At 46.0% G+C, this 122,571-nt stretch overlaps 3 protein-coding genes across 3 annotated transcripts in view; 1 reads left to right on the top strand and 2 right to left on the bottom strand.

Moving 5' to 3' along the window:
• The window catches only part of LTB (lymphotoxin beta), a 24,987-nt gene extending 13,824 nt beyond the window's left edge, over nt 1–11,163 (bottom strand). The window contains exon 1 of the mRNA XM_069746420.1: nt 11,078–11,163. Coding sequence (XP_069602521.1) covers nt 11,078–11,161 — 84 coding nt within the window. The 5' untranslated portion in view covers nt 11,162–11,163. The remainder of the gene's footprint in view (nt 1–11,077) is intronic.
• Nucleotides 11,164–28,989: 17,826 nt separating this feature from the next.
• On the top strand, nt 28,990–70,683 carry LOC138661599 (regulator of G-protein signaling 3-like). Its single transcript, XM_069746419.1, has 7 exons — nt 28,990–29,260; nt 41,910–42,350; nt 50,819–50,895; nt 51,306–51,374; nt 54,742–54,803; nt 58,770–58,936; nt 69,075–70,683. Exons 2-7 carry the CDS (start codon nt 41,910–41,912, stop codon nt 69,252–69,254), a joined length of 996 nt encoding a protein of 331 aa, XP_069602520.1. The 5' UTR covers nt 28,990–29,260; the 3' UTR covers nt 69,255–70,683.
• Nucleotides 70,684–80,261: 9,578 nt separating this feature from the next.
• LOC138661598 (uncharacterized) lies at nt 80,262–113,098 on the bottom strand. The gene is made up of 4 exons (XM_069746418.1): nt 112,808–113,098; nt 111,359–111,414; nt 83,029–83,343; nt 80,262–82,845 (listed from the first exon to the last, which is right to left on the bottom strand). The coding sequence occupies exons 1-4, from the start codon at nt 112,930–112,932 to the stop codon at nt 82,727–82,729; spliced, it is 615 nt and encodes a 204-aa protein (XP_069602519.1). The 5' UTR covers nt 112,933–113,098; the 3' UTR covers nt 80,262–82,726.
• Between the last annotated feature and the right edge of the window lie 9,473 nt (nt 113,099–122,571).

The raw sequence follows: 122,571 nt of genomic DNA, 5'->3' as shown, positions 1-122,571 counted from the left end.
AGATAGATAGATAGATAGATGGATAGATAATAGATAGATAGATAGATAATATATAGATAGATAGATAATAGATAGATAGATAGATAGATAGATAGATAGATAGATAGATAGATGGATAGATAGATGGATAGATAGATAATAGATAGATAGATAGATAGATGGATAGATAATAGATAGATAGATAGATAGATAGATAGATAGATAGATAATAGATAGATAGATAGATAGATAGATAGATAGATAGATAGATAGATAGATAGATAGATAATAGATACATTGGGTTCATGGACTGGAATCCTTGATTTTGGTTTTGAAGTAAGAGATCATTTCCAAGTCAATGTGTTTTGCCCCAGATTTGCGGAGTCTCACGATATTTCCTAAATTCTGCCCTTCGTTGCCTTCTCACTGATCTGTGACATCTTCTCCCTTTTCTGGGTTCCGTTTGTGACTTTATAAAACCCCAATTGATAAATCTGTATAAATTCCCTTAGTGCTAAACCACATAACACTAAAAAAAACATAAAATGGTCAGAAATAAGAAAATGAATGGAAATTTGGCACAACACTATAATAAGTTTGATCTACACTCAAAAAACATCACAAAAACGTCATTTTCCCCAAATAAATGGTGCAGTGGCGATAATACATAACTCCCATATTTAGAAGAGCAAGGACGGCCCCCAGGGATCGCTCAGATGGGAAATGCTGGCCGAAATGACAAATCTGGAACAATAATATTTAGAATATTTTATTTTCACTTTATCGTATTTATTATTAATGACTGTGAAATGGACGAAGTAGACGTCTGACTCCACGCAGATCGGATTATGTAATGATCCACTGCCGGTACGGCCGGGGCCTGGTGTTGTGCGGCTGGTGCCTTAATGAAGCTCCGTAACTGGATATTGCTGAGTGTAATCTGTGGTTATTACGTGACGGAGCGATATAATGCACTAGTGTCAGTAAAGTACCGTAAAGCATCTGAGAAAAACGCGTTGGTCCTCTATCGCCACCTAGTGTTCAATAAATACAGAGTCAATCTAAAGGGAGTTAAAGGGGTCAGCCCCTTTAATGGTGCTATATTTTGTTTCTTTGCTGGATGCCGCAATTACATAGGGCAAGATGCTTCTCAAGATATTGTCAAACTACAACTCCCAGCATGCCTAGACTGCCTGCTGAGCCATTTGGCCTCCCAGTGAAAGTATATGAGGAGGATCACACCTTCTTTCGTGCCCCTTTTAGTTGCTCTTGGATAATACTGACTGTCATTGAAGAGACCCAAATGGTATGGAGGCTTACACATAATGCATCATGGGAAAAAAAATATTTAAATGAGCTCCCCTCTAGAAGCAAGAAAATCTCTCTCTTCTACCACTTATTGGAGGTAGCTACATTGTAGATCATCATCTGAAGAGGCTTGAAACATGACTAGGTAGTGGAGTCTTCTTAAAGAGGACCCTGTCACTGGCCATAAATGGTTTATTTTATTTATCTAGCTTTAACGCCGCCGTTCTCCTGAATCCGGTGATGTTTTCCTTTTCTTCCTGCGCCTCTCCATTCCAGAGATATGGTCTCCTATTCATTGTTCGTAAATCTAGTCTTTTAAGCCAAAGGGGCATGGTCCTCAGCTGCTCCTTGTGGGTGTTCCATTAATGACCACACCTGATTGGCTATAAAGACTGCATAGGGAAGACAGGGTCATATCTCAGGAACGCAGAGGAGCAGAAAAATAAGGAAAACATCGCCGGATTCAGGATAGCAGCGGCATTTACACCAGGTAAGGATATTACATCTTTATGGCACATGACAGGTCGTTAAAGTAGAAAGTTCTGGAAAGACGCGGGCTTGGCTAATTTCCCCTGGTCAGGTTTTACGGCTCTTCTATGATTTGGACTACGTCTTCCAGGGTGGCTTCCACCAAGCAGATTGTTGGTGCCCCATTCCCTGTGAACCGTTCTTTCACCCCGGCCGCACTCACAAGGGACATTCCGGAGCGATGGCTTTTCAGGAGAGTTCCGTAGCACGCGGAAGTTTTACCATCTCTTCTAGGAGAGCAGGAAGTCTCCTCTTTTTTCAAGGAACCTCATCGATATTTCGGGAGTAACCACAACTGATCCATATAAACCATCACTGGCCGGGGCTGTACGCGCTGACATAATGCACGTCTTCCCTCGCCCTATCTGCCCCATCTTCCTCGCTCTTTCTAGGATTTCAGGCTTTGGTTTCTTCTGAATTCCCGGTTGCTTTTTTAATGACCCCTCCGCGCCCCCACCATCACCTTTTATGTTCTCTGCTCTCACCCCGCTTATCAGTTCAATGAAAGTTTTATCAGCATGACATTTTGTAAGTGATGCCAAAGTGAGACTAATGCACACAGTAGTACGTAGAGATATACATAATTGATACCCCGAGAGTACAATGAGGAGGGTTAACCCTCACTGCACCAGTCTAACATATGGCCGCAGAGCATTACAGGTAGCTGAATCTATACTGAACTCATCAACATCTTGGATGACGGTAACGGGAAAGCATTACCCGCAGTCCTATGTAAAAACACTCAGAAAATGTATTTCAATGTCACGATAGATGAACTGTGCCAAAGTGATCTCTGCAACGTCTGCAGGTTCTAGAAATGCTATCAGGGTGGAAAACAGTGTCAAGGATGTAAAAATGTAGATATTGGGCTGGTTATATATAATCATGGGAGTTGACAGATAGATGATAGATAATAGATAGATAGATAGATAGATAGATAGATAGATAGATAGATAGATAGATAGATAGATAGATAGATAGATAATAGATAGATAATAGATAGATAATAAATAGATAATAGATGATAGATAGATAATAGATAGATAAATAGATAGATAATAGATACATAGATAAAATATAGATAGATAGATAATAAATAGATAATAGATAGATAATAGATAGATAATAGACAGATATATAGATAGATAGATAATAGATAGATAGTAGATAGATAATAGATAGATAGATAGATAATAGATAGATAGATAGATAATAGATAGATAATAGATAGTAGATAGATAGATAGATAGATAGATAGATAGATAGATAGATAGATACAGATCCTCTCTTCCTTTGGTGTCAAAGACCTCTCCCTATCTTGGATCTCCTCATACCTTACCAACCGCACATTTAACGTTTCCTACTCCCATACTACCTCTTCATCTCGCCCCCTCTCTGTTGGAGTTCCCAAGGCTCTGTCCTAGGACCCTTACTCTTCTCAATCTATACACTCGGCCTGGGACAACTCATAAGGTCCTATGGCTTCCAGTACCATCTATATGCGAATGACACCCAGATCTACCTCTCTGGCCCAGATGTCACCGCTCTGCTGTCCAGAATCCCCGAGTGTCTATCGGCCATATCCTCCTTCTTCTCCTCTCGCTTCCTCAAACTCAATGTGGACAAATCTGAACTCATTCTCTTTCCTCCATCTCACAGATCTTCCTTACCTGATCTATCAAAATAAATTAAATCACACTTTACCCTGTCCCCAAAATCCACTGCCTCGGAGTAACCCTGGACTCTGCCCTGTCCTTCAAACCACACATCCAAGCTCTCACCACATCCTGTCGCCTCCAGCTCAAAAATATTTCCAGAATCCGTACTTTCCTCAACCCTCACAAAATGCTTGTGCATGCCCTCATCATCTCCTGCCTCGACTACTGCCACATCTCACATCTAGCGACGCTGCAGCGATACAGACAACGATCCTGATCGCTGCAGCGTCTCTGTTTGGTCGCTGGAGAGCTGTCACACAGACAGCTCTCCAGCGACCAACGATGCCGGTCCCCAGAGTAACCATCGCAGGGCCGCGCTTAGTAACCTGATGTTTACCCTGGTTACCAGTGTAAATGTAAAAAAAACAAACAGTACATACTTACCTTCCGATGTCTGTCCTCTCCGGCGCTGTGCTTTCCTGCACCGTAAAGCACAGCTGTGACGTCACCGCTCTGCTTTCCGGCCGCTGCGCTTACACAGTGCAGAGAAGCACAGAGCTGGGGGACAGACACCGGAATGTAAGTATGTAGTGTTTTTTTTTTTTTTACATTTACGCTGGTAACCAGGGTAAACATCGAGTTACTAAGCGCGGCCCTGCGCTTAGTAACCCGATGTTTACCCTGGTTACCAGTGAAGACATCGCTGGATCGGCGTCACACACGCCGATTCAGCGATGTCTGCGGGAGATCCAGCGACGAAATAAAGTTCTGGACTTTCTGCGCCGACCAACGATGTCACAGCAGGGGCCTGATCGCTGCTGCCTGTCAAACTGAACGATATCGCTAGCCAGGACGCTGCAACGTCACGGATCGCTAGCGATATCGTTCAGTGTAATGGTACCTTAACACCCTTGCACCCCTCCAGTCCATCCTTAACTCTGCTGCTCAACTAATTAATCTCTCTCCTCACTACACTCCCGCTTCACCTCTTTGCAAATCCCTTCACTGGCTCCCAATTTCCTGGCGTATCCAGTTTAAACTACTAACACTGACCTACAAAGCCAACCATAACCCGTCTCCTCCGTATATTTCCACACTAATCTCTCAATATCTTCCCTCACGTAATCTCCGGTCCTCCCAAGACCTCCTCCTTTCCTCCACACTTATTCGCTCCTCACCCAATCGCCTCCAAGACTTCTCCCGAATATCCCCCATCCTCTGGAAATCAGTGCCCCAACACATCCGGTTATCCACTACTTTTGGATCCTTCAAAAGAAACCTGAAAACCCACCTCTTCAAGGAAGCTTACAGCCTGTAAAGACCACACGGCCACCTCAACACCATTGGGGCTACTGCAATCCTCAACCTACTGTCTCCTTCCCCATAATCCTGTAGAATGTAATCCCACAAGGGCAGGGTCCTCGCCCCTCTGTACCAGTCTGTCATTGTTAGTTTGTTTACTGTAAGTGATATCTGTAATTTGTATGTAACCCCTTCTCATGTACAGCACCATGGAATTACTGGTGCTATATAAATAATAATAATAGATAATAGATAGATAGATAGATAGATAGATAGATAGATAGATAGATAGATAGATAATAAATAGAAGATAGATAGATGATAGATAGATAGATAGATAGATAGATAATAAATAGAAGATAGATAGATGATAGATAGATAGATAGATAGATAGATAGATAGATAGATAATAGATAGATAATAAATAGAAGATAGATAGATGATAGATAGATGATAGATAGATAGATAGATAGATAGATAGATAGATAGATAGATAGATAGATAGATAGATAGTGTAAGGATTTCACTCACTCAGCTGCGACGGCTGACACTCAGGAGACGTGTTCCTTTAAAGTTCACTGGGTTTATTGCTTCATAAACCATGTGGCAAATAACAGAAAGCAAAATGGGCCTTTGGTTCAGGCAAAGAAAAGCAAGTGTCCAGTTCATCCGGCTCAGTCCTGAAGCCGTAACACACTCAGGAGGGTTTCACCTCCACACATATCTGCTGTGTAAAGGATTAGCCAGTCTTATAAAGAGCTAACCCCACCCAGTATCCCATCACATGATTAGCCATGTGGTCTGACATTACCACAGGTCCTGAAACACATATACAAGATTATGTGCAAGAAAGGAATACTCCGGGCTACATTACAGCAATCAGGCACTTATGTGGCACATACCTCCCATCGACCACAAACCCTTTAGCCATGCTACATACCTCCCCCCTCTGCCTAAAGCCGTGGGGCTTGGCACTTTCCCCCACTAAACAAGGGATTCTCGATAGGGCATCCGCATTACCGTGCAGCTTTCCGGCCCTATGTTCCACATGGAAACTGAAGTCCTGCAGGGCTAAGAACCAACGGGTGACTCTAGCATTTCTTCCTTTCGTTTCTCTCATCCACCTAAGCGGGGCATGGTCAGATACCAGTCTAAATTTACGTCCCAGCAGATAGTACCGCAATGTGTCCACTGCCCATTTTATGGCCAAGCACTCCTTCTCAACGACTGAGTAGTTCTTTTCAGATGAGGACAGCTTCCTACTCAGATAGAGAACAGGATGCTCCTCCCCATGTAGTTCTTGGGAAAGGACTGCTCCCACCCCAACATCTGAGGCATCTGTCTGAAGAATAAACTCTTTCTTGAAGTTTGGGGTCATCAGAACGGGTTGCTTACACAAAGCGTTTTTCATTTCTTGGAAGGCTGACTCTGTTTCTTCGGACCACTTAACCATTACTGATTTTGTCCCTTTTAGCAGGTCAGTCAGAGGCGCAGCCATCGTGGCGAAGTTTGGGATGAACCTCCTGTAATATCCCACGATTCCCAGGAAGGCTTTAACTTGTTTCTTGGAAACTGGTTTTGGCCATGTTTGGATTGCCTCCACTTTATTGATTTGGGGTTTTATTTCTCCATGACCCACTATGTATCCAAGGTACTTAGCTTCTTCTTTACCCAAGGCGCACTTCTTCGGGTTTATAGTAAATCCGGCCTCTCTTATAGCATCCAACACCGCTTGGACTTTCTCCAGATGACTCTCCCAGTCCGGGCTAAAGATGACGATATCATCTAGGTACGCAGCAGCGTAGGCCTTATGGGGTGCAAGGACTCTATCCATAGCCCTCTGGAAGGTCGCCGGAGCTCCCTGTAGGCCAAACGGCATCCGGGCATATTGGAAGCATCCATCAGGTGTCGAAAAGGCCGTCTTCTCCTTGGCTTCCTGTGCCATGGGGATCTGCCAATACCCCTTTGTCAAATCCAAGGTGGATATATATCTGGCGTGCCCAAGCCTTTCGATGAGCTCATCAATACGGGGCATGGGATAAGCGTCGAACTTGGAGACTTCATTCAACTTCCGATAGTCGTTGCAAAACCTCCACTCTCCATCAGGTTTTGGGACCAGGACAATTGGGCTCGACCAACCGCTCTTGGATTCCTCAATGACCCCAAGCCTCAACATACGCTCCACTTCCTTGGAGATAACTTCTCGACGAGCCTCAGGAATACGATAAGGTTTCACATTCACCCGCACATGTGGCTCTGTTAGGACCTCGTGCTCTATGACCTTCGTGTATCCTGGCAATTCTGAAAACAGGTCCCTGTTTTTCTGGAGTAACTCCCGGCACTGCTGTTTCTGGGTCTTTGATAGCGTCTCTGCTATAGTAACCGCTCCAACCTCACCTTCTGGGTTGCTTAACAATGATGGAGTTGCTGTCGGCTCTCTATCTTGCCATGGCTTGACGAGGTTGACATGGTAAACTTGGAATGGTTTCCGTCTTCCTGGTTGGTGAATTTTATAATTTACCTCACCAAGTTTCTCGACAACCTCATATGGCCCTTGCCATTTGGCCAAGAACTTGCTTTCCACCGTTGGAACTAACACAATAACTCGGTCTCCCGGATTGAACTGCCTCACTCTTGCAGACTGGTTGTAGACCCTGGCTTGAGCTTCTTGTGCTTGGAGAAGGTGTTCTTTCACGATAGGCATCACCTTTGCAATCCTCTGCTGCATCAGGGCCACATGCTCAATGACGCTTCTGTGGGGTGTGACTTCGGCCTCCCAGGTTTCCTTGGCTATATCCAGGAGTCCTCGTGGATGTCGGCCATATAGAAGCTCAAACGGTGAGAACCCTGTGGAGGCCTGTGGAACTTCACGAATGGAAAACATCAGATAGGGTAAGAGACAATCCCAGTCTCTACCGTCTTTCTCTATAGCTTTTCTCAGCATGCTCTTTAGGGTCTTGTTAAACCTCTCAACAAGGCCATCTGACTGGGGATGGTACACCGAGGTCCTCAACTGGGAGATCTTCAGGGCTTTGCATAACTCCCTCATCACCTTGCTCATGAAAGGTGTACCCTGGTCAGTCAGGATCTCCTTTGGCAGACCTGTCCGGGAAAAGACATGGACCAACTCGCGGGCTATGCTTTTTGAGGAAGAATTTCTCAAGGGAATGGCCTCAGGATAGCGTGTGGCATAGTCCAGGATGACTAATATATACTGATGGCCCCGAGCTGATTTAACTAAGGGACCGACCAAGTCCATGGCAATTCTCTCGAACGGTACCTCAATAATGGGCAGTGGCACAAGGGGGTTCCGGAAATGAGGAGTAGGAGCAGTTAGCTGACATGTAGGGCAGGACCTGCAATAGTTCACTATTTCCCGGTGACACCCAGGCCAATAGAACCTCTGCACAACCCGTTCCTGCGTTTTTTCCACCCACAGGTGTCCACCCAAGATGTGTGAATGGGCCATGTCCAACACTTTCCGTCTATACGGACCCGGCACTATCAACTGCTCTACCAACTCCTCCCGTATTTTCGTGACACGGTACAACAACTCCCCCCTCAACAGAAAATGGGGAAATCTTGTGTCTGCCCCCGGCTCCTGTACCACCCCGTCAATAACTGTGACATTATTAAAGGCTTCCCTCAGAGTGGGGTCCCTATGTTGGGCAGTCCCAAAATTTTCACCGGTAACTTCTAACTCCAGAATGTCAGATGTAGGGGATACTTCCTCCTCATCCCCAACCAGAACACAAAAAGGAAAACTGTCTGCCTCTGGGTGTGGCGATACCCTTCCAGGGTTCACTGGTTCCCTGCCAGGGAGCTCAGAACCATTTCCCCACAAAACCCAAAACAAACAGAAATCCCGGCCAATAATTATAGGGTGCAACAAGTCCTGAACCACGCCGACTATGTGGGACTCAGTGCCACATGCCGTTTCAATGTCCACCCTGGCCATAGGGTAGTCCTTTGCATCACCATGTATGCACCGCACTCCGACCTTCTTTCCTGGGAGCAGGTGGAGAGGAAAAGTGGCCCTCACCAGGGTCACTAGGCTCCCCGAGTCTAACAGTGCCGTTACTGCTCGACCGTTCACCTTTACGGGACACGCTTGAGGTCCCTCGTTGGATGGAGAGTTCACACTACAGCCTGGATACGCATAGTATGAACAACGGCGTCCCATGCTGCAGTCCATCTGCTCAGTGGTTTGGGAACAACGGGCAGCTATATGTCCTGGCTTGTGGCACCTCCAACAAATAATATCACCCGTGGGGACCTTGGGCACCACCTCCCCCGCCCTTTGTGACCTTGGACGCACCACCCCTTTTTGGGACTCAGCTGCCTTCTGGGACCCCCAGTACGGCATGGGCTGCCTCCCGAAGGAGCCTTCCAACCCTTGGTATCTCTCAACCAGTCCGATCAGCTCGTCGGCATTCTGGGGATCACCCTGGGCAACCCAAGACTGTATAGGCCTCGGGAGGGAATGGACAAACCGATCCATCATCACCCGTTCTACCATCTGTGCAGGCGCAGAGGATTCTGGCTGCAGCCATTTCTGGACCAGGTGCAACAGATCAAACATTTGGGAACGAGGTGGTTTGTCCCGGTGATAGCCCCAGGAGTGAACTCGCTGTGCCCTGACAGTCAGTGTCACCCCCAAACGTGCGAGAATCTCGGCTTTCAATTTGTGATACTCTTTGGCATCCTGCAAGGTCAAATCATAGTACGCCTTCTGGGGTTCTCCCGTCAGGTATGGCGCAAGTACCTCTGCCCACTGCTCTGGCGGAAGTTTTTCCCTCTCAGCGACCCTCTCAAACACCGTCAGGAAGGCCTCAACATCATCCCCGGGAGTCATTTTCTGCAATGCGCGTCTTACCGTCTTCCGGACGTGGGTGTCATCAGCCAAACCTGGGGTTGGGGCGCTCGCCTTGCCCTGGATGGCGGTTGCCAGAAGCTGCATCTGCTGCTGATGCTCCTGCTGGCTCTGCTGCATCTGCTGCCGTTGCTCCTGCTGGACCAAGTGTTTCAGCAAGTCCTCCATTTTCTCCGGCAATGCTTGCTGGCTTGCAACAGCCTTGACCCAGGACATTCAAAAATAAACTCACGTCTCCGCTGGGAACGCTGCCCGCATTCTCCACCAATTGTAAGGATTTCACTCACTCAGCTGCGACGGCTGACACTCAGGAGACGTGTTCCTTTAAAGTTCACTGGGTTTATTGCTTCATAAACCATGTGGCAAATAACAGAAAGCAAAATGGGCCTTTGGTTCAGGCAAAGAAAAGCAAGTGTCCAGTTCATCCGGCTCAGTCCTGAAGCCGTAACACACTCAGGAGGGTTTAACCTCCACACATATCTCCTGTGTAAAGGATTAGCCAGTCTTATAAAGAGCTAACCCCACCCAGTATCCCATCACATGATTAGCCATGTGGTCTGACATTACCACAGGTCCTGAAACACATATACAAGATTATGTGCAAGAAAGGAATACTCCGGGCTACATTACAGCAATCAGGCACTTATGTGGCACATACCTCCCATCGACCACAAACCCTTTAGCCATGCTACAATAGATAGATAGATAATAGATAGATAATAAATAGAAGATAGATAGATGATAGATAGATAGATAGATAGATAGATAGATAGATAGATAGATAGATAGATAATAAATAGATGATAGATAGATAGATAGATAGATAGATAGATAGATAGATAGATAGATAGATAGATAGATAGATAGATAGATAATAGATAGATAGATAATAGATAGATAATAAATAGAAGATAGATAGATAGATAATAGATAGATTTTTTTTGTTTAGATTGATAATAGATAAATATGACATTGATGGATAGATGGACAAAAAAATTAAAACATACAAGTTAACAAGACAGATTTTTCTTACATTCTACATTGTAATAAGTTATATATTATCCAAGTGGAATTATTACTAATATTATTACTGTTATATTATTGTTATAATTATGATTTGTATTATTATCATCACGATTATTTGTAGTATTATCATTATTATTGCAATTATTATTATGATTATTATTATTACATTATTATCATTATTATCATTATTATCATGATTATTATTACTATTATTACATTATCATTATTATTATCATTAATATTACTATTATTACATCATCATTATTATTATCATGATTATTATTATTCCTATTATCATGACTAATATTATTATTACTAATAGTTTTCTGTCCCCTCTCTCCATCCCCCAGTGTATGGCGCGCACGTTGCTGTATCGGGGGCTTCGCCAGCTGCGGTCTCTTACCTTCCGCTTGGCCTCCACACTGGGCACCATGGATGGCACCATGGCCATGAGAAGTGCCAGCAGCCGGAGCCAGCTCGCTGCCATCATTGTGCTCCTGAGCATCTGCCGCCAGCTGCCGTCTGAGCGCCTTATACAGGGAGGACGGGGCTGCCCCAACCACAGCTTCCTGCCATCTACCAGACGCAGCGAGGGGGGATGTCACATCCCATAATGGGGACTCCCCGAATAGGGAAATCACCCCAAAACTGATTTTAGGAGAAAATATGTAAAAAAATAAGTTTAAAAAGATTATTGTAAAATGACGGCTCCACGACAATGATGTTTCTATAAGGCTCAGACACGAGCCTCTGGATCACCCTTGTCTATACGCCCGTTCAGGGTGGTCTGGGGAGACCCCTATACATGTATATGTGGTCTCAGTGGGTTCCACCAATAACTACATCCCATGATGTAGAACACGTGTGGGGTCTGGATTTTCTTCCTTTTCATCCCATTCTTATACCCGTGGCGCCTCCTTACATTTCCTCCTAACGTGTAATATCCTGACATAAGTGGCCATAGATGTGATATAAACCCTGATCTTGTGATACTCTATCAGGAGGTGTTTATGCCATCAGTGTCTCTATGCTGCCACCCAGTGGCTGTGATGTGCACTACACTCAGAGTCATAAAGGCCATTATGGTCACATACCCCTAGGGTCGATTTCGGATCACAAATAATCCTCTAGATCTTACACATGGATAATCCTCCTTATATAAGATAGACATATCGTACAGGTTGTACAAACCCTCTAAATCCAGGCCTCCTGGGAAGTGACGCCATCTTTAGATGCTGTGTTATGTACCAGTGTTTGTGTGGGCGATTTCCTTCATTCCACACGTTGTGTTTGCCCCCGGTTTGCTTGGTTGTTTTGACATCGCCATGGCGTGTGACGGTGCTCCCTGTTTACTACCTGATGATGCGTTATCGTCGCCTGTCACAATATTAATAAGAAAGTGTTGACTTACAGGATCCTCCTGCTACGCCGTACCATTGTCTGTACTATACTGAGTAACCAGCAACACGCAGAGGAGCAAGGCCAAAACCAAAGAGGATCAGTGAGGATCATAGTCGGAATAGATATGTCTGCACACATATGTGTAGATGTGGTAATATCCACAGAGTATCAATAATGTGTCATTGTTCTAGGTCACCAAGTGTCCATGTGTCATTGTTCTAGGTCACCAAGTGTCCGTGTGTCATTGCTCTAGGTAACCAAGTGTCCATGTATCCTTGTTCTAGGTCACCAAGTGTCCATGTGTCATTGTTCTAGGTCACCAAGTGTCCGTGTGTCATTGCTCTAGGTAACCAAGTGTCCATGTGTCATTGTTCTAGGTCATCAAGTGTCCGTGTGTCATTGTTCTAGGTCACCAAGTGTCCATGTGTCATTGTTCTATGTCACCAAGTGTCCATGTGTCATTGTTCTAGGTCACCAAGTGTCCATGTGTCATTGTTCTAGGTCACCAAGTGCCCGTATGTCATTGTTCTAGGTCAACAAGTGTCCATGTGTCATTGTTCTAGGTCACCAAGTGTCCATGTGTCATTGTTCTATATCACCAAGTGTCCATGTGTCATTGTTCTAGGTCACCAAGTGTCCGTGTGTCATTGTTCTAGGTCACCAAGTGTCCGTGTGTCATTGTTCTAGGTCAACAAGTGTCCATGTGTCATTGTTCTATATCACCAAGTGTCCATGTGTCATTGTTCTAGGTCATCAAGTGTCCGTGTGTCATTGTTCTAGGTCACCAAGTGTCCGTGTGTCATTGTTCTAGGTCAACAAGTGTCCATGTGTCATTGTTCTATATCACCAAGTGTCCGTGTGTCATTGTTCTAGGTCACCAAGTGTCCGTGTGTCATTGTTCTAGGTCAACAAGTGTCCATGTGTCATTGTTCTATATCACCAAGTGTCCATGTGTCATTGTTCTATATCACCAAGTGTCCATGTGTCATTGTTCTATATCACCAAGTGTCCATGTGTCATTGTTCTAGGTCACCAAGTGTTCGTGTGTCATTGTTCTATATCACCAAGTGTCCATGCGTCATTGTTCTAGGTCACCAAGTGTCCGTGTGTCATTGTTCTATATCACCAAGTGTCCATGCGTCATTGTTCTATATCACCAAGTGTCCATGTGTCATTGTTCTAGGTCACCAAGTGTCCATGCGTCATTGTTCTATATCACCAAGTGTCTGTGTGTCATTGTTCTAGGTCACCAAGTGTCCATGCGTCATTGTTCTATATCACCAAGTGTCTGTGTGTCATTGTTGTAGGTCACCAAGTGTCCATGCGTCATTGTTCTATATCACCAAGTGTCTGTGTGTCATTGTTCTAGGTCACCAAGTGTCCATGCATCATTGTTCTATATCACCAAGTGTCCATGTGTCATTGTTCTAGGTCACCAAGTGTCCATGCGTCATTGTTCTATATCACCAAGTGTCCGTGTGTCATTGTTCTAGGTCACCAAGTGTCTATGCATCATTGTTCTATATCACCAAGTGTCCATGTGTCATTGTTTTAGGTCACCAAGTGTCCATGCGTCATTGTTCTATATCACTAAGTGTCTGTGTGTCATTGTTCTAGGTCACCAAGTGTCCATGCATCATTGTTCTATATCACCAAGTGTCCTTGTGTCATTGTTCTAGGTCACCAAGTGTCCATGCGTCATTGTTCTATATCACCGAGTGTCTGTATGTCATTGTTCTAGGTCTTCAAGGGTCGGTGTGCCATTTGTTCTAAGTCACCAATTATCCATGTGTCATTGTTCTAGGTCATCCAACCGTTGTGTTTCACCATGAATTAGAGTATCATTGTTCTGGCTCACTAATTATTAGTGTGCAATTTCTTTCATCCATCAAGTGTCAGTGTGCAATTGTTCTAGGTGTATCATTTTTCTAGTTTCTCAAGTATTAAAGTCTCTTTGCTTTGGGTCACCAAGAATCTATGCTTTTATATCTTCAAATAAGTGTAAGTCAGTGTTCTAGATGTCAAAGTGTTTGTTTATTACTGCTCTGGTCCCTCAAGAATTAGATCATCATTGCTCTGGATTAATAAGTGTTAGTTTGTCATTTCTCTGGTCACTCAAGTGACAATGTGCCATAGTTCTGGACACCAAATCTTAACAAAATCTTAACCAAATCTTAGCCATCTTGGCAATCTCTCTCATAAGAGGAGCATTCACTCAGCCAAGTGTTCCTGTTTGCTCTATGAAAAAGCCACCAAGGACATCTCTGCTGGTGGATTAACTCCAGAAGAACAATGTGATTGGCCGTCCAGTTGACGTCTCCCCCTACGATTAGATGGTCGGAGTCTCAACACACATTACAGTGTTGGTTGAACCCGCCGATACCGGTCAGTTTGGCAAACATTAGTCTAATGTGTGTGGGCACCTTAGCTCCTGGTCTGTATACCCTCATTTTCTTCTTTTGCCTCTGATGAGAGTCCCCACCTTGTTTGTGCCTTCATTAATTGTGCAGTTAGAGGCCCGTTCTTGTGCCGATTCGGATCTCTTTGATATTAGTCTTAACCCCTTGTCCTGGCATTAATGAGAGTTTCATTCACTGTTGTGGCGCTGATGAGAGCGCCTAAGCTTTGTTTTCTGGTTACAGTGCGAGTATTGGGTTCCCAATCCTACTTCTGGATCTGATGAGAGTCTCCACCAGCTGCTTTTTTGTCTCTGCTGAAATCCCTGATGAAGTTTCCATTCCTTGTTCTACGTCACTTATCTGTCCCTCATGAGTCTCTATTTCCAGTCCTGGCATTGATGAGTCCCTATGCCCGGCGTTGGCAATTGTGAGAGTCCCTGATTTCATCCCTCACTCCTCGCTCTGATTAGTGTCTGTTTTGGGTCCGATGTGAGCCCGAATCTAATACCGTACCTCTGATGAGAATTCCCACCGCTTCTTCAGCATCTGATAAGTCTGTGTTCCTAGTTCTGGCGCTGATGAGAGTACTCACCAATGCCTTGCTCTGATGAGAGTTCCCACTTCTATCCCTACCACCTGGGCTGCCTCTGAAAAAGTTCCCTTTTCTTGCTCTGATGAGAGTGTCCTCTACTGTTTTGTCTCTGATAAGTTCACTGTCCTAGTCCTCAGGAGACTCTCTAGTTCTTCTCCCCGGACTGAGGACAGTCTCTCCTCCCTCTATTGGCTCTGATAAGAGTTCTCATCCTTTTTTTTCTCTGGTTTTGGTCACTGTCGGTTCTGTCTCTGATCTGAGTCCCTGATTAGTTTCCATTCCTTTGTTCTGATAACATTCTCCTCTTCTTCTCCATCTTACAAGCATCTCTGCTCCTTCCTCTGGGTTTGACCTTCAAGTCTTATTTTCTGGTTCTGATCGATCGCTAATTGTTCTTCCTGCGCTGAGAGTCCCTGAATAAAATTCAATTCCCTTGCTCTGATGAGAGTGCACTCCATTTGCTCTGTTTCTGGTAAGAGTACCATTCACTGTCCTCTGATCAGAGTCTCTGCTCCTACTGAGACTAAGGAGAATCTGTTCTCCTTCCTGTGGATCTGATAAGAGACTCCGTTCCTTTTCTGGACTTGTTCTGCCTGTGATGTGAGTCCCTTATTACAGATGCCATTCCTTGTCCTCAGGGCCAGCGTCAGCACCCGGCGTACCCGGGCAAGTGCCGGGGCCCTGGCGAGACAGGGGGGCCCATTCAGGGCCGGCGTTAGGGGCAGGCAGCTGCCAGTGCCTAGGGCCCCGCTCCCCCAGGGGCCCTCAGCTAACGGCACATCACGCAGCTGCTATGGGGCCCCTGTGAGGCAGGGGGGCCCGCCTATCGCAAGCGCCAACTCCCCCGCCGCTTTGATCTATACTACATGGCTGTGTTATATGCAATCATGAATCGTGGTTTGTGTTAAAGGGGGGGCCCACTGAGACTCTTTCGCCCGGGGCCCTCAAAAACCTGGAGCCGGCCCTGCTTGTCCTGATGAGAGTGGATTCTACTTCTGTACCATGTTCTGCATCACATAAGTGTAACGTGGGGCGAGGCGGCAGCTGTGGGCGAGGTAATCGTCTTTCCCGCCCAGATGGGGGTTCTACCTGGATGTGTGGACTTCATCTATGGGGGCGTTACGCACTTGCAGGCTACATAATGCCGGTGACTTTGGCTGGCCAAGACCAGTTGTGGAAAAGTTCAGTGAGGTAGACCACCAATCAAAAATAAAGTCTTGGTGGGAAATGTGACCAACAGATAGCGGGTGCACAATAACTTCATGAAAGTTTCCTTTACACCATGGAGCGTCTTCCCACTCGGTCTCGCTACCTCTTCCAGGCTTACTTGCTTCTGTCCCTAGGTCCCTATGCCTTCTCCACCACCCAGCACAGTACTACAGCCCGGTCAGTGAGGGTCCTGTCCTCTGTGTCCCTTTTCGCCCTCGAGGAGATAGTTCTCCAGTATGGTCGATACTTAGCTACTCTGCTTCTGATGCCTTGGACTTCCCGCCCGGGACACTCTCTCCGTCTCATGTTCCCTGTTCTTTCCTGGCCTGTCACCTCTCAGGGACCGTACTGCTAGACGTTGTGTACCAGGACCTGTCTCCAGTGCATCACTCCGTCCTCTGTCACTTTTCCTTGTCTCGCTATCCACTGCCTCGGTCTCAACTCACGTCGGGGACACCTGGTCAGACCATAGGTCTTCTTCTACAGCAGGCTGAGCCCTATCTGACCTCCTGACAGGAACCTGTCTCTGTCCCTTCACTTTATCCCCTCCCACTCTGGGCTAGCCCCAACTCCAACTGTTAGGCAAACAACAACATTGTCAGTCACGGTTCACATTACATCGAAAACGTTTATCTTCAAGGGGGAACGTGGGCGGTAGGTCCATCTCCTTACATTAGCGCATAGCTATGCCTTTTTTTTCTGCATCTCTTTATTCTGGATGTTACCTTGTTTCATAGCGATGATGAAGGTGAAACAGAGATAACAATGTCAGGTCTCTGGTGTCCTTGCCTTCATCTGCTCCTGATGTTACATCATGAGCCGCCTGCGTCTAGGATGCCTCTAAAATCATTGGACCTATTTGTGTCTGGGGTTGTCGCTGTGCGACAATGTGGGTGGCGGGGGCGCGCTCACGGGGGACATTATGGCTAATGACGTGCGGTTCTATGTCCCTAGAGACGCAGCAGAGAGCCATCTGTCTGCAGCACCCATACACCTCGCCGCACGCACGCTTTGCAGGCTCCGCACCCTCCCTGACAGCCACTAATTGGCACTTCCAGGACTCAGGTTCACGGCGCGCCCTGGCTCCTGTGTAATCCCATTATCGGCCTCCATACATACTGACAGATGTCTCCATGTCTCCGCTCGATGGACTGATGTGCAGAAAGATGCTCTCATCCCCATTAATGATCATTACTTTACCTCATATACATTATATGGAAAAAAAAGTATGTGCCCCCCATTCTCTCACGCCCCATCCTACATCCATAGACATTAATATGGAGTCGCCCCTCTGCAGATATATCGGCTCCCGCTCTTCTGGGGAGGATTTATACAAGATTTTGGAGGCGTCTGTGGGAATTTTTGTCCCTTCATCCAGAAAAGCAGTCGTGGGGTCAGACCCTGATGTTGGGGGAGGCCGAGCTCTTAATCACCATTATAGGAAGGGGCTGAGGTCTGTGCGGCCGCTCCCTCATGTCTGTATGGAGCTTGTGCACTGGGCACAGTCATTGGGGGGCAGATAAGGGTCTCCCCAAACTGTTCCCACAAAGCTCAAGCTACAATTGTCCACAATGTCTTGTGCTTAATTGGCCGCCATCAGACGCAGATAGAGAAGTGCGATCCGTCACTGCACAGAACACGTCTCCTCCAGAGTCCAGTGGTGGCGGTTTTACACCCCTCCATCTGACGCTCAGCATTGTGCTTGGTGATGTACGGCTGCATGCAGCTGCTTGGTGATGAAGCCCCCGGCGGGGGGGCGCAGTGTTTGTGCTGATGTTATACCAGAGGAGGTCTGGACTCTAAAATCATGGGGTCAGCAGCGCGGTGGTGACTTTTCTGCCCTTTGCTCCTCGGGACTCAGCCCCCTGTTCTGTAAAGTTATGGGGTCTCCATTTCATGACTGAGTTGCTGCGGTTCCTTCCACTTCTCAATAATATCACTCACAGCTGATGGAGGAAGACTCAGGAGGAAGAAATGTCATGGACGGACTTGTTACCCTGGTGGCTCATGGAGGGGTCGAATGTTATACACCAGGGGTGAGGGGTCGGGTGTTATACACCAGGGGTGAGGGGTCGGGTGTTATACACCAGGGGTGAGGGGTCGCATGTTATACACCAGGGGTGAGGGGTCAGATGTTATACACCAGAGGTGAGGGGTCGGATGTTATACACCAGGGGTGACGGGTCGGGTGTTACACACCAGGGGTGAGGGGTCAGATGTTATACACCAAGGGTGAGGGGTCGGGTGTTATACACCAGGGGTGAGGGGTCGGGTGTTATACACCAGGGGTGAGGGGTCGCATGTTATACACCAGGGGTGAGGGGTCGGATGTTATACACCAGGGGTGAGGGATTGGATGTTATACACCAGGGGTGACGGGTCGGGTGTTACACACCAGGGGTGAGGGGTCGGATGTTATACACCAAGGGTGAGGGGTCGGGTGTTATACACCAGGGGTGAGGGGTCGGGTGTTATACACCAGGGGTGAGGGGTCGGATGTTATACACCAGGGGTGGGGGTCGGATGTTATAGACAAGGGGTGAGGGGTCGGGTGTTATACACCAGGGGTGAGGGGTCGGGTGTTATACACCAGGGGTGAGGGGTCGGATGTTATACACCAGGGGTGTGGGGTCGGGTGTTATACACCAGGGGTGAGGGATTGGATGTTATACACCAGGGGTGAGGGGTCAGATGTTATACACCAGGGGTGAGGGGTCGGGTGTTATACACCAGGGGTGAGGGGTCGGACGTTATACACCAGGGGTGAGGGGTCGGATGTTATACACCAGGGGTGTGGGGTCGGGTGTTATACACCAGGGGTGAAGGATTGGATGTTATACACCAGGGGTGAGGGGTCAGATGTTATACACCAGGGGTGAGGGGTCGGGTGTTATACACCAGGGGTGAGGGGTCGGATGTTATACACCAGGGGTGTGGGGTCGGGTGTTATACACCAGGGGTGAGGGATTGGATGTTATACACCAGGGGTGAGGGGTCAGATGTTATACACCAGGGGTGAGGGGTCGGGTGTTATACACCAGGGGTGAGGGGTCGGATGTTATACATCAGGATTGAGGGGTCGGATGCTATTCACCAGGGGTGAGGGGTCGGATGTTATAGACCAGGGGTGAGGGGTCAGATGTTATACATCAGGGTTGAGGGGTCGGATGCTATTCACCAGGGGTGAGGGGTCGGATGTTATACACCAGGGGTGAGGGGTCGGATGTTATACACAAGGGGTGAGGGGTCGGATGCTATTCACCAGGGGTGAGGGGTCGGATGTTATAGACCAGGGGTGAGGGGTCAGATGTTATACATCAGGGTGAAGGCTTGGATGTTATAGACCAGGGGTGAGGGGTCGGATGTTATAGACCAGGGGTGAGGGGTCGGATGTTATACACCAGGGGTGAGGGGTCAGCTGTTATAGACCAGGGGTGAGGGGTCAGATGTTATACATCAGGGTGAGGGGTCGGATGTTATAGACCAGGGGTGATGGGTCGGATGTTATAGACCAGGGGTGAGGGGTCGGATGTTATAGACCAGGGGTGAGGGGTCGGATGTTATAGACCAGTGGTGAGGGGTCGGATGTTATAGACCAGGGGTGAGGGGTCGGATGTTATAGACCAGGGGTGAGGGGTCGGATGTTATAGACCAGGGGTGAGGGGTCGGATGTTATAGACCAGGGGTGAGGGGTCGGATGTTATAGACCAGGGGTGAGGGGTCGGATGTTATAGACCAGGGGTGAGGGGTCGGATGTTATAGACCAGGGGTGAGGGGTCGGATGTTATAGACCAGGGGTGAGGGGTCGGGTGTTATACACCAGGGGTGAGGGGTCGGGTGTTATACACCAGGGGTGAGGGGTCGGGTGTAATACACCAGGGGTGAGGGATCAGATGTTATGTACTGGGGGTGAGAGTCCGGATGTTGTACACTGGGGTTAATGGGGTTGGCGGTCTTACACTAGGGGACAATGGGGTCAGATGACAAACCTAAATACAATGACTAGGACACTTGTCCCAATACTTTTTCCATATAGTGCATGTCCAATACAGAGGCCTTTAGATACAGCAGGGTCGCAGATGTCGCAGATACACTTCCCTAGCCTTGTTATGGAGACACTGAGGTTCTCACTGTTATTGCTGCTCGGCCACTTCTCTGCTTCCTGGATTTCTGATAAATAATACATTGCAGCCACCACTAGGGGGAGCTGCTTGCTTATGCATTAATACTGTTTTAAAGGCAATCAGTGCTGCATAAATCTGCAATTAGTGAGCTCCCTCTAGTGGAGGCAGCAGGCATCTGCCATGAAAGTGTCTGCAGTCAGAGTAACCTCTTCTGTGCTGTGGGCCTGTGGCCCCTCTCACTTGGGCCCTACAGCATGTCCTGCCTCTATATTCCCCATAGATTATCCTCTTCTTCATAGTTTGTTCCAGGGTATGCAGCCACAGAGATTGAGCCAGTAATATATGATGGTTAAATATGCATGCGGCAGCAGCGCTGTGGGATCGGGCCGCTGCCAACACACAAAGCGTCCCACCATTCATCCCGTGCCAGTAATGATAGCATTGTGTTGCTTCAGGTTGGAGGGGGCTCTCATACCAGATACAACACTGTGCCCGGCTTCCGATCCGCTGCTTTTACATAGTTCAAAGATGAAATGTAAAAAAAAATGGCCTAATTAGGAATCTGCCGTTTTGTGTATGCAGCTCCCATGCAGACTTGTGGTTCTCAGTCGTTGCGGTCTACAATGCTTGTGTTCAGTCTGTGTTTCTCTGCTTTATCAGCTCACCTTCCTGCTGTCTATATGCGCCATAATGATGGGATTCCTAGTACCCAAAAACACTGACGCTCCTCAGCAAGCTGGAAAAATTCTGCAACCTTGGGCCAACACTAGGGGGAGCTCCTACCAGGAATTCATTTAGGTACTAGCACCATCTAGTGGTCAGAGACGTTATAGCACCAAACTAATGAGCCTGTTTATAATAAATCTGGTGCATCTTACTCCATGAGTATGAATGAAACTACGTTGTGCAGGGGATTCGGAGCACTGGGTTAGATAAAGATATACAAGATATTATGCCAGTGTTAAATTGTATCCCCATTAACCCCCTTGTTGTTCAGTAATATCAACCTTTGATCCCTCTAGCCCACCAGGGATATGGCCATGTGCCTATTCAGGGGCAGGTTGGTATCACTAGGGGGCATCTACAAAAGGGGTAACCTTTGTTCCCCAGAATATTGTTATGTCTCCCCGGGGAGGTGGATTCTGGAAGCCCCTGGTCCGGATAAGCGGTTGTGATGCAGCACGGACTGATGGCGTTGGTGCAGCAGACAGATCTGGATGGCACTATGGAGGTAAATGGGAATCACGGGTTCACTGGATCCAAGGAAGCAGAGATGAGAAAATGGTAACAGGTGTGACACCGAAATAATCCAAAAAAGGAGCAACGAAACTGAGAAAGCGGCGGAGCAGAGCCAAGTTACACAAGAGGCTCCAAAACTGGACCAGCGGTGAAGCAGAATTAACTCATCGAAGTAACAGAGCTGAGTTTATGGAAGTTCGATGCAGATATAGCAGTGAAACAGTAACATTGACTCAGCAGAGCTAAGTTTGTCACAGAGTTCAACATAGAGGTGGCAGCGGTGCAACACTGCCGATTCCTCCATTACAGAGCTGAGTTTATAGAACGTCAGTGCAGAGCTGACAGAGGAACAGTGAAGTTGACTCAGCAGAGCTAAGTTTGTCACAGAGTTCAATGCACAGGTGGAAGTGGCGTGACATAGAGCTGAGTTTATAGAAGTTCAGTGCAGAGATGGAAATGGAACAGGGAATTTCACTTGGCTGAGCTTTGTTTGTCACAGAGTTCAATGCAGAGCTGGCAGTGGCACGACATAGAGCTGGGTTTATAGAAATTCACTGCAAAGATGGCAGTGAAACAGGGAAATTGACTCAGCAGAGCTAAGTTTGTCACAGAGTTCAATGCAGAGCTGGAAGTGGCGTGACATAGAGCTGACTTTAAAGAAGATCACTGCAAAGATGGCTACGGAACAGGGAAATTGACTCAGCAGAGCTTTGTTTGTCACAGAGTTCAATGCAGAGCTGGCAGTGGCATGACATAGAGCTGAGTTTATAGAAGTTCACTGCAAAGATGGCAATGGAACAGGGACGTTCACTCGGCAGTGTAGCAGAGCTAAGTTTGTCCCAGAGTTCTATGCAGAACTGGCAGTGGAACAGTGAAGTTGACTCAGCAGAGCTTTGTTTGTCACACAGTTCAATGCAGAGCTGGCAGTGGCACAACATAGAGCTGAGTTTACAGAAGCTCACTGCAGAGATGGCAGTGGAAAAGTGAAGTTGACTCAGCAGAGCTAAATTTGTCACAGAGTTCAATGCATAGCTGGCAGTGGCACGACATAGAGCTGAGTTTATAGAAGTTCAGTGCAGAGATGGCAGTGGAACAGTGAAATTGACTCAGCAGAGCTTTGTTTGTCACAGAGTTCAATGCAGAGCTGGCAGTGGCATGACATAGAGCTGAGTTTATAGAAGTTCACTGCAAAGATGGCAATGGAACAGGGACGTTCACTCGGCAGTGTAGCAGAGCTAAGTTTGTCCCAGAGTTCTATGCAGAACTGGCAGTGGAACAGTGAAGTTGACTCAGCAGAGCTTTGTTTGTCACACAGTTCAATGCAGAGCTGGCAGTGGCACAACATAGAGCTGAGTTTACAGAAGCTCACTGCAGAGATGGCAGTGGAAAAGTGAAGTTGACTCAGCAGAGCTAAATTTGTCACAGAGTTCAATGCATAGCTGGCAGTGGCACGACATAGAGCTGAGTTTATAGAAGTTCAGTGCAGAGGTGGCAGTGGAACAGTGAAATTGACTCAGCAGAGCTTTGTTTGTCACAGAGTTCAGTGCAGGCAGTCATGGACTACAGCTGACTCCTCAAGTATAGAGCTGATTTTATAGAAGTTCAGTGCAGAGATGGCAGCGGAACAGTGAAATTGACTCAGCAGAGCTTTGTTTGTCACAGAGTTCAGTGCAGGCAGTCATGGGGTACAGCTGACTCCTCAAGTATAGAGCTGATTTTATAGAAGTTTGGTGCAGAGACGACTAGAACAGTGAAGTTGATTCGGTGGTATAGCAGAGCTAAGTTTGTCACAGAGTTCAATGCAGAGCTTCAATTACAAAGCTGGCAGTGGTACAGCAGAGTTGAGTCAGTGATAGCAGTGGCGCTTTGTCAAAGTGTCCAATGAATCAGGGCCCTTGAGTACCAGATAATAAGCAATTATTTCTGCACGGGGGGCTGCGTCACATCGGGGGGATGGTCGCTGAATATTACACAACTTGTCACGGATGAAAGTCACAGCGCGCAGGTATTGCTGACAAGACGCGTCCTTGACCAGGGAGAAGCGCAGCAGCAATGCGGAAAACAACGATTTGTGGAAGCGCAGGACGGGTCTGAGTCGTGAAGATGGGCCACATTTACCACAAGTCATTTCACACATGAGTCACGTCATGCGGATTAGCCGGTGCAAAGGGCGGGTGCAATAACAACAACATTGAACGTCACAGATGCAGCAGTGCTGAGGTTGTTATTTTGCACAGCTCGTGATATGGCATCATTTGTTGCTTTGCATGGGTCTGCAGGTAAAAACACGGAGGATTAGTTACCGGGCTTTAGAAATGTCCATGACAATGGAAATCAAAACTACGGTAGTTCCCAAACATCAATTATTGGAGACGTAGCAGAGCTGAATTTGCTATGTAGCACAACACATTGTGACGTCGTGTAGCATTTTATGTGGTTTTTTTTTAAATGGGACTGCAGGAAAACGCATCAATGGACATGGGAGGATGTTACTGAAAATGAAAATCCACACTGGAAACAATAATTCACAACATCTGTTTCTTGTGATGTAGCAGTGCTGAGTTTGTGATGTAGCAGAGCTGAGTTTGTGATGTAGCAGAGCTGAGTTTGTGATGTAGCAAAGCTGAGTTTGTGATGTAGCAGAGCTGAGTTTGTGATGTAGCAAAGCTGAGTTTGTGATGTAGCAGAGCTGAGTTTGTGATGTAGCAGTGCTGAGTTTGTGATGTAGCAGAGCTGAGTTTGTGATGTAGCAGAGCTGAGTTTGTGATGTAGCAGAGCTGAGTTTGTGATGTAGCAGAGCTGATGGTGAGTGACCATATTGAATCATTTGTGGTTTTGATTAGGACGACAAGTAAACAGGTGACAGGAGATCAGAGGATGGAAATCAACACTATTTCCTACATGAATTACTGGTGATGTAGCAGAGCTGAGTTGGTGATGTAGGCGAGCTGAGTTTGTGATGTAGCAGAGCTGAGTTTGTGATGTAGCAGAGCTGAGTTTGTGATGTAGCAGGGCTGAGTTTGTGATGTAGCAGAGCTGAGTTTGTGATGTAGCAGAGCTGAGTTTGTGATGTAGCAGTGCTGAGTTTGTGATGTAGCAGTGCTGAGTTTGTGATGTAGCAGGGCTGAGTTTGTGATGTAGCAGGGCTGAGTTTGTGATGTAGCAGAGCTGATGGTGAGTGACCACATCGAATCATTTGTGGTTTTGATTAGGACGACAAGTAAACAGGTGACAGGAGATCATAGGATGGAAATCGACACTATTTCCTACATGAATTACTGGTGATGTAGCAGAGCTGAGTTTGTGATGTAGCAGGGCTGAGTTTGTGATGTAGCAGAGCTGAGTTTGTGATGTAGCAGAGCTGAGTTTGTGATGTAGCAGTGCTGAGTTTGTGATGTAGCAGTGCTGAGTTTGTGATGTAGCAGGGCTGAGTTTGTGATGTAGCAGGGCTTAGTTTGTGATGTAGCAGCGTTGATGGTGAGTGACCACATTGAATCATTTGTGGTTTTGATTAGGACGACAAGTAAACAGGTGACGGGAGATCAGAGGATGGAAATCGACACTATTTCCTACATGAATTACTGGTGATGTAGCAGAGCTGAGTTTGTGATGTAGCCAAGCTGAGTTTGACTTCACAATGTATCATCTGTGGTTTTACATAGGTCTGCAGATCATCTCATTCCATTAGCATGGCTGTAAACCAGTGCAACCCTTGTAAGCTACTATGCGGTCTTTAGTTTTACATGGGGCTGCATGTAACCTTAGTACATAAAAAGATCATGAGCCGTAGCAGAGGGGAGTGTGATAACAGTGTATACATAGGACTGCAGGTATTTCTACTACCTTGTCTTAAAAAGCTACATTATGTATACAAATATAGCAGAGCCGGGTCTTATATTTGGAAGGATTCATGATATTACGATTTCATGGCTGAGGTTTTACATGGGACTGCGGGTTATCGCACAATGAAACTGAAAATATGTCAGTGACGATAAAAAACAATCTTTACTAGAGAGGTGGAACTAATGCAGAGGTAGCAGAGCTGAGTTAAACTTGTATATTTCTACAGTAAATGTACATAGGACTGCGTGTAACCCTGCCGCATTATGATAGGGATATTCATTAATTCAAAGCATATTTTGATGCAGTAAGACAAGGTGATACAGTGATGTAACAGAGCCGAGTATGCTGTACATGGTAATAACACAATCCAATAGGTGGATTTACATAGGACTGCAGGTGAACATGTGATATACATTGATTTACATAGGACTGCATGTGAGCATGTGCTATGAGTGGATTTGCATAATACTGTAGGCAAACGAGTTGTAGAAATGGATTTACATAGGACTGCATGTAAACACATGTCAGAAGTGTATTTACATAGGACTGCACGTGAACATGTGTTATAAGTGGATTTACATAGGACTGCAAGCGAGCACGTGGTAAAAGTGGATTTACATGGGACTGAATGTTAATATGTGGTAGACGTTGATTTACATAGGACTGCAAGTGAACACCTGGTAGAAGTGGATTTACATAAGACTGAGGGTGAACACATGGTAGAAGCGGATTTGCATAGAACCGCAGGCAAACACATGGTAGAAATGAATTATATAGGAGTGCAGGTGAACACGTGGTAGAAGTGGATTTGCATAGGACTGCAGACAAGTTCATGATAGAAGTAGATTTACATTGGACTTCTTGCAAACAGATTGAAGAAGTGGATTTACATAGGCCTGCAGGTGAACACATAGTGGCAGTGGATTTACATAGGACTGTAGGTGAACACATGGTAGTGGTGAATATACATAGGGCTGCAGGAGAACACATGGTAGCAATGGATTTACATAGGACTGCAGATGAATACATGGTAGCAGTGGATATACATAGGACTGCGGGTGAACACATGGTAGCAGTGGATTTATATAGGACTGTAGGTGAACACATGGTAGCAGTGGATTTACATAGGACTGCAGGTGAACGCATGGTAGCAGTGGAATCACATAGGACTGCAAGTGAACACAGTAGCCGTGGATTTACATAGGATTGCAGGTGAACACACAGTAGCAGTGAATTTACATAGGACTGCATGTGAACACATTGTAGCAGTGGATTTACATAGGACTGCAGGTGAACACATGGTAGCAGTGGATTTACCTAGGACTGCAGGTGAACACATGATAGCAGTAGATTTACATAGGACTGCAGGTGAACACATGGTAGCGGTGGATTTACATAGGACTGTGGGTGAACACATGGTAGTGGTGGATATACATAGGACTGCAGGTGAACACATGGTAGCGGTAGATTTACATAGGACTGCAGGTGAATACATGATAGCAGTGGATATACATAGGACTGCAGGAGAACACATGATAGCAGTGGATTTACATAGGACTGCAGGTGAACACACAGTAGTAGTGGATTTACTTAGGACTGCAGGTGAACACATGGTAGCGGTGGATTTACATAGGACTGTAGGTGAACACATGGTAGCAGTGGATTTACATAGGACTGCGGGTGAACACAAGGTAGCAGTGGATATACATAGGACTGCGGGTGAACACATGGTAGCAGTGGATTTACATAGGACTGCAGGTGAACACATGGTAGCAGTGGAATCACATAGGACTTCAGGTGAACACAGTAGCAGTGAATTTACATAGGACTGCAGGTAAAAACATGGTAGCAGTGGCTTTACATAGGACTGCAGGTGAACACATGGTAGCAGTGGCTATACATAGGACTGCAGGTGAACACATGGTGTCATAATGCACAGAGAGCATTGCCGGGTGTGTTATCATACTACATCATGTAAGGGAAAGATGTAGCAGGCACCCGGTTGTTACAGTGATGTTGCCTTCCTTTCGGGGAGGGCGATATCATGCTTGGAGGCAAGGAGGATTCTCTTTACCAGGTACGCACCTACATACAACACATTCTGAATCCAGGCCAGGAAGGGGAGCTCAGGACCAGGATTCAGTGGAGCTTTCCCAGCTTTAAGTATCCTGGTCTGGAGGAAGAGTTAGCCAGTTGGAGGGAGAGAGCGGAGGAAGACAGTTGGTCCAGGGAGACCTAGGAGAAGGAAGTCAGAGAGCAGACAGCGGAGCCGTGCAGCCAGGATTGTGCTGCGACTCCTGGGAAGAGGAGAACTTGAAAGGTTGTTGCATGCAGTGAAGCATTGAGGAAAGGAGCGCAGGAGTGGAACAGGGCTCAGAGGGGAACAGTGACCAGGCACCCTCAGAGCCGAAGCGCAAAAACCGGGTACTGGAAGCCCGAGGCTTTTGTGGGACTTTAAGACACATAACAGAACCGGAGGGCATTAGACTACACGTTAACTGCCCGCACCAAGCCTGAGGTACAGCAGTACTCTAAGGGTATGTGCACACGTATGCTTGGCCACTGCGGATTTTTCCGTAGCAGATTTGATAAATCTGCAGGGCAAAAACGCTGCGTTTTTGCTGCAGGTTTTTCGTGGATTTACCGCCTTTTTTCTGCGGTTTTACAACTGCGGTTTTCCATAGGGGCAGCTCTAAAACCGCTGCGGAATCCGCAGAAAGAAGTGACATGCTGCAGAATGTAAACCGCTGCGTTTCCGCGCTTTTTTTTTCCGCAGCATGTGCACGGAGTTTTTGGTTTCCCCTAGGTTTACATTGAACTGTAAACTCATGGGAAACTGCTGCGGACCCGCAGCTCGCCATCTTAGCGCACGTAGGAAAGGCTTCCGGACCTCACCTGGGAGAGGGATCACCTTTGCCTCCAAAAAAAGCCCCGACGGCTCCAGCCTGTTATCCGCCCTGAACGGATATATTGTAGGACAATATATTCCCATATAGGATGTTTCTAACCAATATGGCGGCTTCCACGCAGGTAGTCACCCAGCTCTCCCCAAATCCTGAGTGGCAGATTTCATTAAAGGGATATTCCGGTTCTATCTATAAGTAGGAGATCTTTGGGGGCCGACCTCTGAGCCCCCTCCAAGAGGCGATTAAAGTCCTGATTCTTTATTTTTTTTGCGCCTTTTTTAATAGAATTTTGGATTTGGGCCATTTTCATTTCTGCGCCAAATTCATTACGGCTTTTTTTTCTGTTAGTTTTTGGGGGGTTATTTTTGGGGCGAGGGTCTTATACTCGATGATAATGTGGTTTTCATTATTCGTCACCCACAACTAAGAAAGTAAGAAATTGAGGACAGAGACTGAGACAAGGATCGGGATCCATTCTCCACTACAACTCCCATCATTAGTGCTGCAGTGCAGGTGATAGGGATCAGGTGGAGAGGAGGAAAGGGCGAGACAGAGGAAGGAGGAGAGGAGACAGAGGTAAACAGGAGGAGGAGGAGGAGGAACAGGAGGAAGAGGAGAGCAAGGTCTGGGGGGGAGAGAGAAGGACCCTGCACCTGGGGAAGGTGGGCAGCAGGGGCAGCTCCTGCACTGCCAGGGGGCAGCAGGAGAGGAGGGAAGAGGAGCAGAGGGTGGAGAGATGGAAGGACGTCATGGAGGAGGGTGGGGAGACAGACAAGACACACACACACACATACACAGAGACACTGCAGTGACAGCACAGGGAGACTCCCAGACTCTGCTGCAGGGGAAGCACAGGAGCTGACACTCTGCAAGGTGAGTGCTCGGGGGGCAGAGCTGGCCATGGGGGGCTCATTCCTGGTCCTAGTGGTCAGTCTGTTCCCCAGGAGACAACCCTGACCTTGACCACACAGGTCCTAATACACCGCTGGTGCCAATCACCCAGGTTATCCCATCAGACAGGTACCTGCACTGGCACAGCGACCAAGCACTACACCCTTCTCCAACTCTGCGCTCTGCTATTCCACTCCTGTGCGGGATGTGTAATCTGCCATTATTCCCACTACATCCTTATCTAACTCTGCTATTCCACCATTGACCCTTTTATTGATGTCCTTCTAAGTCACACTACATCTTTACCCTTGGCTTTTACTAGACTCTCACTATCCAACACATTCCTGCAGTTCACAAACCCAACTCCACATCGCAGCATTCTTTTACTGCGCTCACCCAACTCAGCTACATAAGACCTGGACCTCTTTCCCGAAATGAGCTGTCTCTACCGTCCTGTCCTCTTCTCTCACTCTTCTGTGACTTGGTGACACTACACCCTGCAGCGCTGTAGTGATCCACACTGCTACATCCACCCTGCTGCACCTCAGATTGCCACTCCTGCGCACAGTTATAAGTCGTCCTCTCGCTCTGCTATTCCGTGGTGACACTACATCCAGCTTCCCATTCCTGCACACAGTCACACTAAATCCCTACATCCTTCTCTGCCGTATCCACGCTCTGCTATTCCATAGTGACACTACATCCAGCTTCCCATTCCTGCACACCGGTAAATCCCTACATCCTTCTCTGCCGTATCCACGCTCTACTATTCCAAGGTGATACTACATCCACCTTCCCAGTCCTGCTCCTCCGTAACTCAGCTCTGCTATTCCATGGCGTCTCCCCATCCACCTCTACAACGATGGGATATCAGCGCAGTAATGGCAGCTAATATCGTCTCGCAGACACCCACCTGTAAATCCTTACATCCTACTCCACCTTTACTTTAACTCTGAGCTAACTCGTCTCTGCTATTCCCCAGCGGCACTATATATTGTCTGCTCTGCTATTCCATACAGCATTACACCAGCCTAGTAATACCGCAGTATAATTTCCGTGTTTTTTCCTCTCTGGTAAGTTTACATAAGATTCCTGACATATATCTACTGCGTTTATATTCAGATGTAGCAGAGCTAAACCAGTTTGTTCTGTTCTGCATGTGATCATGTAGTAGGTGTGCCTGCAGTTCAATGGAAAGCCACAGGTATTGTCACAACGTGCCATAGCTACTGACGGACTCGCCTCTGCTATATCCTATGTACACAGATCATTATGTGACGGTGTCAGACTTGGCGTCACACTCCATATTCCCTCTCCTCAGCGTAACGCATAGACGTCGAGCCTTTAATATCTCCTGTTTATTCCTCTGTAACCTCCACACACGTCTCAATGTCATAGGATAACTCTGCTATTCCGCAGCGTGCACCATTAAACCTCCAATACTGTGGTATCAGCCCGCATTAACCTCTTGCACCCCTGCCATGTTATTAACGGTGATGTGTCTGCTGTTCCTGCGCCGTCATTATGTGCCGCCTATAGCTATCATTATTATGTCCATACAATCTTCACACTCTGCTGATCCCGGGTTCGCTTCTCGTCGTCATGTCTGGTACCCTGTCATCAATGCTATTCCCGCGCCAGCCCCTTATATTCCAGCCCTCTGGTTGGGTTATAATCATCGATCGAGACCACCCCCGTATGACCTTTCAAGTCCAGTATACGGATCTGTGGATGCCGCAGGGTAACTGCATTTGGGGGTCTTCGTCTTTTTTTTTTTTTTTGTAAGTAGTGTGTAAAATACTACCGTACAGTCCTACTGTATATCGCCTACATAATAGCACCATATAGTGAACACATATTGCAATAATAAAATTACAATATAGTTCTTAAATAGGAATATTATACAGTTCCTAAATGGTGATACCATGCAGTGCCTAGGATACTGCCATATAGTGCATAAATCTTAATGCCATAGAATGAGCACATACATTTTGCAGTAATAGCATTGTTATATGGTGCTCAAATAGTGTTCTGTTGATTCGAAATGATAGCACTATATAGTAATCATATAATACTGCCATATGGTAGTATGCATGCACTATATGGCAGTATTATGTATGAGTACTATATAGTTCTAATATTTAGGATCTACGCTATGTATCGCAAGTGCCATCATAACATTGCTATATTGTGCTTAAGTGATAGTATTCCATGGGATTATATGGGATTCCATATAACATCACCATATATAATACTGCCATATAGTGCCTGCATAATGGAGCAATACCCGTAACAGTGCCATAATTCAAGGGCTGTGGAGTCTGTAAGCCAAACCACCGACTCTGACTCCTTATTTTCCCTGATTTCCGACTCCACAGCCCTGGTCACTACTGAGCATGTGCATAAAGTGTAGCACAGATTCATCTCAACTAAAAGCCCAGATCCTGAGATCAGGAACAGAAGACATTTCATAACTTTCCCAAATTATTCTGAAAAAATTTACAGCACTTCCTGTTTTGCACTACTGAACCCAACGTATTCTATATGTTAGGAGTTGGTCCATTTTATACAGCTTTTGGCTCCTCAATTTCCCTGACTGCGATTCATGACTCTGACTCCAGAGCCCTGGTCACTACTGAGCATGTGCATAAAGTGCAGCACAGATTCATCTCAACTAAAACCCAAGATCAAGAACAGAACAGGCATTTATAGAACATTTCATAACTTTCCCATGTTATTATGAAAAAATTGACAGCACATCCTGCATTGCACTACTGAACCCAACGTATTCTATATGTTAGGGGTCGGTGCGTTTTATACAGCCTCTGACTCTGACTACACAGCCCTGCATAATTCTATTTCTATATACTGCCTAAAAAATTATTTACTTTTCCCTAAATAGAATCACTGTATAGTGCCCAATAATAGTGCCATATCTTGCATATATAATGGTGCCATTACTGTGTAGTTGTGAAATATTAATGTCAAACATCCCAAAATGCTATCACCGTATAGTTCTCGTATAATACTGCCGCACAGTACAGAACAGTGCCATAATGTAATCTTAAAAAATATCGCTATCCAGTTCCCTAAATAGTATTCCCCTAGAGTGCTTATAATATTACATACATCATACTGCCATCCAATGAACATGTATTGCTATATGGTGCTCAAATATTACTATACTACTATATTCTAGTATCTACAATGAACATGTATTGCTATATGGTGCTCAAATATTACTATACTACTATATTCTAGTATCTACAATGAACATGTATTGCTATATGGTGCTCAAACATTACTATACTACTATATTCTAGTATCTACAATGAACATGTATTGCTATATGGTGCTCAAATATTACTATATTACTATATTCTAGTATCGCCATACAGTGTCTATATAATGCTACCATATAGTGAATACATAATAGCACTGCTATACAGTCCTTAAATAATCGTACCCAGTTCTCTAAATAGAATCGCCGTAGAGCCCATATAGCACTGCCACATAGTGCATAAATAATGGTTCCATACCATGAACATTTTAAGATATCATGTTTGTCTCTTTTTTGGGGTGGCTAGGACAGTGGGTTTTGTGGGGGTCTGGTCGCTTTTAGTGCCCCTTGTCGGGTTACCTGGGGGGCCCCTGAGCATTCCTCTTTGTAGCCAGGCCCTGACAATAGCGCTCTGTAGCGCCCAGTCTTCAGAACACTTAACCTACGCAGTCTCTCTGGAGGACCCTCCAAGAGCTTATCCATCAATTCAAGTGGGCACAAGCCGTCCGCCGTCGCCATCCTACCCCATGTCGTGCACGCTTCTCTCTCGCCCTCCAGCCGATCTCCAGATCTCCCCATCATCCCCGCGCGCTTCCTGCCCCGCAGCCATCTCTGCTGTTCCTGCGCAGTGTTTATTGTGCGCTATCTAATTATCACTTGGCGAGGAACATCTGTATATCCATGTAAACAATGGTAATGGCAGGCGACGCTCTGGGAGCACGGCGTGCATACTTCTGCAGGCGTGCATGGACACAGCGGCCTTGCACGCGTGTTTCTGCCATGTCGATAATCACAACAAGACTGGATGGAATAGTTGCTTATGACAAAGCTGTAAACGGCCATAAATTTACTGATGCTGAACGTCGGCAGTGATGGCTGTGTCACGCGATGTCATAAATGGCTCTGTATTCTTTTTTTTTTTTTTTTTTTTTTTATGGGGATAAAATTATCTTTATTCTTCCTAATAATAATATATAGGCCTCATTTTTCAAGTCTTTGTTGCCCATAGCAACCAATCAGTGCTCGGCTTTTATTTTTCAAACTGCTTTGTTGAAATGAAAGCAGTGTTGTGATTGGTTGCTACGGGCGACACATGTCGACCACTTCCATAATGGTCGTATTGAGTTATTCAGACTTGTTTGCTTTAGAGTCGCTTTCTGGGCCCCATTGATTAACTGTTCAGAAAAACGTACCCTTAGCAAAACAAGAGAACACTTGCCCTTGGCAACCAATGACAGCGCAGCTTTCATTTTTCCAAAGCTGTTAAAGAATTGTAAGGTGAGCTGTGATTGGTTGCTAAGGGGATTAAGGCCTAGTTCACAGTTAGAGGCCTAGTGTGTGTGAATTTCATCAATAGACCTCGTGTTGCAAAAAAAAAAAAATGCCAGACCTAGTATCAAAGGCAATGTTTTGTGGGGGCTCGGATAACAAAATGGTCGGCCCCCTGTCTGGTAGTGAGGGGGAAATAAATACTTAAAAAAAAGGGGATTATTTAGTGAATGGCGACCAAGCTGCTGACTGTTTCCAAGTGCAACCAGCGGCTGGGGTGCGCAGTAAAGCTGCTGTACGGCACCCGGTGAATGAGCCGGGGCCGATTGTGTCCATGAGACCCACTTGGATATGGATCGGCCTAAGAAGCTGAGCCCATTCCATACAACATGGTTGCCAGCTGTGTTATACAGCCAGCACTCAAGCCTGATGGCTGCGCAGATAGCGGCTGTTTAAACGCTTCATATGCTACCACCAGTCATGACTGCAGCATTTACACAGTTGGAATTGGGGTGTCAACAGCATTGTCGTGGCAGCGAGGGGCCTACGGAAGGCCTTCTTATCCGCCATTTTTGTACACCTATGAAATCTAACCTGATGGTGGTGTACAACCTGTGGCTGGGCTTCATAGGAGACGGGGAATTTCACAATATACTGCATATGGCTGTGCGTTATACTAGCTATCACGGGCTCAAGTCCTCTAGGGGGATTAGAAATAGAGGCAAGAAACACCACCTTCACCCCGTGCTTCTAATTAAAAAAAAAAAATTAAATAAAAAATAAAAATTATATACCGTATATATTATTTTTGCCACTTTAGATTTTTAGATATTTGTATTATATTTTTTTTTTTTTTTTGCTCACTTTAATCTCCTCTCCTTCACTACCCCAAAAAGGAAACAAAAGGAGATCTGTTGTATAGACACCAAAATGGGAATGCTAAAACTTGTACCGCAATCACATAATAATTTAAAAAAAAAAAAAAAACATGCACCAATAAAATATAAAAACAAACATACGGAAAAATAAAGTTATCGCTCTTGGAAGGTGAGGAGGAAAAATCAAAAGCAGAGAGAGGCCCCATAAGCCTAGGGCCGGCCCTGCAGTTGGGTATATGATGGGTACATCCGAACACGGTGGAATTTCTGCCCGGGACCACGGCGCACACACTCATGATGAATCCTGATGTAGACATTGATTTAGCTCTTTCAGGCATTGAAATCTGCGACTTCTCCTCAAGATGATGAACGTGCAGGGTGACGGTCTGTGGAAACGTCCCTCATTTTAAGGGTCACTGTATCGCTTAGTGTCACACGTTTTTCACCATTTTGGGGCAGAAGGTCCCAGACGCCGCACTTGGTTGTCCACATAGCCGGCAATAACATCTCCTTTTGCCATTTGTTTGGGCACCAAATATCGCAACGTAACGTGTACCCACCTATATATCGAGGACACAGGTTGGGCGTAGGTAATGCCCCTGGCGGAGCGGTTGTGTTGTCCCCATGCAGGAATATTTCCATAAAACTATAAGCGCACACAAACAAGTATGTCCTTGTATAATAACAGGCCTTACAAATCAGCCGGTGCCAACCTCGCTACCTAAAAGAAAAAAAAAAAAAGAATCCTCGTCCTGCTTCTGTATCCAGGTGGAATATTGTTCCGTCATCATAATTCATACCATTTTACTCCTTGAGAAGATGGATTTGGTCTAACTTGAGCAGAGCTCCACTTTTTACCAATTATCGGCACGCTGGACAATTGCTTAAATTACAATTCCATGGCCTAACGGTAGTAACAGTTGTCTCTTTCCTACTTTCCAAACATTGGGTAGATTTCCCTGCGAATCCAATATATTATATAGAAGTGCTCCCTGGTGGCAGTGGCCGGTCATCAAAACTTTATCTTTTAAAGGGGTGTTCTCATTGTGCCATCACTTTATCGGTGGGGGTCTGACATCCTAAGGATGAAGGGGACCACAGTGCTGCAGCCAATTTGCTGGTCTTTCCCCACCCATATGGGCACGTGCCACCCGCTCTGCAGGACCCTATAGAAGTGCATATTGATGGCTGGAGCTCCCTGCGTATACAGATAGTTTGAGAGGGAATGGTACACAGTGCTTTATTCTAGGGGGTCTTAAAGGTCGGACCCTTGAAGGATATGCTATCCTATGATCATAAGTGGGAATTGCCCATTAAGGTGAGCACTATTCAGGTATTGTTTAAGAGCTGGACCACTACTTTTTCCTCTTAGGCTTGTGGTCTGGTCATCCACCATGCTTTATACTGCAGTTCTGCTTGGTATCTAAATAGATATTTTCGAGATCTGTATTGACCTTAGCCCACTAAGCAGCGCCATGTAATCTATATGTGTAGGAATGTCAGGCGCCATCCTCATGAAGGACATCGTTGCTGCCTGGGATGGAAAGTAAAGGTTGTTTGAGGTCTGTGGAATTCCTTCCCGGGACCAGTGAATGTGATCCTTCTTTATAGCGCTGGTCACACTTTATAGGGGTTCTTATTTGCATGGCTGCTCTGTGACTCATATCTGACTCCTGGCCATGTAGGCCTCTAATTAGCGGGTGCCCAGTCCACAATGAGTCCTCTCTATGGTTACTTGTAGGGTAAACCGGAGGGAAGGGCCAGAGGATTTTATGAACTGTGAAAAGAAACTCTTGAAGAACTGTCAAGAATTTTAGGTGGAGGTGCTGTTAACCTCTGGGTATCCAGAAAAACTGTCGGTGGTGTCAAGACTCCTTGTAAGTGGAGTTCCCCTTTAAGTTCTGGACAACCATCATGTGACTATGCATTATTAGCGAGTTGCTCTCTGCCTTTTTGAGTCTAGGTTTCATGTGGACTAAAAAGAGGTTTTTTGTTTGTTTTTTTTTTTAAATCTTTGACTAAAAACCAGAAATGTCTTTAAAAATTAGATTTTTTTTTTTTTTTTTCAAAATACCATATGACTCATGTTCAGCAATCTAATTTGGGAGACTTCGGGACAACTCCTGCCCTCGGGACAACTCCTGCCCTTACCAAAGAGCCATTAACCTGTGCCTTCCCATGTGTATTGGGGCATGGAAATGCAGGAACTGGGTTTTGAGGTGTGAGGCTTCAGAAAAGGGCATTGTAAGAGGAAAAAAAGGCATGGCGCCTGCTATGTGCTCCTCCCACTCTGCTGTAATGTCCGCCACGTGCTCCTCCCACTCTTCTGCAATGCCCACCACGTGCTCCTCCCACTCTGCTGTAATGTCCGCCACGTGCTCCTCCCACTCTGCTGTAATGTCCGCCACGTGCTCCTCCCACTCTGCTGCAACACCCGCCACGTGCTCCTCCACTCTGCTGCAACGCCCGCCACGTGCTCCTCCCACTCTGCTGCAACACCCGCCACGTGCGCCTCCCACTCTGCTGCAATGCCCGCCACGTGCTCCTCCCACTCTGCTGCAACGCCTGCCACGTGCTCCTCCCACTCTGCTGCAACGCCCGCCACGTGCTCCTCCCACTCTGCTGCAACGCCCGCCACGTGCTCCTCCCACTCTGCTGCAACGCCCGCCACGTGCTCCTCCCACTCTGCTGCAACGCCCGCCACGTGCTCCTCCCACTCTGCTGCAACGCCCGCCACGTGCTCTTCCCACTCTGCTGCAACGCCTGCTACGTGCTCCTCCCACTCTGCTGCAACGCCCGCCACGTGCTCCTCCTACTCTGCTGGAACGCCCGCCACGTGCTCCTCCCACTCTGCTGCAATGTCCGCCACGTGCTCCTCCCACTCTGCTGCAACGCCCGCCACGTGCTCCTCCCACTCTGCTGCAACGCCCGCCACGTGCTCCTCCCACTCTGCAGCAGTCGCACAAACATGAATTTTAAAGTAAATCAGCAGGTAATCCGCAGTGCGGTTTACCTGCGGATTTACAAAAACAGGTGCGGAAAAATCCTCAGAGATCCAACCTACGCGTGGACATGCCCTTAAGAGCAATGATGTACGGTATTTAGAAGAGTGGTCTCCAAATACGTTGCTGGGTTTTGCCACCCAGGACAATTGGGCCTTGCTTTGTGGGGGGCACCACAATTTTACCAGTGGAGATGGGAGCCATTTACAGGTTCTCGCCACCCAGTATTAAAGACTTCCCAGGAGGCACCTGTGAGACTTCTACACCTTAGTTTTGGGTGGAAGGTATCATGATGGCTTCTATCTCTGCCCGGAGTCCATACAAAGTGACAAACTCTCAGCTGTGAGAAGTGTCAGGACTGGGTTTTAGCCTATGGTAGCAGACATCTGATGAGCAGTCGAGAAGCCCGTTTACAAAATAGCAGAACTTCTCCTGTCACGTGTACGGCATAGATACAGGCGGAAACCTGACAAAATATTCTCTGGTTTCTTCTGATCTCATTACCGCCAGCTAAATATAAATATATAGATAATGTTTTATGACTCTGCAGTCAAACATCAGCGTCCACAAAGCCGCACCGAGAGCGAGCGAACCTTGGTTCCTCATAGTCTGATGTCACCGGTAATGAAATGCGTGTGGTTTCCCACAATATGGCCGTCTCTGTGCTTTCAAGTTGACAGATACGGTTGTTTTTTTTAAATTTATTCTTTTTCCGAAACCACAGCAGAAGCAATGCACCTAAACCTGCTGCCTGTCTTGTTTGCTTTGTAGGCTATTGTTCTGTTATCGCCCATTACAAGCTGACCTTAGGCCACATACGTAGGTCGGGGTCATCTCAGCAGCTCATTTCATAAATCTACAGCCCCTTTTTATAAGGTACCAATTTTTAGTTGGTCGCCCCTTTTTAAGGTGGGCACCTCGGAGAGCGTTCCCTGTACATGCGCCGTGAATATTTGTCAGAGGATAGAAATTGTAGGGATGAGCGTTCACTTGATCCCTGAATATCCCCAGTGATGACGTAAGCAATATAAATGGTGAAAATAAAAAATGCCTCAAAAAAAAAAATGTCCACTTTCTTTTAATTATTTGTATTTAATCTTTTTTTTAATTAAAAATTGTTTTTTCATTCATGTGTCATTAATAATTTTGCATCATTTTTTTTCATATACAGCATCTCTATTACCGGCTTCATAATGAGTTAACTGAGAAACCATCAGTGAGCTCCTTCTGACTGGAGCGTTTATAACTCTTATCTTTCTTCTGAGCTCCTCTTAGCTGATCTGACTACAAAGTTCAGCTCAACTTTTCTGTGATCCCAAATCGGCTGAGAGGTTCTCAGAGGAAGGAAGATAAGAGTTATAAATTCTCCTGTTGGGGGGGAAAAAACTCACTAACTGACCCTCAGTTAACTCATTCTGCAGCCAATAAAAAAATACGGTTTATTGAAGTTGAATTGTCAATTTTTTTTCAATGAAACCCTATGGCAAAATTCCTGTAACCAAGCGATCTGTTCGTTCAAAAAAACAAAAAACAAAACACTTCAAGTTAAGTTTTTTTTTTTTAACCTCCTATTATTTATACACTATGTGACAAGGAACAATGCGGCTGCACCTCCCTAAATAACCACATAAACCTCACGTTGTCTGTCGTTACACACGACCATTTAAATTGGCCGACCAGAAAACCTGACGGATGCTGGAGAGATTCCCACTGGTGATAAACTCTTGAGTGGGGTATTCTAAAAGGGAAAAAAAAAATCCCCCCCAAAAAATAGGTAGGATGAGCAGAAAAAAAAAAAGTCAATCCATGGTTTGGATGATCTAAAAAAGAAGGGAGAAAATGGTGAACCTCAGGAAAGGATAGACGGTATTGTCAACTCCTGCATGAGAGAACCCAAAAACTGTGTGGTCCACATAAGCCCATGAGAAGGAGAACCCAACCATGGTCTGACCGAGCTGTTTTGGGTTCATGACTAAGCACACCATTGTTGGCTTGAGAATGTTGGGTTTTTTTGGCTGTCCCACCCCGAGGATCACCATGTTTTTAGATTAACCACAAAAACTAGTAAAATCTTGGGATGGGATTACTTAAAAACAGCCTATTAAATCTTTGGTTAGAGCCAAAAACAGCATAGTCAACTCCTGCATGAGAGAACCCCAAAAACTGTGTGGTCTGCATGTTAACCATGAGTAGTGTTATCAACGAATCCTGGTTTTATCAAGTTGTTTAGGTCATTTTACCCATGGACTTACCATGTTAACACCATTGTTGGCTTGACTATGCTGCTCTTTGACTATCCCATCTTGAGGTTCATCATGTCTTTAGATTAACCCCCCAAAAATCAGATCAGATAATCCTGGGGATGGGATTACTTAAAACCAGCCTACTAAAACCATAGGTGGATAGCTCAAAAAACCTCACTGTCAACTCGTGCATCAGAGAACCCAAGAACTGTGTGGTCAAGATAAGCTCATGAGTAGGATAACCCAACCATGGTTTGACCAAGCTGATTTGTGTTATTTTACGTATGGACTTACCATGCTAACCACACCATTGTTGGGTTGCTTTTTGGCTATCCTTTCTTGAGGTTCACCATGGTTTTTAGAATTAACTGAAAAAAAAACGCTAAGTCAGTCCTGGGATGTCATTATGTAAAACCATAGGTGAGATGGCCCTCCAAAAAAAAAACATCACGGTCAACTAATTCTTGACAGAACCCAAAAACTGATCGACGTCCATGGGTAGCATAACCGAAAACGGTGCAGTCAATCCATGGTTGGGATGACCAAAAATAAAAACCTGCTCAATTCTTAGATGGGATAACCAAAATCTGCATAGGTGGGATAGCCATCAATATGGGTAATATAATCCCAAATCAATCTGGTCAATTCATTCCCAAGCTGAAGGAATTTGAATTTTTGCTACCCGAAACCCTATAAACAGGACTGTCCTATGGCAGCCGCACTGTACTTGGGCCGTGCAGTCAATTTTTTATATATTTTTTTTTTCTGTGGGTGGAAAGGCATACACAGACCTAAAACCTATATATATATATATATATATATATATATATATATATATATATATATATATATATATATATATATATATATATATATATATATATATTCATATATTCATTCCATGGAAATGATTAAACACACAGAGTATATCCGCGTTCTGCTCGGAACTGCTGCACAGTCCATCATGCTCTTAGACCTTGTTCTGGTGCATCAGTCCCATCACCTGCCCTGTGTCCTTCCAGGTGACCGGCTTCTTACTGTGTTTTTGTTTGACTTGTTTTATGCCTTTTATATAGAGTACGCCTCCATATACATAATGGGCCCAATTTCATAATTTTGCGATTTATTGAAGTCGTGGGTTTTTTTGTTTTGTTTTGTTTGTTTTGTTTTTTTAACTCTGATTCTCCGACATGTATTGTTTCCAAATTCTAGAAAACGATGCACGTAATTCATGAATTTGATGCAAAATAAGTGCTCTTTATTTTGTTTGACCGGTTTTGATGACTTTTTAGTTCCAAAATCACATCCCTTTTTTTAAAGAGCCTCAAAAAACACCAAATTCAAAACTCCACCAGAAACCAGGCTGATTTGGGTTTGGAGTGAGATGCGACCAGAAAAAAAATAAAAAATTTGCTCCAGACAAGTGGAGAAAAAACATTGATTAATCTGAGCAAATCTCTATATTTGATCGCTGAAAGTGAGCCATGAAGACTGGTAAAATGATTGTCCTAAACACCCACGTGGCGGGGGATAGATCTCTTGTGGAGCGAGTTGTGCCATTATCAACCAGCCTGTTCATTTTCAGCAGTCACATTTCAGAACCCAAATGGAAAAGGCGTCAAATTGCCCCAATTTTGAAAGCTTGTCCAAAAATGTGTTGGAAATGTATCCCCAAGTGAGAGAAGATGTTTTCCTAAATTATGGTAGTAAGCTTGAGTCAAATATCAACCAAAGTGGTCAACAGAATATGGACAAATCTTAAGAACTGGCCAAGAATCCTGTTTTGTCTTGGGACCATACAACCATGTTAGACAATCGGAACCACATGGTTAGGAACATCTTCATGAGATGGTGCTCTCCATCCAGAGAGTCGTTCAATGGGTGAAGCATTTCCTACAAGTTGTGTATTGACTTACAATTGGGTCATATGTTAACACTCCATTTTTTTTTTTCCTACAGATGCTTCATGTATTTAACCCGTTAAGAAAGTCTGGCAGTGACACCTGTCTCTCTCCCGATAACCCTCAACACTGGAAGCGTGTAGCTATCAGAAGACAACCACCTCCTAATGTTCCTGATCCTTCAGCTCCCAATGCCCCATCCTTGCCCGTCCCGGAAGTGAGAGTGGAACGGTCTTTCAGTGCTGGTAACTTAGTTTGTGACAGTGATGAAGAAGAAGGGGGAGATCACAGAACTCTGGGGGTCCCCGGATCCATGTGGAGGACACGGAGTGAGTCACATTTGGACTCTGGTGGCAGGGTAGAGGCCATTGGGGAAAAAGAGAAGTCTAGCAGTGGATGGAGCTTGCCATCACCAAAGACACTGAGGAAGAAGAGGAGAGCTGCAAAAGTCAACGCTGCAAAACAGAATCTCTTGTCGTTTTTTATGGGATCCTTTAAGGTAAAATTACAGGGTGACACGACCTTCTAACCCATGGCTTTAGCAAATTGCACCAAAGGTTGAATGTTCTTCTAAGCCTAGAACAACTTGTCCATCAGCCCCTATGGCAGTATCCTCAACGCAGCATAAGCCTCAAGAGGTCCTAACGCCTACCTATCTCTAAAGGAATTGTTCCTCCTTGTGAAGATTCGGCTTCAATGCTTCATGGGGAGACCAAGTATGTAAAGTAAATGTAATCCCCAATGAAGTAATCTGTCGTTCTAGTGCCACTTATGAGTGACTATTGTAAGTCAATGTCCTTATAAAGAAGACGTGACCAGTTTTTATTTTATTCCCGCTGATGTTTTGAGTATTCAATCTTTTCTTTTCTTAAATCCTTCATACGATCCCAGAGATATGGACTTCTTATTAAGTGCAAATTTTTATAGTCTCCACTAAGGAAGTGCGACTCACAAGATCCTCAGGGGCTTGTCTTTAGCTTTTCTGCATTATTGCCCTGAGAGTTTTGCCCCCTTGGGAAAGACTATAAAATTCTAATATCTCTGGAGCTATATGGTGGTCCACTTGTGACCTGTTGACAAGTCCTCTTTAATCATTACCTGGGCCTAAACATTCATACCCTTCTGCCGACACCATTGTGTAGACGTTATGGACCTTCATCAGTACAGGGTACGGTTCTGGTTGGCTGTGTGAAATGCCGTGTGTGCATTGGCTCTGGTAAACGTATGGTAGAAACATCAGAGGAACCCACATCTAGAAGACCTTTTGGGGATATCGTGAATATACCATACATGTATGAGTTGGGACAACCGCTTCAAGATAGCCATATGTGTCAGACAGCTGAGGAATCATTTTGCCGCGTAAGCATATGTTCATTTATCAGGGAAGAATTGGGAGGCAGCCATGCACTTTAGACAGTTCTCCAGTAACGTCAAAAATTGGCCAACTATGATATTGATGGGGGCCTTATGGGTTGTCCCCTTAACAGGATAGATGATAAATATATGATGTGTGGTACGGCTGATGAGACCCAACCAACCTGCAAAGGAAAAGGCCCAAACAGAGCAGTAGTGAACATGTGCGACCACCAGTCACATAGGCCGCAAATGGTCGCACATGCTCACTACTGCTTTATTTACAGAGGGACAATTGAGCCTCTCGCGATCAGTGGGAATCCTGTTGGGCAGACCCCCATTGGTCGTACTGTTATCACCTATTCTGTGAAATGTTTATGGAACAAATTTGAAGACTAGCGCACTGACAGGTGTAGACGGGATCTGTAAGTCTGCTCATCCATCACAATCCATGGTGCTACGGATCTGCTAGTTAACCGGCCACCAAAGGTCAACTGAGAAACCAGTACAGCGAAGACTCTGTTTCCAGAAAGGCCGAGTATGATAGATGATCTTCTCTAGTCTGTGAGAAACGGTGAGACTCAGGGGAATTCTTCCAGTGTTTCTTTTAGAAATTGACAGAACTGGTCCAGTCTCTAGATTCACACCTTAAGGGGAAAAAAGTATAGAAATCGACCAAAAATAGAAGCTTTGAACCATCTGAGACATTGAGACTCCCCGGGGCTGGAACGGTGGGAGGGTGTGATGATTGAAGGGTTAGGATCCAGTTTAACCACAATCCTGAGATTGTTTTGGAAGAGAAGGAGGGAGAAATATTGGGGTAAAGCATGACAGAAATACAGATAAACAAGGGGAGTGCCATTGTAGGAGGAGAACTCTTCCAAAATTTGTAAGGAGGCCATATTGTCATCAGTTTTGCTGATTTGCAACAGTCAAGGGTGAACTGAGTGGTTTAAATCCGCGAGCCTTTAGAAGTGACTCGGCCACTCTAATGGTCACTCCATCCATGCCGGCCTAGATTTTCAATTTCTTTGAGCCTGGCCGTGTGTTCCTTTATGGTTAGGGCTGATCTGTTCCGCATATCCGTTCCGCGGGGGAGGAGACTCAGGATGGGAGGAGCAACAATATCACAATATTTTGTTGTTGTTGTTGCTAATCTCTTGCAATGTAAATGTTGCTTACTGAATTACATGTGGTTGGTACCCCCAGTAATTGGTTCAAAGCTTGCATCAAGTGCATCAATAGAGCGCCTCCGCAGGGGAAAGGAAGAATTACACAGTGCTTTTTGAAATTAAGTGTGTCTGTCTAATAATGCACAGACAGGCCAGATCTTCCAGAGTTAGGAGCTCTCGCCTTATAGATGCTTCAAGACCTCATTAAAAGAGGGGCCCCGACCACCCCCCATGAGAACCCGTTAACAATTTGCCTTTAATACTGAAACCTCCTAATGTAGACCAACTAGGACCTTTTCCAACTTGGTCCCCTTGGGACCCTCTTTGGCTCCAGCCACTATAGTAACACAGCTTGAGCCTAGGGGTGGCCCAAGACCTCCTTGGCTCTGTATGAGAAGACCAACACTATAAAAGACCTGTGATGGTGGACGGCCCTGTTGAACATTTTGCAACAGGGTCCATAAACTTTAAGCTAAGCCACTGACCCCCTTCTATTTTTGTGGGTGGGTCTTAGCTGAAAGGGGCGGAGGTTAGAGTGTCTTTGAAGTTAGCCCACCCCGTCGTGTTCATTCTCAGTTCACAGGTAAAATGTGACTTCAGCGAATACAGATTTTTATATTTTTCCCGTTACTGAGATGACAGTTGGTGCCCACCGAGTTCTATGAAGAACTGTAAACAGTAGAATGTCGGTTTTGACCTCTAGCTCCTCCCCCTCCATAGAAGTTTATGAGCACCAACCGTCAGCTCCTGTTTTATTCACCGTAAACTGATTTTTAGTGATGAACTGAGAATGAAAGATCAGTTCCAGGAGGAGAAAGAAGCGAATTTCTTTGACCTATATTGTTTATTTTCATGTTCCCTATTGAGTTAGGAAATAAAAATGACAGTGATGGTTCCACTTTTAAGGCAGACCATGCGAGGGGAATGATATCATGATGGTGATTTAAAGCGTCCCTTTAAGACAAATGGTTTCTGTACCGGTCTCTAGCACGAGCAGTCCCGTTACATGTAGATGTCGGGGGGGGGGGTCTCTTCTTTTCCAAGTCCAAACCCCCCCCCCCATCCCGATCTTCCGCGGTCGCCGCGGCGCGCTCATCTGCGTGGAGTAATGTTTACTCTTCGGTTCACTAATGAACACAAACCACAGAACATAACAGAGCGGTAATCCATGTGTTGTGTACTGTCACATTTCATTTATCTCGCTGTTAACATGGGCCAAATCCCAGCACCGTCGGTTCCCTCCACCCTGGCAGGCTCCATCTTTACAGACTCTTGCATCTGTTGCTACGGTAACTGGTGGGAGAGGCGGTGGGCATGGAGCCCCCTGTACGCCGTCCAAGCCGTATTCTGATTACGCAGGGATCTATCTGATCGTACGATGGCTCATGGATATGCCTCGTACTCGCTGACAAAACTACTCCTTTTAAAGGGGATGGGTTCTAAAATAGCCATTTAAAGGGGATGTATAGTCAGGCTTCTTTAAAATGCCACGAGCCTTAAAGAGCCAACCAAGTTAAAAAAAAAAAAAAAAAGTGGCCGCAGCAGATCACGTCCTGTGAAAATCTAGGGGGGTTGGGCAAACGCTTTCCCTTTTAAAAAAGGGGCTATCATTGGAAAATCAACTATTTTAGATCCGTGTTAATTGCGTTCTAAAACAAAAACATACAATTTTAACACAGATCTAATGTTAGGCTCCTACTTCTGCCCTCTCCAGAAGGCAGCAATATACTGGCTCAAACCGCATTGAGTTGTATAGAAGTGTTTTCTGGGCATGCTCTGATCTGGGCATTATACAGGAGGAGGAGGTGAGCTGTGACCTCTATTGTGAATCCTGTTATTTACTGTATACAGAGGTGTTATCAGTCACTCTCACAGCTTACCTCCTCTTATATATCACCTGTGTGTATGTGTGTAGATACGGTATGTATATATAGAGGTGTTACCTGCAATTGAAACCCTATCTGTAATGATGATGAAACTGCTGAAAATTCTTCTGTACAGAGCACTGAACGGTGCCCCCCATCCCCTTAGCTGCGGGTTGTGAACCGTTTCTCGTTATTGTGGTACAGATTTAAAAGGGATCAGTAAAAAAATGTGCTTCTTGCAAAGTGCATGGGGTAGGCGAAGGGTTGATAAATAGGCCGCACGTGCAGACTTCTCGCCATTCGCCTGCCTGTAGCGTACACACGGGAGTGGTCAGAACGAGGCACAGATCTGATCTATGGCGGCAGTGTAGGATTATATGAGGAGGATGTTTAGGGTCTGTATAATCTGACCCATTATTTCCTGTCCCCCTCCCGCAGAGCTGCGGCATTCATAACACAGCTGTTTTCCCATGACCTCTGACTTTTCTTTTTTTTAACCCTTTCCCTGCCAGAGCTGTAGAAAAGCTATTGACAGATTGGCATTGTATGAAACGAAACTACACGGTTATAGCGGGTATAGACCCGGCCCGCACTATAGGGCCAGGCTGGAAGACGTCTCGTCCATAGCTCTGCACTGAGGTGTCCTGTGAAGGTTGGCAGATGTATTACATAGAAGTCCATGGAGATCATGCCAACCTCTCCGGCTTCAGATATATAAGCTCTGGTAGTATATGGGAAATAGAATAAATCGCTGAAACAGAATTAAGAGAGTGATACAAGTTCTCTTTAAAAGCTATGGACACATTTCACATGTAAAATAAATCACTTTTACACAACAGTACTTAGAATTGCGGTTTGCGGTCTTCATTAATTTATATCCCCCCTCTTATGCAGTTTGCAGTCTGATCTAAGTTTCAGGGTTTTTTTTGTGTGGGAGCGTCTTTCCCAGTAATATAGGCTGGACGTGAGGTCTGTGTATATCCAGGGTTCGGCTGTCTTTACATGCTTTCAATTATCAGCACAGCTCCAGAACTGCACTAAATTTCTTGTTTTCTCTGCCCTCCCTGAAACTGTAGATGCTTTCTACTCGCCCCATTTTCACAGCATTCTCTGCCCTCCCTGAAACTGTAGATGCTTTCCTCTCCAACCCCCATTTTCACTGCACACCAGTATACAACTTCCTGCTGTTTCTAACGCTGACGAAAGGGGCAGGTGGAGCGGAGAGAGTTGTCGGGAGCTGTAACATCTTTGCAGATCACAATGCTAGAACATTTTTAGTGGAAACTGATTGGAAAGTCAATACCCTTTCCGTTTAGGAAGCAAAGGAACAAGAAAAAAATTTAATTGTGCCTTCCAGCTCCATTCAGATCCAAGATTTAGCGGACTGTCATGCTGCCCCCATAGAGAGCAGTGGCCCCACCCTGACAAAATCCCTGCGTCCAGTCACTTGTACCCTCTATGCCCCCTGTATACTCACCTCATTGATATCTGACTGACGAGTCAAGGACCATGGATCAGAACCAGAACTTAGTTACTGTCCCCTATCCTTCGGCGGCAAGGTGTGACGATAAGTGACCGCAGGTATACAGTACATACATGTCTTAAACGCCTCGTACAGCTGGCACCGGACCACCAACTTAGTGCCGGCCTCACAAATCTGAAGCCTTTGGCACCTGTAATGATGGTATCTGGGCTCGGAGTGTGTGGCACATCCTGAACCCGTCCTTCCTGCAAGGAATGTGGTCTGATTGCTTTTTTTTTTTCCAGGCAATCACTTATGTAAAGCAGACAATAAAGCAGTGTGCTTAGGCTGTATATACCCATTATATACCTATTTTATGGGTTAACTCCTCCTGACCTTCTCCCAGTAGGATTCCTTGCGGAAGCTTTTTTAGCCCATATGCAGTATATGCCTATTTCTTATGCGGTTTTTTACTTTCCTGGTGGTGGTCACTTTCTGTCGCCCAGGACGGTTTGGGTGTGATCCTTGCTTTATTAGCCCTGGGAATGTGAATTTTCTATTTACTTAGGAGCGATCAGTAAGACGCCGCTGTTTATTTAGTGAACTCGTAATGAACTTTGACATATTTCGCTGTTTATTGGAAAATCTTGGACTTCTATATAAGCCTCGTCCTGATGTTCCTCTGTATTCGCAGGGAAGTAGGAGAAAGTATAGATGTTGTTCAATATAGTACAGAAATAATACTGCCACATAGTACCAAAACAACAATTATAAATAGTGCTACCACCACCTCATTAACAACCGTATAAGCAGTAATGCACAGACCGCCTAAATAAATAATACTGCCACATAGTAACAGTACCAAAACAACAATTCTAAATGGTGCTACCACCACCTCCTTAATAAGAAACAACCGTATAAGCAGCAATGCACAGACCGCCTAAATAAATAATGACGCTATATAGTAACAATACCAAAACAACAATTCTAAATAGTGCTACCACCACCTCCTTAATAACAACCGTATAAGCAGCAATGCAAAGACCTCCTAAATAAATAATGCTGCCACATAGTAACAGTACCAAAACTACAATTCTAAATAGTGCTACCACCACCTCCTTTAATAAGAAACAACCGTATAAGCAGCAATGCATACAGCACTAATGTAATGGCAGCATACAGTGACCATATTATAGCAGTGCTATGAAATGTCTAAAAAAATACCGCCATTCAAAAACAGGTGATATCTGAAAGAGAGAGATCTCGCCTCTCGCTTCCTACAGCAGTGGACATTGCATAATGCTGCTTGGTAAAGAATGTGCGATGCCGCTCTGTTCTTTATCTATAGGACTGAAGATGGCCAAGCGCGTTGCCAGAAGAACAGGACCACCGTTCATCATCTGTCTTTGGTGGAAAGACCTCTTTAACTGTATGGCGGTTTTTAAATAGATTCTTAATAAAACCACCATACAATTAAAGAGGTCTTTGACACTGTTTTACTGTTATGTGGTCACTGTATGTTGGTATCACGTGAGAACTATATGGCGGTATTTACATGCATTTCATTGTTACATGTACATTTTACTTTTTTGTTTTTCTTCCGCTGTTGAAATACTGCCATAGAGCGCTCAAATACCAATTTACAGTGGCTGAGTAATAGATCCGCGGGATAGGTGATGAATATCTGAATTCTGGAATCCCTTATCCTGTGGATCTGTTATTCAGCCACTGTAATTTATGTTTGAGCTCTATAGGTTGGAATTTTCACTTGGATTTAAAAAAAAAACTGTACAAGTTGCAATGCAACACATGTACATACCGCCAAATAGTGCTCAAATGATATATAATACCGCCAAATAATGCCGCCATATGATTAGAGGTTTTACCCCTTCAAGATGGATGATGAATTATGGGGATTTATCCTCATGGACTTCCACTGATCATAATTCCCCCTCACTTCCTACTGAAATTAATGGAGCATTGTGGTCAAGAACGTGTGAAGCCACTTAATTTATTGTCTATAGGACTGTGGTAGATGGCCAAGCGCGCTGCCAGAGAAACGGGACCCCCATTCTAGAGATCAGTGAGACCAAACATGTGCGATGCCACTTCGTTTATTGTCTATAGCACCGCCACATTGCTGGAGGAACGAGGCCACTGTCCTAATAGGGCAGTGGGCAGATATTCATCACCTATTTTGAGGAGCTGTTGTTGTGGTATATTGGCATTTTTTTCATCACTAGATGGCGGTAATACCAATGAGGAAAAAAAACAACACGTGAATATCGCCATACAGTGCTTATATAACGGCTTTATGCAAAGTTGCCTAATACCCGTGCGATAAAATGTCTAAATACTACCGCTATACAATTAGAGGTATTACTATCAAAGGTGAGAAGTAAATGTTTGATCACTGGGGGTCCCATTGATCATTAGAACAGGGGTCCTCATCCTCCAGCTATGTGCTTCTGTGGCCTCTCCGTTTATTGCTTGAGGAAGTAGGGTAGAAGAAGGTGACTGATTGGTGGGAACCCCCAGCTTTGGACATTGAATGTCTTTGGTGGTCCCCAGGGCCAGATCATCTGAGGTGATCCTCCACCAGGGGCACAGATCACACACCCCTAATGGCTCGTCTCCATATCTGAGGCTATCCGGAGTTTTGTTATGGCATGGTACAGAAGCTGGTGCTACCTCTGATCCCATAGTTTTCTGTGGGATCATTTTCAGTCATCGTATGTGCTGGTTCTTGTGTTGGATTGATCCTATACTCCATCTGGGGCCTTATCGTTGGTGGGGCCTTATCGTTGGTTGGGCCTTATCGTTGGTTGGGCCTTATCGTTGGTTGGGCCTTATCGTTGGTTGGGCCTTATCGTTGGTTGGGTCTGACCAGACCTGACTGATGTTTGGAAACCCAGTCTGAGGCCGGCCATGATGGTGCCACTGGTTCTCGATCTACGTACCCGAATAGACAACATCACATTCTTGAAGATCCCTTGTTAGAGGATCACGGACCATAAAGTGTTGGAATGATCTGACCAAATTAGGAGCATCAACTCAACCGGCGCGGTCTTAATTGTGCGTTGACACTAATCTCCTCTAATCCCGTCTCTTGCAGTCGCTGGCTTCCAGTGTAGAAACCGATATTGGATCCGTGTGCGAAACTGACAGAGCTCCGAGACACAAAAAGAAGGAGTGAGTATGACTGCGGCCGAGGCGCCATGTGCAGAACCGGGCCTGCCCAGTAATGCCATCTCATAGGCAAAAGCTATGGTGGTCCACGATGAGGGGAAATCGTTCCCAAATCTCTGTTGTTGGTCGGGCCCACGCACAGGCCGTACACTACAGTAATATTTCCAGCCACATTAGTAGAGTTTTGTTATGTACCCGGCAAATTCCCTTTGGTAATAAAAAGAAAATATGACATTAACTCAGGAAATGAGTCACATGTAAGTCTCCACTAGTGTGAGGCACAGGCGTCAGGACCTGGTGCCAAATCCAGCCTTGTTCTCCTCGCTGTTCTTCTGTGAGTGTATAGGTAGGAAAGTGTGGACTATCGGGTGTGTATATATAATGTATATGATGGATCGCCTTCCTTCTCTCAGACAGAAGCACAAAAGAAGTCATTTGTCTCTGTTCCGACTGTGGCCCTCCCACTCGTCTAACATTACACGGTAATTACCTCTATTCTAATAAGTGTTTGTGTGTACAGTGCCTTGAAAAAGTATTCATACCCTGTGAACGTTTCCGCATTTTTTCACCTTACACCTGCAAACTTAAATGTGTTTTTGATTAAGTGTAAAGGAAATGCTACAGGGTTTTCTAATTATTTAAAAAATATACCGTAAATCTGAAATTTGTGGATTGCATTTGTATTCAACCCCCACCTTGTAGTCTGATGCCCCAAAATAAAATCCTGATTGGCCAATTGCCTCCTGAAGTCACATCATTTGCACATTGCGTCCACCTGTGTGTAATATAGTCGCCATATAACTGCAGCTGCTCTGTGAAGGCCTCAGAGGTTTGAGAACATTAGAGCTCAAACCGCATCATGAAAACCAAGGAACACACCAGACAGGTCAGGGATAAAGATGGAATTAACTTGGCATTGTGACATTTGGACTGTAGATCAGCCTGGAAGTGTGAAATGCACTGCAGCAAAAAAGAATGTTATTTCTTTGTTTATTTTTTTTTTAAATTGTGAAAAGTCTTTTCAGAGGGTCATTTATTATTCAACCCCTCAACCCACCAGAATTCTGTTTGGTTCCCCTAAAGTATTAAGAAGTAGTTCAGGCACAAAGAACAATGAGCTTCACATGTTTGGATTAATTATCTTTTTTTCCAGCCTTTTCTGACTATTTAAGACCCTCCCCAAACTTGTGAACAGCACTCATACATGGTCAACATGGGAAAGACAAAGGAGCATTCCAAGGCCATCAGAGACAAGATCGTGGAGGGTCACAAGGCTGGCAAGGGGTACAAAACCCTTTCCAAGGAGTTGGGCCTACCTGTCTCCACTGTTGGGAGCATCATCCGGAAGTGGAAGGCTTATGGAACTGTTAGCCTTCCACGGCCTGGACAGCCTTTGAAAGTTTCCTCCCGTGCCGAGGCCAGGCTTGTCCGAAGAGTCAAGGCTAACCCAAGGACAACAAGGAAGGAGCTCCGGGAAGATCTCATGGCAGTGGGGACATTGGTTTCAGTCAATACCATAAGTAACGTACTCCACCGCACTGGTCTCCGTTCTAGACGAGCCCGTAAGGTACCTTTACTTTCAAAGCGTCATGTCAAGGCTCGTCTACAGTTTGCTCATGATCACTTGGAGGACTCTGAGACTGACTGGTTCAAGGTTCTCTGGTCTGATGAGACCAAGATCGAGATCTTTGGTGCCAACCACACACGTGACGTTTGGAGACTGGATGGCACTGCATACGACCCCAAGAATACCATCCCTACAGTCAAGCATGGTGGTGGCAGCATCATGCTGTGGGGCTCTTTCTCAGCCAAGGGGCCTGGCCATCTGGTCCGCATCCATGGGAAGATGGATAGCACGGCCTACCTGGAGATTTTGGCCAAGAACCTCCACTCTTCCATCAAGGATCTTAAGATGGGTCGTCATTTCATCTTCCAACAAGACGACCCAAAGCACACAACCAAGAAAACCAAGGCCTGGTTCAAAAGGCAAAAAATCAAGGTGTTGCAGTGGCCTAGTCAGTCTCCTGACCTTAACCCAATTGAAAACTTGTGGAAGGAGCTCAAGATTAAAGTCCACATGAGACACCCAAAGAACCTAGATAACTTGGAGAAGATCTGCATGGAGGAGTTGGCCAAGATAACTCCAGAGACCTGTGCCGGCCTGATCAGGTCTTATAAAAGATGATTATTAGCTGTAATTGCAAACAAAGGTTATTCCACAAAATATTAAACCTAGGGGTTGAATAATAATTGACCCACACTTTTATGTTTAAAATTTATAAAAATTTAACTGAGCAACAAAACTTTTTGGTTTGTAAGATTTATGCATCTGTTAATAAATCCTGCTCTTGTTTGAAGGCTCTAACTTATTTGCATCTTGTTAAACCAGCTAAATCTGCAGGGGGTTGAATACTACTTGTAAACACACTGTGTGTGTGTGTATATATGTATGTATATATATATATATATATATATATATATTACCCAAAGAGTTCAATTTTAGTTACATTAATCTGGCTTTTTTGGAGTAATGGCTTCTTCCTGGCAGAGTGGCCTCTCAGCCCTTGTTGCTACAGTACTCGTTTCACTGTGGATATTGACACAGTCTTACCATTTTCTGCGATCATCTTCACAAGGTCTTTTTGCTTTTGTCCTTGGGTTGATATGCACATGTCGGACTAAAGCACGTTCATCTCTGGGACACAGAACCCATCTCCTTCCTGAGCAGTATGATGGCTGGACATTCCCATCTTGTTTGTACTTGAGTATAATTGTTTCTACAGATGAACGAGGCACCTTCGGGTATCTTGAAATTTTACCCAAGGATGAGCCAGACTTTGGCAAGTCCACAATTCTCCTCCTGATATCTTGGCTGATTTCTTTAGACTTTCCCATGATGCTACACAAAGAAGCAGTGTGTTTCAGATGTGCATTAAAATACATTCACAGGTCAGGTGTGTCTCTAATTAACTCAGATGTTGCAAAAAAAACCTATTAGAAGCTTTCAAACACATGACACCATCATATGGGCAGTCCAGGATTGTTTAAAAGCATAGTAATCTTAGTGTATGTAAACTTTTGACTTTTGCAGTAAGCAAAAAATGAAAAATGCCTTAAAACATTTTCTCTCTCATTATTCTGGCATTTGGCAAATATTTAATAAACTTCTGGCCTAAATTCCAAATGCTATGCGTGTCGGAAAAATAACACTACACATCACCCTGAAAACGCCATCCCCACCATCAAACATGGTGGTGGCTGCATCATGTTTTGGAGAGACTTATCTTCTGCGAGGGCAAGGAAGCTGGTCAGAGATGATGGGAAGATGGATTAAGGTAAATACAGGGCAATCCTGAAGGAATACATGTTAAAGGTCGCAAATACTTGAGACTGGGGTGTAGATAGATAGTTGAGAGCAAAGCATATTCATGTGTGTGAACGGCCCAGTCCAGACCGAAATTCCACTGAGAATCTGTGACAAGACATGAAAATTGCTTATCAGACGTCTCCATCCAATCTCCCTAAGTGAGTGTGCAAAGAAGGGGCAAAAATTTCACCTCTAGATGTGCAAAGCTGGTAGTGACAGACCCCAATGATTGCGGCAGTGTTGACTCGGGGTGGGGGCTGAATACAAATGCACATCACAATTTTCAGATTTAGATGTTTTTGTTTTTTAAATTGTTTATAAAAGTTTAATTTTTAAATGTAAGTTTGTGGGTGTAACATGAAAAAATGTGGAAAAGTTCGCCGGGTATGAATAATTGTTCAAGGCATTGCATGTACTCCCAGTGTATGGAATGTATATAATGTAACCTCTTTTACTTGCTCTACTCCTTTATTCCACTGAAGGCCAAGTATAGAAGAAGTTCAGACTTGGGGACAGTCACTTGATGTTCTCCTATCTCATCCATGTGAGTAAAATAATCAACCCTTGTCTTTTATGTATTTTTTTTTTTGTGTGTGTTTTTATTAACTTTGCATTTTAATTTTTTTTTTTTTTTTGTTTTATGTGCCTTGCATTCTGGAAACACAAACATTGCCGTCACCTTTGCCCTGAACTGGATGACGCTCTCGCTTTCCCTGTCTCTGCAGAGTATTTGATGGAGACAGTTTGTAATTACCTTCTTATCGCCTTTGGACGTTATCAGTACTTTTATATTAAGGTCTCTCGACCACCATCATCCAGACAGCACAGAGGCAGGCATATCTTGTCTCTGCAGCTGCCGTGGTACTACAAATCGCAGCAGGCGCATTCTGGACAGTTTTTATTTACAGACACTATTCATGTTTTTGGCCACTATGGGGTTTAAGTATAGAAACCCTGCATATTAATATAGCTTTATCAGCTCTCTTTATGGCTCACATAGGCGTTGTCACCCACCTTTCCTAGAACCCAAAGCAGCAGGTATGCATCAATGCTGAAAATGAATGTGTCATTGCATAACAATGTAGAGACTGCTAGGCTGGCATGAGGAGACTTGTAGACCATGCAGTGCTCCCTGGAAAATTCAAAATGCAAATAGCCACTTCTCAGTGGAAGAGAAAAGGACATGGAGTGCCACCTACTGGAAGTAGCAATCCTTTAAGTCAAGAAAGCAGTATTTGAATGGCCTGTTTGCAGTTGTCCACCAGCTCCCATCGGTCAGTCTGCAAACCGGTTACGGGTTGCCTTGGCCTGTTGAAGGCCCCCATCGCGGTCCTCTTGGTCCTTCAATCAAGCCCAGCCTATTGCTATAAAGTCAAATTTAGCTATAAGTAAAAAGTGATTCAAGTATCGTTTGTACTCTAAAATGGTATCAAATTAAAAACATCACACAAAAAAACAAGACTTCTTTTGGGGCAACTGAAGAAAAAAAAAACACGAATCTCAGAAATTGTCGACAAGAGAACCCTGTTTTTGTCCTCTGTGAAGAGGTTCATTGCATTATTACATAGTAGGGCAGAATTGCCATTTGGATTTCTCGGAAAGCTGAGTGATCACTTTTGTGTCAGATTTAAAGGGGTGGTCAAGCAGACCCATTTTAATGCACTGCAAATAGCCAGAAATGGCCACCCATTAATACGAGCCAGTGATAGACCGAGTGAGCAAATCTACCAGGAGTCAGACCAAGCAAGCACATGGGGAATCGGTGAAGATGATTAATGATTAATTGTATTCTTTTTCCCAAGCTGAATCTTTGAAAAAAAAATTCACTAAACAACCCCTTTAAGAGAAAAGCTCGATGCATTCTCCTTCCTATAAATTTCTTGCACCTTGAAAATGGAAAAAAAGCCAACTCAAGGACATTTTAATTACAGCATTATCCAGTTTTCATCATGAAGGCATTGTGCCTCTTTTTTTACGAGCTGAGGATTGGGGATTTGCCGCCTGTTGTATTGCAGTGTGATAAAGCGACATTGTGTCATTCTACTCTGTGACTGGACCTGAATGGAGGCCGTTGTCTGCTTTGTATCTGCTGCGGACAGATAAGGACCTGGCCTGTTCTCCTTCATTGTAGCTGGAGATATTGTTTCCTGGGCTCAGGCGGAGAATTTGGTTTATAATGTAAATTCATTAACCCCTTAATGAAACCGTTCCAAATATTCGCTTGAGCCTCCTGCCCAAGCATCGTGTACCATTTTTTTTGTTGTTGTTTTGTTTGTTTGTTTTTTTTTCCAGGCAGCCATAAGAGAAGGGCAAAATAAAATTATGAAAATATAACCTTTTCTTATTTGAACTGCGAATATTTATATGGATTCAAAGGTCACAAATGAGAAAAGATAAAAGACCGGTACACTGTTCTCCATCATTCCCCGACCTTTCCGATATTTATACATGGAAACTAAATTTTGAAAACGTCTGGAGTCTGAAATCTCGGCACTTCCAGCCTCGGCTGCCATCACTGAGGTCATTAATGATCGTCTGAGGAAGGTTCTGTCGCTGAATGCACTTGGGCAAATTGTCAAGATCCTCTGCTGGCAGCTCCTCTAATGATGTCCCCGATGGGTGACAAGTCCAGAAACGCTGTGGACATGGGAGCAGGTTTAGGCCACACAGGTTGCTCACAGTTGAAAGACCAACATGTGGCCTGGAGTTATCATGTTTGGGGGGGAAAAAGGCTTCTAGGACACCATAGTAATGGCTGCACCACCGGTTCCACCAATAAATCAATGTAACGCTGAGCTATTCGTGCACCTGTAATGAAGACTACAGGGGTCCGGCTACCGTACATTGTCACCCCCACACCATAATCCCAGGAGTAGGATCGGTGTCATGTTCCATCCTGAAGGCCTTATGGCATTGCCCATGTGGTCTCCAGACCAATATCTTGGTATCATTGCATCCAAGACAAAAGCAGGAATCGCTGGAGAGGACGGACCTCCTCTCCAACCTCTATTGCCATTTTGCTCTGCACCATGATGGCCTTTGAGAGCAGTGGTGTGAGGTCAATGGACACCTATAGCGGACTCCTGGCTCGTAGCCCAATGTTGTGTAGACGCCTTCTGGTGATTTGTGCAGACAACGTGTGATATCTTGGGCTCGGTATGTGACAAGCAGCATAGCATGGAGAAATAGCCACACCACTTCTTCCATCATTTATCCAAAGTGTCCCGGGAGGTCATTTTTCTTCAGGACAACCCCAGGCCGCGTGTTCCTCATCCTATGGCGTGTGTAATCCCTTGGCTGCAGCATCTCCAGTCTTCTCTCCCATCAAGCACATCTGGAACATTATTGGTTGGTGCCTATCAGCCATATCCTCCTTCTTCTCCTCTCGCTTCCTCAAACTCAATGTGGACAAATCTGAACTCATCATCTTTCCTCCATCCCACAAATCTTCCTTACCTGACCTATCTATTGCAGTCAATGACATCATGCTTTCCCCCGTACCAGAAGTCCGCTGCCTCAGAGTAACCTTCGACTCTGCCCTGTCCTTCAAACCACACATCCAAGCTCTTTCCACCTCCTGTCGCCTCCAGCTCAAAAATATCTCCAGGATCCGTCCTTTCCTCAACCCCCAATCTACTAAAATGCTTGTGCACGCCCTCATCATCTCCTGCCTTGACTACTCCTCCACACTTATTCGCTCCTCATCCAATCGCCTCCAAGACTTCTCCCGAATATCCCCCATCCTCTGGAACTCTCTGCCCCAACACGTCTGACTAGCAACCACAGTCGGATCCTTCAGACGGAACCTGAAAACTCATCTCTTCAGGAAAGCCTACAGCCTGCACTGACCCCGCTGCCGCCTCATCACTATCGAAGCTACCGCCTCACCAACACCGGAGCTACCGCCTCACCAACACCGGAGCTCCTGCAACCCTCAACCTACTGTCTCCTTCCCCATAATCCTGTAGAATGTAAGCCCGCAAGAGCAGGGTCCTCGCCCCTCTGTATCAGTCCGTCATTGTTAGTTTGTTTACTGCATGTGATATCTGTAACTTGTATGTAACCCCTTCTCATGTACAGCACCATGGAATCAATGGTGCTATATAAATAAATAATAATAATAACACAGGAGCTGCCAGCAGAAGATCTTGATGATTTGCCCAAGTGCATTGACTTTCCTCAGACCACCATTAATGACCTCAGTGATAGCAGCCGAGGCTAGAAGTGCTGGGATTTCAGCACAAGGCACAGACTCCAGGCTTGAGATATCCAGAGGTTTTGACAATTGTGTTTCCATTTCTTTTCATGATTTGCAGACCCGGAACGTCTCCATCCTGTGATTTCCACTTTTCCTTCTTGGTGTTGCAACTTCAATATTGAGTACATATCCCAGTGTGTGTCTATACGTTAGATCTTGAGCAATAATGTGTTTTTATGTAAACCTTCATCTAACCTGCGAAATGCGTTAGGAACCAAGTAACTCTTGTTTTTTTTTTTTTTCACCCTACAGATGGGCGCGCTGTTTTTCGTGTATTCCTACAGTCCGAGTTCAGTGACGAGAACCTGGATTTCTGGTTAGCTTGTGAAGACTATAAAGAAACGCACCCGAACTTTATCCTGCACAGCAAAGCACGCAAGATCTATCAGCACTACATCGCGTTTCAGTCCCCTAAAGAGGTACAAGTATTATACAGTGGACCACACGGAGCCCCTACTGATCCATTCATTGTGTCTGGAATTCAGCGGTGAAAAATCTCATCCATGTAAAATTCTGCAGTCACTACAGGAATTGTTTGACGAAACCAAGTTTCATATACCCTGATGTTGTTTTCTTTTGTTTTTTTTAAGCCTCCGGAGGGATATATAATGTAGACCACGAGTTTAATATTTTAATTAGATTTCCTGTATTGGATCTCTGTTTCCATCTCTACGGGGTAAAAATAGTAAAATCCGCAGACGGGAAAGAACTGAGAATATAGAGGGGGGGTAAAGGCTCCACGCGTTTCAGAACCTTCATCATAGTTTTTATTACTTGGTAAACACTATAGGAGTATTCCGGTTGGGACAACTTGTCACTTATCCTGTATATGGATAATGACTTCTAGATCGTTGGAGGGGGTCCGAACGCATTTGCCGGAATGGGGCACTTTTATACTCGTTAAAGTGGTACAGCAGTGCGTATGCTCAACCCGTTGCTACGGCAGTCCCTAAAGAATGAAAGGAGCTGCAGTCGAGCATGTATACTGCCGGGAATAAAAGTGCCCCATACTAGCTATCATTGGGGGTCCCAAGAGATCCCAATCACGCGTGGTAGATAGGTGATAACAAGTTCTAGCTGGACAACCCTTTTTAATCAGAGGAAAGTGATTGTGAATGTAGCTCAAAAATAATTATCAAAGAGCAAAACTCCCAAAAAAAATGAGCCGCAGTATGTCAGTATACGGGCAATGTATAGGAATATGTTCACACTCAATACGTAAGATAGAAAGAAAAAAAGCAAGTATTTTACTGTAAGTAGAATAATGGTACATACGGTGCTTGGTAAACTGTTTTTGATTTAAAAAAAAAGCATAAAAGCCATCCCAGCAGCGCCAAGGTGCACCAAAATTTGGACAGTCCTATACGATCTCTGATATTAGAATCTTACCGTGTTTTTAAAAAAAGACCTTAATGTTGTGAATAAGGAGCAGGGCCTGACTGTGGACACCCAGCAATGGGAAGCTGTATAAATATACTGCCGTGACCTAAGAAAGGAAGGCCACACCCTTGTTTGTACAGAGTACAAAAGCCTAAAGCAAAAACAAGAAAAATGATCCGAAGTATTTAGAGATGTTGGAGCTTTTTGAGGTGTCTGTGTAAATACCTTCAGGAAAAGCTCCTATTTGGGAAGTTTTTGGAGGAGGATTTTGTTTTTTTTTTCTCTGTCTATAAATCTAGTCTCGTTATCCAACTGGGCGTGATCCTTAAGTAGACGCCAACACCCACTTGACTAACGAGACTAGATTCACATACAGGAAACAGGAGGCCATATCTCTGGAACGGAGAGGAGCAGAAACAAAAGAAAAATATTGCCGAATTAAGGAGAACAGCGGCATTTACACCCCTACCACGCTGGCTCTTTCTTTGCTTCAAGGCAGTTTTTTGTTTGTTTGTTTTTTCTTAGGGATGCAACAAAATTTCCAAATCATTGGGCCTGCCATATGCAAAAAAAAAACAACATCCCGTGGTTGTGCCCAGTTCAATTTTCCCAAAATAAATCTCTATTAGTGCTTTAATACGTTTAAGAAAAAAAAGGAGTAAAGGTACCTTCACACTGAACAACATTACAATTATAGCAATCCGTGACGTTGCAGCGTCCTGGATAGCGATATCGTTGTGTTTGACACGTAGCAGCGATCAGGATCCTGCTGTGACATCGTTGGTCAGAGCTAGAAGGCCGGAACTTTATTTCGTCGCTGGATCACCCGCTGACATCGCTGAATCGGCGTGTGTGACACCGATTCAGCGATGTCTTCACTGGTAACCAGGGTAAACATCGGGTTACTAAGCGCAGGGCCACACTTAGTAACCCGATGTTTACCCTGGTTACCATTGTAAATGTTAAAAAAAAAAAACAAAAAAAAAAACACATACTCCCATTCCGGTGCCTGTCGCGTCCCCCGGCGTCCGCTTCCCTGCACTCCTCCTGCATCCTGTGTCAGCGCCGGCCGGCCGTAAAGCAGAGCACAGCGGTGACGTCAGCGCTGTGCTTAACGGTCGGCGCTTACACAGGATGCAGGAGGAGTGCAGGGAAGCGGACGCCGGGGGAAGTGACAGGCACCGGAATGTGATTATGTGTTTTTTTTTTTTTACATTTACAATGGTAACCAGGGTAAACATCGGGTTACTAAGCGCGGCCCTGCGCTTAGTAACCCGATGTTTACCCTGGTTACCCGGGGACTTCGGCATCGTTGGTCGCTGGAGAGCTGTGTGACAGCTCTCCAGCGACCACACAAGGACTTTCCAACGATCACGGCCAGGTCGTATCGCTTGTCGTGATCGTTGGAAAGTTGCTGAGTGTGACGGTACATTAAGTCTGAACAGACCCTTCAAAAATAGTGTGTAATAGGATTAAACATAAATGTGTCTCCATCACGGGCCGTAAATGCCCTTGTGATCCCGGCGATTGGCACCGTCGTACATGGTGGGCTCTTCTCTCGTCGGGATGTGTGATTGTTGGTGGTGCCTTATCGTACAGGAGCAGCCGGCGGCTCGGCTCTCCTTCTCCTTTAAAGGACATACTTTTCCGATGACAAAGAAGCTTTTAAATGAGTCCTCGGCTTAGCAATAATGTTTATTTTACGCGGCTTTTCTGTCCAGCCGTCGGTGTAAAATTAATCACCCTGATTTGTACTTTCCTGGCTGGATCTCCGGTCCGGATACATTTTCTTCTCCTTTTCTGAAGCCGTTGTGTAGAGGAAAAATAGCGGCAATGGATGCTCGTTGCATGTGATCATGCCTGCATGCTACCCCTCCACCCCCCGTCGTCTGCACCGCACCCCCGTAACTTCTCGCTCAGCGATGGAGCCCGCTTTCATCTCCGCCGCTCTAAATCTATATTGAATTTGTTAGTCTCGGTCTTCTAATGATTTCCCAGAGATCTGAGTGGGGCCAGCGGAGGACGTGGTAATGTCATACGACACAAAGCTACAGGAGGGGGGGGGGGGGGAACAAGAAAAAGGCCAGTACGAAACGAGGAGAAAATGCAAGATAAAGGCGTACCGGACGGATAAAGGTGGAGCGGTGGAAATATAGAGAAGATATCTGATCTGAAATTGATTCTGTTCAATATTAATATTAATTATTTTATATTAATATTAACTATCTTAATATTGAGCAGAATTAAGTTTGCAGACACCCCCTGTATACAGTATGAGCCCATGCACAGCCCCCTATGTACAGTATTAGGCTCCTTATACACAGTGGGACACACAGCCCCCTAAATACAGTATGAGCCCCCACATACAGGGTGGGCCATTTATATGGATACACCTGGGTGGGCTATTTATAAAGTTGGATCCAAAATGGCCGACTTCAAAATGGCCATCATAGTCACCACCCATCTTGAAAAGTTTTCCCCCTCCCATATACTAATGTGCCACAAACAGAAAGTTGATATCACCAGTCATTCCCATTTTATTTAGGTTTATCCATATAAATGGGCCACCCTGTAGACCCCGTAAATACAGTATGTGCATTCACAAAGTCTCCCTATATGCAGTATAGGACCCCACATAGCCCCTATATACAGTATGTGATCTAATGACATAATCACGTCTGCTGGCCGTTGTACACGCTGATTGGTGGGAGAAGGAGCCGGCAACTCTTCCTCCACCATTGTATTCAATGCTATCTGCATCCAGAAGATGTGTATAGCGGTGAAATGGAGACACACGGGGGAGGGCGTCCACATGATGCGGCCCGTGGGACAGTGTTTTCAGCCTTTCGCCTGTCTCTGTCCAGACTGAAAGAGCCAGATGTGGCCCAGGACTGTACTAGATGGATGGACAGATAAATACGTATAAACATAACAAAGTGCTTCACCCACTGTGTGCCGAGATAAAGGAAAACTGCCCTATAGGCTACACCTTTAGAACTGAGGTACTTAGCACATACATTGTTATGACTGGTGGGCACACAAATTACTTTTTTATGGGACCCTTAGTGTATCAGTAAATTAGAATTAACAAAAAAAACGCAAAAGCTTCCTAAGTGTTTATAAAGGTTTCTAAAGTCTGTTTCAGTAGCTCCACAATCATGGGGAAGACTGCAGACTTGACAGATGTCCAGATGGCAGTCATTGACACATTCCACAAGGAGGGGAAGCCACAAAAGGTCATTGGTAAAGAAGCCGGCTGTTCAGAGTGCTGTATCCAAGCATACTAATGGAAAGTGGAGTGGAAGGAAAAGTGCGGTAGAGAAAGGTGCACAAGCAATCGGAATAACCGCAGCCTTGAAAGGATTGTTAAGAAAAGGTCATTCAAAAATGTGGGGGAGATTCACAAGGCGTGGACTGCTGCTGGGGTCATTGCTTCAAGAGCCGCCACACACAGACGTATCCAGGGCATGGGCTACAAGTGTCACATTCCTCACTCATGACCAATAGACAACGCCAGAAGCGTCTTACCTGGGCCAAGGAGGAAAAGAACTGGACTGTTGTCAGTGGTCCAAGGTGTTGTTTTCAGATGAAAGTAAGTTTTGCATTTCATTTGGAAACCAAGGTCCCAGAGTCTGGAGGAAGAGTGGAGAGGCCACAATCCAAGCTGGAGGTCTAGTGTGAAGTCTCCACAATCAGTGATGGTTTGGGAGCCATGTCATCTGCTGGTGTAGGTCCACTGTGCTTTATCAAGACCAAAGTCAGCGCAGCCGTCTACCAGGAAATTTTTAGAGCACTTCATGCTTCCCTCTGCCAACAAGATTTTTGGAGATGGAAATGTCATTCTCCAGCAGGACTTGGCCCCTGTCCACACTGCCAAAAGTACCATTACCTGGTGTCAAAACAACAGTATCACTGGGCTTGATTGGCAGCAAACTCGCCTGACCTTAACCCCGCAGAGAATCTATGGAGTACTATCAAGAGGAAGATGAGACACCAGACCCAACAATGCAGACGAACTGAAGGCTGCTATCAAAGCAACCTGGGCTTCCATAACCCCTCAGCAGTGCCACAGGCTGATCTACTCCATGTCACGCTGCATTGATGCAGTAATTGATGCAAAAGGAGCCGTGACCGAGTACTGAGTGCATTTACTGAACATACACTTCAGTAGGACAACATTTCGGATTTTAAAATCATTTTTCAAGCCGGTGTTATAAAGTATTCTAATTTACTGAGATAATGACTTTGGGGTTTTCATTGGCTGTAAGCCATAATCATCGACATTAACAGAAAAATACGTGAAATAGATCACTGCGTGTAATGACTATATATAATGAGTTTCACTTTTTGTATTGAAGAACTGAAATTAACTTTTTGATATTCTAATTTAGTGAGAAGCCCATTTATATAACAAAGACTGCAGTGTGTGCACAACGATACATGTAGATGCTGAATATATTAAATGTAAACTGCATTACTGCCATACAGACTAGACCTGTAGAATTGAGCTTATGGGCACACAAATTGGCCAGTTTCTTTGTGCCCACCAGCCACAACAAGGAGCACGTTTCTTTACTGAGACCGTTATTCTATTTGCCTTTTCTGGGCCAAACCTTACAAATAAAAAGGATGGATACTGTATCTACATGGATAGATAAACGACATGTATGCTAGGTGGATACATGATGCATGGGTACTGCATAGATGCTATGTAGATGGGTGTCAGACAGAAACAAAGGTAGATATATAGAATATGAGTGCTACAAATTAAACAGTTATTAGAGATGAGTGACCTGGTCCAGTGGTACCTTCAGTGTGCAATTTCGGGTGAACTCCATGCAACGTACCAGTTAAGTAGTCCATGACTGCCCAACTGGGGGCCCCGCGAACCACCTCCTACCGGCCGGCATGTCTTCTGATTACTAGGTTCGGCACAATGTCGTGTGTGTATCAACAACAATGTTGCATCCGGCCTACTAATCAGAAGATGCATTGAGGAGGCTGGCCGATACGAGGCAGCTTGCAGGGCTCCCGTCCCCCGGTACGAGGCAGCTCGCAGGGCTCCCGTCCCCCGGTACGAGGCAGCTCGCAGGGCTCCCATCCCCCGGTACGAGGCAGCTCGCAGGGCTCCTGTCCCCGGTGCGAGGCAGCTCGCAGGGCTCCCGCCCCCGGTACGAGGCAGCTCGCAGGGCTCCCGCCCCCGGTACGAGGCAGCTCGCAGGGCTCCCGTCCACGGTACGAGGCAGCTCGCAGGGCTCCCAGTACGAGGCAGCTCGCAGGGCTCTTGTCCCCGGTACGGGGCAGCTCGCAGGGCTCTTGTCCCCGGTACGAGGCAGCTCGCAGGGCTCTTGTCCCTGGTACGAGGCAGCTCGCAGGGCTCCCGTCCACGGTACGAGGCAGCTCGCAGGGCTCTTGTCCCCGGTACGGGGCAGCTCGCAGGGCTCTTGTCCCCGGTACGAGGCAGCTCGCAGGTCTCCCGTCCCCGGTACGAGGCAGCTCGCAGGGCTCCCGTCCCCGGTACGAGGCAGCTCGCAGGGCTCCCGTCCCCGGTACGAGGCAGCTCGCAGGGCTCCCGTCCCCGGTACGAGGCAGCTCGCAGGGCTCCCGTCCCCGGTACGAGGCAGCTCGCAGGGCTCCCGTCCCCGGTACGAGGCAGCTCGCAGGGCTCCCGTCCCCGGTACGAGGCAGCTCGCAGGGCTCCCGTCCCCGGTACGAGGCAGCTCGCAGGGCTCCCGTCCCCGGTACGAGGCAGCTCGCAGGGCTCCCGTCCCCGGTACGAGGCAGCTCGCAGGGCTCCCGTCCCCGGTACGAGGCAGCTCGCAGGGCTCCCGTCCCCGGTACGAGGCAGCTCGCAGGGCTCCCGTCCCCGGTACGAGGCAGCTCGCAGGGCTCCCGTCCCCGGTACGAGGCAGCTCGCAGGGCTCCCGTCCCCGGTACGAGGCAGCTCGCAGGGCTCCCGTCCCCGGTACGAGGCAGCTCGCAGGGCTCCCGTCCCCGGTACGAGGCAGCTCGCAGGGCTCCCGTCCCCGGTACGAGGCAGCTCGCAGGGCTCCCGTCCCCGGTACGAGGCAGCTCGCAGGGCTCAAGTCCCCGGTACGAGGCAGCTCGCAGGGCTCCCGTCCCCGGTACGAGGCAGCTCGCAGGGCTCCCGTCCCCGGTACGAGGCAGCTCGCAGGGCTCCCGTCCCCGGTACGAGGCAGCTCGCAGGGCTCTTGTCCCCGGTACGAGGCAGCTCGCAGGGCTCTTGTCCCCGGTACGAGGCAGCTCGCAGGGCTCTTGTCCCCGGTACGAGGCAGCTCGCAGGGCTCCCGTCCCCGGTACGAGGCAGCTCGCAGGGCTCTTGTCCACGGTACGAGGCAGCTCGCAGGGCTCCCGCCCCCGGTACGAGGCATCTCGCAGGGCTCCCGTCCCCGGTACGAGGCATCTCGCAGGGCTCCCGTCCCCGGTACGAGGCATCTCGCAGGGCTCCCGTCCCCGGTACGAGGCATCTCGCAGGGCTCCCGTCCCCGGTACGAGGCAGCTCGCAGGGCTCCCGTCCCCGGTACGAGGCAGCTCGCAGGGCTCCCGTCCCCGGTACGAGGCAGCTCGCAGGGCTCCCGTCCCCGGTACGAGGCAGCTCGCAGGGCTCCCGTCCCCGGTACGAGGCAGCTCGCAGGGCTCCCGTCCCCGGTACGAGGCAGCTCGCAGGGCTCCCGTCCCCGGTACGAGGCAGCTCGCAGGGCTCCCGTCCCCGGTACGAGGCAGCTCGCAGGGCTCCCGTCCCCGGTACGAGGCAGCTCGCAGGGCTCCCGTCCCCGGTACGAGGCAGCTCGCAGGGCTCTTGTCCCCGGTACGAGGCAGCTCGCAGGGCTCTTGTCCCCGGTACGAGGCAGCTCGCAGGGCTCCCGTCCCCGGTACGAGGCAGCTCGCAGGGCTCTTGTCCACGGTACGAGGCAGCTCGCAGGGCTCCCGCCCCCGGTACGAGGCATCTCGCAGGGCTCCCGTCCCCGGTACGAGGCAGCTCGCAGTGCTCTTGTCCACGGTACGAGGCATCTCGCAGGGCTCCCGTCCCCGGTACGGGGCAGCTCGCAGGGCTCCCGTCCCCGGTACGAGGCAGCTCGCAGGGCTCTTGTCCCCGGTACGAGGCAGCTCGCAGGGCTCTTGTCCCCGGTACGAGGCAGCTCGCAGGGCTCTTGTCCCCGGTACGAGGCAGCTCGCAGGGCTCCCGTCCCCGGTACGAGGCAGCTCGCAGGGCTCCCGTCCCCGGTACGAGGCAGCTCGCAGGGCTCTTGTCCCCGGTACGAGGCAGCTCGCAGGGCTCCCGTCCCCGGTACGAGGCAGGCCGCAGGGCTCCCAGTATGAGGCAGCCCGCAGGGCTCCCGTCCTCGGTACGAGGCAGCTCGCAGGGCTCCCTATCCCGGTACGAGGCAGCTCGCAGGGCTCCCGTCCTCGGTACGAGGCAGCTCGCAGGGCTCCCGATCCCGGTACGAGGCAGCTCGCAGGGCTCCCGGTACGAGGCAGCTTTGGACTACTGATGTGGCCTCTCGACCAAGGTCCTGTAAATTGATTAAAAATATTTGTAGGGTTTTTTTTTTTTTTTTTTAAATCTTTAATCGTTATGAGATGGCAAGGATAGAATATATAAAATATCAAATAGATGGACATTTTACAGACAAATTCGATAAATGGTCGGATCTAGCACATCTAAATGGAGCACATAAGCACAATAGTAGAGAAGAGAATATAGGAGATGTGGGAGCCATAAGAGGAAACTAAATTCTAGATAAATATGAGGCGGAGAAGGAGCCGGATGTAGACGGATGGCGCGCACCGATTCTATTCCTGACAAGCAATCTCAGAAATTCTAGAAACCTGTGATCATCACCGGAAGAAAATACAAAAATAAAGTGATAGATTTCCGTCATCCCATTGAACGCGCTAAAGTCATCTAATTGCGGACGAGCTTTTTATAATCCTCCGCGGGTTATAGAACAAATCTGGATCACACGCTTCCAATACCCCAATTAGATTTCCCATTTTGGATCTTTGTTTCCACCTCGTATGGAGTAAAAATAGTGAAAAGGAGCAGAAAATAGATGGTGGAGAATATAGAGAGGGTGAAGGCTTCACACGTTTCAGACCCTTAGTCATAGCAATTCCCGAGGCGATGACAATTCATCATTGCCCCCTGCAGGTGACTGCAGAGCTGCACAGGCCTGTAATGTAATGTTACCACGCTCATGTGTGAGGGGACAATATGGCCTTGTGTAAGGGAAGTATTCCAGAATCCGGGGCCATCCTCTGCTGGCCATGGCAATTTATGACCGTCACTCTGGACCCTCCTTGTGTAATGCTTTACACAAAGTAGTGTTTTCACAATGCTATCCAAGGGTGACCATTTTAAGTCACCTGGTGTGCCAATGTGGGATTTTAATGTTGATTTTGTCCTTGTTGTAAAACGTTGACGTGTCCATGCGAAAGAAGCTCCGCATCTGTGTGTTCTAGTGCTTAAAATATTGGGGGGGGTACATTTTAAATTGGCATCTTGTGTCAGGGTACCGTTATTCTGGCATCCTAAGGGTTACGGTAGCATTATTCTGGCACCCTTCAGACAACGATGGCATTATTCCGACACTCAGTTGATCACGGTAGCGCTATTCTGGCACCCTAAGGGTCACAGTGGTGTTTCAGCACCCTAAGGGTCATAGTGTTGTTGTTCCGGCACCCACTGGGTCACGGTAGCGTTATTTTGGCACCCTGCAGGCCATGGTAGTTTTTTTTTTTTTTTTTTCCTGGCAACCTCCGGTCAAGATGGTGTTGTCCGTATACACTGCTGGTCATGGTATCGTTATTCCGGCACCCTGCGTGCCACGGTAGCATTATTTTGGCACCATGGAGGCCACTGTAGTGTTATTCTGGCACCCTGTGTGTTGAAATGATTTCTTGAACTTGTAGTATTAGTGTGGGGGGCGGGGAAGGGGGCTTCTACCTATTAATCAAAAGGCTTGAAAATTATCCATTTATTCCAAGCAATATACAAAAGGCCGGAAGACCTCATGTAAAAGTAGAGGGAAAGTGGTTCCATATTCAATGTAGGAAAGGGTTCTTTTCAGTAAGAGCAGTCAGTCTTTATCATTCCGGACCACAAGGCATTTTTACTGTAATGTCATTGATATTCCATTTTGTTACTACTTCTAGGTCAACCTAGACGCCAGCACAAGAGAGTTGACGGAAAACAACCTTCTACTCCCGACACGTACAGCCTTCAACGAGGCGCAACGCCGGATCTACGGCTTAATGGAGCGAGACTCCTATCCCCGGTTTCTGCGATCCGATCTCTATCAGAGCATGCTCCATCCTCCAAATGGGGCGTGCTGAGGGAAAAGAAGTGTGGTGACCCCGGGAGGGATGAAAAGGAAAAAAGGAGTCGGCCTGACCCACCACTACGGGAACAGGCTTTCCGAACTTGAATGGACCAAATCCGAAAGGTCATTTTGAAGGACTGCATGACCCATGTCGAGGTTGGGTTCGGTGATGCCAAAGCCTGTCAGGAGTGGCCATTTTGATCAATGAGTATCTCTTGAAGTATGCCCCATTTTTTTTGATCCTAAAAAACGGACCAAAATGTTTCTATGCCATAACCTGCTAGGCTAAGCCATTTATGAACTGTAGAGCTTTTTGCCTTGTCAGCCATTTTGAATCAGGACTGAGTCAGACGTGACCATTTTGATTCAAGATGGAGTCCGTGATGTCAGCGCTTCTTGTCTGTGATAGTGTTGGCTAACCTGAACACTAATGGATATATGCAGACCGACAAATGTTTTGGGGTTCGTTTGTTTTTTTTTGCCATGTTGGCTTGACTTTGGCCTCAGACGTAGGCCTCAAGCATGTAACCGTGGCCATTTTGGAACACTATTCACTTTCTATTCAGCCATCTTTGATTGTTTTCTAATTTTAGGTAGGCCGTAAACCATTCCAATGGCTTTACCCTTTTTTTTTTTCGGGGTTTTGCTGGGGGGAAGGGGGTAACTTTTTTTTTCCTTTTGCTATATTTATTTTTTTAATACACCACATAGTTTTGGCAGAAATTTTCCTTCAGTCCTAAAACCATTTCTTGAGAAGTTGGGACTGGCGGGTTTTCACGTCCGTAGTACTTCAGCTGCTGGAAGTCGGCCATTCCGAACTCTTCATGTGAGGTGTACATTTCTTTGGAAGCGTTGCTGCTCCTTCCGCCCCGACTCCCCTCTACACCCCCAAAATAGTTATCACTCTTAACGGTATAGATAACCTTAGGAGCCTTGCGCCTTTTTTTCTTTGCACTGTTAATACCTTTTGCGCCTTCTCTGCCATTTTTTTTAAAGCCTCCATATTGATGCACTGAAGCCATTTCCCCCTCTCCTCCCCTTTCACCGTTACGCACGTTGCTGCCTCCGTTTCTGTGGCCGTGGCAAACATGGCCGTCACCTCTAAGCGTTGCTCCATTTTACGTGCATTTTTATTGGTTCAAGTGTCTGTAGTCGCCATGTTTAAGAAGTGTCCGCCATCTCCAGGCCCTGCCTACATGACTTTTTGTTACAGCCTGCTACATCCTCCACCCTCATGACTCCTCGTGCTTGAGACCCGTAGAGTGTTGTACGTCTTTTTTATTTTATTTTTTTATCATTTTTTTTTTTTTTTTTTTTTTTTTTGTGGCTATAAGTACGAAATCAGGAAAAAAAAGTGGTTCTTCGGTCTATGAAGTCTTAATGTTTTTTATGAGTAAATCTGTACTTAGTCTTAAGCACTGAATAAAGATATGCAGTATTGGCCTGTGCCTCCACGTGTTCATTTTCCAACTTTCTTTCATACACAACACTCATATCCTACTCATACTGGATGTCTAGCTGATGAAACAAAAAAAGTTTAAAATAATTATTTGAATCTTCCTCTCCCCTTTCCGGAAATTGATGATATGAGAATGATGGATTTTGAGAATTTCATGCTTTTACAAGCTCCTTTGAACTGCTGTCCAGCAAAGATCCACATTCAGTCTGTGTACAGGACTTTCCCTGTCTGAGCCTCTCTGCTAAAATGGGAATTCCCGTTCTCTGACTATCAAAACATAGTGTAATGATCTTGGCCGAGCAGCAGATGAAAGCAGCTTCTAAAAGGAGCATGAACAGCACCGCAGCATTGAGAGAGACGGAACAAAAATTATGTATTAATCAAGTGTAAGACAAAAACATTCATAACTTGAGAATGAATGGAGAATAATTGAATAAAAATCACACTAATATATAATATATATGTATGTGTTAAATATTATTGGGGAGAAAGACTGTAGTCTAGTGTGTGCGATAGTGAGACTGCACTAAAGAAGCCTGGAGGTGACTTCACTGAAGTTAAAAGAGGAAAGAGAATTCTTTCAGTTATGATATATACACTACTAAAAAAAAATAAACAAAGGGAACACTTAGATTGTATTTTTTTAAGTACAAGTCAATCACACTTCTGTGAATTCAACCTGTCTAGATATGAAGCAACACTGATTGTGAATCAATTTCTCCTGCTGTTGTGTAAAGGAACAGACAACAGGTAGAAATGATAGACAATTAGAAAGACAACCCCTATAAAGGAGTGGTTCGGCAGGGGTGACCACAGACCATTTCTTTGTTCTCATCCTTTTTGGCTGTTGTTTTGGTCACTTTTGCATTTTGTCATTGCTCTCACCCCTAGAGGTACAGTAGCATGAGGCAGAAGTTGTTCAGGTAGTACAGCTCATCCAGGGTGGCACATTAACATGAGCTGTGGCAAGATGGATAGCTGTGTCTGTCAGCGTGGTGTCTGGAGCATCGAGCAGATACCAGGAGACGTGGAGGGGGCCGTAGGAGGGTAACAACCCAGCAGCAGCACCGCTACCTCCAACTTTGTGCAAGGAGGAACAGTGCCAGAGCCCTGCAAAATTACCTCTAGCAGGCCACTAACATCCATCTGTGTGCTCAAACTGTCAGAAACGGACTCCATGAGGGTGGTATGAGGGCACGATGTCCACAAGTGGGTATTGTGCTTACAGCCCAACAAAGTGCAGGGCGATCGGCATTTGCTAGATTTGACATTGGCACCCTGTGCTCTTCACGGATGAGAGCAGGTTCACGCTGAGCACGTGACAAAATCTGGGGATGACATGGAGAACATCCTCCTGCATGACCGGTTTGGCAGTGGGTCAGTAATGGTGTGGGGTGGCATTTCTTTGGAGGGCCGCACAGCCCTCCATGTGCTCGCCAGAGGTAGCCTGACTGCCATTAGGTACAGAGATGAGATCCTCAGACCCCTTGTGAGACCATATGCTGGTGCAGTTGGCCCTGGGTTCCTCCTAATGCAGGACAATGCCAGACCTCATGTGGCTGGAGTGTGTCAGCAGTTCCTGTATGATGAAGGCATTGAAGCTATGGACTGGCCCGCCCATTCCCCAGACCTGAATCCGATTGAACACATCTGGGACATCATGTCTCGCACCATCCACCAACGTCACGTCGCACCACAGACTGTCCAAGAGTTGTCTGATGCTTTAATCCAGGTCTGGGAGGAGATCCCTCAGGAGAACATCTGCTGCCTCATGACTATACCCAGGCATTGTAGGGAGTTCATACAGGCACGTAGAGGCCACACACACTACTGAGCATCATTTCTTTGTCTTGAGGCGTTTCCACTGAAGTTGGATCAGCCTGTAATTTGATTTTTCCACTTTGATTTTCACTATAATTCCAAATCCAGACCACTATGGGATTTTAATTTTGATTTACATTGATCAATTTTATGTTTTATTGTTCTCAACACATTCCACTATGTAAGGAATAAAGATTTACAACTGGAATATTTCATTCAGCGATATCTAGGATGTGGGATTTTAGTGTTCACGTTATTTTTTTGAGCAGTGTATATATTTATAAATATTCCAGCAATTTATCCTTTAAAGGGAATCGGTATACATTAGGTTTTGTGCTTAAATGTATTTAAATAAAAAAAGTGTGTTTCCAGTTCCCGATATTACAGTCTATATTTTTGTAAAGACTAAGGCTCCTTTCACACATCAGCTTTTTGCCATCAGTCACAATCCGTTGAATTTTGAAAAAAAAAACAGATCCGTCGCAGATTGTGAAAAACTGATGGGACAGATCCAACTAGCTGATCCGGCTAATTGGATCCTAAAAAAATTGGAGCATGCTCAGTTAAAAAAAACTAAATCTGTCGCCGGATTCTGTCATTTGACAGATCCGACACCATAAGCTTCCATTCTAGCAAACGATGGACGCTTTCGATGGACACAAAAAGCATTGCTATGTCCATTGTCTCCGGCCGCCGGACAAACAATTTTCTACGGATCCGGTTGAACAACGGATGAAACGTGAGGCCAACAGTCGCAATCTGTCGCTAATATAAGTCTAAGAAAAAAAAACTGATCCGGCGGATGCATTTTTTTTCAAAATTCGACGGCTTGCGACTGATGGCAAAATACTGATGTGTTAAAGGGGCCTAAGACTTTTTGCAATTTTTACAGTGGCCACAAAACTAATATCGTCCCTGTGCTGCATAGCAGACATTTCATCACTAAATAGCTTTCATTATAATAGTGTCAATGATAATATTTATATGCAGTAGATGGCACAGGATCCACCGTTCACAATAGATATCACAGCTCACCTCCTCCTCCTGTACAATGACATAACACCTCTATATACAGTAGATAACACAGGATCCACCATTCACAATAGGTGATGTCACAGCTCACCTCCTCCTCCTGTACAATGACTGATAACACCTCTATATACAGTAGATAACACAGGATCCACCATTCACAATAGGTGATGTCACAACTCACCTCCTCCTCCTGTACAATGACTGAGCACACAGGATCCACCATTCACAATAGATGGTCACAGCTCACCTCCTCCTCCTATACAATGACTGATATCACCTCTATATACAGTAGATAACACAGAATCCACCATTCACAATAGGTGATGTCACAGCTCACCTCCTCCTCCTGTACAATGACTGATATCACCTCTCTATACAGTAGATAACACAGGATCCACCATTCACAATAGGTGATGTCACAGCTCACCTCCTCCTCCTGTACAATGACTGAGCACACAGGATCCACCATTCACAATAGGTGATGTCACAGCTCACCTCCTCCTCCTGTACAATGACTGATATCACCTCTCTATACAGTAGATAACACAGGATCCAGCATTCAGAATGGGTGATGTCACAGCTCACCTCTTCCTCCTTAATGCCCTTTGCCCAGATTAGAGTATGCTCTGATAATACTTCTATACAGGCAGATATGGTTTGTTTCAGTCTATGGCTGCTAGTGTCCATGTGTCCAACATGAAACAGGAGTCTTATATTCAGCCTACTAACCAATGGGAACATTTTTTAAATAAATATTAGTTTTTATTTTTTTATCAGCATTTTTAAGAAAACACACAACCTACAAACGTGATATAACACTTTCCAGACATAGGATGTAATGGTGCAGCCTATGTTGTGTGCTGGTGTATGGCGCAGGTTCTGGAGCTGTTCTTCAACCGACATCTGCCAAAAACAGCAGCAACTGGAGCCAGCGCCGATTGCTGCAATTTTACTCCTTACATGCCACTGTCATTGTCTTGCACTGGTGTGAACTGCTAAATTAGGAGTAGCAATATTCACAAGGGGTTAACTTGGGGTGGGGGCTTATAATTAGGGGTTTATAAGGGGCAGCTGTTTGGGGCTCCAGTCCTTTTTGGAAGTGCATTGAACAGCAAGGTTGATTGCTGCTGAGGGGGGAAAAAAAAATCTATAAATCTTCAGCATAGCGAGTGTGAGCGAGCTGAGTGTGACCTGAGTGTAAGTGTGGACGGCGGTAAGTGTGACTTGTGATTCAGTGACTTTGGAGTCAGGGAGTTTCCAGGGGAGGAATTACTGAATTGCTGTCTGTATTTTATTAATGCTTTGTATTTATTTTTATTTAACTTTTCTGTCTGATACAATCCCCATTAGGAAATGTGCTCCACGATTGTTAATGCCATCCAGTGCACATCTTGCCACATGTATGCAGTCCTTGAGCAGCCGGTCGAGGGTGCATACTGCTGTGCGAGATGTGAGCATGTTGAGCATTTGGAAGCCCAGATTCTGAATCTAAATGTGCAGCTGGCAACACTGAGATCCATAGACAACATGGAGAGGAGTCTTCTGCTCACGGAGCAGACGCTCAATGGGACAGATGAGGGGGGGGATGGTAGGATGGAGCTGCAGGACAATGAAGTAGCAAGCTGGGTGACAGTTAGAAGGCCGGGTAGAGGGAAGAGTGCCAGGGAGGCTAGTCCTGACCTGGCACACCCCAATAAGTTTGCTAAGTTGGCAGATGAGGGGGTTGTCAGTACAGGGGTAGCACTGCTGCAGCCAGGCATGTCCTCTGAAAGCCGGAGGAGTGACTGCTCCAGTAAGGAGGGAAATAGGAGAGCAGGGCAGGCCAGACAGGTGCTGGTAGTGGGCGACTCAATTATTAGGGGAACAGATAGGGCAATCTGTCACAAAGACAGGGATCGTCGAACGGTGTGCTGCCTACCTGGCGCTCGAGTCCGACACATCGCTGATCGGGTGGACAGATTATTGGGAGGGGCTGGTGAGGACCCAGCGGTCATGGTGCACATTGGCACAAATGACAAAGATAGAGGTAGGTGGAAGGTCCTTAAAGATGATTTCAGGGAATTAGGCTGCAAGCTGAAAGCAAGGACCTCCAACGTGGTATTTTCCGAAATACTGCCTGTACCACGTGCCACGCCAGAGAGGCAACGGGAGATTAGGGAGGTTAATAAGTGGCTCAAGAATTGGTGTAGGAAGGAGGGGTTTGGGTTCCTGCAGAACTGGGCCGACTTCTCAGGTGGCTACAGGCTCTACACTAGGGACGGGCTGCACCTCAATGGGGAGGGTGCAGCTGTGCTGGGGGAGAGAATGGCTAGGAGGTTGGAGGAGTGTTTAATCTAGGAATTGGGGGGGAGGGTATTCAATTTATAGGAGGGGAAGATAGTGCAGATAGAGACCTGGGCACAAATAAGGAAGTTGGGGGTGGCGGTGGCATGGGGGGTGGGGTTAGAACAGTTAATAATTTAAGAAAGAATAGAGGTGCAGAGAGATACATAAAATGTATGTATACTAATGACAGAAGCCTCGCCAACAAAATGGAGGAATTAGAATTAATGTTGTTGGAGCATAATTATGACATGGTGGGGATATCTGAAACGTGGCTGGATGAGAGCCATGACTGGGCTGTTAACTTGCAGGGCTATAGCCTGTTCAGAAATGATCGAATGGATAGGCGAGGGGGAGGGGTGAGTCTATATGTAAAATCGTCCTTAAAACCCATCCGGCATGATGATATAGGTGAATCTAATGAAAATGTAGAGTCCTTGTGGGTGGAGATAAGGGGAGGAGGAAAAAATAATAAATTACTGATAAGGGTTTGTTATAAATCTCCAAAAATAATGGAAGCAAAGGAGAATATCCTCGTAAAGCAAATAGATGAAGCTGCGACTCAAGGAGAAGTCATTATTATGGGGGACTTCAACTACCCTGAAACAGATTGGGGAACAGAAACCTGCAGTTCCAGCAAAGGTAATCGGTTTTTGACAACTATGAGAGACAATTACCTTTCACAACTGGTTCAGGACCCAATAAGAAGGGAGGCACTGCTAGACCTAATATTAACCAACAGGCCAGACCGCATATCAAATATAAGGGTTGGGGGTCACTTGGGAAATAGCGATCACAAAATAATAAGCTTTCATGTATCCTTTAATAAGATGTATAGTAGAGGGGTTACAAGGACACTAAACTTCAGGAGGGCAAATTTCCAACGGATGAGAGAGGATCTTGGTGCAATTAACTGGGACGATATCCTGAGACACAAAAGTACACAAAGAAAATGGGAGACATTTATTAGCATCCTGGATAGGACCTGTGCACAGTATATACCGTATGGGAATAAACATACTAGAAATAGGAGGAAACCAATATGGCTAAATAGAGCTGTAAGGGGCGCAATAAGTGACAAAAAGAAAGCATTTAGAGAATTAAAGGAAGTAGGTAGTGAGGAGGCATTAAATAAATACAGAAAATTAAATTCTGTAAAAAGCAAATCAAGGCAGCAAAGATTGAGACAGAGAGACTCATTGCCAGAGAGAGTAAAAATAATCCCAAATTATTCTTTAACTACATAAATAGTAAGAAACTAAAAAATGATAGTGTTGGCCCCCTTAAAAATAGTCTGGGTGAAATGGTGGATGAGGATGAGGAAAAAGCCAATATGCTAGATGACTTTTTTTCATCAGTATTTACAAAAGAAAATCCCATGGCAGACAAAATGTCTAGTGATAAAAATTCCCCATTTAAGGTACCTTCACACATAACGATATTGTTAACAATATCGTTGCTTTTTGTGACGTAGCAACGATATCGTTAATGAAATCGCTATGTGTGACAGCGACCAACGATCAGGCCTCTGCTGGGAGATCGTTGGTCTCTGAATAAAGTCCAGAACTTTATTTCGTCGCTGGATCTCCCGCTGACATCGCTGGATCGGCGTGTGTGACACCGATCCAACGATGTCTTCACTGGTAACCAGGGTAAACATCGGGTAACTAAGCGCAGGGCCGCGCTTAGTAACCCGATGTTTACCCTGGTTACCATCCTAAAAGTAAAAAAAAAAAAACAGTACATACTTACCTACAGCCGTCTGTCCTCCAGCGCTGTGCTCTGCACTCCTCCTGCACTGGCTGTGAGCGTCGATCAGCCGGAAAGCAGAGCGGTGACGTCACCGCTCTGCTTTCCGGCCGCTGTGCTCACAGCCAGTGCAGGAGGAGTGCAGAGCACAGCGCTGGAGGACAGACGGCTGTAGGTAAGTATGTAGCGTTTATTTTTTTTTACTTTTAGGATGGTAACCAGGGTAAACATCGGGTTACTAAGCGCGGCCCTGCGCTTAGTTACCCGATGTTTACCCTGGTTACCGACATCGTTGGTCGCTGGAGAGCTGTCTGTGTGACAGCTCTCCAGCGACCAAACAGCGACGCTGCAGCGATCCGGATCGTTGTCGGTATCGCTGCAGCGTCGCTTAATGTGAAGGTACCTTAAATGTCACTGGCTTAACCCAGCAGGAAGTGCGGCGGCGTCTAAAAATCACTAAAATTGACAAATCTCCGGGCCCGGATGGGATACACCCCCGAGTACTGCAGGAATTAAGTACAGTCATTGATAGACCATTATTTTTAATCTTTAAAGACTCCATAATAACAGGGTCTGTGCCACAGGACTGGCGTATAGCAAATGTGGTGCCAATATTCAAAAAGGGAACAAAAACTGAACTCGGAAATTATAGGCCAGTAAGCTTAACCTCTACTGTGGGTAAAATCCTGGAGGGCATTCTAAGGGACGCTATACTGGAGTATCTGAAGAGGAATAACCTCATGACCCAGTATCAGCACGGGTTTACTAGGGACCGTTCATGTCAGACTAATCTGATCAGCTTCTATGAAGAGGTAAGTTCCGGATTGGACCAAGGGAACCCAGTGGATGTAGTGTATATGGACTTTTCAAAAGCTTTTGATACGGTGCCACACAAAAGGTTGATACATAAAATGAGAATAATGGGGATAGGGGAAAATATGTGTAAGTGGGTTAAGAGCTGGCTCAGGGATAGGAAACAAAGGGTGTTTATTAATGGAGCACACTCGGACTGGGTCGTGGTTAGCAGTGGGGTACCACAGGGATCAGTATTGGGCCCTCTTCTTTTTAACATATTTATTAATGATCTTGTAGGGGGCATTCAGAGTAGAATTTCAACATTTGCAGATAACACTAAACTCTGCAGGGTAATCAATACAGAGGAGGACAATTTTATATTACAGGATGATTTATGTAAACTAGAAGCTTGGGCTGATAAATGGCAAATGAGCTTTAATGGGGATAAATGTAAGGTCATGCACTTGGGTAGAAGCAGTAAGATGAATAATTATGTGCTTAATTCTAAAACTCTGGGCAAAACCGTCAATTAAAAAGACCTGGGTGTATGGGTGGATGACAAACTCATATTTAGTGGCCAGTGTCAGGCTGCTGCTACAAAGGCAAATAAAATAATGGGATGCATTAAAAGAGGCATAGATGCACATGAGGAGAACATAATTTTACCTCTATACAAGTCACTAGTGCGACCACACTTAGAATACTGTGCACAGTTCTGGTCTCCGGTGTGTAAGAAAGACATAGCTGAACTAGAGCGGGTGCAGAGAAGAGCGACCAAGGTTATTAGAGGACTGGGGGGTCTGCAATACCAAGATAGGTTATTACACTTGGGGCTATTTAGTTTGTAAAAACGAAGACTAAGGGGTGATCTTATTTTAATGTATAAATATATGAGGGGACAGTACAAAGACCTTTCTGATGAACTTTTTAACCCCTTACCGGCATCGGACGTACTATACCGTCCGATGCCGGCTCCCCTGCTTTGATGCAGGGCTCCGCGGTGAGCCCGCACCAAAGCCGGGACATGTCAGCTGATTTGAACAGCTGACATGTGCCCGTAATAGGCGCGGGCAGAATCGCGATCTGCCCGCACCTATTAACTAGTTAAATGCCGCTGTCAAACGCAGACAGCGGCATTTAACTACCGCTTCCGGCCGGGCGGCCAGAAATGACGTCATCGCCGACCCCCGTCACATGATCGGGGGTCGGCGATGCTTGTGAATGGTAACCATAGAGGTCCTTGAGACCTCTATGGTTACTGATCGCCGGTGGCTGTGAGCGCCACCCTGTGGTCGGCGCTCACAGCACACCTCCATTTCTGCTACATAGCAGCGATCAGCAGATCGCTGCTATGTAGCAGAGCCGATCGTGCTATGCCTGCTTCTAGCCTCTCATGGAGGCTATTGAAGCAAGGCAAAAGTTAAAAAAAAAAGTTTTAAAAAATGTGAAAAAAATAAAAAAAACATAAAAGTTTAAATCACCCCCCTTTCGCCCCAATCAAAATAAATCAATAAAAAAAATATCAAATCTACGCATATTTGGTATCGCCGCGCTCAGAATCGCCCGATCTATCAATTAAAAAAAAGTATTAACCTGATCGCTAAACAGCGTAGCGGGAAAAAAATTCGAAACGCCAGAATTACGTTTTTTTTGTCGCCGCGACATTGCATTAAAATGCAATAACGGGCGATCAAAAGAACGTATCTGCACCGAAATGCTATCATTAAAAACGTCATCTCGGCACGCAAAAAATAAGCCCTCACCCGACCCCAGATGATGAAAAATGGAGACGCTACGAGTATCGGAAAATGGCACAATTTTTTTTTTTTTTTTTTTTTTTTAGCAAAGTTTGGAATTTTTTTTCACCACTTAGATAAAAAATAACCTAGTCATGTTTGGTGTCTATGAACTCGTACTGACCTGGAGAATCATAATGGCAGGTCAGTTTTAGCATTTAGTGAACCTAGCAAAAAAGCCAAACAAAAAACCAATGTGGGATTGCACTTTTTTTGCAATTTCACCGCACTTGGAATTTTTTTCCCGTTTTCTAGTACACGACATGCTAAAACCAATGATGTCGTTCAAAAGTACAACTCGTCTTACAAAAAATAAGCCCTCACATGGCCAAATTGACAGAAAAATAAAAAAGTTATGGCTCTGGGAAGGAGGGGAGCGAAAAACGAACACGGAAAAACGAAAAATCCCCCGGTCATGAAGGGGTTAATCATAGACCTGAAACAGGGACAAGGGGGCATCCTCTACATTTGGAGGAAAAAAGGTTTAAGCATAATAACAGACGCGGATTCTTTACTGTAAGAGCAGTGAGACTATGGAACTCTCTGCCGTATGATGTTGTAATTAGTGATTCATTACTTAAATTTAAGAGGGGACTGGATACCTTTCTGGAAAAGTATAATGTTACAGGGTATATACACTAGATTCATTGATAGGGCGTTGATCCAGGGAACTAGTCTGATTGCCGTATGTGGAGTCAGGAAGGAATTTTTTTCCCCAAAGTGGAGCTTACTATTTGACACATGTTTTTTTTTGCCTTCCTCTGGATCAACATGTTAGGGCATGTTAGGTTAGGCTATGGGTTGAACTAGATGGACTTAAAGTCTTCCTTCAACCTTAATAACTATGTAACTATGTAAAAAAAAAAAAGTTTGGCACTTGGAAGAAGAGGAGGAATAAATGAAAGTAAAAAAAAAAGGTGAAAATTGGCCATGATGGGAAGGGTGTTAAAGGGACACTGTCACCTGAATTTGGAGGGAACAATCTTTAGCCATGGAGGTGGGGTTTTTGGGTTTTTGATTCACCCTTTCCTTACCCACTCCCTGCATGCTGACTGCAATATTGGATTGAAGTTCATTCTCTGTCCTCCATAGTACACGCCTGCGCAAGGCAAGATTACCTTGTACAGGCGTGTACTACGGAGGACAGAGAATGAACTTCAATCCAATATTGCAGCCAGCATGCAGACAGCGGGTAAGGAAAGGGTGAATCAAACACCCGAAAACCCCGCCTCCATGGCTGAAAATTGTTCCCTCCAAATTCAGGTGACAGTGTCCCTTTAAATAGGTCATATAGTGATGACACATTCCCTTTTTAGGCTATGTGCCCACATTTAGGAAAGTGTGCAGAATTTTCCTGAGCAAATCCGGACTACTTTTGCAGGAAATCCGCACGCTTTTTTTTTTTGTGTGTGTTTTTCTTGCTTTTTTTGGCCATTTTTTTGTTGAGTTTTTGCGTTTTTTTCCAGAGCTTCCCAATGCAGTAATATAGCGGCGAATCCGCTAAAATTCCGCAAAATTAATGAACATGCTGCGTTTTTTCCCACGATGCGTTTTTATTGTGGAAAAAAACGCAACATATGCACGAAAATTGCGGAATGCATTAAAAATGATGGGACGCTTAATGTAAGTGTTTTTTAAGCGTTTTTGCAGTGGAAAATCGCCGATAAAAAGCGAAAAAAAACATGAAAAATCCAGAACGTGTGCACATAGCCTTAAAGGGGTGTTCCAAGAAAGACAACTGCTCTGTAGGAATCGGTAGATTTCTAGACGCATTTGTTGCATGTGACCTTGACCTTTTCTTTCTCCATTCTGGCACTTTTTTAGTACAAGTACACGAAATCTCAGGTCTATTGCCTTTCAGCACCAGTAATCAACCATCTTTGCTTGTGCCTCATGGCGCCCTTGATCTTTCCCATCTCCGGCATCCTATCCTGATATGTAGTAGGTGTAATAATAATAATATTAGCAAATACCTCCAATTAGAAATGTAGTATAGTTCTCCTGATTCGCTATGTCACTCACCCCAGGTGCAGGGCATTGCCGTCGATTAGGTTTCCATGTTTACAAATAGTGACAGTTAATTGCTAGTGGTCGTAACCATGGATACCTAAGCTAATACAATGCCCTGCACATGAGGTAAGCAACATAGGTTATCAGAAGAATTATACATTTCTGTTTTTTGGGTGTTTTTTTCGCAAACTTTGCCTTAGTTTTTCATTTTCTCCAAACCCTGTATATGTGAATTGGAAAGGTATCATCTACTAGAATCCATTTTATGCATTTTTTTTACTTGGAATTGAGCAAAATAATTTGCGCTGTCGCTTTCCCGGCCCGGCATCCGGTCTGGTCCTCCATTTTAGCCGGACCAGGGCAGTTTTCGCTACGGTCGCCGGTATCCTGGGCGCCTCTGGCGTTTCCTAGTCCACAGGCCCAACAATCATGGCATCGCTCAACTCTAGCCATATCCTTTTGTCTATAATCTTCTCCTCTTCATTAGGATATCGGACAGATTTACCAAAATTTGCAAAGTAATATGAAAGTAAGGACGACGAGGACCGCCAGGAGGCTAATGCGGATCAGTTCCACAATGAGTTGAGCGTTGGAAGATATTAATGAGTTTCCAATAGATTCTGTAATAAAAAAAAGACATTAATAAAAGAAAGCTGGTGCAGTCCATAGTAAATGCAGCAGATAGAGAGTTTGGCTACCGGACAGGCCTGACGACATGGCGGCAAACAGAGAGTGGCGGACGGTGAAACTCGATCCTGCACTTTCCGGCCCCGAATGTACTATGACCATGGAAGTCAACTCACCGAGGACCTGTAAGGTGGTTCCATCAGCCCTATGGGCCACACCGTAGAAGAACTTCACCTTGCAGACGTATAATCCCGAGTCACAAACGCTGGCCCTGCGGATGGTCATGACGAGAGCGCTGTCGGTGGAGGTGAAAGTAATGCGTTCGTCCGTGGAGCTGTTCATGGGGTTCGATTCATCCGGCATTCGGTAGAATTCGGCAGAAGCCGCCAGACGCTCGGCCCCGTGGTTGAATGTGCAGTTGATCGTTGTGAGGTCTCCCTCGTGGACGGTTAAGGATTTTGGATGCTGAATGACCTTAGAACAGGAGGCGACTGCAAAGGGAAAAAGAGAGAGGAAAGCAAATGATGGATTCAGATGACTCGGGGATACGTCCTGCGTCCTGATCGAAAAATACGTTCTGGGAAATCGGCCACATTTAAATAAAATAAAAAATATTTACTCCCCTCCCAGATCGGGCCATTCCTAAAATGTTGGCGCAGTGTCTCACATGAGCGCTGCAGCCTATCAGATCTCTTCTAAATGCTGCAGTCGATCAACGCCGGCTAATAGGCATAAAGTCCCATGAGCACCGGGAGAATCAGTACCGACTTCGCTGGAACGGTGCCCATCCTGGAAGGGCGTATATGTTTTTTTATTTTATATCGGAAATTTTAATATTTAAGAAGGACTTTTACCCCAGCAGACCACCCCTTTAAGGACTTGGCTCTCTCTATGGACTGCTTCATATACTGCAGCTATGGAGGGTGCAGAGGTAATAGCGTCACCCAGGCCCTTGTACCGGAGGAGTTCCAAAGGTTTTGTATCCCACCAGTCTAAACACAGTTTTTCAAGCATCCAGACATAAATTTTTCCTTAAAAAAAAACTCGTCACTTGCCACAAAATTTTTAACCGGTGTAAATGCCGCTGTTCTCCTGAATCCAGCGATGTTTTTCTTTTAATCCTGCGCCTCTCCGTTCCCAAGATATGGGCTCCTCTTCCCTGTGTATAAATCTAGTCTTGTTAGTCAAGTGGGTGTGGTCCTCAACTCTGTTTTAAGGATCACGCCCCATTGGTTAGAAGACTAGATTTATACACAGGGAAGAAGAGGCCATATCTCTGGAACGGAGAGGCGCAGGATTAAAAGAGAAACATTGACAGATTCAGGAGAACAGCGGCATTTACACCAAGCAAAAAAAGACATCTTTATTAAAATTGACAGGTTTTAATTAAGTCCGGGAATAGATTAATTTGGGAATGTTTACAGAAGTATACAGTAGGTCAGCACCATCTAGTGGAAAACCTTTGTATTATCGCTTTAATGGGAATCTGATGCTGATGCTTGATTTACAGTTGCGTGAAAAAATGTTTGCCCCTTCCTGATTTCCTGTTCTTTTGTGTGTTTGTCACACTTAGGGTATGTTCACACGTTCCTGATTTCCATCCTTTTTTTTTCTGCACTAAAAACCGCAGCTCTTGGCAGAAAACGCATGTCCTTTTTTTGGTGCTTTTTTGGTGCGTTTTTTGATGCGTTTTTTTATGCAGTTTTCTATGCAGAGTCTGTGTGTTTTCTAGGGAGTTTTTTAGGGTTAATGGCTGAAAATACCCTAACCCTACCCCTACCCCTAACCCTATTCTAACCTTAGTGGAAAAAAAAAAAAAAAATTCTTTATTTTTTTATTGTCCCTACCTATGGGGGTGACAAAAGGGGGGGGGGGGTCATTTACTATTTTTTTTATTTTGATCACTGAGATAGGTTATATCTCAGTGATCAAAATGCACTTTGTAATGAATCTGCCGGCCGGCAGATTCGGCGGGCGCACTGCGCATGCGCCCGTCATTTTGGAAGATGGCGGCGCCCAGGGAGAAGACGGACGGACGGACATCGGGAGGCCGGGTAAGTATAACGGGGGGAGAAGGGGTTTCATGGGGGGGGGCGTCGGAGCACGGGGGGGTGGCATCGGAGCATGGGGGGGGTGGGATTGGAGCACGGGGGGGCAGCCACACTGCAGCGGTTCTGCACCACAAACCGCAGTAAAACCCGCAGATATTTTTTTCATCTGCGGGTTTTACTGCGGCTTTGACCTCACAATGGAGGTCTATGGGTGCAGAGCCGCTGCTGTTTTGCAAAAAGAAGTGACATGGTACTTCTTTTTTACCGCAGCTATTCAGTGCGGTTTTTTTTTTTAAATTCAGGATCATGTGCACAGTGGGTCCTGTTTTCCATAGGGTACAGTGTACTGTACCCTGCATGGAAAACAGCTGCGGAACCGCAGCGGCAAAACCGCTGCGGTTCCGCAGTAAAAAACGCACTGTGTGAACATGGCCTTAAATGTCTCAGATCACCAAACAAATGTAAATATTAGAGAAAGATAACACAAGTAAACTCAAATTGAAGTTTTTCAATAAAGGTCTTTATTATTAAGGGAAAAAGAAATCCAAACCTACAGGGCCCTGGGTGGGGTCCTAGGCTGCTGCCGCTCCTGTATGTCAGGAGGTGTAAGTGCCTGGGCCCACTGGAGAATCCTCCGGTTCTCCCGTGGGCCAGACCCTGCGTACAAGTAACACAGCATTTCAGAAAATGAACATCATACCAACAGTAAAATATGGTGGTAGTGTGATGGTCTGGGGGCTGTATAGCTACTTCAGGGCCTGGAAGACTTGTTGTGGTAAATAGAACCAGAATTCTGCTGCATACCAGAAAATTCTGAAGGAGAATGTCCACCCATCTGTTCGTGACCTCAAGCTGCAGCGCACTTGGGTTATGCAGCAGGACAACGATTCAAAACACACCAGCAAGTCCACCTCTGAAAGGCTTAAGGAAAACAAAATGAAGACTTTGGAGTGGCCTAGTCAAAGTCCTTAGTCCGATTGAGATGCTGTGGCCTGACCTTAAAAAGACAGATCATGCTTGGAAACCTTGATTGCAGTTGTTGCCGCTAAGGGCGGCCCAAACAGTTATTAGATATACGGCGCAATAACTTTTTCACACAGGACCCTGTAGGTTTGGATTTCTTTTTCCTCAATAATAAAAATCTTCATTTGAAAACCGTATTTTGTCTTTACTCGAGTTATCTTTGTCTAATATTTACATTTGTTGGGTGATCTGATACATTTAAGTGTGACAAACATGCAAATGAATAGGAAATCCGAAAGGGGGCAAATCCTTTTTTCACACAACTGTCATTTACCAGTGCAGGCTCCGTGCCATGATGTGCATAAATAAAGCCACAGTGTCACTTTTTCTTTGCGCTAACGTGGTTCCAGTTTAGCAAAAAAAAAAAATCTCTGCAAGCAGTAAACAAAAATTGTAATCATCACCAATGGTGGACAAATCCTTTAGCACCAGGAGAATAAAGGATTCTTTCTTCCTGTGACCAAAAAGAAGTCCCAAAAACACCAAACTATCGGCAAATCCACTGGGATCTGCCAACAGAAATCCAGATCCAGTGGTAAACGCTCAGGATCAGCACTACATGGTGGTTTCTGGTCTCGGAAAGTAGCTTCTTGGCGGCTCGAGAAGACATAATAATTGTGTTAATATCGATTTGTATGGACGAGGAGCACAACAAAAGTCATTACTCAAAAACACCGGTGTGAGAGCTCATCTGGCGTTCTCCTACATACAAGAGAGTGACCCATTTTTTATGCGGGAAGTGGTTTTGTGGTCAATGTTGACCAAGGTTAGAATGTTTTTAGTACATTTTAACATGATCTGTGCGGATTTTACATCTTAAAAACATGAAAGGTATTTTAGTCCGGCACCCAGAAGTCCAAAAAAATACCAATTGTTCAGAATTTGTCACAGAATCAATAGCAGAGGAAATGAGGTCGTGTTTCGCCATCCTTCCTCCTGGGCTCGTGTTCCGATATCACCACCTCGACATAGCAGTACGCCAACGTGCCTCAACCATGGTCTTGGGGGTATTCCAGTAGGAAAAAGTTATCACCTATCCACTAAACTTTATGAGATCATGAGACCCCCGCTAATAGATGTTGAGGGCTGTACTTGGCCATCTCTGGCAGTGCCATAGAGAGTGCATCTTGTGGCAGCCTAGTATGTGCACCACTGCCTCTCCATTCTGGCATTCGTAGGGGGTCACCGTCACCAGGGTAGAAGTTATCACCTGTTCTGTAAATAAGTGATAATATCTTACCGGAATAACCCTTTAAAGGGGTTGTCTGGGGCTGCAGGAAAAAAATACATTAGTGCAGCGCCCCAGGGTCCTGGTCGTTGCAGTAATATCATTCTTTCACCAGGAGGAGTGATGTTACGTCTGAAGGCAATAAAGGAGATCTCTTTACCAGGTATCACAAACCACACAACACACTTCACACTCCAGGTTGCCAGGGGGAGCCATGCTTCTATCTATTAGGGCACTCCTCACAATTAGGTAAAACTGGTAGTCTGCATAGGAAGTGAGAGAGAAGCTGGCTGGAGTGAGAGGGAGCCAGATGCAGACTGCGGTCTGTGGAGAATGAGGGTTCACGGAGCTGCACCTGCCCCACGTGCGGCAGCATCCTAAGAAAGGACACGAAGGGATTTGCGATGCTGAGAGTGAGAAACAAAGTCATAGCACAAGGAGAGGAATACCAGGGGGAGTTCTGCCCTGCAATAGGCTGCCTTCCTCTGAGGCGCAGAAGCCGGTAGCCAGAACACCGAGGGAGTAAGGATCTCTATGCTTTACTTCAGAGACTGGCAGGACAGTTAATTCCACGTTGGCTGCCCGACCTTATACCCAGGAGGCACGGTGGCAACTTGTGGGGGCTGGGGCATCGTAGGGTCCCTGTAAAAAGCCTCAGGCCATCAGTCATACGGGTTTGTCCTATCCTATCCATCAGGGGGACAGAGAGAAAGAGACATTACATCTACGATAGTTGTCAGGCGCTAGAGGAAGGCTACTGATTTCCACCTGGATAAGGGGACTCTGGATTTGCCTTCAGACCGGCCGGACTCTGCCTGCCCTGTGGTCTGGTGCTCTGGACTGTGGATGCTGAAGCCTTCAGTAAAGGTAAAGAGACTGCAATCTGGTGCCCTTGTTCTTTACTGCGCCTCACCCCATCCATCATCTACACTTTGGGAAGCCCTGGGGACACACTTCACCTGTGGGAAGGTATACCATCTAGCTGCCATAACATCACCCCAGCGGACCCCTAAGCAGCATCGGTCACCCTGACCGAATACCACAGGTGGCGTCACGAACATTTCCCCTTTAAAGACCTTTCCCCCATTTATTAACGGACGTCTCCTAAGGCCACGGACCGGGTCAGCCACTGTGACATCCCCCACTGAGAACCGAAGGACCCGGTACCGAGTACCCCACTGCCCTACTGGGGGCACTCCATTAGCGTGTTGCTCGGCACAGCCCCATAAAGTCTGAATGGGGCGGCGGTCCAGCTTATTCACTGCTCCATTCTTACTGGCGTAAAAGTGCCGCAGTCTGCCAATCGGTGCTGATCCCATCAGTCAGACTGCCACCAATCAGTAAGTTATTATTTATCCTACGGATAAGCGCTAACTTGAGAAAACTGGACAGTTCCTTTAAGGGAAGTTAAATGCAATAAGACATTTTTCTGTGCTCCTTCTCATCCCCCTTCTGAAGGATACACCACATATGAGCTGCCGAGAAGAGATACGTAAACTACTATGACCACATATGAGCCGCTGAGAAGAGTTATGGCAACTACTACAACCACGTATTACCCGCCAAGAAGAGTTACAGCAACTACTACGACCATGTATGAGCTGCTGAGAAGAGTTACAGCAACTACTACGACCATGTATGAGCTGCTGAGAAGAGTTACGGCAACTACTACAACCATGTATAAGCCACCGAGAAGAGTTACAGCAACTACTACAACCATGTATGAGCCACTGAGAAGAGTTACAGCAACTACTACGACCATGCATGAGCCGCTGAGAAGAGTTACGGCAACTACAATGACCACGTATGAGCCGCTGAGAAGAGTTACGGCAACTACTACAACCACGTATGAGCCGCCGAGAAGAGTTACAGCAACTACAACGACCACGTATGAGCCGCCGAGAAAAGTCACGGCAACTACAACGACCACATATGAGCCGCTGAGAAGACTTACGGTAACTACTATGACCACGTATGAGCCACCAAGAAGAGTTACAGCAGCTACTATGACCACGTATGAGCCGTCGAGAAGAGTTACGGCAACTACAACGACCACATATGAGCCGCTGAGATGAGTTACGGCAACTACTACAACCACGTATGAGCTGCCGAGAAGAGTTACAGCAAGTACTATGACCATGTATGAGCCGCCGAGAAGAGTTACGGCAACTACTATAACCACGTAGGAGCCGCCGAGAAGAGTTACAGCAGCTACTATGACCACGTATGAGCCGTCGAGAAGAGTTACGGCAACTACAACGACCACATATGAGCCGCTGAGATGAGTTACGGCAACTACTACAACCACATATGAGCCGCCGAGAAGAGTTACAGAAACTACTATGACCACGTATGAGCCACCGAGAAGAGTTACGGCAACTACTACAACCACTTGGAGCCGCCAAGGAGAGCTACGGCAACTACTACGACCACATATGAGCCGCCGTGAAGAGTTACGTAAACTACTGCGACCACATATGGGCTGCCGAGAAGAATTATGGCAACTAATACAACCATGTATGAGCTGAGAAGAGTTACGGCAACTACTACGACCACATATGAGCCACCGAGAAGAGTTATGGCAACATCTTTGACCACATTTCTGGCTCAGGAGATTGGCTGCCACTTTATAAGCCCATTTTTTCATTAGACTGGCAAAAAGAGAATCATTTCTCCTGCAAATTAAAAAGCAATATAAAAGGATAAGGGATGGCCTTAACCGGATTTTGGGGTCCTAATGTGGAATTCTGGGGGGAAAAGGGCACTGTTATGTTTACTTTCTAGGTCTCGTCTTCTTTTGCTTCATATTTATTGTGGGCAGTGTTCACGCTAATCCCCGAGGTATCAGCATACAATGCCTCGCTGAGTGCACAAGCCCGGCCAACAAGTACGCGATAAGATCTACACTCGCAAATCCCAAACTGAGCCCCACCCCCGACATGGGAAACTTTTTCTACTTTATTGTTCTAAATATTTGCCGTGGAGAATTACTTCATTCCAGTCAAACATTTATTTCATGTTGTTGCTAATTTAGTATAACTCAAAAAACAGACCTCGAGTCTCATGACTATAAAAATCCATCCAAAGCCGAGAGGGGGAGGGCGGGCAAAATACTCCATAGGCATGGGGACTGGTACTGAATTATATGTGGTATATACATGATATAGCCTAGGTTAATGCATGTAATGTGTACACAGCGTTACCGTCTCTTAAAGGGGCTGTCTGGATCGGATGGGCTCCAACCGATGGGACACGCACTGGTCAAACTGGAACAGCAGGTTGGTTACCCAACAGCAGCTCCATTCATTTTCCATGGGGCTGCTGGAAGTAACCGAGTACAGCCCCAAAGAGAATGAATGGAGCGGCAGTGGAGCATCCGACCAGCAGTTCTATTTTGAAATGAATGAAAATTCTCCATTTCGCAGATTGTTGTGAGTTCCAGGAGTCTGATCCAAACCGATCAGCTAGTTATTACCTATTCCTCAGACAGATGATAACTTGTCTGCACAGGAGAACCTGTTTTAGGCCCCCATACACATTAGATAGCTGCAGAACGAATGGCCACCTCTCCCGTCTCCCCCCAGGAACACAATGACCAAACTCCTTTTGTATCTCTTGTAGAAAAAAAGATCCAACGCTGAAATTTAACAGGCTTGTCCTCCTTGACATCGTCAACCGGGGGGAGACTTGGTAGATCTCCATACACATTAGACCGTTGGATTCAGACGACAGTGTATGGGCACCTCTTGTCTGCTATTCCTTCTTTTGTGCTCCAGAGTGGTTTCTTCTTCCGACAACTGGATGTTGGCACTATGGTCAGCCATATTGAAGGTTTATGGAGCACCGTCCTTTGTCACTCGGTCAAGCACTAATTTTCTACATTTCTATTACTCTCTTCACCCTTCTTCTCTAAGGCTCGTTTCATAGGGACCGTGCATAGATCACAAGACCTGACCTCCTGAGCTAACTGCCCCGTGAACCTATATGAGGTCAGAAGCCCCTGCGGCTGGGACACTTGCATACTACCTAATATATACTTGATAACGGTCCACCAAAAAAAGGTAAAGCTTAGCAAAACAGCAGGGTTTACATGCTCTTAATTTTGCACCCAAAATGTTGGCGAGTACGCCAGTAGTAGGTGGCGCACTTCTGTGTGCTGAAGTGCCCTTTTTAGATCATAGACATTCCCTACGGAGTAGCTAAAGCCATTGTTTCACTAACTCCCCTCCCCAGTATTAGGCATATAGGGCCCAGCAAATACAGGGGGCCCAATTGCGTTGGCAGTCAGTGATATTCGTTGATGATGAAAATTAGGCTACGTTCACATTAGCGTTGCGCCGCTGTTGCGTCGGCGACGCAGCGGCGACGCGCCCCTATGTATAACATAGGGGACGCGTGCGTTTTTTGGGTGGCGTTTTTCGCCACGTGCGTCGTTTCCGACGCTGGCGTCGGACGCACGAAAACGCAACAAGTTGCATTTTCTGTGCGTCCGATTTTCGTCAAAAACGACGCACGCGTCGCAAAACGCGCGCGTTTTTGCGCGCGTTTGCGCGCGTTTTTCCATGCGTCGCGCGTTGCGTCGCCGACGCAGGGCGGCGCAACGCTAGTGTGAACGTAGCCTTAATGCAGATAGTTGGATTACCAAGAAAAGTTGAGATTATAGGCACGGAACAGGCCCCATTTCAAGTTTTTGTTATGGCGACCCAAGGTTACTACTTACACCTCCTATCAGACTCTGCAGTCTCAGCTGGAAACTGATAATCACACAGTCACATAGTCATAGGCTTCTTAGAAATACAAAGACCCTGCTGTCTACTCCTCTCCTCTTTCTGGTCAGCTCCACCTCCAGATGTACAGAAGCTCAGAAGATATATTTGGTGCAAATTAATTCACCAGACCCAATCCACCAACCTGAGGCCACTGGAAAGGTCTCCTATCTTACAACATTGTCAGCTCTGGCGTGATGATGTCATCGATGAGGTCACACCAGGCCAACTAGTCAAAAATAGAACCATGGTTGACATAAAGTAGGAGGCGTTTTTCAAGGCACCCCAGAGACTACTGATGTGGCCGATGGACCAGGTCATGAGAATCAATGCAAACCAACTCTACTACTAGCAGTAGAAGCTTTAATAATCAGATAAAATATTGCAGTATTTTACATCAACATGTGGTAGTTCAACTCACGTGGTGGTATACGGAGGCAGAAAATAGGAACACTGTCTCTTTAAATCTTGGCTGGTTTATTATTATGCGGCATAAATAGGAAAACAACAAAGAAAATAAATCGCTGCAACACAGTCCATGCACATGGGGTGGCACCCCGCTCTGGAGCAACACGGGTTCAGTCCTACCTCCTCAAGACACAAAACCACTGGAGAATCCTCTCACCAGTCTTGCTGACCCAAGACTGCCTCTGGAGCTCAGTTATTTAGACCCCAGACCATGTGACTATCATGTGACTAACCACATGACCATGACTTCACACAGGTCCTGGCAGCTCTGCAGGTGGAGATAAGGTGGACCTCCTCCCACCCGCTGTATGAAGGTCCACATGAAACCAGCCCATTATGCAACTTTAACTTAACCCTCACAACACGTAGTGTGCTGGAGGAAAATACTCTGGTTTCATATCACGGACACCATTAAGCACAGTGACACATATCTCCCCTCTATTACACTACCAGTGACTTTGTGACAAACGCCATAAAGTGTTAATGTGGCCTGCTAATAGATTGTGACCTCTTAGGGAGGTTTCCCGTTTTGGACAGGCCTTTTTGTTAGAAAGGTCCCTCAAAGATAAGCTAATCAATATGTATCTGGTTGCTTGGACCCCTCCTAAAAAAGAAAGTAAGCAGTGATCTGTAGGAAGTAAGTAATCATTTCTCCTGCAGCACCTCCGCAGGGCAAATAAAGTATTACATATCTAGGATTGAAATCAGTGAGCTGTCCATGTAATGGATGGATTCAATGGGTCCTCCAGCCTGAGTCATACTCTTTGCAGCCAGTCCTGAATTCGGGGTCCACTTATCTCCAAATTCTCTAATTGAGCATTTCAATATGGGGCTTTTGAAAATTGTGATAATTTCATGATCATTTTGAATACAGCTCCTTGTTGACAGGTTTTTACAGGTTTGTGGTTACTCGTATATCCCCTGCTGTGCACTGCTGTTGCTTTCCTGTTCTCTGCACTCTACATATAGTTTCACACCTTTGCAGAGCAGTAGTCCGAAGCCAGGACCACAGAGAAACATCTACAGCAATGCTGCCTAACCACAGCACGGCCCTGAGCTCTCTAGTAGTTAAACGCTGTGGATTTCCTTTCATTTTTTTGTACAATTTTTTTTTTGTATGAGACTTGATTTTTTCTTTTTGCATCAATTAATAACAACGGTCATTTAAATACTAATCCCCAAAAATAAATACATTTTACTCCCCTTTTACGCATGGACTGACACTTCACCCCTTTTTTTATTCGAAGGGATTCTTGACAAGATCTTTCAACCCAAGATCAAAAGGAATTGCGCTGACTCCTCGCTTCAAGGGTCCTATAATAAATCTTCAGCACCATTGTTACCCCATATATGCCATCTCTCCCCAAAGGTAGACGAGACTCAAAATAGGGGAGATCTGCTGGACTCCGAAAAAGGCAGGCAAATCTGATAGGTGCCCGTGCTCTATCACAGAGCCTAGTCCATGGAAACTCTCCATCTTCACACCTATTGGATATAGCCTGTGACCTGACTTCTTCTGCTCAAGTCTACGGAGTGCAGAAATAGGGAGAGACCAGCAAAGGGGTAGTTTGGAGTCTGCAAATGGGTGGTCTGGTATCTGCATGTGTTTTTAGAAGGTTTGATGTGTGGTCATATACCGTATATTTGCAAAATTTTTGTAGTTTTTAGGCACCTCCCAAAAATTATCCCTTGTCGACTCATCCCCTTTTAAAGGCTGTGCCTAATCATGTCTATATCACACCATATTCCTGCTTCATTCACGCCTCTACCGTGCCCCACTAAATGTGCTTAAGCCACCGATGAAGCCCTTGAAACCTGCTTACCAGGATGTTTTCGGAGGCTATTTCTACACATGATAGATCTACCAATTACCAGGACCCTCTGTAAATGATAAACATTTACTATTATTGAGATGCGGTATAAATGGGGAGGTTATAGAGCCCCCAAATCTTCCCAATGGCCCTTCTGAAAAGTCGGTAAGAACATGCTACCCAAGCCCAAGTCAGGAGCGCAACCAGAGTGAGGGAAGAGGTTGAGGAGCCTGGGGGGGACCCAAAAGGCCCGTATGAGAAGATCAATAATATTAAGGACATGTGATATTGGGGGCCCGGTTGTAGATGTTGCATTTGGGCCCACAAGCATTGACCCGGATATATCAGCAGATGTTGTATTTAGGAGCTCAGACTTCAGTGCGAGCAGGGAACACTTGACCGGCCGTCACCTATGTGGTCACAATTTACTTTTATCCGTCTATTACTAGCCACAGGATGTCGATATTTTCACCTCTTCTGTAGTTATTTAGACATATGCTGGTCATACATATAACCACTGCTCACACCGCTACCATGACTCAAATTCACCATTTTCATATCGTTGGTGATGACGTGGCCAGACCCTCATTCTCAAGACCAGTGGAGGTTGGGTCCCTATGGCCACCCTGGTTTTTAATAACAATCCACCTTGAGCTGAATATTTAAAGATTTGTCTACTGCTTGGATAATAGTACCCGACACCGACCACTACTCAGCGGACAGGTCTGGTTACTCCGGCGCCATACACTGTGTAAATCTGGCCACCGCCAGAGTTTGTAACACTGATAGGTGGGGTGCTAGGACCAAAGGATGTTTTTAATATCAAAGTAATGGGCAACCCCTTTGATACCTTTTAGATCTTAAGAACCAATCAATTAATTGAATCTTTTCAAAAGCCAAAAAAAATGCACCAAATAAAACGCAGTGGGCGGCATGAGTTTTCATGAAATCACATCCGCAATGTTTGACCTGTTATACGTTTTGGGAGGAAAATTTGAAGATTTTACTGTCATCATTTTGGAGTAAAAATTACTTTATTATTTATTGATCTTTTTTGTTCTTTTGTGGGAGGCAGGATAAAAAAAAAAAACAAAAAAAAAAACAGAATTCGGACATTTTCGGACACACAGTGCCACACCTCTCATAAGGTTATAGAAGGCGTTGCAGCTCAGACTATTCACTTCAATAGAGCAGAGCTGAAATGCCAGACACAACCCCGGGACAGGTGTGTAGCTGTTTCTGGAAGAAGGAATCCATGTTCTTCTAGCTCAGTAGAAGCCCTTTAAACCGTGCAGAGAGGATAGATGACAACATGTCACGCATCATCGATTTGTACGGTCTGATGCGGAGCAGATTGCTGAGGAATGTCGCCTGTCGGATTTAGTTTGGCTGAAGTCCAATCTGACGTTACCTTGTAGTTGTTGTGAGCGCTCGCCATTTGGAGAATGCAGGTTTACGCAAGAGACAAGGCCAAACAGGTCCACGTTAGACGGCTGTTGATTAGTCAAGTCAGAAAAAGATTATGGGCGGATATTTATGAAAAGGGAGATTACAATCTTGGTATAAAGGCAGCTAAAACAAGTTATGAATTTTGAGGGAACACAATGTTTGCGTTGGGTCTAATTGTAACATTATGTACCACAGAGAGGCCCATAAGAACAGGAGACTGAGGTCTGCATGCCCCTTACCCAAAAAATGCAGCTAGAGACTTAACAAAAAGTGTATAAGCATAGCTGGATAGTACCCAAAAAGCGTATAAGCATAGCTGTATAGTACCCGAAAAGTGCAGAAGCATAGCTGGATAGTACCCAAAATGTGCAGAAGCATAGCTGGATAGTACCCAAAAAGTGTATAAGCATAGCTGGATAGTACCCAAAAAGCGTATAAGCATAGCTGGATAGTACCCAAAAAGTGCAGAAGCATAGCTGGATAGTACCCAAAAAGTGCACAAGCATAGCTGGATAGTACCCAAAAAGTGCAGAAGCATAGCTGGATAGTACCCAAAATGTGCAGAAGCATAGCTGGATAGTACCCAAAAAGTGCAGAAGCATAGCTGGTGCAGCACCCCAGGTAGCCGGCTGCTGCAGTGATGTTGCCTTCCCTTCGGTGAGGGTGATGTCATGCTTGGAGGCTAGGGGGATTCTTTCTATCATGTAAGACACTTACATTTACCACATCTGAATCCAGGCCAGGAGGGGGAGCTCAGGACTGGATTCAGGGGAGCTTCCTTGGACTTTATGTTTCCTGGTCTGGAGGAGGAGTCAGCCAGTTGTAGAGGAGAAGGACGTCTGGAGCAGACGTAGAGGCCAGCAGCCCGAGGGAGCTGCAGCCTCTGGAAAGAGAGATAACGAGAGGAGTTGAATTGTGAAGGAGCTTAGAGGGAAGAAGCACGGTGGAGGAAAGGGCTCAGGAGGGGAACAGAGGAAGGACACCCTCAGAGCCAGAGCGCAGAAGCCAGGTACCGGGAGCCCGATGTCGTGTTGTTCTCCAGGACGCGCGATGGAACCGGAGGGCATAGTACTATATGTCAATTGCCTGTAACAAGTCTGAGGTGAAGCAGTGACCTTAAGAGCCGGGTCATCTAAGAGATGCTATAAACAGGCTCAAACTGCCTATCGTACAGAGATCTGTCTTAGGACAGGAGAGAAGGGACCCTGTCAGCAAGCTTTAAGCCGCAGGGACCTCGCCATCTGGTACAAGTAGGAAAGGCTTACGGACCTCACCTGAAGTGGGATCCCTTATTACCTTCAAGCCGGCCGGATTACTGCTACCCTGCACCTGGTACCCTGGACTGAGGACTGCTACCATCAGTAAACCAGGTAAAAGACTGCAAACTCTGTGTCCTCCACTTATTCGTCGGCATACACCATCTTTGCCACACACCTTGGGAGCCCTGGGGACCCTGCTTCACCTGTGGGAAGCATTACCATCTTGCTGCAACAACATCACCTCAGAGGACCCCTTTAAGCAGCGTCGGTTCTTACTGACCCAATACCACAGGTGGCGTCACGAACAATAGACATTACAAATACCTTTAAATACCTTTCCCTTTAATTGGGTGCCCAGGGCCACGGACCGGGTCGCAGCCACCATGACATTCCCTTTAAGACCAGACCCGGTACCGAGTACGCCACTGACCTGGTAGGGCGATCCACTGGATAGTACCCAAAAAGTGTAGATGCGTAGCTGGAGAGAGTAAAAAGTGTAGATGTGTATGCTGGATAGTACCCAAAAAGAGTTGAAGCGTAGCTGGATAGTACCCAAAAAGTGTAGATGCATAGCTGGATAGTACCCAAAAAATGTAGAAGTGTAGCTGGATAATACCCAAAAATTATTATTATTATTATATAGTACCCAAAAAATGTAGAAGTGTAGCTGGATAATACCCAAAAATTATTATTATTATTATATAGTACCCAAAAAATGTAGAAGTGTAGCTGGATAATACCCAAAAAGTGTAGAAGCGTAGCTGGATAGTACCCAAAAAATGTAGAAGTGTAGCTGGATAATACCCAAAAAGTGTAGATGCGTAGCTGGAGAGAGTAAAAAGTGTAAAGCATAGCTGGATAGCACACAAAAAGTGTAAAAGCGTAGCTGGAGAAAACCCAAAAAGTATAGCTGGAGAGATCCCAAAAAGTGCGGCTAGAGAGTACCCAAAAAGTATAAAAGCATAGCTGGAGAGTACCCAAAAGTGTAAACGTGTGGCTGAAGAATACCAAAAAGCATTGCTGGATAGTACCCAAAAGTGTGAAAGTGTATATGGAGAATACCCAAAAAGAGTAAAAGCGTAGCTGGAGAGAACCCAAAATGTGTAGCTGGTGAGTATCCAAAAAGTGCACAAGTGTAGCTGGAGAGAACCCAAAAAGCGTAGCTGGAGAATGCAGAGGTAGTAGTTGCACCTGCCCAAGCCACAGGAAACGCCACTGGTATTATTAATGGCAATGTTACGATCATCAGCCTCCACTTCCGCTATAGTCACCAAGACCCTGCTCACCAACAATAGTCTCTCTGTCCCCCAACTGTGCTCCTTTGTATATGCCAATTTTTCACAAATTTGCCAGGACTGTCACATTTGTTCAAAAACAACTAGGCCAAATTTGTTGCATCTTGGACCAAAATGGACAAGATTTAAATAGTCGACATCAACAAATGTGTTGTTCTGTGTAAGGATTATAGAGGGTGAGACTAAAATGTCTCTAAGTTACCAGCACAAAATTTTGGTGAAAATGCTCCTATACCCGCTAGCCGGTTACCAACGATGATCCATTTGCTAGAATGCGACCACCCAATCCTTTCATAAAAGGCAGACATGCCTGGGTTTTCGTTTCCTAGCCAGTGATCCCCAACATTTCTTACCTCGAGAGACACATTCATCTTCATCTCTGAAAGAGGGTCACGGCCCACATCTAGAGCCCCCTGGAGTTGTGAAAAACAGATTTTTTTTTTTTTAACAAGCCCTTCCCAGTCATCTCACCATGACAATTGCTCGGATTCTTATGCTTCCCCTTTTTTCCCCCTTCTAACAAATCTTCTAGAACTGACCATTCAAATTCCGCTTAATATATCTCACCTCTAACAGGTGCCATTGTCATGAATAGAAATCAGCAAATCGATTTGATGCAATTCGAAATTGTGTACAATCTTAGGAAATTTGCCATACCTGGCAAATTCCAACAATTAGTGATTCAATTTGCTTAAGTCGCTAAAAAGATGCTCGCCTCTTTTTTTTTTACATGAAACAGAAGATTGAATCAGCCAAGAAGGCTCATGTGGAGGAAGAACGACGACCTGACACTGTAAGGGACCCTCAACGTCAATGTTACATGCAGCAGGATATGGAGGGGAAAGTATCCCATGCACACGCAGGGGACAAGACTGACAGTCAGTGCAAAATATATTTGTCAGCAATGGCTGTGATCACAACAAGCCCTTAGTCGTGCTGGCGAGCATGGGAAGTTGCATGATTGATTGCATGTGAGCTTACAGGCGTATACCGTAATTCACACCAGGCAAAGAGTTGACTATTGGATAGCCATGCTTTCGACCCTCATCATAAAAACAAATTGGGTGATTTTTTCTGGCTTCTGAAAAGGAGTCAAAATTGGTGAAATACCAGGAAAACGTTGTGTTCTCAGTTTGGCAAAGCTGTACGTCTGACCGCTCCTTGCCGAGCTAACTTTTTTTCACTGTTGCCAGCACAACAATAATTAGCTGAGAAAGCAGCAATTACAGTATATTTGACAGGATGGACCAGATGTTTTATCTGCCTCTGCCACAAGCTGATGCACTTCAACAAACAGCGGCTCATCGACTGAACCGTGACTGCATCCTTTCTCAAGCAGATATTCCAAGCCACGATCCCATTGAATTCCAGGTAAGCTAATTGGGACAGTTCTTGCCACTGGTCCAGTACTGTCATGTACAGCCACCATTGTGCTGTCAGAGAGGGTGTTCAGCACAAAAGGTGGGCTTGTTCCTCCAAGCAGACCAAGTTATCAACCACAAGTGTGGAAACCCTCACTTTTGTCAAAATGAATCAGGCATGGATCAGTGCTGACTTTCATTCACCTGCGGCTGATACCAATGATTAGATAGGCAGTAGGGCCTGTCTGCCTGTCCATTGTGTTCTACACTGACACTGATGATGCCACATGCCCAGCTGAGCATTGGTCTATCTGTCCTGTTGTATCTATGCTGTGCTAGTGCTGCCAGAGCTGGCCCTATAAACTGTGCCACTGTGGTAACTGCCACTGTTGTTAGGCTACGTTCACATTAGCGTTGCGTCAGGCGCAGCCGCGGCGACGCATGCATCATGCGCCCCTATATTTAACATGGGGGCGCATGGACATGCGTCGTCTTGCGTTTTGTGACGCATGCGTCATTTTTGGCGCAAGCGTCAGGGCGCAGAAGACGCTGCAAGTTGCATTTTTTTTGCGTCCAAAATCAAGCCAAAAAAGGACGCATGCGTCACAAAACAATGCGTTTTTGCATGCGTTTTGCGTTGCGTCGCCGACGCAACACACAACAACGCAAATGTGAACGTAGCCCCACACTGTCAAATCTGTTGCCTGTCCAATGTTTTCTATAGCTATGCTATACTGCTGCTGAGAATGCTACCTTCTACAGGGTAAATTAACCTGAAACTGCTCCCAAAAAGGGGGTCATTTTGGCGTGGCTTTTTAAAAAGCCATTGCGTCTTCATTTCCCAAACTGTAAACCTGTCACAAAAGAGGGATAATTTTTGGAAGGATTGTTAAATAGCCATTGCCTCTTCATTTGCCAAATAACAAACCTGTTTGCAGCGCCCCAGAGATCTGGTCGTTGCATTATGACACTCTGCCGCTAAGGGGAGTGATGGTACGTCTGATGGCACTAAAGGAGTTCTGACCAGGTATCACAAACACACATGACACTTCACACTCCGGCCACCAGGGGGAGTGGTTCTATCTAGTAGATCACTCTTCACACTCTGGTAAAACTGGGGGTTGGACAGGAAGTTAGTCAGAAAGAGCCCGGGAGAGCTAGAGAGAGGACCTGTAAGGGGTGGGATCCTGACAGTGGGCTAGAAAGGAGAACAGAACGTTACGGAGCCGCGCCTGCACTACCTTGCAGCGGTATTCTAGAAAGGACACAAAGCAAAGTTGATTGTGGAGAAGTGAGAAGCGGAATCACAGTGTAAAGGAGATAGAGCCAGTAGGAGTCGTGCCGTGAGACCAAGGCAACATCCTTCTGAGGCGCATAGCGGTGGCCGGAGCACCGAGAAAGTAAGAGACTTTACGCATTACTTCAACACGGCAGGACAGTTAATTATAGGTTGGCTGTCTCACCTAAATCACCTAAGCAGACAAGGGAGGCAACTGTGGGAGAGGGGCGTCTCTAGGGTCCCAGAATAACTCCAGGCCTATCCGTCATACGGGTGCGTCCTAACCATATCATCTGGGAGACGAAGAGAGAGAGAAAGAACAACGAACACAGACACAACAGTTGTGAGGACTATCCCGTGGTGCTCAGCAGGGAAGGACTACAACACACAGGCGCTAGTGGGTAGGCACTGATTTCCACCTGCAAAGGAAACTGTGGATGTGCCTTCGGACCGGCCGGTCTCAGCCAGCCCTGTTAGCAGTGCTCTGGATTGCGGATCCCAAGGCCTTCAGTAAAGAGGTAAAGAGACTGCAACCCTGTGTCCTTGTTATTCATCGCGCCTCGCACCACGCATCACACCGTCACCTTTCATTGGGCGCCCCTTAGCAGGGTCACGGACCGGGTCTAGCCACCGTGACGACCCTAATTCAGATACTGAAGGGCCCGGAATCGAAAGCTCGTGGCCCTGTGTCTGGGGGCGCTCCAATTTGGCGTCACGAACAGGATCTACTTAAGCCTGAAAGAATCAGGTCATGTGTGCCTTGGAACTGTGTTGAATTGTACTTGAACTGTGATCCCTTGCAAAGACTGTGTATTGCTAATTGCCGCCAAAAATCTGCCATTGCCGCGCCGAGTGGGGCGCAAGGGGAGGAGCCATTGTTTCGTGGGCGGAGCCGGCCGAAAAGAGCGCGGAACGAAAAGGCGCGGTGAAGTGCCGATTACGGAAGTGGAATTCCGACCCCGGGGGGTTAACAGGAAGGAAGAACGGCCATGTCAGATCCAGGAGAAGCGGCGGCCACAGCCGCGGGGGCACTTCCAGACCCCGTAGTAGACGCAGCCGCGGGCCTGGTACCACCGCCGGAAGCCGCGGGGCCTGCTGCTCCCACCGGCCAGCTGGACACTGCTGCAGCCACAACAGCCATAATGCCCTTCTCCATGCCGTACCTACCAGGAGCCACCTGGCTCCTGCGATACTCCGGAGAAGCCCACACGTTCACTGACTTTAAAGAGGGGATTTGCAGCCTGCTCGAGTTTTATCCCCTGACAGAGCCTCAGAAGGTTCATATGATAACTGGACAGCTCTTTGACGCGGCTTTGAGAGAAGCGAAGTCCTGGCCCGCCGCGGATAAGAAAACTGCACAGCAGGTCCTTGCAAAGCTAAAAGCCACCTTTGACACCCGAACCGCTACGGAAATTAAATTGGCATTCTATGGGTGCAAGCAGAGCCCGCAGGATAGCTTACGGGACTATGCCCTCAATCTTCAGGAGGCACTGCAGGCCATCAAGCAGAGTGACCCCAGCAGCATGCAAGATGAAGATAAACTCCTGAAAGAGCGGTTCATCGAGGGGCTCCTGTGCAGTAACCAAAGGGCTCAGTTATATTTCTTAGCCATGCAGAACCCAGACCTGACCTTTGCGCAATTCAAAGATAAAGCCATCCTAGCGCTCCCAGAGCGACAGCCCAGCCGTGCTGTACTCCCCAGGCGTCAAGCTCTCACGTACCACCAGGAGGTGGCGCCAGAAACACCCGTCTCTGCTGAGGCCGATGCCCAGACTCTGGATAACGACTCCCCTGCAGGACTACGCCTCCAGATGCAAGAGTTGACCAAGAGCGTTGCTGCCCTAGCCCGGACCGTCCAGTCCCTACAGGAGGCCCCCAAGGAGAAGATCCAGCTGGCTTCTAGACCGGAGGATGTCCCCTGGCAGCGACAGAGGAGGATCCCATCGACCAGAGGCCGAGACGACGATAGCTTCCATCGGGATGGACGACCGATTTGCCGCCGCTGCCACCAAGTGGGCCATCTTGCAAGGTACTGTCCTTTAAACGAGCAACCCCTGGGGCAAAGGGCCAACCCCCAGGAATAGGATAATCAGGCCCGCAACATTGGAGAGCCAAATACGTCGGGGGGCGACCAGTTCTCCCCATCGTGATCGACGGTATCCCCATGAAGGCTCTGTTGGACACCGGTTCCCAGGTGACGACTATGCCCTACGTCCTCTATAAATGCTATTGGGAGGACACCGACATTACCCGGGGTCCCTGCTGCTTTAAAGTGGCACCCAACTGAACTGAGAGTCATGAACTGTGTGTGACCAAACTTTTGCAACGTTCAAGCGTCTTCACCTCCCATAAAGGGAAGTACTGTTATGTTTATTTATTCATAATGTTTCACAAATTTCATATGCTTTATGTTAACATGTATTGTTGTTTTTCTTCTTCCCAGTCCAGGAGTACTGGATTTAACCGGGGGGAGTGCAGCGCCCCAGAGATCTAGTCGTTGCAGTATGACACTCTGCCGCTAAGGGGAGTGATGGTACGTCTGATGGCACTAAAGGAGTTCTGACCAGGTATCACAAACACACATGACACTTCACACTCCGGCCACCAGGGGGAGTGGTTCTATCTAGTAGATCACTCTTCACACTCTGGTAAAACTGGGGGTTGGACAGGAAGTTAGTCAGAAAGAGCCCGGGAGAGCTAGAGAGAGGACCTGTCAGGGATGGGATCCTGACAGTGGGCTAGAAAGGAGAACAGAACGTTACGGAGCCGCGCCTGCACTACCTTGCGGCGGTATTCTAGAAAGGACACGAAGCGAAGTTGATTGTGGAGAAGTGAGAAGCAGGATCACAGTGTAAAGGAGTTAGAGCCAGTAGGAGTCGTGCCGTGAGACCGAGGCAACATCCTTCTGAGGTGCATAGCGGTGGCCGGAGCACCGAGAAAGTAAGAGACTTTACGCATTACTTCAACACGGTAGGGCAGTTAATTATAGGTTGGCTGTCTCACCTAAATCACCTAAGCATACAAAGGAGGCAACTGTGGGAGAGGGGCATCTCTAGGGTCCCAGAATAACTCCAGGCCTACCCGTCATACGGGTGCGTCCTAACCATATCACCTGGGGGACGAAGAGAGAGAGAAAGAACGAACACAGATACAACAGTTGTGAGGACTATCCCATGGTGCTCAGCAGGGTAGCACTACAACACACAGGCGCTAGTGGGTAGGCACTGATTTCCACCTGCAAAGGAAACTCTGGATGTACCATCGGACCGGCCGGTCTCAGCCAGCCCTGTTAGCAGTGCTCTGGATTGCAGATCCTAAAGCCTTCAGTAAAGAGGTAACGAGACTGCAACCCTGTGTCCTTGTTATTCATCGCGCCTCGCACCACGCATCACACCATCACCTTTCATTGGGCGCCCCTTAGCAGGGTCACGGACCGGGTCTAGCCACCGTGACGACCCTAATTCAGAGACTGAAGGGCCCGGTATCGAAAGCTCGTGGCCCTGTGTCTGGGGGCGCTCCATGTTGCTACCCCCCTAAACAAGTATTGTTTTTAGATCACGGCTTGCCACAAAATCACAGCTCCTTTCGTATATATCCAAGGTATATAGACACCGGCACAGCAGTCATCTGCCCTCAAAAAGGGATAATTTTTGCACATTTTTTACATTTTATAAACTTTGTCTGTGCAGTGTGCTGTTAATCAGGCTGTTGATTACCACCAGTTTCCATCCGTTTACCCACAGCCAGGTATATGGAGATCACTTTGACATTACTAAGGCTTTGTTTGCGTTAAAGAGCTTGAAAAGGGTTCAATAAAGTCCTATGAGACCACAGAGTGTTGCAAACATCTTTTTTTCTGGGCAACTGGAGGCTTTCCAGTGTTCCAATTTGTGACAAATCGATTATCTGCAAATCAAATCTTTGGGAAAAATGTGACAAACTTGGAAAATTCCAGTTTAAAAAGATTTAAGAGATAATCAGCGTTAGTCACTTTAACTGTCGGGGGTTTATATACAACTAGATGGTGGCCCGATTCTAACGCATCGGGTATTCTAGAATATGTATGTATGTATATAGCAGCCACATAGTATATAGCACAGGCCACGTAGTATATAGGAGCCATGTAGTATATAGCAGACAAATACTATGTGCCCTGTGCTATATACTATGTGGCTGCTATATACATACATATTGCAGAATACCCGATGCGTTAATAAAGGCCACTCAATATATAACAGTGGCCACGCAGTATATAACACAGCCATGTACTATATAACAGCCCACGCAGTATATAGCAGCCACGCAGTATATAACACAGGCGACGTAGTATATAACACAGGCCACGCAGTATATAACACTGGCCACGTAATATATAGCACAGCCCACGCAGTATATAGCAGCCACGTAGTATATAACATTTCCCTTGCAGTATATAGCAGCCACGTAGTATATAACACTGCCCACGCAGTATATAACAGTGGCCACGTAGTATATAGCATGCAGTATAGAACATAGCCCACGTAGTATATAGCACAGCCACGTAGTATATAACACTGCCCACATAGTATATAACACTGCCCACATAGTATATAACACTGCCTATGTAGTATATAGCAGCCACGCAGTATATTACACAGCCCACGTCGTATAAACAGTGTGGGCACCATATCCCTGTTAAAAAAATAATTAAAATAAAAAATAGTTATATACTCACCCCTGGGATCCAGGGAAGCTCCGGCGATGCTCGCGCGGCTGCCGCCATCTTCCGTTCACAGGATGCATTGCGAAATTACCCAGATGACTTAGCGGTCTCGCGAGACCGCTAAGTCTTCTGGGTAATTTTGCAATGCATCACCGGGAACAGAAGATGACGGCAGGCGCGTGCGGCTCGGCGGACTACGGAGGGTGAGATTAGCAGGTTTTTTGTTTTTTTATTATTTTTAACATTACATTTTTTTACTATTCATGCCGCATAGGCATCATCAATAGTAAAAAGTTGGGGACACACAAGGTTAATAGCAGCGGTTACGGAGTGCGTTACCCGCGGCATAACGCGGTCCTTTACCGCAGGCATTAACCCTGTGTGAGCGGTGACTGGAGGGGAGTATGCAGGCACCGGGTACTGACTGCGGGGAGTAAGGAGCTGCCATTTTCTTCCGGACTGTGCCCGTCGCTGATTGGTCGTGGCTGTTTTACCGCGACCAATCAGCAACTTGGATTTCCATGACAGACAGAGGCCGCAACCAATGAATATTCGTGACAGACAGACAGAAGGACAGAAGGAAGTATCGCCCCACTCCTGCCTTTGCCGAACACCCACTCCTACCAGCCTGGGGCCTGCAGCATCGCCCCACTCCTGCCTCTGCCGAACACCCCCTCCTACCAGCCTGGGGCCTGCAGCATCGCCCCACCCCTGCCTCTGCAAACACCCCCCATACCAGCCTAGGGCCTGCAGCATCGCCCTACTCCTGCCTCTGCCGAACACCCACTCCTACCAGCCTGGGGCCTGCAGCATCGCCCCACCCCTGCCGAACACCCACTCCTACCAGCCTGGGTCCTGCAGCATCGCCCCACTCCAGCCTCTGCAGAACACCCACTCCTACCAGCCTGGGGCCTGCAGCATCGCCTCACCCCTGCCGAACACCCACTCCTACCAGCCTGGGGCCTACAACATCGCCCCACCCCTGCCTCTGCCGAACACCCACTCCTACCAGCCTGGGGCCTGCAGCATCGCCCCACCCCTGCCTCTGCCGAACACCCACTCCTAACAGCCTGGGGCCTGCAGCATCGCCCCACCCCTGCCTCTGCCGAACACCCACTCCTACCAGCCTGGGGCCTGCAGCATCGCCCCACTCCTGCCTCTGCCGAACACCCACTCCTACCAGCCTGGGGCCTGCAGCATCGCCTCACCCCTGCCGAACACCCACTCCTACCAGCCTGGGGCCTGCAGCATCGCCCCACTCCTGCCTCTGCCGAACACCCACTCCTACCAGCCTGGGGCCTGCAGCATCGCCTCACCCCTGCCGAACACCCACTCCTACCAGCCTGGGGCCTGCAGCATCGCCCCACCCCTGCCTCTGCCGAACACCCACTCCTACCAGCCTGGGGCCTGCAGCATCGCCCCACCCCTGCCTCTGCCGAACACCCACTCCTACCAGCCTGGGGCCTGCAGCATCGCCCCACTCCTGCCTCTGCCGAACACCCACTCCTACCAGCCTGGGGCCTGCAGCATCGCCCCACCCCTGCCTCTGCCGAACACCCACTCCTACCAGCCTGGGGCCTGCAGCATCGCCTCACCCCTGCCTCTGCCAAACACCCACTCCTAACAGCCTGGGGCCTGCAGCATCGCCCCACCCCTGCCTCTGCCGAACACCCACTCCTACCAGCCTGGGGCCTGCAGCATCGCCCCACTCCTGCCTCTGCCGAACACCCACTCCTAACAGCCTGGGGCCTGCAGCATCGCCCCACCCCTGCCGAACACCCACTCCTACCAGCCTGGGTCCTGCAGCATCGCCCCACTCCAGCCTCTGCCGAACACCCACTCCTACCAGCCTGGGGCCTGCAGCATCGCCTCACCCCTGCCGAACACCCACTCCTACCAGCCTGGGGCCTGCAACATCGCCCCACTCCTGCCTCTGCCGAACACCCACTCCTACCAGCCTGGGGCCTGCAGCATCGCCCCACCCCTGCCTCTGCCGAACACCCACTCCTAACAGCCTGGGGCCTGCAGCATCGCCCCACCCCTGCCTCTGCCGAACACCCACTCCTACCAGCCTGGGGCCTGCAGCATCGCCCCACTCCTGCCTCTGCCGAACACCCACTCCTACCAGCCTGGGGCCTGCAGCATCGCCTCACCCCTGCCGAACACCCACTCCTACCAGCCTGGGGCCTGCAGCATCGCCCCACTCCTGCCTCTGCCGAACACCCACTCCTACCAGCCTGGGGCCTGCAGCATCGCCTCACCCCTGCCGAACACCCACTCCTACCAGCCTGGGGCCTGCAGCATCGCCCCACCCCTGCCTCTGCCGAACACCCACTCCTACCAGCCTGGGGCCTGCAGCATCGCCCCACTCCTGCCTCTGCCGAACACCCACTCCTACCAGCCTGGGTCCTGCAGCATCGCCCCACTCCAGCCTCTGCCGAACACCCACTCCTACCAGCCTGGGGCCTGCAGCATCGCCCCACTCCTGCCGAACACCCACTCCTACCAGCCTGGGTCCTGCAGCATCGCCCCACCCCTGCCTCTGCCGAACACCCACTCCTACCAGCCTGGGGCCTGCAGCATCGCCTCACCCCTGCCTCTGCCGAACACCCACTCCTACCAGCCTGGGGCCTGCAGCATCGCCCCACCCCTGCCTCTACCGAACACCCACTCCTACTAGCCTGGGGCCTGCAGCATCGCCCCACTCCTGCCTCTGCCGAACACCCACTCCTAACAGCCTGGGGCCTGCAGCATCGCCCCACCCCTGCCTCTGCCGAACACCCACTCCTACCAGCCTGGGGCCTGCAACATCACCCCACCCCTGCCTCTGCCGAACACCCACTCCTACCAGCCTGGGGCCTGCAGCATCGCCTCACCCCTGCCGAACACCCACTCCTACCAGCCTGGGGCCTGCAGCATCGCCCCACTCCTGCCTCTGCCGAACACCCACTCCTAACAGCCTGGGGCCTGCAGCATCGCCCCACCCCTGCCTCTGCCGAACACCCACTCCTACCAGCCTGGGGCCTGCAACATCGCCCCACCCCTGCCTCTGCCGAACACCCACTCCTACCAGCCTGGGGCCTGCAGCATCGCCCCACTCCTGCCGAACACCCACTCCTACCAGCCTGGGGCCTGCAGCATCGCCCCACTCCTGCCTCTGCCGAACACCCACTCCTACCAGCCTGGGTCCTGCAGCATCGCCCCACTCCAGCCTCTGCCGAACACCCACTCCTACCAGCCTGGGGCCTGCAGCATCGCCCCACTCCTGCCGAACACCCACTCCTACCAGCCTGGGTCCTGCAGCATCGCCCCACCCCTGCCTCTGCCGAACACCCACTCCTACCAGCCTGGGGCCTGCAGCATCGCCCCACCCCTGCCTCTGCCGAACACCCACTCCTACCAGCCTGGGGCCTGCAGCATCGCCCCACTCCTGCCTCTGCCGAACACCCACTCCTACCAGCCTGGGGCCTGCAGCATCGCCCCACCCCTGCCTCTGCCGAACACCCACTCCTACCAGCCTGGGGCCTGCAGCATCGCCCCACCCCTGCCTCTGCCGAACACCCACTCCTACCAGCCTGGGGCCTGCAGCATCGCCCCACCCCTGCCTCTGCCGAACACCCACTCCTAACAGCCTGGGGCCTGCAGCATCGCCCCACCCCTGCCTCTGCCGAACACCCACTCCTACCAGCCTGGGGCCTGCAGCATCGCCCCACCCCTGCCTCTGCCGAACACCCACTCCTACCAGCCTGGGGCCTGCAGCATCGCCCCACTCCTGCCTCTGCCGAACACCCACTCCTACCAGCCTGGGGCCTGCAGCATCGCCCCACCCCTGCCTCTGCCGAACACCCACTCCTACCAGCCTGGGGCCTGCAGCATCGCCCCACCCCTGCCTCTGCCGAACACCCACTCCTACCAGCCTGGGGCCTGCAGCATCGCCCCACTCCTGCCGAACACCCACTCCTACCAGCCTGGGGCCTGCAGCATCGCCCCACTCCTGCCTCTGCCGAATACCCACTCCTACCAGCCTGGGGCCTGCAGCATCGCCCCACCCCTGCCTCTGCCGAACACCCACTCCTACCAGCCTGGGGCCTGCAGCATCGCCCCACCCCTGCCTCTGCCGAACACCCACTCCTACCAGCCTGGGGCCTGCAGCATCGCCCCACTCCTGCCTCTGCCGAACACCCACTCCTACCAGCCTGGGGCCTGCAGCATCGCCCCACCCCTGCCTCTGCCGAACACCCACTCCTACCAGCCTGGGGCCTGCAGCATCGCCCCACCCCTGCCTCTGCCGAACACCCACTCCTACCAGCCTGGGGCCTGCAGCATCGCCCCACCCCTGCCTCTGCCGAACACCCACTCCTACCAGCCTGGGGCCTGCAGCATCGCCCCACTCCTGCCGAACACCCACTCCTACCAGCCTGGGGCCTGCAGCATCGCCCCACTCCTGCCTCTGCCGAATACCCACTCCTACCAGCCTGGGGCCTGCAGCATCGCCCCACCCCTGCCTCTGCCGAACACCCACTCCTACCAGCCTGGGGCCTGCAGCATCGCCCCACCCCTGCCTCTGCCGAACACCCACTCCTACCAGCCTGGGGCCTGCAGCATCGCCCCACTCCTGCCTCTGCCGAACACCCACTCCTACCAGCCTGGGGCCTGCAGCATCGCCCCACCCCTGCCGAACACCCACTCCTACCAGCCTGGGGCCTGCAGCATCTCCCCACTCCTGCCTATGCTGCCAGCTTCCTGTAGCAGCGACCCTGCCACCTGGGACCCCGCCCTACCACCTCTCCTCCTGGTAAGCTACCGTCCAAACGTACTATAAGACGCAGCATTATTTTATTAAAACATTTTTTTCCTATTTTCCTCCCCAAAATTTGAGGTACCTTTTATAATCCAGTGCATTTTATAATCCATATTTATAAAAAAAAAAAAAAAAAAACTATCAGGTTCCTCGCATCATGTTCTCATTCACTTTATGCAGTTAATAGCCCTCTGTGTCTGTACTGCTACATACTTAGGCAGATAACTGGTTCATGCAGCTTTACATGAACACCCGAGCCTTACACTATAGCTGGTCCGAATAACTAAAGCAATTGTTACCATCCACCTCTCGTGTCTCCCCTTTTCCTCATAGTTTGTAGCTTGCGAGCAGCAGGGCCCTCATTCCTCTTGGTATCTGTTTTGAACTGTATTTCTGTTATGCTGTAATGTTTATTGTCTGTACAAGTCCCCTCTATAATTTGTAAAGCGCTGCGGAATATGTTGGCGCTATATAAATAAAAATTATTATTATATAAATAAAAATTATTATTATTATCCTCAAAATACAGTAACTAAATAATATTGTCCTCTCATAAATTATTTAAAAGATGCCAAAAATATTAAAACACAACATTTTTCAATGTTATATATAGACATTTCTATTATTATTTTCTAAAAATATTCGGCATGGCCACGTTTTGTATCGGAAAATAGAAAACATGAAATATATATATATGTATAGATATATAGTGTATATATATATATATATATATATATATATATATATATATATACATATATATATATATATCTCAAACTAATGACCCAAAAGGTGTCCATGGATGACCTGATCAGTGACAGCCGATGTCTCTGACCCCTCGCTCGTGTTTCCTGTTCTACGGCATATTAACCAAGTACGGTATATTACAATTCCTCTTCACTGACTGTTTCGTTGGTTTGTACATTGTTTTTATTTTTCTTTATACACATTTATGTCTAGATATCATATAACCAATACATTTCGATGTTAGAAATTAGGAAACAGATGCAAACCTTTCAAACAGAAGATCCAGAGAAGCGCAAAGCTGGAGCAAAACATTTCATCAATACTATGGAGGGAAGAAGAAAAAAAAAAAAACAGAGTACAGTATATTTAGGAAAAAATTTAGGCAAAATATTTGGAGATGGCAAAAGAAAAATTCAGACAAGATAAATATCTGAAGGAGAACCCATATTGAATACCCCAAAGCCAGACCTTGTTGGCTTGATATTTTGGCAAGAGACTGTTATTGCCAAGAGGGGTAAAACCAAACATCTTTTAATCCACATTATTATACAATATCGACGCGTTTCGATCCTGTACTGGAAGCTTCTTCAGGGTCTTCGATTGAATATTATGGCGAAACATGTATTGATGTATAGATTTATATAAAATTACAAAACCCCAAATTCTTGTTGCTAACACCTAACGCCGTTAGTTCATTCATTCTTTTATGTTTTTCTAAATTCACGAACATTTTTATAATTCCAAATTGTCCAGATAAATTTTTTTGTTACTTTTACCACTTTTTTATTTCTCTTATATTTTAGTATTTTTTTTATGTTCAAGTCTTTGGTGGCGCAAAAACTTTTGATATCCTTTAATCAAACAGCTAATATTTTGTGAAGATTATATAGGAAAAGAAAGGAAAAAATTTAACTTTAATAGTATTTTTTATGGGCATATACACATATAATCCACTAGTGGAAATAAGAAAGGATATAATGAGGGAAAAAGGGGCTAATCAACATCCTAAAGCAAAATATAGAAAAAAAATTACAATTAAAATGGCTGATTCGCCCTCCTCATCATCACCTTATTTGATAACTTATAAGGAGGGAGTTAACGTCTTTTAGGGATTTTATCTGTAAGATCTCACAAAAAAAAATGTCCTGCTAATTTCACAGATATTGGTATCGCGCTAATAAAATTGTTCATTTATTTGTAAAAAAAAAAAAATTATTATATGCGCTCTATCAAAGAAAAATTTAAACCAAAATTTACAACGAAAGTCAAAATTATATGTGTTCTAACAAAAAAGCATCAAGAATTTAAAACGAAAAAAAAAAGTAAAAAAAAAAATAGGACGTAATTAAAACTTAAGAACCAAAAGTTAGGAAAAAGTAAATAAAAATAATAAGCAATAAGAATGTAGAATAAAAGTTTAAAAAATTAAATAAAATAAAGGCAATAAAAATGTGGAAGAAAAGGTTAAAAAATGAATAAAATAAAGGCAATAAAAATGTAGAAAAAAAAGTTTTTAAAAAGTTTAAAAAAGCAAAAGCTGCGAGTAACATACAAAATATAAAATAATAATAGTAATTTTATCTTATGTTATTACTACACTTGAACTTTTTTTTTATTCTGTATATCACTAGCAATTTAAATAAAAAGATTTAAAAAATTCCGACGTAAAACAGACCCACTTTTTCCATCAGTCCCTACATATTCCCTATCATTACCTTGGATGTCCTTGTATTGGTCTTCCCCGCTTTTTGTATGTGGGGGTCCGGCTCTGCAGAGGAGACAGGTCCTTCTGGGGGGTTCCACTTGGTGATATTGACAGAGAATCCCCTCTACTATTCATTATTATGTGTAATCTTCACATCCTCGCGTCACCACATCCTTCCTAATGGTGCAATAGTCTTTACTCCGGCCCATTGTGTGATTTCTTAGATCTCTACTTTAACCTACAAATTCTGAAAAAAATTATACTTGAATAATGGTATTTGATTATTATATTAGTTGCAATTAATTAAAAAAAAAATAGCGCGATCATTCAGGGTTTTTTAGATGTTCACAATGTTATGATATTTTGTTGCTTTATTTTCTCTCTTATTTTATGTCCATTTTTATTTTCTTCATTTATTTATTCATATATTCATTTATTTATTTTCTCTTTTATTATATATGTTCACAATGTAATGATATTTTGTTGCTTTATTTTCTCTCATTTTATAGTCATTTTTATTTTCTTCATTTATTTATTCCTATTTATTTTCTCTTTTATTGTGTTCAGTTATATTTTGTTGCTTTATTTTCTCTCATTTTATAGTCATTTTTATTTTCTTCACTTATTTATTCCTATTTATTTTCTCTTTTATTGTGTTTACAATGTTATATTTTGTTGCTTTATTTTCTCTTCTATTTTACGTTTTGTTGTCCATTTTTACAGTTTTTTTTCTACTGCTTTTTCACAACTTCAAGATTTTGCAACCCTCGTGTGTTTCATTTCTACAACGTTTTAACCCCCTTCCCAATGTGACCAATTTTAATTTTTGCCCCTTTAATTTTTCCTCCCCTTCCTCCAAGATCCATAACTTTATTTTTATTTTTTTCCGTTTTGTTGATGTAAGCGTATGAGGGCTCCTTTTTTGGCGAAACATATATTTTTTTTAATTAAAGCATTTCTTCATATGCCATATCACGTACTGGAATATGAAAAGGAAAAAAAAAACAAGTAGGGTGGTGAAGGAAAAAAAAAAGAAGTGTACATTATTTTTTTTTTATTTATTATTTTTTATTTTATTTATTGATGATGTCATAAAAATTACTTGGTAATATGCTTCTCCAGGTCACGCCAAAATTACGGCACTACTAAACTTCTATACTTTTTTTTAGGCAATGAAAATATTTCAAATTTAATTTAAAAAAAAAAAAAGTGGTTTCCGTCGCCATTTTCTGAAATGCGTCACTTTTTATTTTTCTTGCTTTGTTGTTTGGGAACCTTTTTTGGGGCATAGGAATCAGGCATTTATATAGATAACATTTTTGGATATTTTTATTGTTTTGTGGTTTTTTTTTTGCATTTTTTAAGAGAGGAGGCAACTTAAAACCAGTGATGTCTCAGCCAATATCACAGGATTGTTCTCCAAGGCAGATGTTGGCTGTGTAACACAGCCGGTATCTGACTCCTGAGCCGGCTCCATACACCCACACCCAACATACTATTACTTCATACGTCACCAAGAGGTTACATTTCTATTATACGCTTTTTGTAATTTTTTATTGTTTAACTTTTTCTTGATTTGCTTTCGTAATATATATATATATATATATATATATATATATATATTATTTATTTATTTTTTTTTATTTTATTTTTTTTTGCACTTTTTTTTTTGTTATTTTAATTTCCTAAATCAATAGCACACATGGAAATATTAACATTTGTAACATATGTTATCAGTAAAATGTTCTTCTTTCCCCGATGTCGTGCTACAGGACAGACCATGCGGTTTAACCTCAACGCGTTTCGAAGCTGGACTAACTTGTTCATCAGGAGAACTAGGAGATTATTGTGGTTCTCCTGATGAAGTTAGTGCATGAGGTTAAACAGCATTGTCTGTTCTACACAATGTCTTCTGGATTTTTATTGGGATGGCTTATCGGCGGCGCAGATCACCACTCCTATCCTCCAAGCACAGCAAGATCTCCTTCCCCCGAGGGTGTTGCGGCAACTGTAATCTGATTCCTCAGTCGCGGGTTCCACAATCTCCGAAAAGGTGAGCGGTTACTTATTCCCTCACCTTGTATATCAGAAAAGAGATTGGTGTCCCCCTGACTTTTTAAGAAATGACAATTGGTGCCCATAAAGTTCTATGGACCAGGGAGGAGCTAGAGGCAAAAACAGACCTCCGACTGCAAGTTCTCCTGAAATGACAGGTACCTTCAAAGTTGTTTCTTTTTTTGCAGTTTTTCTCTTTCACGTTCCTCATTCTCGCAACTTTCTTCTTAGTCTTTAACTCTCTCGTCATCTGATATGTTTGGTTCTGATAAATTCTGAAGGCCTCATTACACAGAAATTCTGATTTCAAAACCGGAGTGTAAAATTATTTTACAAAAAAAAAAAAAATCTGCAAAAGGTTTTTTTTTTTTTCCTAGGGACCTGAAAGGGAGTATTCATTTTAGTTATTGTTTTTACCGGCGTGGAAAAACTAATACAATTTTCCTGTTTTGAATGTGTCATCGTTGGACTGTAAGCGGTCATCTATATCATGTTCAATTGCCAATATCGATATTATTAAAATATAAATTTACTTTTCATGACGCACCAGTGTACAGACATTGGGAAAATGAGGATTTGATCCACTGCCAATTTAGCAAGTTTTCCCACCTACAAAGTGTGGAGAGGTCTGTAATTTTTATCGTAGATACACTTCACCTGTGAGAGACTGAATCTAAAAATAAAATCCAGAAAATCACATTGTAGGATTTTTACATAATTAATCTGCATTTTATTGCATGAAATAAGTATTTGATCACCAACCAACCATCAAGAATTCTGCTCTCATAGACCCGTTAGTCTTTTGTAAGAAGCCTCCTACTCTGCACTCATTACCTGGATTAATTGCTCCTGTTTGATCTCGTTACCTGTATAAAAGATACCTGTCCACACACTCAATCACACTCCAACCTCTCCACCATGGCCAAGACCAAAGAGCTGTCTAAGGACACCAGGGACAAAATTGTAGACCTGCACAAGGCTGGGATGGGCTACAGGAGACAATAGGCAAGCAGCTTGGGGAGAAGGCAACAACTGCTGGTGCTATTATTAGAAAATGGAAGAAATACAAGATGACTGTCAATTACATTATTTATCCTGAGTTACCTCCTGTATTATACCCCAGAGCTGCACTCACTATTCTGCTGGTGCAGTCACTGTGTACATACATTACATTACTGATCCTGAGTTACATCCTGTATTATACTCCAGAGCTGCCCTCACTATTCTGCTGGTGCAGTCACTGTGTACATACATTACATTACTGATCCTGAGTTACATCCTGTATTATACTCCAGAGCTGCCCTCACTATTCTGCTGGTGCAGTCACTGTGTACATACATTACATTACTGATCCTGAGTTACATCCTGTATTATACTCCAGAGCTGCACTCACTATTCTGCTGGTGCAGACACTGTGTACATACATTACATTACTGATCCTGACTTACATCCTGTATTATACTCCAGAGCTGCGCTCACTATTCTGCTGGTGCAGTCACTGTGTACATACATTACATTACTGATCCTGAGTTACATCCTGTAACATCCATTTCACCCAGACTATTTTTAAGGGGGCCAACACTATCATTGTTTAGTTTCTTACTATTTATGTAGTTAAAGAATATTTTGGGATTATTTTTACTCTCTCTGGCAATGAGTCTCTCTGTCTCAATCTTTGCTGCCTTGATTTGCTTTTTACAGACTTTATTAAATTTTCTGTATTTATTTAATGCCTCCTCACTACCTACTTCCTTTAATTCTCTAAATGCTTTCTTTTTGTCACTTATTGCGCCCCTTACAGCTCTATTTAGCCTTATTGGTTTCCTCCTATTTCTAGTATGTTTATTCCCATACGGTATATACTGTGCACAGGTCCTATCCAGGATGCTAATAAACGTCTCCCATTTTCTTTGTGTATTTTTATGTCTCAGGATATCGTCCCAGTTAATTGCACCAAGATCCTCTCTCATCCGTTGGAAATTTGCCCTCCTGAAGTTTAGTGTCCTTGTAACCCCTCTACTACATATCTTATTAAAGGATACATGAAAACTTATTATTTTGTGATCGCTATTTCCCAAGTGACCCCCAACCCTTATATTTGATATGCGGTCTGGCCTGTGGGTTATTATTAGGTCTAGCAGTGCCCCCCTTCTTGTTGGGTCCTGAACCAGTTGTCAGAGGTAATTGTCTCTCTTAGTTGTCAAAAACCGATTACCTTTGCTGGAACTGCAGGTTTCTGTTCCCCAATCTATTTCAGGGTAGTTGAAGTCCCCCATAATAATGACTTCTCCTTGAGTCGCAGCTTCATCTATTTGCTTTACGAGGATATTCTCCATTGCTTCCATTATTTTTGGAGATTTATAACAAACCCCTATCAGTAATTTATTATTCCCCCCCACCTCCCTTATCTCCCCCCACAGGGATTCTACATTTTCATTAATTTCACCTATATTATCACGCAGGATGGGTTTTAAGGACGATTTTACATATAGACAGACCCCACCCCCTCGCTTATCTGTACGGTCATTTCTGAACAGGCTATAGCCCTGCAAGTTAACAGCCCAGTCATGGCTCTCATCCAGCCACGTTTCAGATATCCCCACCATGTCATAATTATGCTCCAACATTAATTCTAATTCGTCCATTTTGTTGGCGAGGCTTCTGGCATTAGTATACATGCACTTGATGTTCCTCTCTGTACCTCTATTTCTTAAATTATTAACTGTTCTAACCCCACCCCCCATGCCACCGCCACCCCCATCTTCCTTATTTGTGCCCAGGTCTCTATCTGCACTATCTTCCCCTCCTATAAATTGAATACCCTCCCCCCCAATTCCTAGATTAAACACTCCTCCAACCTTCTAGCCATTTTCTCCCCCAGCACAGCTGCACCCTCCCCATTGAGGTGCAGCCCGTCCCTAGCATAGAACCTGTAGCCAACTGAGAAGTCGGCCCAGTTCTGCAGGAACCCAAACCCCTCCTTCCTACACCAATTCTTGAGCCACTTATTAACCTCCCTAATCTCCCATTGCCTCTCTGGCGTGGCACGTGGTACAGGCAGTATTTCGGAGAATACCACTTTGGAGGTCCTTGCTTTCAGCTTGCAGCCTAATTCCCTGAAATCATCTTTAAGGACCTTCCACCTACCTCTAACTTTGTCATTAGTGCCAATGTGCACCATGACCACTGGGTCCTCACCAGCCCCTCCCAGTAATCTGTCCACCCGATCAGCGATGTGTCGGACTCGAGCGCCAGGTAGACAGCACACAGTTCGACGAACCCTGTCTTTGTGACAGATTGCCCTATCTGTTCCCCTAATAATTGAGTCCCCCACTACCAGCACCTGTCTGGCCTGCCCTGCTCTCCTATTTCCCTCCTTACTGGAGCAGTCACTCCTCCGGCTTTCAGAGGACATGCCTGGCTGCAGCAGTGCTACCCCTGTACTGGCACCCCCCTCATCTGCCAACTTAGCAAACTTATTGGGGTGTGCCAGGTCAGGACTAGCCTCCCTGGCACTCTTCCCTCTACCCGGCCTTCTAACTGTCACCCAGCTTGCTGCTCCACTGTCCTGCAGCTCCATGCCACCATCCCCCCCCCTCATCTGTCCCATTGAGCGTCTGCTCCGTGAGCAGAAGACTCCTCTCCATATTGTCTATGGATCTCAGTGTTGCCAGCTGCACATTTAGATTCAGAATCTGGGCTTCCAAATGCACAACGTGCTCACATCTCGCACAGCAGTGTGCACCCTCGACCGGCTGCTCAAGGATTGCATACATGTGGCAAGATGTGCACTGGATGGCATTAACAATGGTGGAGCACATTTCCTAATGGGGATTGCACCAGACAGAAAAGTTAAATAAAAATAAATACAAAGTATTAATAAAATACAGACAGCAATTCAGTAATTCCTCCCCTGGAAACTCCCTGACTCCAAAGTCACTGAATCACAAGTCACACTTACCGCCGTCCACACTTACGCTCAGGTCACACTCAGCTCGCTCACACTCGCTATGCTGAAGATTTATAGATTTTTTTTTTCTCTAGTTCCCCTCAACAGCAATCCACCTTGCTGTTCAAATGCACTTCCAGGGTAACATCCTGTATTATACCCCAGAGCTGCACTCACTATTCTGCTGGTGCAGTCACTTTGTACATACATTACTGATCCTGAGTTACATCCTGTATTATACTCCAGAGCTGCGCTCACTATTCTGCTGGTGCAGTCACTGTGTACATACATTACATTACTGATCCTAAGTTACATCCTGTATTATACCCCAGAGCTGCACTCACTATTCTGCTGGTGCAGTCACTGTGTATATACATTACATTACTGATCCTAAGTTACATCCTGTATTATACTCCAGAGCTGCACTCACTATTCTGCTGGTGCAGTCACTGTGTACATACATTACATTGCTGATCCTGAGTTACATCCTGCATTATACCCCAGAGCTGCACTCACTATTCTGCTGGTGCAGTCACTGTGTACATACATTACATTACTGATCCTGAGTTACATCCTGTATTATACTCCAGAGCTGCGCTCACTATTCTGCTGGTGCAGTCACTGTGTACATACATTACATTACTGATCCTGAGTTACATCCTGTATTATACCCCAGAGCTGCACTCACTATTCTGCTGGTGCAGTCACTGTGTACATACATTACATTGCTGATCCTGAGTTACATCCTGCATTATACCCCAGAGCTGCACTCACTATTCTGCTGGTGCAGTCACTTTGTACATACATTACTGATCCTGAGTTACATCCTGTATTATACTCCAGAGCAGCGCTCACTATTCTGCTGGTGCAGTCACTGTGTACATACATTACATTACTGATCCTAAGTTACATCCTGTATTATACCCCAGAGCTGCACTCACTATTCTGCTGGTGCAGTCACTGTGTACATACATTACATTGCTGATCCTGAGTTACATCCTGCATTATACCCCAGAGCTGCACTCACTATTCTGCTGGTGCAGTCACTTTGTACATACATTACTGATCCTGAGTTACATCCTGTATTATACTCCAGAGCTGCACTCACTATTCTGCTGGTGCAGTCACTGTGTACATACATTACATTACTGATCCTGAGTTACATCCTGTATTATACTCCAGAGCTGCACTCACTATTCTGCTGGTGCAGTCACTGTGTACATACATTACATTACTGATCCTGAGTTACATCCTGTATTATACTGCAGAGCTGCACTCACTATTCTGCTGGTGCAGTCACTGTGTACATACATTACATTACTGATCCTGAGTTACATCCTGTATTATACTCCAGAGCTGCACTCACTATTCTGCTGGTGCATTCATTGGCCACAGTGACTCTATATGTGGCTTGTCAGAATCTGTTCTGCGGTCATTTACGTTTACGTGGTCACTCTCCCTGTATCGATAACGGATCCTGTTCTGCCTATAGTACAAACTACTATAAAGTAAATTATTCCCCAAATGTTGCAGGAAGCGATTATTCCTCCATAAATGAAGACTCGTTCATCAATTAAAAAAAAACAAACAGTCAATTAATATTGTATTTTATGGCAAACTGAGCTGCTTCCTGAAGGGGTTAATAAATGTGGTCAACAGAGCTGACTCTCTGCTTCCATCTTGTGGTAAAGAGAGAAATAGCAGCTTACTAAAAAAGTTTTTTGTTTTCCAAACCATGAAAAAAAAAAAAATTTTAATTCCAAAAATCAAAAATATTTTTACACTGATAAATTATTTCCTGTATGGAAATGGGCAGTAACATTGCAGGTTTGCAAAAAAAATGAATATCTGATTTTCCATAGTGTTTTGCAAAGGTTCCGATCAAGAGGTTCTCTGTACAGTCTGATCAGGTACCAATTAGATTGTCTGCAGCTAGAAAATAGTGTCTGCTTTTATTGTTTTCCACCAAAGAAATGGTTCCACCAGGGGGGAACATGAAAATCATGGGGCCCCATAGCAGAAGTTGTATTTGGACCCCACACCAAAACAAAATAAGAATATTTGGCTGGGTCACAGGACAGCATACCTAACAACTTTTCAGACTTTACAAAGTAATTTTCCTCCTACTAAAGCTCTAGATCAGGGGTGTCAAACTGCATTCCTCGAGGGCTGCAAACAGGTCATGTTTTCAGGATTTCCTTGTACTGCACAGGTGATAATTTAAGTACCAACTCCTTATTTGTGTAGGTGATTAAATTATCACCTGTGCAGTACAAGGAAATCCTGAAAACATGACCTGTTTGCAGCCCTCGAGGAATGCAGTTTGACACCCCTGCTCTAGATTCCACTTTCATTGCACCTATAAATTATGATAAACAACATAAGTGCCCCACAAACACTGCATGATGCCCACACAATTAATTTCTCCACAGTCACAGTATGATGACCCTAATGTACCCCACCCCTCAATTCCCCTGGAAAAGTATGGTGACCCCAACACAGTATGAGCCCCCAACTGTGACTCCCACACAGCCCTCCATGCAGTATAATAGGCCTACATACAGTATAATGGCCTCACACCTCACCACACTGTATAATGGCCCCATACAGCCTTCCACACAGTATGATGATCCCACACAAACCATAACATACCGTATAATGGCCCCCACATAACCCTCGAAATATTATAATAGTCCCATATATTATAATGGCATACTGTATACTGCAGCCCATAATCCTCCATATAATATACTACACACCATAGTCTCCCATATAGTATAATACACTGCCCATAATCACCCATATATAATGCAATCCCCATAGTCTTCCACATAGTATACTGCAATCCTCATAGTTCTTCGTATATAGTACAATATATAGTACAATTCACTCCCCATAGTCCTCCATATAGTATAATGCACTCCCCATAGTCCTCCATACAGTATAATACACTACCTATAGTCTTCCATTTAGTATACTGCACTCCTCATAGTCCTCCATTTAGTATACTGCACTCCTCATAGTCCTCCATTTAGTATACTGCACTTCCCATAGTCCTCCATAAAGTATACCGTACTCCCCATGTTAGGTTGAACAATTAATAAATGTTCACTTAGTTGCCTACTCCTGGCCTAATGGATATTGATCAGGTGCGCACTAAAAAAATAACATATGACACACACAGATGTAAATTCTCCTTGATCAATCTATGGCTCAGCTCCAAGGGCTTTATTTAGTCAGAACACAGGTATATATATATCCCCTGTAAGGGGGGCTCGGTTAGCACTAAAATGGGAGTGATTGGATGTATTCTATTGGTTAGTGGATTGGGCATAGAGCAAGTCCATGGGTGGATCCATGAGGTCATCAGGGTGGGTTGGTCCATGAGGTCATCAGGGTGGGCGTTATCTTGGATACCAGCACATGGTCTGCTGATACAAGAAATGGCAGCCATCTTTAGGGTCTCACTTTTGATCTGAGAAAGCTTATGTAAGGTTAAACAATATATGTTATGGGTCACTTTTCTCAATCTCTTACATCTTGAGGTTAATTAAGTATTTGATCTTATGGCTTTCCTCAACACCCATAGTTCTCCATATAGTATACTGCACTCCCCATAGCGCTTAATATAGTATACTGCACTCCCCATAGTCCCCCATATAGTATACTGCACTCCCCATAGTCCCCCATATAGTATACTGCACTCCCCATAGTCCTCCATATAGTATACTGCACTTCCCATAGTCCTCCATATAGTATACTGCACTCCC

Source organism: Ranitomeya imitator, chromosome 2 (assembly GCF_032444005.1).
Source record: "Ranitomeya imitator isolate aRanImi1 chromosome 2, aRanImi1.pri, whole genome shotgun sequence".
NCBI lineage: Eukaryota > Metazoa > Chordata > Amphibia > Anura > Dendrobatidae > Ranitomeya > Ranitomeya imitator.
Note: the sequence above shows the minus strand (reverse complement) of the source record. Positions and strands in the feature narration are given on the sequence as shown.

Excerpts from the sequence above, each read along its gene's own strand:
- LOC138661599 (XM_069746419.1), top strand. The coding sequence starts at position 41,910 with ATGCTTCATGTATTTAACCCGTTAAGAAAGTCTGGCAGTGACACCTGT. Across the intron at positions 42,351-50,818 it reads TTTTTATGGGATCCTTTAAG|TCGCTGGCTTCCAGTGTAGA; the intron begins GTAAAATTACAG and ends CGTCTCTTGCAG. Across the intron at positions 50,896-51,305 it reads CCGAGACACAAAAAGAAGGA|ACAGAAGCACAAAAGAAGTC; the intron begins GTGAGTATGACT and ends TCCTTCTCTCAG.
- LOC138661598 (XM_069746418.1), bottom strand. The coding sequence starts at position 112,932 with ATGAATAGTAGAGGGGATTCTCTGTCAATATCACCAAGTGGAACCCCC. Across the intron at positions 111,415-112,807 it reads CCAATACAAGGACATCCAAG|TATTGATGAAATGTTTTGCT; the intron begins GTAATGATAGGG and ends TTCCCTCCATAG. Across the intron at positions 83,344-111,358 it reads CTGGATCTTCTGTTTGAAAG|TCGCCTCCTGTTCTAAGGTC; the intron begins GTTTGCATCTGT and ends TTCCCTTTGCAG.